The sequence below is a fragment of the Pagrus pagrus genome (assembly GCF_965226575.1).
Source record: "Pagrus pagrus genome assembly, chromosome: 4".
In the NCBI taxonomy this organism is placed as follows: Eukaryota; Metazoa; Chordata; class Actinopteri; order Spariformes; family Sparidae; genus Pagrus; species Pagrus pagrus.
Window position 1 is genome coordinate 4,430,248 of NC_140188.1, and position 136,987 is coordinate 4,567,234.

At 40.2% G+C, this 136,987-nt stretch overlaps 15 protein-coding genes across 15 annotated transcripts in view; 5 read left to right on the forward strand and 10 right to left on the reverse strand.

Annotated features, from left to right (window-relative positions):
- Positions 1 to 19,002: 19,002 nt before the first annotated feature.
- tyw1 (tRNA-yW synthesizing protein 1 homolog) lies at positions 19,003 to 68,605 on the reverse strand. Its single transcript, XM_084351726.1, has 16 exons — positions 68,264 to 68,605; positions 67,887 to 68,014; positions 67,612 to 67,734; positions 67,149 to 67,250; positions 65,578 to 65,772; positions 65,081 to 65,371; positions 63,596 to 63,715; positions 55,449 to 55,581; positions 51,030 to 51,082; positions 50,823 to 50,941; positions 49,767 to 49,876; positions 44,890 to 45,067; positions 41,901 to 42,036; positions 37,086 to 37,196; positions 25,558 to 25,725; positions 19,003 to 20,725 (listed from the first exon to the last, which is right to left on the reverse strand). The coding sequence occupies exons 1-16, from the start codon at positions 68,325 to 68,327 to the stop codon at positions 20,504 to 20,506; spliced, it is 2,253 nt and encodes a 750-aa protein (XP_084207852.1). The 5' UTR covers positions 68,328 to 68,605; the 3' UTR covers positions 19,003 to 20,503.
- Positions 68,606 to 69,300: 695 nt separating this feature from the next.
- Positions 69,301 to 71,512, forward strand: sbds (SBDS ribosome maturation factor). Its single transcript, XM_084351819.1, has 5 exons — positions 69,301 to 69,527; positions 69,735 to 69,864; positions 69,958 to 70,158; positions 70,573 to 70,737; positions 70,947 to 71,512. Exons 1-5 carry the CDS (start codon positions 69,400 to 69,402, stop codon positions 71,070 to 71,072), a joined length of 750 nt encoding a protein of 249 aa, XP_084207945.1. The 5' UTR covers positions 69,301 to 69,399; the 3' UTR covers positions 71,073 to 71,512.
- A 92-nt stretch (positions 71,513 to 71,604) lies between these two features.
- On the reverse strand, positions 71,605 to 73,988 carry LOC311256619 (claudin-9-like). The gene has a single exon (XM_084351820.1). It carries the CDS (start codon positions 73,737 to 73,739, stop codon positions 73,056 to 73,058), a length of 684 nt encoding a protein of 227 aa, XP_084207946.1. The 5' UTR covers positions 73,740 to 73,988; the 3' UTR covers positions 71,605 to 73,055.
- Positions 73,989 to 75,290: 1,302 nt separating this feature from the next.
- Positions 75,291 to 92,206, reverse strand: cldnj (claudin j). The gene is made up of 2 exons (XM_084351868.1): positions 92,136 to 92,206; positions 75,291 to 76,219 (listed from the first exon to the last, which is right to left on the reverse strand). Exon 2 carries the CDS (start codon positions 76,190 to 76,192, stop codon positions 75,557 to 75,559), a length of 636 nt encoding a protein of 211 aa, XP_084207994.1. The 5' UTR covers positions 76,193 to 76,219; positions 92,136 to 92,206; the 3' UTR covers positions 75,291 to 75,556.
- LOC311256635 (claudin-4-like) lies at positions 78,018 to 78,918 on the reverse strand (the record flags this gene model as incomplete). The annotated part of the gene is made up of 1 exon (XM_084351867.1): positions 78,018 to 78,918. One exon carries the CDS (start codon positions 78,916 to 78,918, stop codon positions 78,253 to 78,255), a length of 666 nt encoding a protein of 221 aa, XP_084207993.1. The 3' UTR covers positions 78,018 to 78,252.
- Positions 81,748 to 82,848, reverse strand: cldne (claudin e). The gene has a single exon (XM_084351870.1). It carries the CDS (start codon positions 82,777 to 82,779, stop codon positions 82,147 to 82,149), a length of 633 nt encoding a protein of 210 aa, XP_084207996.1. The 5' UTR covers positions 82,780 to 82,848; the 3' UTR covers positions 81,748 to 82,146.
- LOC311256634 (claudin-4-like) lies at positions 83,593 to 84,806 on the reverse strand. The gene has a single exon (XM_084351866.1). It carries the CDS (start codon positions 84,762 to 84,764, stop codon positions 84,009 to 84,011), a length of 756 nt encoding a protein of 251 aa, XP_084207992.1. The 5' UTR covers positions 84,765 to 84,806; the 3' UTR covers positions 83,593 to 84,008.
- LOC311256637 (claudin-4-like) lies at positions 86,754 to 88,029 on the reverse strand. The gene has a single exon (XM_084351869.1). The coding sequence runs from the start codon at positions 88,013 to 88,015 to the stop codon at positions 87,380 to 87,382; it is 636 nt and encodes a 211-aa protein (XP_084207995.1). The 5' UTR covers positions 88,016 to 88,029; the 3' UTR covers positions 86,754 to 87,379.
- On the reverse strand, positions 89,755 to 90,893 carry cldna (claudin a). The gene has a single exon (XM_084351871.1). The coding sequence runs from the start codon at positions 90,808 to 90,810 to the stop codon at positions 90,187 to 90,189; it is 624 nt and encodes a 207-aa protein (XP_084207997.1). The 5' UTR covers positions 90,811 to 90,893; the 3' UTR covers positions 89,755 to 90,186.
- A 7,696-nt stretch (positions 92,207 to 99,902) lies between the features above and the next one.
- LOC311256698 (claudin-4) lies at positions 99,903 to 100,571 on the forward strand (the record flags this gene model as incomplete). The annotated part of the gene is made up of 1 exon (XM_084351967.1): positions 99,903 to 100,571. One exon carries the CDS (start codon positions 99,903 to 99,905, stop codon positions 100,569 to 100,571), a length of 669 nt encoding a protein of 222 aa, XP_084208093.1.
- Positions 100,572 to 104,579: 4,008 nt separating this feature from the next.
- Positions 104,580 to 105,721, forward strand: LOC311256699 (claudin-4-like). Its single transcript, XM_084351968.1, has one exon. It carries the CDS (start codon positions 104,610 to 104,612, stop codon positions 105,264 to 105,266), a length of 657 nt encoding a protein of 218 aa, XP_084208094.1. The 5' UTR covers positions 104,580 to 104,609; the 3' UTR covers positions 105,267 to 105,721.
- Positions 105,722 to 107,651: 1,930 nt separating this feature from the next.
- On the forward strand, positions 107,652 to 109,076 carry LOC311256700 (claudin-3-like). Its single transcript, XM_084351969.1, has one exon. The coding sequence runs from the start codon at positions 107,790 to 107,792 to the stop codon at positions 108,435 to 108,437; it is 648 nt and encodes a 215-aa protein (XP_084208095.1). The 5' UTR covers positions 107,652 to 107,789; the 3' UTR covers positions 108,438 to 109,076.
- Positions 109,077 to 118,255: 9,179 nt separating this feature from the next.
- On the forward strand, positions 118,256 to 123,626 carry LOC311255725 (glucagon receptor-like; the record flags this gene model as incomplete). Its single annotated transcript, XM_084350374.1, has 13 exons — positions 118,256 to 118,328; positions 118,448 to 118,555; positions 118,673 to 118,794; positions 118,891 to 118,997; positions 119,759 to 119,903; positions 120,550 to 120,709; positions 120,899 to 120,959; positions 121,046 to 121,115; positions 121,668 to 121,756; positions 122,325 to 122,463; positions 122,557 to 122,598; positions 122,816 to 122,908; positions 123,468 to 123,626. Exons 1-13 carry the CDS (start codon positions 118,262 to 118,264, stop codon positions 123,624 to 123,626), a joined length of 1,362 nt encoding a protein of 453 aa, XP_084206500.1. The 5' UTR covers positions 118,256 to 118,261.
- A 1,785-nt stretch (positions 123,627 to 125,411) lies between these two features.
- On the reverse strand, positions 125,412 to 129,583 carry LOC311256044 (THAP domain-containing protein 5-like). Its single transcript, XM_084350793.1, has 5 exons — positions 129,398 to 129,583; positions 127,564 to 127,747; positions 126,503 to 127,311; positions 126,093 to 126,279; positions 125,412 to 125,924 (listed from the first exon to the last, which is right to left on the reverse strand). The coding sequence occupies exons 1-5, from the start codon at positions 129,469 to 129,471 to the stop codon at positions 125,805 to 125,807; spliced, it is 1,374 nt and encodes a 457-aa protein (XP_084206919.1). The 5' UTR covers positions 129,472 to 129,583; the 3' UTR covers positions 125,412 to 125,804.
- An 802-nt stretch (positions 129,584 to 130,385) lies between these two features.
- Positions 130,386 to 136,987, reverse strand: part of ppp5c (protein phosphatase 5, catalytic subunit) — a gene marked incomplete at its 5' end in the record, with an annotated part of 8,652 nt that continues 2,050 nt past the window's right edge. The window contains 11 exons of the mRNA XM_084351645.1: positions 130,386 to 131,540; positions 132,642 to 132,723; positions 132,818 to 132,996; positions 133,131 to 133,171; positions 134,325 to 134,412; positions 134,717 to 134,859; positions 135,038 to 135,143; positions 135,408 to 135,506; positions 135,748 to 135,813; positions 135,902 to 136,023; positions 136,229 to 136,376. Of these exons, the coding sequence (XP_084207771.1) occupies positions 131,478 to 131,540; positions 132,642 to 132,723; positions 132,818 to 132,996; positions 133,131 to 133,171; positions 134,325 to 134,412; positions 134,717 to 134,859; positions 135,038 to 135,143; positions 135,408 to 135,506; positions 135,748 to 135,813; positions 135,902 to 136,023; positions 136,229 to 136,376 (1,137 nt within the window). The 3' untranslated portion in view covers positions 130,386 to 131,477. The remainder of the gene's footprint in view (positions 131,541 to 132,641; positions 132,724 to 132,817; positions 132,997 to 133,130; positions 133,172 to 134,324; positions 134,413 to 134,716; positions 134,860 to 135,037; positions 135,144 to 135,407; positions 135,507 to 135,747; positions 135,814 to 135,901; positions 136,024 to 136,228; positions 136,377 to 136,987) is intronic.

Here is a 136,987-nt window from a genome sequence, read left to right on the forward strand (position 1 = left end):
CATTGTCTTTGATTTTCAGAAAGTTTCGTTTTTAACTTTTATTTCTGAAGTTAAAGAGTCCAATTTCCGGGTTTCTCATTATTTCTGCCAAACTTTACAAAACTCCCAAGTACTTGTTCAAATGGCACCGCCATCACAGCAACCTGAAGTCAGTGATGAACACTGATTCTCACTGTTCCTCACGGGCTACTTGAGGAACACTGTTCCTCAAGTAGCCTACTATTTTGAGGTACTTGTACTTTACTTGAGTATTTCCATTTCCTGACACTTATTTGCACTCTACTGCATTTTGAAGGCAAATAATGTACTTTTTACTCCACTACATTCATTTAAGTTCTTGATTTAGAAATTACTTTGCAGGTTGCATGCTGCATGCACAAGTAGCACATTTTTAAATTAATGTAGTTTTTGTTTTGTTTTTTTGTTTTCCTCATCATGTGGACCTTGACCAGATTAGAGCATCTCTAATCTGGTTCTGGTTCTGCAGGAACAGGCAGATATAATCAGTTGTAGAGAAGGAGACACAAAGGAAATAAACGATCTTCAAATGTGTTTTCTTAACTGACCGCTGTGTTGACTTTCAGATGATCATTATTTCATTCCAGCTGAGGACTTCAGTCTTATTCCACTGATGCATGCCCCAGTTCAGACTGCTGTACGCTGACTGATGTCTACCAGAGACGGAAACAAGAGCGATGAGACGCAGCAGCCACCAACTCTGTGATGAAAGACTGAATAAATCAGAAAGGTTCGCTCTGACACACTGCAGGTTGGTGTTTCTCTCAGGATAAAAGGGCTTGTTATGAAACTGGTGACATTGCTGTAAGTGACGAGTTATGTTCAAATAGAGCTGAGTCAAGAAGTGACACCTGCTCTGCAAGATGAAAAGTTACCCGGGGCTTTTTAGAGGACAGTGAGCATACAGCTGACAAAATGATATTTGCTGTCAACATGTGGAACTGTGACTAAAACAGTCAGTTTCTCAGGATGCAGATACCCGAGAGGGCAACCCTGAGCACACAGCGAAGACTCAACATCTGCCTGGAAGTCTTGGAGTACCTGCTGAGCCTACATGAAGGCGAAGCAGGGGAAATGGTTTGTAGTTGTCGCTCTGCTTGCCCTCTTCACCCTGACCTGAATAAGAAGAACAAAAAAAAATACATGAACAGGTGGTTGTGCTGTGGCCAACAAGCACACCACACATTTTCTCTTAATTGGTGTTCACTGAGCATGTTCCTGAAATTTATTGCACTTGAGGAAAGCACCTGTTAGAGTGATTATATACAACGTCTTCATTTAAATAAAGTGCTCAGTGTTGACGACGATTAATATCATAGAGTGGATATTATTTTACAAAAGTTCACCATTCATTCAAATGCAGTCCAGTTTTCATCCAGACATATGGGCATCCTTTGACATGTAAATAACCGAATCAACTCTCTCACTGGGCATTTGAGCCAGTGCTTACACACACAAACATCATTAGATATACAGGACTAACAATTCAACAATAAACAATAAAATAAAATACCAGGGATGAAATAATGCAAAACCAATGATTAAAACTAAGGCTATAAAATACTAGATTAAAAAGAAAATTCTTTTATTTCCTTTTTAAAAACATGAAAAGAACTCATATCCAGTGGCTGTGAGTTTCACAGTTTATGGGCATAAAAGCAGAAGGCACTCTCACCAGTACTTTCATGGGACACATTCAAAAGAAAAGCAGTGGAGGGCGTTAGGGATCTGACTGGAACATAAAATGATAGAAGATCTTTGATGTTGAGAGGAGCAAGGTCATTCAGAGCTCTACAAACAAGTCAAATAACTTCACAATCAATTATGAAGGGTGTAAGACGTAACCAGTGCAACCAGTCAGGTGTTAATATGATCCATCTTCGTTTTGTTTGTCTGAACTAGCTGTTGTTTTCTTATAGATGTTTTAGGCAGTCCAGTTAAAAGGGAATCACAACTAAATGGTTTGTTATGAAAGTGTGAGTGACATGACTGCTTGAGAAAGGTATGACCAACATTTTGACCAACATTTTGCAAAAACAAAAAGTCTTGAAGATCACCTGTTAAAATAAAGCAAAGGAGAATCAGTGGAACGCTTTTCTGTGAGAAGCCGGTTTGATTTCCCCTGAAGGCTACACGGCTGATGGCGGAGCACTTTCTGCACACCTACTCTCTTTTTCTTTATTCCCATTCCTGTCAGTTTAATCAGATGAATGCCTAGTCTGATGGGGTATTGTAAGTTCAGCGGCGGTAATGTAGATTCAGGGTAATGTGCCTACGAGGAATGCCAGAGGACAAAAAAGGGGCAAATGCCAAAAATGCCACCCATTATTTTACTGTCAACAGTTATCTTTCACATTTTAAGGTTTTTCTCAACCAGTGTGACTTAGTGTGAGTCACCATGTAGGAGTCAGATGTCTTAGGCACGGTGCATACGTTGTTGTGACCTTTTGGCCACGAGTTGGCGCTCTATACTTTTCTCCAATGAGGACTAAATACCTAATAAGGGAAACAACACAAAGTCCACTGCTTTGCAAAACAGCCGCTCACTGTATTAGTTTATCTTTTTAGAGTTTAAGTTTAATTTTACCAGGAATGTCTCTCGAGGTCGGTGTACATGAACCTCTTTGTGCAGAATGCTTGGTCAAAATTTTACAGACAATAACATACCACGGTAATAAAATAAAACAGCAAAGACACAGTGAAATAACAGCCTGTGGACCTGCACAACAAGTCAAGTGTCCGTAAAGGAAGTAGAATCTACAGCCAAAACATTTATTGCAAAATCTGATACAAGAGACAGAAAATTTTGATGCTACCTCACGTTTGTGCATAAACCAATGATCTGCAATCTACTTTCGATGTCACACTTAGATTTTTACAGTGCACTGTACACACGCTGCAGTGTACACTGTAATCAGAGCTACAGGAGGAAAAAGCTTCTATTCACCTGATTGTAGGTTTCAATCACCCAGGCCTATTATTTACATGCAGATTGATTTGGTCATGTGAGCGTCATGCTATCATTAGTGCATGAGCGATTATTTTTGGTAGGAACAGCATGTGACTCCTGCAGTCTAGCTTCCATTCAATGAATACACTGTTTGTACTGTAGTTTAAGGCAATAATATGTAACTTTATGGAGAAAGACAGGTGATTGTTGAGCCTCACCCCCAGGTCTTTGGTTTTGGGTGGATGCCTTGGATCCTGTGATACCAGAGAAGTATTTACCCAGTGGGTTGTGTGGGAACAAGAGGAGCTTGCAGGGCAGAAGTTACGTTGGTTCTGTGGATATTTGAACACAAGTAAAGTGTTTAAAGATATAATATGTAACATGTCTGCATTACAATGTATTAAAACAAATAGACCTTGTGAACTTACATTATCCAAAATGTTTCCAACGATGTTCGAACCAGATAAATCCATTAATTTACTCCAGCCCATCCTCATCAGAAAATAAACATATAGATCAACTATGAAATCAGCTTATTATGATCCATATTGATGTTTCAGTGACCTCTTGTGGCCCTAGTTATTATTACGGCTGCAAAGGAAGAAGAGTGGAGTAGTAGCATAAAGAGCAAAAAGTAGAGAAGCACAGGAAATTAATTCAGGAGGTCGCTGTTCATGTCCAGAGTGAAACCAGAAGCCACAAGTTCTTTTAACTTATTAACGTAGTTCAGCTACGTCACATACATAATGGAAGTAAGTTAGTTATGTAATGTGTACGTTTGTAACTGAAGTTATAGAGGTTACATGGTGATTTTAATCCAAACCACAGTGTTTTCCTAAACCTAACCAAGTTGTTGCAAACGTATGACAAAGGTCTGGAACGCCTTACTCTGGTTCGTGCAGAGGTCATGTTGTTTTGGGAACAAATCCCATGAATCCACCCTACTTACATCTGCTGTTTAGTTTTGATTGAGAGACCCCTAGCGGCAGGAAATACACACAGTGTGTGTTTAAATCAGAATCATCTTATTTAGTGAATTATTACAATGACTGCTGTTACAGCCATAACCATGTGTCCCACAAGAAATGTAATTAATAATACATCTACATAACCACAGCAAGTTAATGAGACAGCAGTGCAGAGACACCCCGCAATATGTGAACAAGTGAACTTGGAAAATCATTACTGAACTAATTCAGAGAGAGAACTGTGAAATAAATTGCGGTGCTTGCAGTTTTATCAGGTTTGTGTTTAATATGTGCTTCATGCAGGAAACACTCTGAGCTATTCTGATCTTTTCCTTTCATGCAGACTTTGCACACACACACACACACACACACACACACACACACACACACACACACACACACACACACACACACCATGTTTCACATATCCAATCTGTGCTCAGTTCCTGCACCAGTTAGAGCCTTGGAAAGCTCATCACCATGAGGTGTGTGTACTGTATGCGCATGTGTAACTGTGACTGCATGTCTGAGCAGTGTACTATGTATGTATGTGTGTGTGTGTGTGTGTGTGCGTGTGTTCCTGATGGAATGAGTCACAGCGTCACTGTTTCTGCGGTGGCTTCATCTAACTTTTTCAGAAGGGAGTCTAATGAGTCAATACGTCTGTTCTGGATTCGCTGTAATGAGATTGAAGTCCTCGCTGATACGCCCGACAGCTGCTGAGGACCACAAAGCCTCTGGCTGCTGAGAATCTTTGTAGGGGACAAATAGACGGATCTGCTTTGTAAAGCTGAGCCAACACCACTGTGATACATGCACACAGTGAACATTAAAGGATTATTGTCAGAGCTGTGATCCTTGTGATGCTACATGCATTGGAATATCACTCTGAGCTAAAATGAAGCCTCAGAAGGCCTTTCTAGAGCCATTGTTTGGATACCTCAGTCTAAGGTAACAATGTAACAAGGTAAAATATTATACATGACATTTTTGCCAATATTATATTCCATTTCAGCTCCTGAATCACCTTAAATCTGACACACTGAACCTTTCAGTGAGCCTGAGTCAAAGTAAAGCTTCAGAGTTCAGCTACTGTAGAATGAACCAAAAACAAGCAAAAACACAGTCCATCACAACAACGACCACAATAGTAATAATAATAATAATAATACATTTTGATCAACAGCATCACAACAACAACAAAAGCTTCACCAGTCAAAATATTTTCTGTACCAGTTCATTCCCATTCAAGGTCATGGCAGCAACAGCCTTTCCTATCATGCATTGGCAAAAGGCAAGGCACACCTAGGACAAACCACTGATCATTCACAACCAGTCCAACACATTCACACTAACATTCACACCTCAGGGCAGTTTAGAGTGTTCAGTGTCGGTTTCCTCCCACAGTCTACAGTCAGGCTCCACTAACTGGCATCTCTAAAATTGCCTGCTTTGTGATTCTTGCTGTGAGGGAGTACGGATGTGAATAAAATGTAAATATGAAAGTCAGTATAAACTAATCCCAACACACCTTGGTCATTTTGTTTCCTTTTTAAAATTCAGTGAGGAGGTGAGACTGAGGATCACAGTGAAGTCAGTTCATATCCTGCAGCAGCCACCTCGTTAGTGACGGAAGGAACTGGAACTAAAGGTGACGCCTGATACCAGCGTGTGACAGCTGCCCTGCTGGACTAACAACTGTGTCCAGAATAAAAACAGTGGATTAATTTTTAGTTTCCTGATCACCAGAAATGCAGTGAACAGTGTAAAAAGCAGTAAGCAGGTCAGAGCAGCCTGAATTACCACGTGATTTGAAATGGAGAAACGGTGGTATGTTAATATATATTTTCTTTCATTGTTTATAGTAAAAATATGCAAAAGATAATTCTTGCTTGGCATTTCATTGAGCCCAGAAGCCATAAAAGAGATTTTCTGAAGCAAACAAAGACTTTAATGTGATGTAACTTGTACGTTACATTTGGGGACTGTGCTTATTTTGGGCTTTGGGCTTTTTCTGCATGTCTTGTTGGAAGAATGTTGTTGTTGTTTTTCAGATTGTTGATTGTGTGACAAATGTACTTCCTGCAGAAATATCATTGCCAGATTGATTAAAGCAGCCCTGGTGTCAGCGTTAGTGTAATACTTAGCATTTCAATATTGTGCATTATCTTTCAAAATCACTGTATTCACCTCATGAAAGTCATGTCAACAACACCGTTTACAGCTTGAGTAGCATTTACAGTATTATTACAACTATACTCAACTGACAAATGAAATAAATACTTTGCCTGACATGACAGTCATGATGAAGTTCCTATAATATGCCTTAATAAATGATTTAAGATATTATCTCCATGATTGAAAACAAAAACTTAAAGCAAGATGGAAGAAAACCTTCAGAGGCTATATTTGCTGTACTTTGGATGCTGAGATTCAGATAACTGTTTTTTATTGCACTATAGGAAGTCCTTAAACCACCTTGCCTTGTTTTTCAAAGTAAATATTGGAGCCAGTAGATAAGGTGTACCCAGCACTGCAGCTGCTTCAGAAAAAGAAAGGTCTCCTCAGGCAGTCAAGCATCAGTGTGGCTGCTCCTGCTGGCTCAATAGCCTCCAGCAATGAAATAAAAAGACAGTTCGTCCTTACTTTAGTGCAAAATATTGCAATTCTTCTGCTGCTGTATTTCTGCTATTTTACTGTCTATGCTTACTATGCTTTCTCCTGTCATCAATAGGAGAACAAAAAGCCAATGCCAAGGCACTGAAATCCTTTTTCATGGATATTATTCTTTGTTGTGACAATATTCAAACTCTGGGGCTCAGCTGTTCAGAGAGAGAGGTACAGGTGTGTTCTGACCCAAATAACACATATAAGGTGAACAAATAAAATAACAATAGTCTCCTGATTTACAGCATTTCAACTGGGAGCTGACATACTGACAGATTTTTTCTTTGACATACTTAAGACTTACTTTATTATACTTTTTGAGTTGGTATTATTGGACGTATACCTCTGATGAACTCTGGATTTCTGTTATTTTAACGTTCTCTATTTTTATGTACACGTAATTGCATTTTTCCCTGAGTTGTAAAAACTATGCAAAAGTCATTTAGAGTGAAAGTGATCCAGACAGATAGTATTTGAGTAAAAGGTAAAGTAAATGTAGGTTACTTAAGTATCAAAAGTAGAAGTAAATAATACATATATTTACTTGTATATACTGTATACTATGAGTCGACAGGCTGGCCGATTATTGGATCTGACATTCAGCATTCACTTTGGCTCTGATGCTTCATGCAATCTGCAAAGTAACTAGTAACTAAAGTTATCAAGAACAATTTGTGAGTTAAATACAGCATAACATAGCAGAAAACAGAAATACTTAAGTAAAGGACCTCAAAATTGTACTTAAGTACTGTACTTGAGGAAATGTACTCAGTTACATTCCATCACTGCCTTTTCCCATCCTACTTCTCCTACTGCATAATCAGCTGCAAAGCAAATACAGAACTCTGCAGCATTTGTTAGACGAGTTCCCATGTGTAACCTCCTCTCATCAGCCTTTCATCCATAGCATAATGTGCATATACATGCATGTATACTGCAGTGGCTATAATGTATTGCATGACATTTGTACATCTAATGCAAATAGGTGTAGCATCACTTATTTCTGTGTGCAGTTTTCCAAGTATTCCTATATCAGTGTTTTTAGTGTTCTCACTGACATACACACAAAACTACACAAACAGCTGGGAGAAATGTGGTGTTTACTCCTGTAAACATACAGTCATTTCAAGGAAGGTCTGTGCTGTTTTTTCTGTATGATGACATTTATTCTATGTTGAATTATGGTGTTTTTCTAGATCGACTGCAGCCTTTCAACATGTTGCAGGAGCTCAGAATATGTGTAGCAGGAAATGTCAGCAACTTCATCTGTATGCTGCAACAATCATGATCCAAGCTGAAAGATTTCAGAGTATATCGGGATGATATCTTCCTTAGCGCTGCCTGCTGTCGCCGTCAGGAGCCTTTACTGTATTGACATTTCCTTTAATTTCATCACACCTGGTGAATTGCACTCACAATCCCACAGTCCTCCTGTTCCTATATTTGGTCTATCATATATCTGCCAAGCCCGCTGCTCACAGACGCAGCACATAAAGTACGCACAGTTTCTCCGGACAACAACCGAATGTGAGGCATCTGTGCTCGGTGACTGCTCACACGTTTGACGTTGTGTTCATGTGCAGACAGAAGACCTACAAAGTGCTAAAGACTGACAGCTATCAACAAACTCTGCACACACACACAAAATACCTCATGATCACTCTCAGTTTACAATTTTAGTCTAATAGAAGAATAAATTACAGCGTGTCAAATGACTACTGAATCTGCTGCAGCGTTGTCAGCGCCTCACATTTAGGAAACAAAGATATGACAAGCACCAAAAGAAACAAAGGAAAGTATGCAGGTAGAGAACACTGAAGATTAAAGACATTAATTCATTATGCAAAGACTTTGCTCCAACTAGACTGAAATAAATCTTCTTGTGCTGCCTGTTTACAGATTAACAAATGTTTTCTGTATACAGATTTGCATAGTGAGGGAGTATTTACATAGAATACACACACACACATTCATCACTGGCTGTCGACATTATGAAGTTGTGCAAACTTCCTGATCAAATAACACGTGCAGAAATTGGACCATACAGTTAACTTCCTTAATGATGACAGTAATCAAATTAATATATCCCTTTTCTCAAACACACATATCTAACCTGGACCCGGCCATGTTCCTGGTGAAAGAAGGATCTTATGGGTGCTATTCCATGTGTTTGATTTTTTATCTTTCCCTACAAATAGACCTGTTTAGGGTCTGAGTAGAAGCTGTGAGGATATTTTCCAGTTGGAATAAAACCCTCTGGGCTGTGAACGATCCACGCACTGACGCAAATACAAAGCTCAGCATGTTTCAGATGAGTTCAGGAAAAGGTTGGCGAGAGAACAGGTAATTCCCAAGTGCCTCCTCTCATCAGCTTTTCATCCATAGCATGTTCACAAACAAGTAGACCACAGTAACTGTTATATATTGCACAACAGCTGTATTTCTAATGCAATTAGACATAACGCCATATATGCAGCCAACCTGATGCACATTTGTACCTTTATGGCATCAACAATTGTGTGTCAAATTTCAGTTTCAGTATCTCTCAATCATTGCCTCAGTTGTGATGGAGAATACACCTTGGGTCTTCTTTATGGATTTGATCAGCAGAGTCTTATTCAGCTCTGAGAGCTGTCTTTTAGCTTGGCAACCTGTCTGAAATATATATTCAATCATGTCCAGCAGACTGTGTGCCAAACCACAGGCAGCAGTAAGAATAAATGTTAGGGGTGAATAAGCTTCAGCTCAAAGGTCCATGACTTTTTACAGCTGGAGGTATTTGGGGCATGTACACCTGGGAGGAGACCTGGAGCAGATGCAGAACCCACTGGAGGGACTATATGTCCCATCTAGCCTGGGTGGGATCCCCTGGAGGAGCTGGAGGATGTGGCTGGGAAAAACAAAAGGAAGGTCTTGGCTACTTTATTTAGCCTGCTGCCATTTCTATCTGGACCAGATAAGAACTAAAATCATATAAAAGCAAATAGCTGCTCATGTACATGTCCAACAGGCATATTGGCATTCATTTGAAGTCATGTTTGTGTCCACCTGATGGAATATCAGCCCAGTCGCCAGGAAAAAATGTTGGCAGATAACATTTTTGCATACAACGGATATGTTCACATTTGTACTGTCATAGGCTACATACCATAGAGACATTTCTAAAGATGTTTATTTCCAGACTTTCATATCTGGAGGTGGAGGGGACGGCGGTGGAGTTACAGGCGAGGATTTTTTGCTGAATACAGTTTCATGTTGCAAATGAAAGAGGTAGATGAAAACAATGGGACTGAACATTACAGTAAATGTGCTATATAACAAAAACAATGAGCTTAATGTGGCTAAAAGTGATAATAATCTGTTTGTTAATCACTGCAAATGACTGCTTCAATGTTACAGGTTTTTTAAGAATAGATCAAACTTGCACTGCACTCAACATATTAATATTGAGGTTGGAAAATTGGCTTTTAAATATTATGCTTCATAAAAACAGGAAAAAATGCTCAAACCATAAACCATAAAAAAACATATTAAATGTATAAGTTGTATATATGTTATATTCAGGGCCACCTTGAAAAAAAAGAGCTTGCTCTTATTGGTCCTTCCCTGTTAATTAAAGGTTTGAATAAATGAACATGCTTTCATTTGATTCATGATTAATGCAGGTTTAAACTAATCAAATGACACTTTCCTCCTGTAACACTGGGACCAGACCGGGTTGGATAGATCCTGACGTCTAGAAATGTGAAGTTTAGTTGTGATTCATTTTATTTCCCAGTGACTGACCAGGAAACAGCTTTGATCACTGATGTGTGGCTAAAAATGTACAGAACAAACAGTTCCGATTTCAGCAACCCTCCATAATTGGCCATTCTGTAATGGTACAAACATACACACACACACACACACACACACACACAGTGGTACATTGTGTTGTAGTTGTACTTTACACAAGAGGTTAAGTGCAGAAAACATCACACAGCTGTGTGTCGCAGAAGTGGAATCAACAGCTTTTCAGTTTCAGGGTCAATAAAAAAACCTCTCACTTAGAGCCGATTCAAGTGTCACAGGTCTCTATTTCCGTCCGTCTGTGTGATGGATAATAATCAGCTCAGTGTGATTCAGCTCACAAGGCGACCTGGCTCCTCGCCTGCTAACCTGCCTGCGGTTCATTCATCAATCAAACCCTCTGAGCTCCATAGCACAGAGCAGACCACAGGACACAAAGGTTACCGGAAAATAAGCTTCACCTGATGCCCACCAGTGATCTCTCTTACTCATGCACACACATGTGTTGTCTCCGTGGTACAGTAACATCCTCACATATAAGACGTGGGGGGCACAGTGGCTTTATTTGCAATCTTTGTCTTATTTGGTTTTCATTCACCACTTGTAATTTCTTGGTATCATCCAAAATGTCTTCTCTTTCTCTCTAAATGCTTCTCATCTTTGCAATGATCGTGTTAGTAGACAAAGATCCTAGTGAGCACCCTAAAGTATACCCTGCATAATTGTCTATTTTACTCTAAATGGGAACATAATTCACAAAATGAACATCATGCTGCATTAAAGAAGACTTGAAACCTGCGTTAGAGACTATAAACTCATTAGAAACTGTTTACTGAGGTAAGATATCAAGTGAATTTTTTTTTTCTCGTAAGCTTACAAAGAATCAGTAATTAGAAAGAGTTCAGGTTTGATGCACTTACACATCGGCTTCACTTCAGACCCAGATTTTATACAGTTAATGCTGTGGACATAATCTCATCTGTCACTCTAACTCCCGGGGTCGAGTCAGAGAGTGAACAACTCCAGTGAACCCATGCTAATTACATCTTTTCTTTTTTGTTTTATTGAGACTCCTAGCAGAAGAAATTACATACTGTGCCTTTTAAGCGTGAGCTAATGCGGTGTTAGTGTAAAAACGACCATAAAACTGAATAAAGGTAATGTTTCATTTTACTTCAGGTGGTGATTACTGCAGGGTTTCATACCATGACATCAAAAACAGATGAGATGGGAGTAGATAACCTTTTTTTTTTAAGTCTCCATCAATCAGCCACCAAGGAAATGATGTAATCTGGATAAACGCCTTAACCTTCAAAGTGATCCCTTAATTGCGTTTGATGGCGCACAACTTTTGTGCGGACTGTTCCCCTTTATTCTATGAGTATGAAACAGAGCATATGACAGCTGAGCCTGAGGAAAAAAAGAATGATCCAGGACACACAGCAGGCAATTAGCACATATCTCTTCTAATCGCTCGGCACCCAGAACGCATTTCAGCACTCATTATTGAGACAGATTTTCTATGATTCATCGCATTGCTGTGTGATTTACCACCAGTCAGTTGTCAGGCGAGAATTCATTACACCATTAGAATGCAAATCCTCCTTCCAAAATAAAGCATCAATATGCAAGGCGATGCCTTCGTTAGACGGTCATTTGGTTAATTGAGTCGCTCTGTTTAAAGAGGGGATTAGCATATGAGCTAATCAAGGTCGTTCCCCTCAGCACCTGTCTCACGCAGAGCCATGTGTGCTGACAGAAAATGATGCCGCAGCTTCTGAGGGCAAATGTCAGTTTTGAGCCAGTTGCATTTTTTAATAATGTATTGCAAAAAGCAGATTATTAATTGATAAAATTTGATTAATAGTGAACTCCCACAGCACAGGAGGTCAGATGTGTTTGCCTGTTGACAGAACATTTGTGTTGCTGGCTTGTAATCACAGCTGAGCTCCACTGATGCTCAAGTGATGTGAAAAATGAACTGTGGTCAGGGAGAAGGAGGCATCAATACAGCTGGGGCAGAAAAATTCAGATCACAAACACAACATCAGCGTGGGAACTGTTCCTCTGTGCTTCAGTATCTCAGAGATGATTGCTTTTATTGCACTACATCAATTATTTATCGCATTACTTACAACAGAATAGTATTAGGTTTGAAAAAGGGGAATTTAACTGCAATGATAAATGTTTCAGTAGTAACATAAGCAATAAATAATACATTATTATACAATAAAACATAATACAACACTCTGATCTAAGCATTTCTCAGATGCTCATTGAGAAGATTGAATATAAAGTAATAGTGCAACAGGGTGCAACATCCACATTTTGCAGTATTCACTGAAACAATGACCAATAAACTGCCTCTATCTCTGCAGCGTGGCACTTGTCTCCATTGTGTTGTAATTTGTTTTGGCCTGTTCGAGTAATTTTCAGCAATTTCCTCTTTGGCAGAGGGCAGCCCAACATTTGGTCCCTGCTCCCCTCGAATCTGTTGGTTTGACAGAGTGCCGACAAGCTCATCCCCGTGCGTCTGAATGCATTCTTGTACTGACAGAGAGGCAAAGCACTGCGCATCCACACAGGCATCTGAACGTACAGGCACAGATATGAACACAAGTGGGTGCAGGCGGTTCGTCCAGTTATAGGTCACCATCGTCAGACATTTTAAACAACAGATACAAATTCTCTCGGGCATCTGAACACGTGAGCAAGCATGGATTCACACAGGTGCAGATCATACTGCATGGACGTACACATACGCTGCATCGAGTTGAACACAGCAGGTTTTTTTTAATTGGTGAAATACAGAAACACAGAAAATAAATAATACAGGCACTAACATAAAGCGGTTACAATGAAGATTGTGATAATATGATAAGAGTGCTGGAGTAGCGATTAGATTACAGTGAATACGGTATGTGTGTGAGTGTGAGTGTATGTAGAGAGCGAGAGAGAGAATAAAATACTCAGTGGTGATGTTCAAGTGGAAATAAATATTTGATGTGATGAACAGGAGTGCCATAAAATGTAAAAAAAAAAAAGTCAATTGTATTATATTGCATTGTACTGTATTGTATTTAAAAGAGGCCTCGTTCCCAGTCAGCAGAAACTGGTGCTGACACAGGATGTTGGAAATCGATCCAAACAGTACAAACAAGATTAGTCACATAATGTTTATATAAATTATACTGTGAATGTAAAAATCCATAAAATATCCTTCAAAATCAAATATAAAACAATCTAATGGATGTTAATTTTGATTAACTTTGTCCCACTAACTGAGCCTAGGTCGACAGTTTGAAGCACCTGGAAGTGCTGGTGTTTACACTGCAGGCAACAGTCTGAAGACTGGGAATGAAGTGCTGAGATTATTTACAATGACTCCAACCAGGACTTTGACTCCAGGGCTGAGAAAGACGAGGCAAAAGGGGTCAGGAGAGCCGTGAAGCGGCAGAGGAGCAAGATGAACGTCGGTCATCACTCATGTGGAAAAGCAGCGGGAATATTTTCTGATCGAACTTTATTTTCACCAAACCCTAAAAACCCCAAGCTTAGAGTCGATTGACTGACAAACCAAGACGTATTTGATTAGTTTAATTTTGTTTCTGTCGAGTCTGAATGATGAGTTAACAAGGCAATTATGCTTATCATAAATTGGTAAAAGAGAGAAACTTGAAGGTGTACGGTTAGAGTAGATATACACAACACAACATTACACTGTTGTTTCCCTATATCCTGCTCAGAATCATCATTTGGACATGGTAGCACAATATCATCATTTTGTTACAACACAATCTCTACAAAACTTTACTCAACCCATACAGGAAAGGTTTATGGAGACAACACACATTAGCCCGGAGACGTGCTGGGTTACAGATGGACACAGATGAGAAGAACTGTAGAATGGAGGATTGCTTGGAGCCCAGATTGTCGGGACATCTGGCACAAACAGGACACACATACATACAAACAGAAGCTGAGTGAAGGAAGGGGCATCGGTAATGGTTGGAGCTGGTAGTGGTGCAGAACAGTCTGTGAGCACTCTCCACTGAGGCGAACAGACTGTTTCCACATCTCTATCTGGCAAACATGAAATCACACAGATAATATCCCCTAACACATTCACCAGCCGTCTGTAAGAACCCTTATCACTTTCACATACCCTTGAGTTTTGGGCACATCATCATTAGGCACGCATACGGAGACAAACTCGAAGACATCACCTTTATAAATACACAGATTATCCCCGAGTCCGAGCACTGAGCAGAAACTGACAGGCGGCGTGACACATGGACTCGCACACAAACTGTTTACAGTCCTGCCATCACAGGCTGACTCTGAGCCTGTACACACCAGCAGCAGCAGCTTAAAAATGGATGACAGAGCCTTTGGGAGAAAAGCAGGGAAAAAACATCACCACCTACTGCTATATTTCAGCAGTCTCTACAGGGCCGGTGACCGTTTCTGAGCTCAGTGGACACCCTGCTGTTATAATGACGGACGACCAGCCTGACTTCTGCTCAGCAGTATCACCCTGAGAGAATATTAGGCTTACTTTGTGGGCACATGCTCAACTTTTAATGGATATCCTGTCAATATTCTGACTTATTCTGTCGGCCTCCGGAGACGTATCCTCGGCTCCAAACTTAACTGGAAAAATACTTCAAGTTAAATACATTCGATACTGTAGATGCCAAATATATCTCCTTTCTTTTGGGTCCTTGCTTTGAAATGTCACTTTCCAGTGCACCAAGCTCCGCGAAGGAACAGTACAAAGCATTCTGGATGAACTGAAGCCATTTAAGTCTCCATCTGTCATTGTTTGGGCACAGCCAAGTGTGTGTGTGTGTGTGTGTGTGTGTTTGAGCTTCACATATGTTTTAGCTAAATGCTTATTAAGAGGCTTTGTGACTTGTGATCCAGGAGATATGAGATTTTAAGACGTGAAAAAAAAAAATCAGTCTTCAGCAATGTGTGTGTGTGCGTACTTGAATATAATTACAAACATTTATGTAAGACAACAAAATCAGATGGCATCCCCTTTCTGTTCCTCTCTCAGCCCTCCTACAAAGCACGAACAGTCTCTCTGTTAAAAATAATTACTCTAATCTTTTCTCTTTCATTTGGCCTCAATTATTAATTATTTATTATTTGTCTCTTTGGTGTTGAGGGACGATTGCTGGAGGACGATAAAAAACAAATTTCTCATTCAAAAGCCATCACTGCATGCATTCACATTATGAAAAATTCATCTTACACTTCTGGGGACTGTGGTCTGCGCCCAGAAAAATGCTTGGATGACTGAGCCATACTCTGTGACGGTGAAGTGTACTGTATGTGACAATAAGAGAGAATAGAGTCGTGCCAAATATAGTTGGCGCCATGATTTACTGTTCCACTAAGCTGATCTTTCTCTTTCACTGCTAGTTTTACTTCATTTTCCTGACACTGGGAATGTTTTTATTCTTGTTCAATTACATTTTTATTGTCGTGCGTAGTTCAATGGCCTTCTTGCAAACCTCAATCTCAATCTCTGGATCATCCTTGACAAGGTTAAGGAGACATATTTACTGAATGCAATGCAAACTATCTCATAACCATAAAAAGTCTTTAGCGGACATTGTGCAGATGTGGCTGCAACAAGTCAACTAGATAAACATCGTCTTTATAACTTCTAATGGCATTTAGAGTTAAATTTATCGGTACTGTACATTAAAAATCACGACTGAAACCATTCATCATTTATATATTTAGCTGAAGCAATCAGGATGATTGAGTAAGCCGCTTAAATAAGAATATACCACAAGAGCTGCAAATATACAAGAGTGCTGATGTCAGAGTCATGCAACAATAATCCTTTTTAATCCTACAAACTTATTTTCATCATTCCACTGTGGACTGAATCACACATTTTAAAATTATTTATTTTATGTCCCTTATGTCATTAACACTTCACCTTCTGTAATGACATAAATACATAAAATACACAACAGCAGACACAGACTCTTGTTACATACCGATACCTATTTTTTTAGCAGTGATGGAGGAAGTATTCTGATGCTTTATTTCAGCAAAAATATGAAATACCATGCTGTGAAAATACTCAAGTACATGTCAAAGTCTTGCTTTCGAAACCTTGCGTAAAAATATGCAAGTATTATCAACACAATGTTCTCAAAGTATGAAAAGTAAAGGTACTCATTGTGCAGTTATATGTTCCCTGTCAGTGGTCACCGTGACATAACTATATCTGATGTTTATGGATTAATATTACTGCTGCATTCATGTTGCATTTTACTGCCGTTTAATGTCGAGCTCAATTATACTTTTGTTTGTAGGGTGGTTGTCCTGTGAGAACCATACATCTTTAAAAAGTTTCATGGTGTCAGAAACACAGCCTGTTTTCAGCTGTTGTGACGATGCATTTTCTAGCTTATCCAAGAAGGTTTTTAAACTGTATTAGGAGATAAAGATTATAAAGAAGTACGATCATTTTCTCACTCCTTAGAGGAGCACTTCATTCGAATTCAAAATCACCCAATTTGGAGATACCATACATGGTTTACACTGGATAGGAAAGGTATACATATCAATCAACCCAGTCACAAGGCGCTGTGGAAATATCACGCATCCTACCAATTTTTTACCTCTCCTGTGGAAGCATATGGTTTCTCTCTTGAGTGATGGCGTGTCTTACCAGCAGCACAACGGCACTCAGAGCCTGTGTTAAAGGTGATGATGCCACTGAGAGAAGCCCCTGAAAATGTAATATTCTTCAGCGTATTCCAGTAGGAAGGAATGTCAAAGGTAAAGACTCCTAACAAACGTCTTCGAAATCACTGAATTATTATCAAAGTACATTCACATCTATACTTTCACACCATAAGCACACACATTAGAATAATTCATAACTGCAGTGTTGGAGTAATCACAGAGAAGTGCTGGAGGAACCTTGATGGAACATACATTGATATCAGAGTGACTGTCCCTTGACATAATAACAACCAGCTCTCTGTGACAGCTACACAACACTGTCTGAAAACTGCCCCGTGTTTTTGAAATGGCACCTGAACATCTAAGGAGGCAGAAGAGCTGACAAACTGTCAGTGCTAGCAGAAGATGCACAAGCACCTCAACAACCTGTGACCTTGTGTTCCCTGGGGCACTACAGCAATCACCCATCAGCCCCGAGGGCCTTCTCACCATCTCCAGTCAGGTTTTCTCCTCTGAGACGTGCAATCTGCTCCTGTCATTTATCTCACTACACGAGCTGAGCTGGGATGTGTGGAGTGAAACAAGCGCAGCTGGAAACACCAGTGGGTAAACCAGCAGGGTCAATTCAAAGTGACTTCTTTTAACCTTCATTTATTCAAAGGGGGTTTGAATCTTTTGTGTTTTTTGGCACAGCTGTTGCAGGACAAGGGAGTTTAATTCATCAAATTTTCCAGCCTTGTTTACACATAATAAAAGCAGTGTCCTTCCTGCTAAGTGTTTGTACCCACCCAGGAGCCTGTTCTCTTTTGTGCTTTGTGTAATCTCACATCACAAAAAAAAACAAAAAACAATTTGCCCAATTTAAGATCATTCACTGTGGGACAGTTTGTATCTGTACCCATGCTCAGGTATAACAGGTGATTAGTTATCTTGGATAGCTGTTGATTGTTACATTTGTTTTGCAGCATTATTTCCTATAATTAAGCCACCGCTTCTTGCTGCAGAGAGGATGCTAGTACTTAAAGATTTGTGTCTCTCTGACTTTACAGTTTCTTTTTTAAAGAACACCAAGATTAAAGAGCCACTGAGGAAATTACCATTAGAACTGAATTAAAATATTTTGCATTATTTACATGCAGTAGAATGTTTTGTTAGCTACAAAACAAAAAATCTACATTTTGTGCCGCAAAGCTAACCATCAACTCTCTCATGGAGGCAGACAACCAGATGATAGTGATCTATTGTTTGCCTATGGTACCATTCTGATAGTCTTTGAGTTCCCCGAACATCTTCACCAAGACAACCTATATAAGAGCTGAACATAAGGTTGGTTTTACAATACAAATACAGATACAAATTAAGCCAATAGCAGATATTTAATGTCATCAGCCCATCACTGGAAACATGATGCATATTAAGCTGTTTTGGAAAAAAAACCTGGATCTTGTGGGCTTGACAGAATTTGGTTTTTGAATTCGACAGTGGTACATCCCATGAACCAATTACAATAATTACTTAATTATATATAATTGTGATTGACAAAAAAAAAGAATTAGCCTCCACCACTAATACTAGTAACCTACTGCAGTTTTACATTTCTAAACTACAGCAGTATTATACGAGTGTACTTGAAAAAGGAATAACCAGAGCTTCTGTTTTGTCTTATCAATCTTGAACGTCACCTCTGCCTTCATCCTTGGCAGGGGGCTCCTCTGTCGGCCTTTAACTGCAGCCCAGAAAGCTTTTGCCAAAATAATAGTAGTCTTAAAATGTCAACTTACCACGTTGCCAGAAAAAAAAGGTGTCTGCCAGATATAGAGTATGACACATGTGCATTAATGCACTTAGATGCGTGAGTGTGTATGTTGCATGTGACATTCACGAAACACAAAGCACAGTATTTCAAATACATTTACTACAGTGATTAATCGCACACCTGCTGTTTCTCCCAACACGGAGTCGCTACAACATTGAAGAAGATACAAAACAAATACAAAAAGGACTCAAACGTTTACATCTGGGTTTACATTCAAATAAAAAAACAAATTCAAATGGACATCTGGATTTACTAAAATATCAGTAACGGCTTAAATCTGGCAAGATAGACGCAAGAAGGCGTCCATGAGTTAGACCAATGTGAAGCTACATCACCACCCACAGAGCTCCTTTCATACTGCTGCCTTATCCTGGATGGTGGCTGAATGTAAATCAAACAGTATACTTTTGGGTGATGGATGAATATTTTAAATGTGTTGTACATTAGTACAGTAGTTATTTATATTTGTGTCCAGTGGCGTGTCTATTTGAAGCGACTAGAAGAAACGTTATTTTTTTGTTGATTCGAGCAGCCCCTGTGGACAAAAGTGGTCAGAGCAGCGCCGCCTCCTGTACTCAGATCTTGATCTGGCTAACAAGTACAGTACATTTGTACTGTACAAATATGAGACTGTATCATCCATCTCTAGTTTAATCAAATACTGCAAAAGCAGTAACCATCATACCCAAAAAGTTCAGATTTTTTATATCAAGTTACTAAAATAAGTCAAATACTGTATGTTGTGATGTTTGTTTGTTAAAATGTTACCTTCCTTTTACTAACATACAGCCAAACTGTCAGAATGGTAGAAACACCTGTTAGAGACCTGCTATATTGTCTTCCTCCAGGCTCAGAGCTCTGAAACCAAGCAAAGCTGACAATGCTGGGAATGTGCTATAGTGCAACGCTTGGACTAAAAAAATAAAATAAAAAAAAATAAAAAAAGCACAAAGAGCGATAAGAAGCTTGACTCTCCCAGTGGAGACGCAGCCTTAATGCCTTCTCTCACTGCTCGAGTCTCTCACAGCCAAGTTAATACAACCACTGTCCTAATGAGTGGGAGGAAGAGCAAAGGTGTCTGGGAAAGATGTGCCGCTCCCACGGACGACACGAGGAGATGATCTGCTCCTTACATTCTGATCATGTCCTGAACTGTACAGCTGCCAAACTAGGAACTGGATTGTAAGAAATGAGGCTGGTGATGAAGCCACAGCCAGGTTCAACTTTAAGAGTATAAAGTGCTGCCAGACGGCTCTATAGATCAAACCCAATGACGTTATAATAATGACCCCTTCAAAAATAAAGAGAATTAACAAAGATCTATGTACATATACGAAGCAAAACAAGCACTGAAAGTAAATGAAGGGGAATGTCTAGAAAATTAGGGTAAAGTAACTGATTCTGGCAGGTTTCATCTGATCTGAGAATAAAACGTAGGTCTTTAAATCGACAGGAAATGAAAAGAGGGAGAAGGAGTTTCACATCAGAATTAGTGCAGCTGTGGACAGTAAAAAAGCTGTCCAGCAAAAGGAAACATTGAAACTCAACTACTTCATTATTACTATCTCTCTTTTTCTCTCAGCATCCTGAGATGTCTTTGGTTTTGTTGCGTCGTTGGAAGCGCGTGTCGGCGGGGTCAAAACCCTGCTCATTGGCTCCGAACAGAGCCCAGCTGGGAGTCTTGGCAATGTAATCCAAGGCTGAGAAGCTCTGCTGCGCCCCACTCTCCTCGTGAATCTGGACCAGCTCCTGGAAACGCTCATAGTCGATCCATGTCCACCACTCGCCATCCACCTTGAACTGAAAGAAGGCAGAGAGAAACAAAGTGGTAGATGAGTAGATGATTTAACATGAAATAAAAAAAATCATTCAACTAATATGCAAGCTAATAAGCAACTAGTTAATGGCTAATATATGTTCCCGTATTGACCGTGGTGCCTGAAGACTGCACAGATGTGATGGAACAGCCCGACAGTGAGTTTGGAGCTTCTTGCTCACATCTGCCACTTGCTGTTAGTTCAGCCTTTCTTTAAATAGTTGGTGGATTCACCAAGTCCACCTCCTCCCTTCTCCTCACATCTTTTCTGCAATCAATCACTGCTTCTTACTTCTCCACCCAAATCGCCATCCATCTTACTAAAGAGAAAAAAGAGGGAAATAAATGGACAGAAGGAGAGTGGGGACCACAGAAGTGTGTGTGTGTGTGTGTTTATTTGTGAGAGGCACACTAACTACCAGAGAGAGAGGAGAGCTTAAGTGTTTGACGGTGAGGAAAAACCCCCTCACATCATTCTGCTTCTCTAATCCTGTTTGTTTTCCCAGACCAGAGTGTGACCTCTACTGTCCCAGCAGGCACCAGAGCACTCCAGTTGATACAATACCACGAATCCTTTGGTGTCACAGTGAAGGTGGGAAAGATTAAGAAGAAAGAGAACAAGGAAAATAGGAAGTATTACCTAGAACACCACCTGTCCTCTGAAGTTTAATGGCTTTTATGGCAGCAAGTAGCAAAGTTTGATGTTTGAAATGCTCCTTGTTGACTTGAAGTCACCCGTGGGTATTGTTTGGAGGTTTTTGATAAGCTGTAACTGAATGCAAACTGGTGGTAAGTTGTCATTGGGGACGACTGTTGTGCTTTAGTGCTCAGCATTTAAAATTTAAAAGCTCTTTCAGGTTCCTGGCTGCTTTGACCAGACCCCCATGTGTGCACTGGAGTTGGCTTCTTTAAAATCCTCAGCCTTAAACTAAACTGCTTCTATGACTGCAATTCACACAACGGGAGGGAAAAAGAGTGCCATTACATCACCGACTGAACAAAAACAGCAACTCAAAACGACACAAAATGTACTCACGAAGAGCTAACATTTATTTGCAAAGTTGAAGACTTTAGTGCTGGAGATGATGGCCCGCTGAGGAAGCAATGGCATTAAGCGTTTGAGCTGTAGCCTTTAGATGCCTTGCGCCTGCCTCAGCCATTAGAGAAAAGCTGCCCGCCGCATTGCTAATGAGGCCTGAGAAAGGAGGGAAAAAATGAAAACAGCGCCTATAGGGAGTTAATGTTTCTGGTAATGAGAAAGGACGATATTTGTTCAGCCGGCATCTCGGCAAACAATTTATGTCTCTAAGCAACAAAGGGAAACTCTGCTGTCTGGGACGAGAACAAGATGGCCTGTTGTTTTTACTGACAGCGTATTTGCTGAGGATCAGTGAGGATGGTGAGGACAGCTTCTTCACTGAGCACCACAGGAGGTGTCGTCATGTGTGAGCTCATGCCAATGAGCTATATCACAAACACACAATCACAGAGAACTAATGGAGGATAATCACATCCCATCTCCGTCTTCAAGAATTAAATTATATCCTTTTCTAACCCAGTACGGAGATCAACCCTGTAAATTACATTTCTTCTGCACTCAGAGAGCTGCTGTTGTTTGCATATAAAGTGACATTTGTTTGAATCCAACCTAATAATTTCAGGCTTCAAACTCCAACTAAAATAAAGCCAATGTCTTTTTCTTATCTATAGGCAGGGACACAGATTTCGTTATGCATATTGTAAAGCAAACATCCACCAAGGTAAAATGCTGCCTTCCTGCCATGCTGCACAGATGAGCAGTCAAGTGTGAAAAACCTTGTGCCATCTAGCTGTAATTACGAGTCAGGGGACAATGGGAATTTCTGACAGCAACGATATGTCCTCAAAGAATTCGGGCTGCAACTAAACATTATTTTCTTTCTCGATTAATTGTTTATCCTATACAAATGTATGAAAATGCAAAAGAAAAAAATGCCCTTTAAGATTTCCCAGAGCCCAAAGTGATCACTTCAAATTGCTACTGTTTTCCAACCAACAGCCCAAAACCCAAGAGACTCTTTATTTATTATCACAAATGACAAAGAAAAGCAACAATTCCTTATAGTTAAGAAGCTGGAGCAGCAGCACACGTCTGATATTTTTCTGAAATGATTAATTAAGTTTTCCGTTCCTGTTTTGCTCTTTACACTTAGAAGATATGACCGGCTGTTTGGCTGCCACAGGGGATGACTTCCCTTGGACATTAAAACACACAAACACAACAGGTCTGCTGATGGCACTGATTTGTGAGTCAACAGGTCTTTCAGGAAGATTATCTCTGGGAGGTTTGCTGTTTTCATTACATCGTCCTCCGAGGGAAATGGAACTGAGATGGATGAAGGAGGTTGGAGGATAAGAGGAAAAAGAGATGGTGGAGGGGAAGGAGAGACGAAAGAGGGGGAGATGAAAGAGAGAAAACGGCTGGTAGAGAAAGTAGAATGAGGTGTGAGAGAGGCTGAGATTCAGAACAAGAGAGGAATGCCTATCAATGGGAAGATCCCAGGGGTTGAAAAGGAACTAATGATGATGATGTGTCAGTGCACGGAGGATCTATCAGTACTTGCTACTAAAGAGTGATCTCACACACACACACACACACGCACACACACACACACACACACACACACACACGCACACACACACCTCTGATGTCTTTTAAAGGACTACATCAAACAGTGATCTCATCTAACTGGAAGTAGAAGATCTGAGGACTGTGCAGTCAGCACACATGCACACACACATAAAATGAGACTGATGTGCTTTCCTGTGCTGCGTTTTAAACTCTGCTGTTACATAAGTGAACATTCAAACTTGGAGGAGTTTGTATTCTCTTTCTGCTGAGACCGGGCTGCAAAAAGACATTCAGGACGCAGAAGACACCTAACAGAAAAAACATCAGACTCTCCGTCCACAGGAGGAACCTCAAAATGCGTTCAGTTCCCAAACTGAAAACGAATTATAACTTATTCCTTATTCATTTAAATTTTTGCTCCAGTCTCATTTTACAATAAAAAACCTGAGTACATTTTCTTGTAGGTGCATGTGCATTCATAAATGGATATAGAGAAACAAATGCACACAGTGGGGAAAAATAATAATTGGAGGTACATTGCGTGTGTGCATGAAAACGAAGCTCCTCTGCTCTGGTTTTTCTTGTGAAAGCCTTTGTGATGCTTAAAAAGCCTCAAAAGATGCCGTGAGTGCAAAACGCTGTTCATTCTTCTCACGGTGGCTCAGCTGGGGCTATTAGTTAACAGGCAGATAGATCCCGCTTCAGAGCATCAAGCACTAATACTGCAATCTGCGTGACTGAAAGCAGGAAGACACGTAGAGAATGTGTGTGTGTGAGTGTGTATATTAAGAAATACTGACAGTTGTAGACGAGGAGGTGCAAATGAATTACGGTGCCTGAAGCAGGTGCACAAATGGCCTCCGTTATATTTGTGTTGGTGAGATGAAAATAGAGATGAAAGAGGAAAGAGAGGGGGATGAAGAGAGGAAAGTGGAAATCAGTTCAGTGAAATATTGATCTGTATCCTTGCTGGTGGGATGATACATGTATTTGTTGTTGTCAAATATAATTCCAGTTGTAGTAATTATATAGTATTTTATAGCAGTAAAATTAAATCCACCCCAGCCATAATATGACACCAGCAACTCCATAAGATTTGTGCTGCCAACATCCTGTTTAAACCACCTCTTGATCTTGAATTATTGAAGTAAGATACTACTGTACTATTTTTTCTTGCGACTGTAAAACCACTGATTATTTTTTCTCAAAGTAACATAAAACATGCGATTCACTGTGGCAGAAAACCTGCAGAAAAAAGTACAAACATCCTGAGCCTTCTCTCTCCGTCTCTCGCTCCTGTTATCCCTCTAGGCATTAAGGGCCCAGAAAGAGCCTACAGACAGCACAGAGGTAAACAAATCTGTAAGCAGTCCCATGAAAACAGAGCTCCAGTAAATAAAAACAAACGAGGATTAGGAGTTTGGATGCTTAAATAAACTGTGATCACACATCGAGCACAACGTTTATGTTTATGTGTGTTTTGTGTGTGTGTGTGTTAAGGAGGTGTGGGTGACTTGCTGGCTGGCTCGAATTTCTACTCTGTCAGGGAGAGCCAAGAAGGCAATTAATCATTCATTAATTATTGATGGACAGTTGCCTTGGCAGAACCCACCGCTGCCTGATACGTTCTGGGGCGGGTGAGCCAGAATAAAACTCTCCGGTGGTTACATATTTCGATAGGGAGGCAGACAGGCGACAAAATAAGATAAATAATAAAACAAGACTAAATCAAAACAATGATTTAAAAACTGGGAAACTGCAGAAAGTTGTTCAGCTGTCTGGATCGCTACTTTGAAAGAAAATGGAGATTAAGGATGTTTATGTTTGTGTCTGAACAGAACTCCTCTACAATCACTACAGATTCACAGAGGATCACCAGGTGCACATTATTCATCATTATGTGTGAAGGGATGCTTAATGCAGAATCCACTGTCTGGGTCCACTGATTATGATGATTACTCAGAAATGCTTATATGCAAAAACCGCAGCAGCCAGTTAGTTGCACCGTATAAACATAAAGCAACACCTAATGAACATGCATGTGTCACCTAATTAGAGTGTTAGAGCTGTGCAGTTTCTGCTTCACCTTGACAAGAAGAGGGTTAATATATCTAAAATAAATAACTATATATCAGCTCTTTATCTTATATATCTTTGGATATGGTATGCTATGTTGTGTCTGACCCTCTGATGCTGAGTTCTTACCTTGGTGTGTGCGATGAGCAAACAGTTGGAGTGCTCGTGCTCGCAGGCAATCTCATACTGAGGCAACATGTCAGCCAACTGCTGGACGAAGGCGACCACTTCCTGGTGCCAAGGCACGTTAGCCATGGTGAGACTGCTGGCAGAGCTCTCCCCACAGTACGTCACTCCCTGCAAACACATAAGCACATGATCAGAAGCAAAGCACAGAAAAGAGGCAGGCTTTACAATTTATTAACATGAAAAAGAGCAAGTACAAGATAAAACTCTCATATTATATATTTGAGCAGGTTGTTTTGTCCATAAATAGATATCAGATAAAGGGCTCAGTTTTCAATGCTAAATCGGTATCACACAGCATCACTGGATACCATCTGATCATGGGCTCTGACTTCAAGGAATAAACTGTTGTATGGAAAGAGCATGAACCACAGTTAACCCTAACCCTGAAATCCAGATATCTGACAAATAATGACATCATTGTTGTTTTTAGTTTTAGTTGGACTATACTTTGTATATTTTAGATGACTATAAGGGGAAGCAGAGCCTAGAAGTGAGACTAACTAATGGGTTGGTGATCTGAATCCCAGCCTACCATAAAAAAATCTACCCACTGAGAGAAAATTCTCGTCCTGTACCAACTTTCAGCAGCTTCATGAAAATGACAACTAACTGTCAATGACATTCCAGTTAGCAAGCCTCTAGCTAGCAAATGTCTATGATGCATTGTGTCACTAGTGTATTAAATTGAGGTGTTTATAATTCTCTCACACACACACACACACACACACACACACACACACACACACACACACACACACACACACACACACACACACACACACACACACACACACACACACACACACACACACACACACACACACACACACACACACACACACAGTTGTAGCACCTGGCAGCACTAACTCTAGATTGTTTCAAGGTGCCAGAGCACTATGCAGAGGCAAAACACAAGTATGGCTATTTACAGGTTCATACCAACATATTACAAACAAACTAGCAAATCAAAAAAGTGACTTGTCATCTGGCCTCATAGCTACTTGGCACCAAGAAGTTGAAACAACGTTTAGAAACCAGTGACTGCATCCTCTTTGGTGGTCACTAAAAGTTTCCACAGAAATAGTTAAGCATGGATGTTAATTGGACTCCCATAAATAATTATGGAAAGCTAGAAACAAGCTATAAAACGAAGCATCTTGTACAGCAACAGGACGGGAACAAAAGGCTGACAGATCGGCAGATAAAAATGCAAGACTATGATGATCAAAAAATCAGATCAGGTGAACAAAAGCTTTCATGTCACCAAAATAATAAAAGTAAAGACAAAAAACTACCTGTTCTTTACAAGAATACACATTTTTGTAGGCTGGAGTTTATGACTGACAAAAAGGCTTCATACACGGTAACAGCCACTAAAACTTGGGAGCTCACATATAATTTCCTGTTCAGCAGGTGAGAGAAATGAGGTAGGAGGTGTAAAACCATCTGGCCTTCGCTACAAAAAAATCAATCAAAACAGCAGGCTGGATGCTGAGTGTTTTCTGATCAATACTGGTGAAGTTGAGCTGTGGTTACAAGTGATGAGGAGGGAGAGGCGCTGAGAGACAACAACAGCTCCCAATGGCAGAGACAAACTATCGACAAGTTGGGCTGAGAGCAGAGAGGTGTGAGGAGCAGTGAAGGGAGGGCGTCTTTGATGCCAATTTAGTAAGAACTGAAGGAATCTGCAGCAAGCTGCCAACCAGTGCCCTCAACACAGGACCTGCATCAGCAATCAGATTAATCGTAACTCAAAAGGTAGGGATGCACAATATACTGTACGAGAAGGAAAAGGAAAACAATGAATCTGCAATTACTTTTACAAGTATAAAGATTGCAATATGATTGATGATTAGTGGGAATGATCTTTTTTGCATCACATATTTCATTTTCACTGAAAGGTGTGGAATTTGTTGGGATCTGTACCAAAGAAACATGTTTTCTTACATCTGGAGAACAAAATGTGTAGGCTGAGGCATCTCTATAGCACTACAGTAGTTCATTATAATGCTGTTTTGTGACACATTCTAGGTTTCAATCCCTAAAAAATAAAATAATCATATTGTTGTGTAGTTCATTGATTATTGCAGTTCAACGGCAAGCTGCCACCATAGACCAAGTCAATCAAACCCAGACTGACAGGTTTTTTTATATATATATTGCTCTCATTTGTAAAGCTCTTGAATTGCACGTTGACATGTTGTAGAGGAAGCAGATACAACTGATTTAGAGTCTGAGAGGCTGATTCAATGTTGTTGCTTCTGCAGAGTCTCCTCAAACTAGAAGAAGAGAGAAAGGACACTGCTGAGGACACACTTTTTTTTATAAAAGCGCAAAATAATACAAAAATAAAGTGGTTCTAACGTATCCATAACAGCAGTAGCCCTTTCACGTTTTTATTCTAAACCAGTTCAGTGATTAGAGGGATGGTAATGTTTAGGTAACAGTGAGAGGGATGACATGTACCCCAACAAACACAGCAACATGATCATCTCTGAAACGTTTTACCAGAAATGGTGTCTGTGTGCGACTTTGTGTGTAATGCTTTCAGCCTTTTGAAATATGTACGGCTATGGGCTTTCTTAAGATACCTACATATTATGGTGTGTGCTTACAGAGCAGGCAGCCAGTTATACACAAGTTGTAATGGTTTGTTTGGGATTCTCAGTGACACTATGCTACCACATCCCACTGGTGCAAACATGCTGAATTGAAATCATAGTTGTTTTACTCACTTCAACATTTCTTACCGGGTTTCAGTCTTTCTGACACACAAATGTCTGTGCACAAACACAAACACACACACACACACACCACCTGTGTAAAAATGTGCTGCAAAAGAGCCAAGAGAGCAGCTGTGCTCCCACAATCCTCTGATCTGTTGGCCAGGAACAACGTCTGATCCCCACCCAGGTATCTCATGGAGGAAAACCAAGAGTAACTGTCTGTGTGTGTTTATGTGTATGTCTGCATGTTCGAGGAAAATAATGTTTGTGAGCATGTTTCAAGTTAAATCAGGCATCTAGGCATTCTCCCTTCTGTCGTTCTGGCAACGGTTGGATCTCCGAAAACAGCAGCAAACAGGAAGCTCTGTACTGTAAATATAAAGATAGCTGCATAGGCCCATTGTTCGAGGCAGCCTTTCATTATCGACCCCTGCTGTACAGCTGTACAGCTCACATACTGAGTCATATTCCTGCGGTAACTAGCCACTCTCAAAAACATCATTCTCAAACTGTGGAAAGTAATCGGCAGATTAATCGATGATTAGAGTAGATTAACTAAAATAAATAAAAATGCTCATCACAATCTCCCAGAGCCCTAGGTGACATCTCAGATGGCTTGTTTGTCGATCCTACAGTCCAAACACCAGAGTCTCCATTTACTGTCATCAATGACAACGAAAGGAAGCAAATCTTTCCATTTAAGAAGAATGAACCCGCAAATGTTTCACATTTTTTCTTGTAAGTTGACGAATCGTTGAAGATCTTGTTTAAAAAGAATCTTCAGATAAAACCAATCAAACCATTAAGAAGATCCTACCAGAGTATATCAGCTCCAGTATCCACAATTATTTTAATAACTTTGCATTTATATTCTGGTTGTTGTGCGTCTACTGCACAGAGAAAATAATTGGACAGATCTGTGCAAGTTGGTGAGACCTGCTGAGAAGACTCACTGATCAGGATTTCAGCGGGAGGCATTTTTAAACATTTAATGCGCAGAGTGAATTTTAAAATAATTTATTATGAAAATCTCAGTTGGTTAAAACAGTTTCACTTTGTTTAGTGAGAGGCGATGAGTTGCTGTGAGCTTCTGACCTCTCACTGAGCAATACTCTGACTTTTGCTAATTACATATATACATCTGAAGTCTAGGAAGTCAAAAAATTCTAACCACTGAAAAAAATGACATGATTCATTAAGATGAAATACCAGATGTTTCACCATTTCACCCGAGCCAGACATCAAAAGTGCAACAATCTGTTGGCGGAGGCCAATCCCCTAAATCTCAAAAGCAGAATTTATACCCATGAAAGAAATGATTTGTCTGAGGAGACAGAAAACTCAAACTCTGTAGCAGACTACGCAAGAAACATTCTTACAACTGATCTCTTTCTCCCATCGGACCAGTTATTTCAAGACCGCCATTCACATCTATTCCAGCCTGTCCACTAAGCAGTCACAGGGGATCTCGGTCTCTACTCGTGAACTGTGGCCGACCACATATGTCTTTGTAGGGCTGCTTGTGAATTCACCGCACAAACAGAACCAAGACAAACAGAAAGTGAACCGCATCTTTAGAGGTTGAATTTGGAGAGAGAGTAAGGATGCTGCTGGGGGTAAGGCAGGGCAGGGGCGCTGGACAGAATTGATGAGGGACCTTGGTGTTATCAGCCTTGCCTGGAGGCCCGCTGAATAAAGATCAACTATCCAGGACTCAGTATAAATCACCAGGAATGGGCCAGGCAGGAGGAGGGAGCAATAGGAGGAGATGGGAAAAAGATTTTTGAGATATACGGAGGGAATGAATGAGCTGTATCATCAAGGAAGTTATGTGCGAGTGTGCAAGAGACGGAGGGAAAGAGAAAGAGCTCTTCACCTGTTTACTAATAATAGTCTTTCGCCTTCTATGGAAATCATGAATGCTGATCCTCGAGGCCCCCCTCACGGTGCCCAACATACAGCAGTGTGTGTTTGAATGCATTTATCTTTGTACATTCACACCCTCGCCCAGTCCCTCCTCTCTCTCTTTCAGTAATCCATTTCCTTCCTGGGCGATCGAGGAACCAGTGGCAGGTAAGTGGTATTGATGCAACAGTGAGATGATAAATCACACAGTTGGACAGTGGATGGTAAATTGCGTAGGCACAATGTGTTGCACCATATAAGATGATGGACTAATAATTAATGGGTCAATAACAAAGATCTTGCTGCTGGCGACGGTGGACACACACATCCATGCAATACATCATTTTTACAGATCCACACTTCATCTTGATCAAATGCATACACAACACTCATATGTCTCCCTCTCTGCAAAGATGGGTGACAAATTAAAGGATAAGGCCGAACAAAGGAAGGGAAAAATATAATGATAACACATTCTTTAACTTTGTTTACACCCTTTGTTTCACCAATATTTGTTTTTAATCCTTGCCTTCTGGTCATGGACGTAAAGCTTTCTTTCCTCTCCAGCTAAATTAAAACACAGCAGAAGGATTTTTATCTACACCAATAAGGAAAGATCACATATCCTCCATTTAAGCATTCCCGCATTAGCTCCCCGGGGATTTTCAAATTGTTTTTAAAATCTTACTAATTACTATAGTTACTAATTAGTTTACTTTCCATTTGTCCCACTTCTACTGAAATTGCAGAGCTTTTATGTCCCTACTCTCTTAACTTCAGTAAAATCTCTCACAAAACTCTTTTCCCCCCAGAGTCTCTGCAATCAGACTAAAGAATAAAAGTATCCGTGAGTTTGCAGTTCGATAGAAGATAGACGATAGAAGCTTTAATTTCTATCAGCTGAGATTCATTTTTATTACTGCAGCTTCCCTAATAGCTGCGTGTATTGATTAACATGTCTGCCCATGGTTTATCATTCTTCTTGGTCTTTAAGGCCCTATGGTTCTTCTATTATATAGTATATACCCTTTCTAATGTTGATTTCATCTTAAATACAGAGTACTCCTCGCAGCCATCTAAGTGCACAGAATCAAGAATTTGTAGCAGGCAATACCAAACTTTTAAAAGGGGGTAGCGTAAATTTAAAATAGATCTGTTGGTAACACCCCCGTCTCCCATCAGTCAGCAGCGAGGGCTTATTTGAGAGCTGGTGATATGAAAGCGCACCTCACTCCATCATACTGTCACCAGTTCATCCTGGGACACACTAATTACTGGGCTCATGATGCCGAAGTCGATAGCTCGCCCAAAGCTCAGCAGCAAGAGGGGTTCATCAGTTCGGTAGAGGAAGATACAGTAAACTACTTGGAGGCAGGAGGAAGGAGAAGTGGAAAGCAAAGCGATAAGAGAGAGACACACAGGGGAGATAATTTAGGGAGGAAAGACGACAAGGAGATAAGAAAGAAAGGGGGTTCACCCTGACAGCGACCCTTTACCTGTGCCAGTGAGACTGGGTAAATAATTGATCGTCTGGGTTAGAGGAAGATTCTTCTGTGATTTTCACAGTCCTGAAGGTCAGACTTTGACAGCACTAAACACTTAATATATAAAGACAGGGACATTAGTCATTCTCAACTGTGGATTAGGGTATTGGACAAATGCCAGGGCAAAGGTGGGTATAAAGTAATAAAACTTAATACGCCGTCACAACCTCTACCAACTGATCATGTGTTTGTGAGTAAGTGGCACCGAAATTAATGGTAAAATGTAATAATCTCCAAATTATTTCTCAATTTAGCCTATAAATAATGAAAGAAGGTAAAAGCTGCTGTAAGTATTATACAGCTCTATATTCCGACAGTTACTGTTTCACTGCTATGGAGTGTTTGGTCTCTTACAGCAGCTTTAAGTCACTTCACAATAAGCAATAATTATTTTCATTATAGATTCATCTGATGATTAGTGTAAAAAGAAAAAAAACTTGTCCAACCAACAGTCCAAAACCCAAAGACTTTTCATTTACCGTCATAAATTATACAAAAGAGCAGCAAATCCTCATATTTAAGATGCTAGAAAAGTGAAAATGTTTGACAAACTATTCATGATTATCAAAAAAGTTTGCAATTAATTTTCTTTTGACTGACTAATGGATTAATTGACCAGTCATTGCAGCTATACTTCACGATGATGTAAAAACAAGGCAGCAGCAAGTATTTGCATTGGTGAACCAGTTAATTTTTGGCACTGATAAATGACTTGCAATTAGCTGATTGTTATATTGTTGAATCCAGTGATCGACCATTAAGGTGTTTAGAGTGTTTTTTTTTTGTGTTAATGCTTCTTGTTATCCATCTTCATTTCCTCCACAGCATAAGAAAAATGCCAAGAATTGATTTGTTTTGATTTTGTTCTTTGCTCCTCTCTCCTCTGTGCAATGAAAGGAAGCAGTACATGAACAAAGTGGAAAATGTGAGTGCAGCTTAATTATATTAACATCTAAGTTCCTGTGTAAAGCTACATTTGATGGGTAGCCACATTACCTGTCCAATCCAATGCTCCCTGCTGTCTTGTTAGTGTTGTGCTCTCTCTGATGTGGTGAAATGCCATGTAGCAGTGGATCAATGCACACTCCTACAAAAAAATCTTTAATAGAAAAGCCAGCCACGTCTCAGGGGGGCAACTTAAGATTCAGTGTGTGTTTCTCACCCATTAACATTATAAACCTCATCATAAAGCCAGTTGTTGATTACTCAAGTAGCAATAAAACACAGCACGTAAGTAGACGAGATTAGCTTAATGTAGAGGAAAGAGAGAGAGGAGATAGAGACGGGGAACATTTAATTGTCACACAGCTGGTCGAATTCATTTTTGCGCAGATGGCAACAAAATGGTTTGACATTTACAACACATGACAAGTTTGAGTACAAGAGAGGATCTGAACCGATAGAGACAGAGAGAAAAAACAGAGGAAAGTTAAGAGAGATGAGTTGAGGATGGGTGTGTCATGACACAACAGTGCAGAGACATAAGAGACCGGGACCAGGCCAGAAATTACAGAATAAAGGACAAAGTAATTAATATGCAAAGAGAGTTACTAAGAGGAAATAAGCTCTTCGGAGGAAGTAAACTGAATATATTTCAGGCCTGACGAGGACTGCTGGCTGTGTGAATCTGATCGCTGCACAATCTTGTGTGTTTCTGAACCTACACTATAATTTCTATGGTTTGTATGCTTGTATGCAGACTAATAGCTCACTGAGCCTGGCTGCATCCTAACAGCACTGGACACACAGACATAGATAGAGGGTAAATCAGACAGAGGGTAAATAAGCATGTCAGACTGGCAAAATCAAGTGTGTTTTATGACAGCAAAGTCTTTCTCTGTAATTCATTTGTTGTTACTCCATAGTGCTCTCAACAGGCCAGATATTAATACAATCAAACGCACAGTGTGTCTGCCGCTATAGGGGACTCTCAGTCAAAACAAAACAAAAGATGTAGAGTGGGATCATGGGAGTTGTTGTACTCATTGTTAAAAAAAAACTAAAAGACACCATTGCTGATGAAAATCTATCTACCGGACTCGGGGAGAAATGTTTATGGATGTGCTAATGTGTCAAAGTTTTATTTACGTTATGTTTAGTCACTTCTTCCGGTAAGTTATCGCAACAGGCGACCAAACAAAATGCAAGGAGTTAACAGTCAGGTTCTCTCAGATACACAACAGTCAAAACTTCTAAACAAATTCATTTTTTTTCTCGTTCTGAATAAAAAAATAAAGAAAACTCTGTATTCACATGAGCTCAAATGTGCAGCACTCTCTTGAGATAAGTGTGTTTACATTAATTGGTCTGCCTCTTTATTTACAGTGATGCAATAATGGCTAACTGGTTGCGTGTGTGTGTTAACACCTAAATCAATAGGCTGCTCAAGCAACAACACTATTACTTTCAGCAGTCCTGTATGCACATTTTCACCAAAGTAAGTTGGCTCATAACTAATTCTAGTGCAAATGTGTGTGTGTGTGTGTGTGTGTGTGTGTGTGTGTGTGTGTGTGTGTGTGTGTGTGTGTGTGTGTGTGTGTGGTGTACACTTATTTCTGCATCATCAGCACCATTCTCCAGCACCAGAGGGAAAATAATACAGAGAGGGAGAGGAAAAACAGGTTGTGTCCACTGCTTAAGAAAGAAGAAAAATGTTTCCTAGTTAAATATATATGTATATATTCAGTAAAATTTTAATGAAACAGTGTTCCTCTTTTCTTTTTATCTTTACTGCATTTGTAAAACTATGAACAGCCCCAGCTGCGCCTTAAATACGTTTTCTAAAGCTACAGGATACCTGTAAAGGATGTACCATGTCATTTATCACAAATACAGCAGTCAAATAACAGCAGGGTTTAAGTACCATAACTGAACAGTGACAGTCAATTAACTTTTCACCACACGTTCCTGCAAATATTTCACAATAAAAGGCTTCTTAACAAATGAGGGAGTTCTGTCCACTAAAACACTAGAGAGCCTTTCATTTTAACAGATGCAGTAAGTGTTTGGTTCATGTTAATTGTTTAATGCAGAAACTAAAATGTATCAGTGCAAATGAAAGCAAATCATAAAGCAAGAAGGCTTTGGGCTAAAATATGACCAAACATACTCATCAAACAGAGGGAATTATAAATAAAAAGCCTGTTCTAATAAAAGCTTGATTCAAATGAAAGCCTTAAATACTTTTGTTTTTTTTATTAGGATCCCTTTAATTTGGTAATTTCAAGATTTCTGATCCAGACAAATACTTAGAGCGACATTTTACAATCGAAAATTAAACTTGTCGGAGCTCTCTCATGGAGAAACTATCCAGTGGCAACTCTGTTCTCCAATATATCTTGCATTTCTCTACTGCCATTTTCTGTATCACAATATGATCAGAAAAAACCTGAAAATGTAAATGAGTGGAGAATCGTGCATTTGCTCCCAAACATGGCACAGGGGAATGATTTGAGAATGAAAACGATGATGTGCTTTGGCCTTCACAATCACCTGATCTCAAACTGAACAACAGAAAATGTGTGATGCCTTCTCCACCACAATTACTGAAACACTAAATGGTGTATTTTCCTCCATCTTGATGTTGTTTTTTCCTTTAATTCGTCACTAATCAGTATGTGAGATAAGCTAATGCTGGCTGATACTATAGGCCACACATTTGGACTTGCTCTCCCTCATTATTCACTGTTTAGGTGTCCTTGAATAAGGAGATTTACTCTTGAATACTCCTTTCTGCTGCTGGCCAACAGATAAGTGCATTTGTACTGGGCAGTTCCCAGGTGAGGTTCTGTGAGCAGTTACACAGAACCTACAAACTTGCACCGAATGAGACCATTCAGCTAAGTAAACCTCTCCTTGAAAAATGAAGGTTAAAGAAAGTAATAGCTGTGAGCAGTGGGATCCCAGTGGAGACTGGTCAGTGATGGGACTGCGTTAGCAGGTAGTACACGAATGAGATGTGCTCTGGGTTCTGAATGAGAGGATGTTTGGATGTATTCCCTTGTGGGTGACTCCATGTTGGATGAGGTGCTTCATGAATGCCAACTTTGTCTGTGGGAAAACCTTTTCTCTTCTTTTGCCTTTATAAGCAGTACGTTCAGGATGAGGGAGGCATGTAATGGGACACGCAAGGGGACGGATGAGGTGTGTCCCGGCATGTGTATTCATGTGTGGGGAGGTGGAATGAGGCCTGACAAATGAGCAGATCACTTGTTCATACCAATTAACTTGCACCCCTGCAGTGAAATTAAAATAGAATACAACTGACTCAACTTTATTTGATTTCAAAGGTCAGGGCTCTCTCTCATCTCTGCTATCTGAGGTGGAGACAATTAATTGGGCTGGCCTAATTTTACAGAGTCTAGGCACTGTTTAAAAGGAACACAGGATAAACTGCGCTAGACAGCAAATTCATGAACAGTTTGTTTACTGCGTGGTAGCAGAATACATTATCAAAACAAAGTTCCTCGTCCAACTATTTCACTATGAGTACTGTATTTCACGCTCAAAGGCAACATAAACTGAAAAGGGGGACTTCAGAGGTGTAGTGTATGCAATAATAAAGAACAGCACTGCAAACACAGAGTTACAAAGTGCTTTAGAGTAAAAAAGTTGATATATCAACAGACTGAGCAGCTATATATGAAGAAGTGTAGTGATCAACGCATCTCGACTGGCAGGACGGCGACGAGCGGAACAAGCGGCTGCTAACGTGAGTTGTTCAAAAACTTTTGTTCTTTTTAGTAAACTCTGTGTACACAAACAATGTTCTCAATGCTCGTGTTCATGTGTAGAGACCCTGGTGATACTACGAGCAAAGTTTCATGTTGTGTCGAGTCTTCTTAGTGTTTTAAAAATAGTGATTTTGATGCTACCATACAGCTGCCCCTAGCACGCAGTTGAAAATGATTTTGACCTGGAAAATGAAACTACGGTAAATCTTAAAAGTGGCTTTTTCATCGTAATTATGCTTTTTACACAAAGGTTTCACTGGGGTACATTCACAAAAAAAGCCTATGTTGCATTATGGCGAGAGTTACACTTTAAGGAAACTCATTGATGAGGAGAAACAATTGACAGGCTACCTTATTAGGAGGGTTTACACATTAAAGCTCAGTACATACAAATATTGTGACAGCAGAGACATTGATAGAGAAATAAAGAATAAGAAATGGGACATGAAAACCAAAAAAGACAATAAGTGCATCATGATAATTACTGATTACTGAAGATATTGACTGAAAGTTTAAAGAGAAAACACATGCAGATACGAAGTACATGCTGCTGAACCCACCTTAACCTCAACGAAGTCCGGCTGGCCCAAAGCAATGAGCTCCGAGTAGGACTGCATCTCCTCCACGTTCCAGGCCTTCACCAGCGTCAGTCTGTACACCGTCCTCTGTCTCTGGATGGACAGACAGGGGTCAGGGATCAATGTAAAGAGTCAAAAACTGAATGCATTAACATGTTATTGTTGTAGTAAATAGTGTGCGGCATATTTAATGTACAAGGGACCTAACTTTCTATATTCCTTTTCTTAAATAACATTTGATGAAAACATTTCATTTATCTATTAATCAAATTGTTTGTGCAACACTTACATAGATTTTTCTTGAGAAAATGTAAGCCTCTTCTTTAGAAAAAGACGCATCTTTATAACTGAAATCAAAGTTTTTGTGTTCTGCCTTAAGCTAAGTGGTTTGATTGAGGCGGTCCGATCACCATCTCAACTGTAAAAACTCAACAATCAGAGCAAAACAGAACAACACACTTGTTGGAGCTCATACTGTCATTTTGTTTGCAAAATAAATAGTTCAATATGACCACTCTGAAGAGGAGGTGCTGTATGTGTTATTCATTAAAATCAGGGAAGACACACATTCTTTGTTAGCACAGTTATGCTAACAATTCAATTAAATTCGAACTTTCATGTTTCTGCACTTGGAAGTTTGTTGTCACAGACATCTGTCCTCAACAGGCAACACAGCAGCTCACAGATGTCCTGCCAGCCACCTACTTTCTGTCTGAATCATAACAGAGCAGTTAGTGGGGGGTTTGCATGTTTGCTAATGCTCAACAACTGCTGCATATGTTGAGTATTTCCCAAGTTTATCTGAAAGATCAGGGGCCAGTAGAGGCATTTTTCATGAATAATATTACTATACACCAATTTCCCAAATTACATTTCCAATACTTTGTTTACTCTTCCAGCTGTCAGCAATGTCCTACTGGACATCCAAAAATATAGTTTGTAGTTTCAACATTTTAATGCTGGCCTACTATGTGTTCTTTGTGCAATGTCAAGATGGTTTATTTAGAAAATGAAAAACAAAAGTTTAAATAAAAAGTATGTTAGATTGGACTATGTTTGGGCTGACAGTTAAAACATACAGATTTGGATTAAGGTCAGAGCCAAGAATATCTGATCTGGACAACACTCACATGTGCTCAGCTAACTTTCCCTGGGTATATAAAAGTACTGAAAAAAGCCTTGATCTCAGTTCAATGGTTTAAGATCTAGGCCATTGTTGTTGCTGTATAGCAGGAGGAAAAGGATTACTGAGAATGTGATGAAGAGGAATACAGACCAGGAAAAAAGTAGAAGAAGGGGAATGATAAGGACAGAGGACATGAGAAATAGATAACAAAAGAAACAGGTGATGACAATGGGAAAGGAGAGAGCACCCCTTCCCTCATCTCCTCATTCTCTCCCTCTCTCACTGGAAGGTTATCTGTAACACTCGGCCCTTTCAGCCCAGTAGGGAAGGGGATAATTGGCCAGTGGAAGCAGGGAGGTGAGCTGCCTCTATTCCAAATCCGACACAGAGGCACAACTCTATCAATCCCCCAGTGCACTGTCAGGGAGGCCAGGTGGAGGAAAGCATGAGAGCTAACAGAGAACAGAGAGGGATAAGCACTCGGGAGGGATGGAGATAGAGCCCACCATGAAATGGAGACTTAGGAATATGGAGCTGAGACAGGAAGGCAGCGGGGGTGGGGGGGAACAGAGAGTTTATTTTTGGAAATGGGGAAGTTGCACACAGCAAAAACCATATTGTCACACTGGCTGAAGCAAACACACAAGTGCAACCTTCTGGGACAAATATAATCATATTAATCTATAAAGTTAATAATCATATATGCTTGTGTGCACAAATGTCTTTTTAGTCCAGTGTTGTCTTTCAAGTATAAAACTTTACTGACTCAAGGGTTTGTTATGCAAATGTTCACTTTAATATTTATAGCATTTATAAAACATTCACTATACACATCCAGTGCTTTCCAATTCATTTTAACTTTGCTTGAATATGCCAGGGATCAAACCATGTTCTACCACAGATATGACCATAAATTATCATGACTGCTTCAGCATTATCTCTGTTCAACAATCATCCCACGCCATGCAAATCCATCACTACTGTGCACAGTGAAATACATCAGTAGTAAGACTGAAATACTACATTTTGCTGGCCATGACTAGAAATAGTAACATACCCATAATAACCAGCATCCTAAATTAAATATATTTGATGATGACTGGTTGTTTGAATGTAGGTTTTTCGTAAAAGGAATGCAAAACGTTACAAGGTGGAGGTTGTATGAGGATGTATGCAAAGTTCTGGGTCTACAACCTGTAGTGTACCTCACTGTAATGACCCTAAAACCTACCACAGACTCGACAGAGTGCTGACAGAAAATTAAATATCTTACTTCACAATGGTCGTATCTAATACAAGGCTATTGATTCATTTAATTCTAGGATGTTCCTGTTATTGTATCTACTCCTGCTGCTACCTCACACTGACATTTGCTCATTGTCATGTGGTGAAAATGGGGATCTAGATGCAATCACTGCGCAATGATCCATCGGCAGTGATTTGCCCCAAGCAGTGCAGTCACCAACACCTCAGACTGAGTGGTAATGAATTTGCTCATTGTTTGCTAAAGGATTAATCAAGAAGAAGTTGGCCCATTACAGATAGGTGCAATAGAGGCTCCGTCTTCACAGTGAGACTTCACAGCCCACATCTTCCTCAAGGTCGTTTTGCCGGTGCACCCAAGCACCATTTTCTCCTCACTGGCTTTTTAGGAAACAAACTAACGGAGAGAATCGATTTACACAGAGGGTGTGGTGACTGAATGGAGACTGTGATAATAGACTCTCCCTCTGCTCAGGAATGATGAAAAGGCCTGCAGGGTTATAGGATGCACTTTTTTGAACTGTCTGCTACAGGTTTATCTGGACACAGATCACACATTTAATAGAATGAACACCACCGGATGTTTTCATTCTTATGGTGGCAGCAGCAGCATTATACACTCTGATTAAGCCAGACTGTTTAAAAGGTTGAGAAATCAATAATAAGACACCCTTCCCCACTTGAGTAAAGTGTTAAAGGGTTGAAGAGTCTATAATTTATTGGCATCTTGCTGCCAGTAAATAGAGAGGAGATCTCAGCGTTTTCTGGGAGGACTCAGACATCAGCTGCTCTGATTCACTCAAACAAAACAAAAAAGATGAGTCTGCACAAGAGGTAAGAATCTGTCACATCTGACAATCTGACAGTGAGTTGGTGATAAGAGATTACTTTTGTTAAAATCATCACTACAGCATATTTCTAGTCATAGTTTTCCAAGAAATGAGCGTGTTGTCAAGATCTTCAATTGTTGTAGCTTCAGTACATTTTCATGGCAGGGTGAGACAGAACAGTTTAAAAGTTTATAGTACTATGGACAAAGTTTCTTTTCTATTCAAAAGGATAATAGCAACAAAACATTACCTGTCAACAATCCCCTAAGGGTGCAGAGAAAAATAAACTCCCTACAGCCCGAGATTTGAGTCTGATTGTTTTGTTCTTGGTGCATCTGACAAGCACTTAGATAAGATACTCTGGCAGTGAGCAGCAAACCTCATCTGCTTATCAAGGACTATATACAAAACAATCTCTCAGACACAGTCTGGGCATTTCTCTGTGAGCCGAGAGAACAAGAAACCATGACAAAAACAAATGATTAGAGGAGAAAAGCCACAACATGTCAGGATGATGCTTTCCGAGTGTGGGTAATATCAGGAACTGGAATCTCTGGCTTGTTTTATCATTTTGTTCCACTGAAGGTCGTTAATATTTCCCCTCAGGCCTGCTATCAAATCTTCAGCTGTCCAAGAAATCACTATCATTTAGGCTCCAATTATCTATTTCATAATGAATATTAATTTGATGTTGAGTTTAATGTAGGATACCAATATGTGTATACTTTTGCAATCTTTACATCTGTCCTCATGATATAGCACGAGAAACATTGTGCACTGCAGCTGAATATGAACGCAGGGGTCATAACTTGCATTGATGCAATCCTCTCGCTCCTCTCAGTTTGAAGTAAAGATAATGACAGAAAATGGTGAGAATAATAATAATAATAATAATAATAATAATATTAATAATAGGAAAATACCCATAAAATGTATCAAACAAAATGAATGCTAGTAATTGATAGTGGTTAAAATTTTCCAGGGGACAATTAGATCTACACTTAATTAAAGGCTAAAAAATATTGTATAATTACGAAGCCAAAGTTATTAAATAGACTTGATAAAGCTTGAGGCAATAAGCTATTTTGATCGGGGAGAACACAACGCTTCATAGGTACTAAAACAATCCCAGAGACCTTATTTACAGTGATGTTGATGGCACTGTCATTGTACAGAATTGCGCATGTGCTCATTGGTCTTTGCTGAAACAATATATAATGAGCCCCTAGTCCCACATCATTTTAACAACCTGCTAATAAAAACCTTAGTAATATAATAATTTATAATTATTATAATTTGATTGTGAAGCCAACTGTTACCTTGTATGACCTCAAATGTGCAATTTAACTTAAGGGCGATGTGTATAATGACAAATTGAATATATCTACACCATATAGTACATTCAATGACACATACTCTGCTAAAGCTGCACATTTATGCCTGAACCGTGCATTTTGCAACTGAGCAGAAACTGTTTCACATTATTTACTTATGTTATAAATTTCAAAGAATATGTTTTGAGTATTAGATTACATCAATCTCTGGGTGAAAACCAAACCTGCTCAGTGGGTAGCTTACCTTCTCTCCAAGGGCCCTGAGGCTGTCCAGGAAGCGTGGCCAGAAGTCCTTGAAAAGTGGCCGGTCAATCTTCTTCAGACTGTCTTTGGTGCTGGCATCCACACTAACATACAACTGGGTAACTGGCACCAGGCTCCTGGAAATTACAGAAAATATGGAGGAGAGATGAGGATAAGAATGACCCAATTTGAGAGAGAAAGGTAGTACAAAACCTAGGGGGCATTTGAACAAAAGCAATATATACAAATATTTTACTTGAGTCTCCGTCTCCCTCAGTAGGGAGACTCCTAAGATCACAAGTGTATTTTATCAGCACTCGAATCAAGCTGTCGTACCCCTTCAGTCTGAGACAGAACAGAAAACATCTGGACTGAACATAGACCTGTGGCTCAGTTCCACTCAGTCTATCTTTCTTTTACCATCTTGGTACAATAATATACATACAACAAGTCAAACGCTCTCTGTAGCTGTGCTAAATGCAACTAATTTGTTGCATAGGCAGATGAAAGCAAATTGAGGGAGCAGAGAAGGAGAAGCTGTGGAAAAACTAGGAGTGCCTCTCATCAATAATGAATGAGGAGAGACATTAACTTATTTGTGTGTTACTGCACTCTGACACAATCTGTGAGAGAAGCAGAAGGCACCAGAGTAGTAGGACCAAAAAAGTGTGAAAGAGACTACTTAAACATGAAGGGCACTACCCTTTCATGTGTCTTTAGATAACAGATGAACATATTAGCTTAGTGAGAGAGGTAGTTATGTAAGGATGCAAAAATCCAAACCAATAACCAAAATGAGCAATAAGACCTAAAGTCAGGAAACTCACCGTTTCTGCTGAATCTCCTTCCCCCCAAAAAATCTCCCCTTATCAAAACCGTGCTGGAGGAGACACTCAATAAGCTGCTCAACCTACAGATAGGGAAAAAATGGCTGATGGCTGTTGTCCTTGCCTTTAACCTCCTCAATGAGTATATGACATGTCAGCGTTTGACAGGAAAGTTAGCTGAAATATCGCCTATAATGTCAGTGTATGTCTCGATGACAACTTCCAAGGCTTCTGGACAGAGTGATGTCTCTAGATTTAGGGGTCAATGGGCACATAGAGAAGACAGAAACCAGGGTAAACATAGTGTTCATTTCAAACAGGTTAAGGACATACAGCCTCTAGAGTCCACGTTGTTTGAGAAACCAGTAACTGTATATTAAAACTCTATGGAAAAAATACTGACAGCAAAGGATTTGACAGAGTACAAAACAAATTTAGACTTTTGAGATACAGACAATATACTTGTCGTCAATGTGCTTCCTTTTTAATGTCGCAATTTTTCTGTGTGAAGTAAATTATATTTTTAGGATTTAAAACAAGACCAACTAAATATATAATTATACATGTTTATATATTATATATATTATTCTCTATGTGGAAGTGAATGACTGACTCAATAAAATGAAAGCACATGAAACTGTTCATCTTGAGTAACTGGAAAAAATGCTGTTGCTGTTGTTGTTTTTCAGTGCATGGCATTGTTGCCCTGAAAACTCTTTGGGTAAGTTCCTCTTTCACGTCACACTGTATATTGTACTTATAATGGAAAAAGGGCTCCATTTATTTTTTATTTTCTACACAAAGGGACGTCAGAGAGGTAACAGCTCAATGTTGCGCTGACAGAGCGTGAATAGAAGCCATAATACAGAGAATAATGACACTCCAACGTCAATTCAGTGCATTTCTTCCTCAGACATAAAACCTTTTGTGTCGATGTGTGTGTGTGTGTGTGTGTGTGTCTGGATTGTTGATCTGTTGCGAATAAAACCATCTGAGGTGGTACTGTCTTTTATGAATTTTTCATACAGTTTCTGTAGGTGCATAAGGCCTCTAGGACCTAACCCTGTATTGAACTCCTCTCTCAAAGAAACATGGATGCAGAACCTGAATACCTAAACTCTTCTAGCTGAGTTACGATGCAGCACTTCAGAGAAGTCATATTGGGCACAGGTAAACTCACAGATGGCAAAAAAAGTGGTTGTGGCGTCTGTGGCATCACCTACAGACCCTCACTTTAGAAAACGTTAGATAATTCCCGATCACTTTAGTACAATAAGACCTCCTGTCGAACCAGCAGCAAGTGGTCATTAGAAAGAATGCATGTCTCAGGGCTCAACATTAAGCAACAATGGTTTAAAGGGCCAGTTCACCTAACTTATATAAAAAACATCTCCCTTATCTTACGTGGCATCTGGTCATGTAGACAGATTCAGTTAAATGTGCAAAAGTTCAGACATGTCCGCACTGAAACTTGTGATTAGAGATAGGTGATGTGTATCGGAGCGATAAATTACCTGCCCGGTATTGGGAAACGTATATTATTGATTATCAATTGGCATCATTGAAATTATAGTCAATAAATAGAGCCAATAAGATGAAGCAAAATTGCTTTCATTGATTTGACATGAGCATTTGCAAACTCTGATACAGTAGGTGGCTGTTTGCACCTTAAAAATACCTTTAAATACATCTTAGCTTTACTTACCCTCAGGTGTGAAATCATCATTATCAGATATCATGCATCACTACTTATGATGCCAGCCTAATAAATTACTGGGATTTTATTTGTGTTGCTCACAGCACTAAAAGTTTAATTTAGTTTAACAAAGCATTGCTGATTATTCATGTTTTGAGTGCAACAAACAACTGAGCATTGTAGCCTCCTTGTTAAGAACACACAGCACTTGTGGAGCTGAACCTTTGATCCTTCCTGCTATGAAATAATCTAATTGCTAAGAGCCTAAGACACACTCATACTCCCTACTTTCCAATTCATCCTCCCAGACTTCAAAGAAAAGAGCTTGCGAATGGCAGTGAATAAAAATATACCACTGAAAGATACTTAGCCAAAACAGATTGGCTGGAACGGATATTTTGAGAGCAGAGAAGAAATAGCAACATCCACACAAACGAGGTGTGTGTGTGTGTCTGTTTTGCTCCTACCTGATTTCCTGTGGAAACTGTGCATTGGTGACCAGGAAACTGGAGATGTGGTGGGAGTGGAGAAGGCGGATGAAAGTGTTGATTTCGGGGTACATGATTGGCTCGCCCACCAGGGAGAGTGCACAGTGTTTGACTGCCAAGCCCTCCTCGTATCGCTCGGGCTTCACTCCGGGGACACCTGGAGTGAGAAAGGTACTAGAGTCAGCTCCACCTTTGACTTAATCAATGTCTCCCTACAATAAAATAAGGAGCCTCACATCTGGAAGCATAAATCAAAGCACCGCAAAGTTTAGGAGCACTGCGAGAATGAACAGCATGAGGTCAGACTTTGAAGTAAGGTCAAACTGAGCAATTACATAAAACCCAAAAGGCACAAGTGAGACATGTGGTGCTGCTGAAAAATGGGGAGAGGAGAAAGGAAGAGAGGAGAAACAGTAAAAGTTTGAGCTTTGAGAGTTGGGCCCAAAGCCCAGTTCATCTCTCTTCCACTCCCCCTCTCTTTCTTTCCTGTGGGTGGTCTTGGACTCTCCCTATGTTCAGTGAAGCAGAAGACTACAGGGTGCTGTAAAAATATGCTCAGCGTAAGTTCCTGAGTATGAAGGATAACTGTTATAAAGTTTAATTAACTGCAGCTGGAAGATCATTACATACAAAAAGAAAGCAACTGAGTAACAGTTGAGAAGATAACTAGGAAGCATTAAGTGTGAGGAAAACAGATGCAGTCTCTGTGACATCAGCCATAGACTTTCTGAAGAGCCATCGTGCAGCATGGTGGCTTTGGCAGTCCTTGACTCTGCCCGACTCCTGGCTAATCCAAAAATGGGCAAAGAGGAGCCGCATGGGCATTGAGCTGAGCGGGCAAAATGAAGCCTGATTGGACAGCTATCTTTTGCTGTCACTCAAAGCAGCCACACCCTTAATAAGGTATAATTTTAAGCTTTGATATGATTTAAACTAGTGAGTCATACAAAAATTCCACCCCCTGCACAGCTGTCATGAAGAGGGCAATTAGCTTTAGAGACAAAAAACATGTTTGGCTGTAAACATGTTTATTTCTACAATAAAGTTTGGCATTTCAATATGGGCTCTTAAGGGGATTGACTCACTGTTGGAGCCAGCCTCAAGTGGCCATTTAAGGAACTGCAGGGACTGTTTGTGGCACTTCTGCATTGGCTTCATTTTCAGTCCTGGGGGTAGCCGCTTCATTAAACACAGTTCAAACCTCAGCTTTATGCATCAAATGTTGCTGTAAATTACACTGATCTCCTTTGCCAAGCAAAGTTAGATTAATGAAAAAAAACACCTGGGACATTAGACTGACAAAGAGCAGAGAGATGATGTGCATCTTCATTTGAATATGCATATCTTTGGGGATTTAGAGGGGGTGGGCAGGTAGGGGGTGTCAAGTAAACATACAAGAAGCAATATATAAGCATATTAGCCCGCTTTCTGCCCACAGTTTAAAGTATAGGATTTGATGGAGACAGGAAATAAACAAACAGTAAAAGCTTGAGGGGAAAAGTTTCACACTCTGTCATGGGGATTTAATGTGATATTACTGAAGCTACAGCAGCTGCCAGTTAATTTAAGAGTACATGCAGTGAATCTTAATCAAATAAAACTTTGGACTGTTGCCTTCATAAGCTTTATAAAACGGTCTCTGAATTCTTGATACATTTGCAACATTTTCTACAGATGAAGCACAGAAATCAGCTGTTACTGTGCCATCTTTCAAGGACAAATTACATCTCCGAACAGCTACAAAGACATCAAACAACAAACTGTCCCTCAGGAGAAATCCCACTTAACTGTGTTCACACAACCAACCAACAACCAACTGAGGAGGGCGGTGCAAGTGTGTTAAGACAAGTGTGTGAAACCTCATTAAAAGTATACATCTTATGGTATTAGGGATGTGAAACTCCATTATATTCTAACATCCCTGGAGGTCCTTTGGGAAGGTGAGGGGTGCTCTTTTCTGAAGTGGATGGCTCAGATATAAAGTCTGTCAGCGAGGACATAGGGCTCTATTACAAGCTGTGTAATGATCGTTACTGAATTAGAACAGATTCAAGGGAAGACAACTCAAACCAAAGACCTTCAGTGTCGTCTGACCTTGACTGCATCACCTTTGGTTTTCAATACTCATAGAAGATGTTTAAGTCATTATCCTCTAGTTTAATGGATTTTTCTCCTCATAAATTCGCCCAAGATGTGTAATTCAGGAAACATACTTCACACCTTTGTTTGGTGTCTACTTGATGCACTGACTTTTTAATATTAAACAAGGAAATATATGCTTGGATGGAAGGGTGTAGTGTAGAAGTACAGTATGCATGACTGACTGGAGTAAAAAATTAAAGTGCTGTGTTGATGTAGCTCAAAGAATAACATAAAATATTTAATTTATGCATCGACTTAGCTGCTAAGTTAGAACATCACCAAGCTTCTTCCTCATATAAAAATGTTCTGCATGGTGACTTCTATTGTTTTATAGTTAAAAATAATCCAATTAAGTGTTATAACCAGAGTTAATCCAAGTTTCAGTCCTCAAGATCACACTAAGTCTTTACAGGTAAAAGGACTTGAGAGACAATCTTAAGTCACTGCCGGCAGGACAATAACATTTTTACCCACATTTAAATGATGACTAATAACTTCTCATTATAAACTGGTGCATGATGTTTAAAACTGCTATTTGATAAGACCTTTTAAGCAGCAGATCATCAGGTAGTCAGAGCAGAAACCAGCAGCTTAAACGACACTGTAGGTTTTCGGAGATATTGTCTGGATAGCTCATTGTGCTAGACATCATAAAATGTACCACTGTCAATGGTAAATGGAGATGACGGCTGCCTCATGTGATTTTATAGCACAACTGGAAAGAAAATTACGGAGGAAAATGATAATATAGGCTTGCACTTTGCTCTAGTTTGTTTCTATTTGGAATTGCAAAGCTTTGCTGAAAATGTATGTTCTATTATTTAATGCACAACTCAACAAAACTGTAATCCTTTTTGCAACAATGTGGTTTTGTTTTTTTTTAATGCTAAGTGAACTTAGAAACAGCTTACTGTCAACATAAGCTTATGTGTGCTATTGTTCCATTATAATCACATCAGGAAATGACATCTTCTATGATGACACGCATTATGAAACATCATGAACGACTGCTCTGAGAATGATATTAGCTATAAAAGTAGCCCTTTGAAGAAGATACGTCTCAAAAGCTTTTAGCGTTTGGCATCTATGTCATTTCCTGAGTACAATTTCTTCCCTGTTTTATAATGGGATCAGCAGTGGCTTTGAGGTTAGAGAGGCAGCCATTCTGACTGTGAGGTTGCAGAATCAAGCCAGGCCTTATGGATATATGGGCTGGAGGTACATTCATATATGTCAGCTATGCAATCTTTTTTTTACATCAATATACTGTAGATTATATTTTGTTAAATTGTGTTTAATCAATTTTTTTTTTTTTCCAAAACGGGCCACTTGTCAGCCGGAGACAACTATGGATCACAAAGTAAAGTGTTGGTACTGGCTTCAGTATGAGTTACGCCAAAAACACAAAATAAATAAACAATGATATTAACTGAAAAGAAGACAAACTGAGATTGGGTTTGACCAGAATAGTCTTTGTGTGTGTGTGTGTGTGTGTGTGTGTGTGTGTGTGTGTGTGTGTGTGTGTGTGTGTGTGTGTGTGTGTGTGTGTGTGTGTGTGTGTGTGCTTACAGGGATCTGCAGGCTAAATTAGTTCCAAGTCTCAACGGGCTGCACAGCCAGAGTCATACCACAAAAAACCAAGTGTTAACTATGCAGCCTACCTGTTAAATAATGAATATGATGTAGTTTGGAGTGGAGCAATGTAAGAGCTTATTGCTGTACTTGCAACTGATGCTAGAGTGAAAGAAGCTCAAAATACAACAGTACTGAGAAGGACAAAACTATTTCTTGCCATTTGTGCATGTGTGATTAATTGTGTTCTAAATATGGTGATGAAATATCTGCAACCTTTTGAGCAGGTCACAACACAAACACACACATCACTCAATCAATACTCAGTTGAAGAAAAAACATTTTGTCGGGTAATGATCATTCAATTGACAAAAAAAACTAGATAATCAATTAATCATATAAATTAATCATCAAGCAAATATATTGAATTTGCATGTCACAGCTGCTGTGAGAAGTTGTTGATTTTCTATTTTATATCATTGTAAGTTGAATGTCTTTGGCTTTTAGACTGGTGATCAGAGAAAGCAAGATATGCAACTGTGCCAGGCAGTTCTCACACTATTTTGAAAAGAGATTCATTTATAAATCTTTTACGTGTAAAGCGTACCAATGCATGAATTTCCACACATTATAAACAATCAATCAACAGTGAAGATCTTGTTTAAAACCTTTAAATCTATCTGGAAAACAAGCCCACCAATACTTGTTTGCCTTAATAAATATCTGACAAATGTGTCACCACCATGTTTTGACAACATTTATCAAAACCTCTCAAAGAAAATCTGCTTAGGGAGTACTGACAGGATGATCACTAAATTCAGTTTTGATTGAGCTTTGGGCTTCCAACCAGCCGTCCTCAGCCAATGCTCGAAGCAGCCAGAAAAATTAAGTCCTAAATGCCAATAGTATTAGCACAAGTAGTACAAATGGAGCCGAAAATTTTCTGATTCCAGCTTCTTAAATGTAAGGATTAGCTGCTTTTCTTTCTTTGAAGACATCACTTTGGGCTCTTTGAAATTGCGATGAGCATTTTTCACAATTTGTCAGACATTTTATTTTCTAAACAATGGATCTATCACAAAAATAATTGGTAGATTAATTGCTAATGAAAATAATCGCCCTAGTCTGCATGTGTGACCAACCTCTGAACTGTCGAATCATGTTCTGATGCTTCTCCAGGGCATCCTGCAGGATTTTTTCCGCAGGGTCCATCTTCCAGCGCCACTCTGTGCCCACAGGGTTGGTGTGATGTCTGTCAGTGGGGCACACAGATGAACAGGTAGGTAATAACAGCAGACACATTGACATACTGGAACACCCCAGTTAGGAATGCTACTTTAGCACTTGTTTACTGCCTACCGGAGCTCTGACTGACAGATAGTATCACTCCAAGGCGTTACTTAGATTTAGATAGATTCAGGCCATTAGACTTGACACAAATAACAGTTATTTCACTGGATTGACAGGAGCATCCTTCTAACAATGTGACAAATGTCAAGACCAAAACAAGTTTATTCACAAACTGAAAGTGGATAATGAAGGCTAATGCATATTCTCACCCTACAAAAACATGAAGTGAATGAGTGCATCCTTCTGTAAAAAATTGCACCTCCTTTAGGTGTTAATAACACCCTCTGACTCTGTAAGTGTGATGTCTAGGTGCAACAACAAATCCTGAGGCATTACAAAACTGTCACTCTGTCGCATGCATATGCACACACTCACTCCACACATGCTGGCCTCACACATCAAATCTAATTCCACCTGTTGCGATAGAGAGAGGTGGATGGAGAGGGCAGCTGCAACAATACATCTATGCCCTGAAACTGCTTATTTCCTGTCATCCCACATTTCTGCCTTAAGAGACACTGGCATATCTGTGGTGACAGGGAAGCAGCTCACCGCAGCACATTCTGACAGCGACCTTTCAGTGCTCAACACAGTCACCTTTTCAAAAGGAACTTGAGGGGAGTGAACGGGCCCGTCTCGCACTAATGTCGTGATGAATCAGTGTCCACCTTTAGGCCTCACAGTTATGCTGGCCATTAGTCTTCTGCACGTAAATCATTCACTTGTTTGCCACAGAGAGATCATCGCTCAATGACAGCCAGACTAAGTAGGTAAATAAGTTTAGAGAAAGAGAAAACTTAGCACGCAGTCCCTCTTTGTGAAACTGGCTTTATTCCTCAGGCACGTACCTCCAACAGAAGACACACTTGTTAGCACAGGCGAGGCTGGGGGTCGTCTCCATGCATCGGTGGGACTCGATACCATAGAAAGTGTGCTTGTAACAGCCTCCTCTCCCCCGCAACATAGACTAAAAACCAGAAACAACAGCTTTGTTGTGATTCATGCATTCAGTATTTCACAAACTCTGTTTTATTGAGAAGAATAAGATCCATTACCTTGGTCCATCGACACAACTTTACTCCCGAGTGACTTCCAATTAGTTTGTACCCTGCACAGAACGAGACAGAACAACAAGTGAGAACAATAAGATACATTTATCCGACCCAGAACAAAAAGGCCACATTCAGCAGATAATCAATACATATACAAGTGGAGCTAATATTTACTTTGACTGGTTCATTAACAAAGTCCTGCTCAACATTCACAAAGTCATCTTCATTCACAGCCCTCTGATAGGCTGCTGAACATCTCCAATAAAGTGGGCAGCTCAAGGGCACGTCCACCGTAAGGAGGAGGGGATAGCGTCTCAAATTCCCCTTCAGCACAAAAGGAGGATAAAGTGTTTCAAATTCACTTTCTTCACAAGTCTGCCTCTCTATCCTCTGATATTACCACAGCCTAAAACCACAAGCTGTGAATGGTCACGTTGAGGTGAGTCCCTGCAGGTCTTTTTTCTCCTCTGTGATGTCTGTCGAAGAGAATACTTTTATCTTTTAAACATTTTACACTTAATCTGCTCAATAAAGAGCAGAACATGGGAATTGCTTCTGGGGGAATCAAGGAGGGCTAACTTTAAAGTCCCAATATTTAAAGAGGCTTTATATTTAAGCCATGCAGCAGCAGAACAGCCCGATGTGGAATCCAGGTAGTGACGTTTCATTTGGACCATTATATGTGTTGATATTAAATCCTTGTAGCTGAAATACTCAATTAAAACAGAGAATGATTTGAGTAACGGTGTGTATGATCTCTCTCAAGTTTAGATGCTAGATGAGTCAAATACTACGGTTATTCATCAAAGCTGTTTAGAGTTTATTTGTAGAGAAGGTCGATGGATGAAAATTTCTTTGATTTAGCACCTGATTGAAACAGCTTGACATTAATCAAGGATGTTTTTTTGATAACAATAAATGCACAAACACAGAATTCAGTTTCTTTTTTCCCCCTCACCTAATGTTTGCTTTGCCTTTTTTCTTTGGGGCAAAAACATGCTGAGTAGCATCAAATTGTTTTTCCACCTCAAAATACCTTGAGAGCACATGCAAGTTACATAAAAATATATAATCCCAGGCCAACGAGACCATGGAAATAACAGTAAGGAATTGGACATGCTGGCAGTTTATTTAACTATTAATGATCTTAATGTAAGCAACGTTTCCCCTCTTGTGTTTCTTAGGAAAATTGATTTCCAATGCCCTCACGTCCTTTAATGTGTCAGTGGAGAGGATCAAGCCAGAGTGAGTGGGTGGTGGACGGAGAGGAAAAAAAGAAAAAGGCTGATCTTTTCCCCCTTTCTCTGTTACCACTGCAAAAGTAGAATATGTGCTGTGAATACTTGCGCTTTAACGTGAAATGCATCAATAGTTGAGACAAAGGAAAATGACCAAGAGCTTCACCAGGAGGCATCATGCAACACCGATAAAGCCTGAAAGTGCTGAGGTTCATGAGCTCATGCACAGATGTTCATTAAATGCATGTATTTGGATATGTGTCATCAAAATCAAAAACAGATTGATAACGTATTCAAAGTCTGTTCATAAAACATCTGTTTCTTTGATTGTATTAGTGACCACCTGCTTCTCTAACAACTCTTTGAAAGATAAATTGCCACTAGATCTAATCAACTGAGGCTTACAGGTGGCCTGCTGCTACAAATAACTGCTAAAGAGAAACAAGTCTTTACCCACAGGGCCTCTAATTTGTAAAGCACAAAATCAGTGGTGCCCGAGCGATTTGGGTACAACACTATTGACAGTTCTGCAGACAATTTACACTCTGAAATGTGACACTCTGTCCTCTACGCTGAGCATTGAGGGAAATAAAATGAGCAAGGGGAGCATGTGAATAATCAAAGAGTTGGAAAATAAGCATAATTTGTTTGGAAAGGTTTGCAGCATCCTTTTTCAGGATCTCGGAGGAACTAGACTTCCAACAATTAAACAAAGAGACACTTGGCAAAATAATAAATTTCAACTGCACAATCTGAATATTCTGATGAGAAATGTGCCGAATGTTTAATGCCACACATGTGCCAGTTCATAAACCATGTGGGGGAAAAAAACAAAAAAAACATTTGCCTTTAATTATAGTTGACGAGTTGCATGTGGCCTAACCCATCACAGTGACTGTTTCAAATGGATTGTCTGCCCTCTGCGTTTATTCTTTGCAAATGCATATTAATGAAACAGATTTTAGGTACAGGTGTACACGTTTCAGCCTCATCTGTAGATTCTTGTGTGCAGCACTATGTTAAAACGTTCTTGAACGCTACACAAGAGTTTCAATGGAAGAGTGACTTTTGCATCCATGTCATGCCAGAAAATGGCGGCACAGAAAATACAGCCTTCCAAGACACAGTACCATTAAAACAACGCCAAAACTTTCATCCTTCATTCTTTTATTGCAAATAAAACAAACCGTCCCCGGGGACCGACTTTTGCCAACAAAACCACCATGAAATAGGTCACCATTTGGTCAAATAAAGTGAAGTCTTGCTCACAGAGTCCTATTTATAGACTGTTGTGTAAGCTAACAGTCGGGGGGGGGGGGGGGGCGCGTTGGCTGAAAATGACTGGCCTGTGTTACACTTGTGAATGGACTAAAGAGAGGAGAGATTGTAAAATTTTTCAGGCTGTGCTAATGAGTCAACAACTGAGACTCTCAGGCCTTATGAGAGGCAAACACCTACACAGAGAACATATGGATACACTACATGTAGCTTCATTTACCAAAACACAGATGCAATATCATAAATATTGAGCCTCACTCAGAGTTAAGCATTCAGATAGAGGCGAGAGTGACATGAATCTTAGGCTGTACTATTCTTAAAATATACATACACTAGAAAGTTTCACAGCTCCTTAATCTAACTTAAATCAAAAATCTAAATTTAAAAATACTGGATTAAAAGTAGTATTGCCTGAGCATTAGAGTTATCAGATGTGCATGTGAAATCAGAGATTTGAGATTTCAGTGAGTAAATGTCTCATCCTCAAATGTAGACAAGCAGACGTTTCATCAAATGAAATAGGTATAAAAACATAATATGGTCTATACAGGACAGACACAAGAGGAGTTTTCTTCTCAGTCAAGGTGACATTATGCAAGTTCAACTACAGGGTCTGGATGATGAATTATGAACTTTATGACACCAGCTAGGACTGTTTGTGTGGGAGGAGAGAGGAGTGAAACTCCTGGTACTGCACCCTGAGGACAGGTGGAGGCAGCGAGGCTAATTGGACTGCAATGCATCATTAAGTGCCAGTAGACAACACACATTCACTATCTCGACATTTCTCCACATGGAACACCTCAGATTAGATTTAAAAATATCATATGTAACATTTCCACATTAAAATGTCTAAAAACATTTAGACCTTTGTTATAAATTTTGTTGAGTTGTTTATTATCCTAAATGTTTCCAACAATGTTCCAACTCAGAGAAATCTGTAATTGTATTCAAGGTAACGCTGCGTTTCATTTGGTGGTCTGTCGCTACAACTTCCAGGAAAGAGTCAGAGAAAAGAAAGGAAGTCTGCAAACGTGATTAAACATAATGTGAATAAAACTTTGAAAACATTAGCATGTCTGTGAACATTTCTGCCTGAGTCATATCGATAGATTTTCATCAGCGGCAGCGATTGTTTAACAATGAAGACGACTCCCGTGATCCCACGCTACTCACTTCTTTGTTTTGTTTTGACTCCGTAAAGGCAGACATTACATGCTGTATGTTTAACTGACACATTTCTCTCTTAGAAAATAAGAAAAAAGGCTGGAAAACAGGATGCAATATTAGCAGCTGATAGACTTTAACATAATCCAAACAGAAGTACCAACATATCACTTCTTTAATAAGCATTTGAGACCTGTAAAAAAGGACAGCTAATTAAATCAAAAAATATATTTAGGTACCTGACTTAAACTGAGTTTGACACCTCTATCAGTGACTCTGATCATGAAATAATACTTTTAAGGAAAGAAAATCTAAATGGATGTCTCCACTGGCAAGCTGCATATCCTTGTTAGATTTACTGCAGAAATAAAAAAAATTGACATGACTCATAATTCATGTTTTAAAGTGAATTACAACTCTGCTGCCCTTGTGGAAAGAGCAAGGTTAAGGATATGCTGACAAGCAGCTGGTGTGCAAGGTCTGTAATGTGATTTTTTTATTGTGGAGCAGTGCAGCTAGATAATATGAATATATTACCCAGTGACACTCAGCAGATGTTACTTTGGAAATGAATACACAGTTTTACACGCACAAGTCAAAAGATTCATAAAATTCTCCCAACAAATGAAGCACTGTCATTTATAGACCATATTAACAGTGTGTTCGTCCTTGTTTCTAATTTGTTTCATATAAACTTGCTAATCTATAACTTTTATAAGCAAATTATCCTTTCCCTCACCTTGCTTTGTCAGGGCTTCTCTCAGGGCAGGGGTGATCATCTCTCTTCTTTGCCCTTCATCTTCAATCTTCCTCATTCCGTTCAACTTGGACAGTTTCACCATCTGGCCGTCTCCTCGACCGTCATCTTTACTCTGCGGCAGACAGAAAAACCTCAGTTATTGTTTGTGACCTTGCTGGTATCTATGAAGATCAGACTCTGTCACAACTATGAAAATGAAATCATAGACGATCATGCCATACATTCTGACATTCAGCTACTCTTGTAAAATGCATTCTGTGCAAAAAACAACATTATTTCAGCCAATAACTTCACTGCGACACCCCCTGAAGACAATTTTACAAATGCGTCAAACAAAAACAGAACTAACAGATACGAAAAGGCCAGCAGGTGAAAGGGGAAAAAAAACAATGTGCAATTCTTTTCAACCAGACTCCAACTGTAGGAAACAGCATCCAGAAAAGCATTTTGATGTGTATTACCTGCTTGCCACATGATTTGATGCTTACCACTTAAAGGAACTAAGTTAAAAGCAAGAAATTCTAATGAGCTGCTCTAAGTGTTTGATGTTTGACAGGAGAGAAGATCAAGGATTATGATTCAGCCATCCTTGCATGACTTTGTATGTGACATAACCATTAACCAGTGCATGACAAACTCATTTTTCTAATAAAGGACCATACTCCTGTCTGGACAGTGGAAGGTAATGTTGATTTAAGGCCCCTCAGGGGTCTTTTTTGAAATGCAACGAAAGGTAACACAACAATTGTTAAGCTTTACACCGACAGTTGCTGAAACCGCAGCAGCATTTTAAAGATTAAAAACTTCCTTCAGGCCAGGACTACTTCATTGCGGTGTACAAGATTTGTATGTAAATCTAAGTATCTCAGAGATGTGCTGTTTACAGATGCAACACAAGATTGATTAAGTCTTGTGTGAAAAGTTGTCTGGTGGATGGGAACAGGTATTACTTTCAGAGGAGTGTGATGGACGAGATGTCTCCGAGATTAACCGTGTTAAGTGACAGCTCCACCCAATTATGGTACTGCTGCCACTGCTTCAGCTTGTCTGTCGGGATCTATATGTCATCTTCTCAGCACAGTGCTGCTCATAAGGGGCTGATACTCTGTCAGCAAACATTGACGAATGTTTGTGGTATGTCTGAAGAAATGAGACAGTTCACTGGTTTCTGTGCAGCATGCTGTAGGGCGCTATCCCTTGTTTATTGGACACACAGCTCTAAGTGCTACAGACATGCACCACTGAGTCTTAGTAATGGTTCTGAGAAGACTGCTGAAATGAGCTGTGTGTTTAAGACAAGTCAGTCTGATTACCACTTGATTTAGAGAAGGGTAAATATCAATATTTACTAAAAATCCATGGGTTGCTTTACACTCCCCAATTCTATATTTTCCAAATGATACCCCCAGGGGCGGACTTACCATTAGGCAAAACTAGGCGGTTGCCCCATAATAATCCTCATACACTTATGGTTAACACAGTTATTACTTATTTGCGCACATTAATTATGTTTTTGATTCAAATCCTCTAGCTAAAATGCCAGCAGAATGCTAATCGTATTATGTGTGTGTCGGGGCCCCCCCTTCAGTCTCCACTACATTGGATCAGTCCATCTTACTGCACATGTGCAGAACGGATCCAGGAAGACAGCAGCAAAACAAAAACAAACGGCACGAAGTGGCGAGAGAAGAAGAGGAGAGTAGAGAAGAGAAAAGTAAAGAAAAGAGACAGATGAAAAGAAGCTACCCCAGTCGTGCTGAAAACAGGAGAAAGAAGGAGGAAAACAGAAAGCTGATCTCCAAGTTACAGAAAGTGACTACTGTCTTCATTGCGGCTGCGGTAGCAGCAGCAGCAGCAGCGGCAGCAGCAGTAGCAGCGGCTGGCAGCGGCTGACAGCAGCAGCAGTGGCAGCAGCAGCAGCAGTAGCAGCGGCAGCAGCAGTAGCAGCGGCAGCGGCTAGCAACCCACACCCGGCAGGTACAACAACGACGACCTCGACACCTGTTGGGGAGGGTCCGTCGTGTAGAGATGAACTAGTGAGTATCAAAACTGTCCAAGGGGTGATTTTTTTTCCCCCCTATATCCATAAGTATTCCTTATATGAGTCATTTTGAAGTAAGCTTTGAATTTCGTTTGCTACAGAGGCTGAGAAAACATCAGAAATTATGTAACTTAAGGAAGTTATTAACAACTACTACCCCCAAGATGGAAATACACTGTTCAATTTTAGGAACTGTATTCAAATCTAAATAAAATTAAAATGAACTTGTTAAGGAAACACTGTTTCAAAGGGCCACATGCCAAGGCTCTTTTAATGATCAATAGCTGGGATAGATAATTCTAAAACGTAAAATATGACATTTCTAAAATGATATGACTACACTGGCTGCATGAGATACGCCTCTTGTTTTTACGTTTTACATCTCTAAATATTTTTTAGTAATTTTTATTATTTTTTAGTAATTTTTGCATGTAAATATTAGCATGTTAGCTCAATAGCTTCCAGGTCATGTGATCAATTGACTCAAAATCAGTGTGGGATCATGTAACTACACTGGCTGCATGAGATACACCTCTTGTTTTTACATTTTACATCCGTTCATAATTTTTACATCTGTTTATAATTTTTTATTAATTTTGAGGCTATACGTAAATATTAGCATCTTAGCTCAATAGCTTCTCAATAGCTTTAAACTCAGTATCTCTGCTTTAAATATCCCATATTTTTATTTTGAAAACAGGAAGTCGGTACACGCTGTAGCCGTCTTCTCCGTGTGTTTACTGTAAAGTCTGCAATACGGGTGCACTTGAAATGTTGGAGTCGCTTGCGAATGTCGAATATCCAACTTAAAACTAACTTCACTGATGTCTTGTCATGATGTATTTTCCAGCTGGCCCAAGACGATTTTTTAAAGAGTTTTGGCTTAAGAAGTCGCCCCACAAAGGAAGACTCTTTCAGTTTATCACAAATATTAGTATTAAATCCTCATTTTGAGGGTACATGGTTTTCACGGGGCAGGAAGGGTTTGAAATATGTTACCATTGAAGTTTGCATGAAATCCTAAAATGTCTACGTCAGCACTTGAGTAAATAAACTTACACTTCACCACTGGGTAAGAGCCTTATACTGTGTTTTGTGTGTGTTTGTTTTCAGAATGAGGGAGAGAGACAACGTGAAAAAGGGACAGGAAGAGAGGGACAACAGGTAAAACAAATAACACGTGTATTCTGTTAAAATGTATGTGTCTGTATAATTGACCTGTTGTTTTGTGTGTTGTCTTCTCATTTCAGAGGGCCCCATGCCTGCCTTTGCCTTGGGCCCCAAATTTCTTAAATCCGCCACTAGATACCCCCTGGATCAGAGCATTTAGGCTCCAGAGCATATCGACTTTCCTTTAGTTAGAAAGTTACTTTCAAAAAACTTTACATCTGCACAAACACATTGTTTTGGCTCAAGCTGTGAACACAAGCTTTAAAAGTTGACGGGGCAAACTTGTTAACAAACAGCTGTTTATTTACACATCCAGTCGGACCGACAGATCATTAATTTGAAGTGTTGTTTTTGGCCATGTGATGACGGTTTCTTCCAGCTTCTGAGGGACACATCTGTTTTTTTAGCTGCTAAATGCTAAATGTTGTAAAAGATTTTGTTATTGCATGCTGCAGAGAAAACAATTCTATGAGAACAGTGGCAGTGAACCAAATCAGTAAAGGCCTGACAGCTCAACAATGAGCTTAAACTCACTACAAAGCTTTGTTATATTTGATACATTGTTTATTTAAAAAAAAACTATGAACAGTATAGTGTACAGTAACTCACACAAATAATCAATCTGGAAAAACATCAGCCACCCTGAGGTTCACTTATCAGGAGGATGAGGCTCAAATAGTTGTTCAGGTTTGCCAGATTTTATACGGAGGGTGAAAACTCTGTGGCCTGCAATTTAAACCCTAAAATGGAATAAGACAAGTTTGACACCGTCAGCCAGCACAAATGTCCACCTTCACTTACTGCATGCAAAATTCTGACAGCATACGCTACATGTAGCCGACAGTGCAACAATCTGTCCCTGTGGTGTTTGCGTGCAGCACTAGCGATTCATCTGGCCCCAGTCTCTGGTTCCCACCGCTCCGCTTTCACCCTCGCTCGAGAGCTCACAGACATCCAGTTTTGCCCGGACGTGTCTGGACTAACAGAACTGGGACATCTCACAGCACCATGTTGTGCTCTGGAACCATGACACAACATGGGGTTGATGCAGACGGACAGTACAGCGACAACACACAGTGCGAGCAGGTGATCGAGGGACAAACATAATGGTATACATGGGAAACGGAGCACAACGAGACGGATCGAGTGGAAAGAGGGAAAGAAGATTTGGGAACATAAATACGAGATGAAATAAATCATGAACTGAAATTATAAATTTTCCTCATTGAATCATGAGGTGCCAAGAGATTCCCACCTCTACTGGACACTGAGCTGAAAACATCAAAATCCAGCTCAGACATCTGCGTGGCCACTAAGTTTATCTGTTAACAGTCCCACAACATGAACTGGACCTCTCTGGAAAAACAAAAGCCTCCTTGAACAAAGATTAGATGCCAGTGCAACACCTTTTGTGCACAATCAAGAAAAGAGACAAAGAAAATGAAGCTTACTGGAACTTGGCAGAAAACAAATAAAACTACGACCAAAGACTGATACAGACTAAGGTTCGGCAATATGAGCAAATCATGTCAGGTTTAGCAGTGGTCCACTCATCCTCATTCCTGCCTGGCAACAAGCACCACTGACATTAATACAGACATCCATCAGTGCCATATTTAGCTCTGCAGCCTTCTGCTTTTTATGGGTCGGCCACAAAAAACAGTCATGACGGCAAAAAGAGCATTCAGGGTTGGGTGAGGTGGCTTACTTAGACATGACAGCTGCTGACACTTCATTTCAGTAACTGTAAGATCAAAATCAACTGGAGACAGATGCTCATTTGAGTGTAATGGCTTTGAGAGCATGAAATGCCACAGCAAATGAAACTCATTAGTGGGTGAAAACAGCCCTAATCTCTGGACGGCTCAGTTCAATAACAGGCTGACTGATCGATATTGTGTTTGAAACATTTTTCTCTTGTGTCTACGTGCTCTCTTTGACACCTTGGGAGTTACTTTTATGAGAATATGTTCTAACAGGACCATTACAGCTGCAACAATTAGCTGATTAATTTATTTATCGACCGAAAAAAAATCTGTGTTAGTAAATCAGTAAGTATTTTTCAATCAAAATTTCAAGCGTTTGCTGGTTCCAGCTTCTTAAATGTGAGGATTTGCAGCATTTCTTCATCATTTACAACAGTACATGAAGAGTCTTTGGGTTTTGGACTGACGTCATGTTGGGCGACAGCATTTCTCACAAATTTTTGACATTTTACTGACTAAACAATTGAATAATTAATCGTTAATGTAACTGTCAGATGAAATGATTATACAAATAATCGTTAGTTGCAGCCCTACCACTGTACATAAGGAACAGAGCCTTGAGATATGATACAAATTAGTACCAGTGAATGGAAATGTGCTGATGTTTACTGCATTTTTTATGCAGCCCTAGGGGGTGATGTAGTTGTGTAATAAATACGAAGAAAACAAGCACATTAGCCAAGAAATATGATCAAACATTGCCATCACCAGTAAGAAAAAGTACCATCATGTTAAGCATTAAATTTGAAAACTGATCAGTCTCCAATCCAAAAGCACAGTCGCCTACAGTGCAGTCAAAGCCAGTAATCTACACCACAGTGACATGAACGTAATTTGTTTTTCTGCATGTGTGTGACTGGTGTTAGTAAATCACCTGGACATAATCTTGGAGGAATTCACTTTAACATTTACCAACAACATGACTCAAAGCTCTTGAATATAGACTCAGACTGTCAGTGAGGTTTAGCTTCGGGTTGGAGACAAATGTAGAGAGAGAAAACATAATAAAATCTGTTAAACGTCTGTCCTGCTGGTGTGCACAGAGCATTAAAGCAAATCGCTCTGGAAGTGAAATGACAGTGTGGTGTTAAATGTCAGACCGGTGGTTCATTCGGAGACTTGAGGTGTCTGCAACTGAGAGTCTCTGCCATCACCTAGTGGTCAAACGTGGCCTGAGTGCGCTTCCACCTGCAGTTATGATGAAATATTGTATCTCAAAAAACTATCCTACAAACCAAAATCCAGTTTATCAAAAACACGGACATTAAACTTGTGGACCTCAGTCGGCTCTATGCTGTAAATTAGCCAACTAACATATTCCTGTCAGGGGAATTTCCTTGTTCACACTTAATTTGCAGCTTGGCTAAATACTTGTCGTCTCTTGGCAATAGCACATTTTTAGTGTACAAACTAATTACATCTTGCACTGCCTGCTCTCTGTGACCAAATTATGCAAAAACACTAATTTGTTACCACAGACACACAGCAAAGTTGTCATCCTGACATCCAAGTGTGATGATACCAGTCACCACAGCAAATAATTACAACTATACTGAAATGTTAAAAGACAATTAGACTCAATTCTATTAAAAGTCCATGTTTGTGTTCGGCCATCACAAAAATAAATGGGAATATCCTCAGAGCGAAGAATGACAATGTGAACCCCACGGCTTCCTCATGAACACTAACTAAAAACACTTCATGAACATTTTAAAAAGAAGTCTGCCTCCTTCCACTGCCGTGATCTTCGCAGGCTCCTCAAGTCATCACCTGATGCCTCTTCGACTTTCAGGCCGTGATGTATAAACACATCCACGTAGTGCTTACAAAGAGGCCTGTCCAAACCTCACAGAGCCGACACACACTGTACTGTAATATTTATGTGACATGAGAACGGACGAGCCGGCGAGAACCTGACGTTAAATCTGTGAGAGACGTGGACACTCCCACTGCAATCCAGCTCTAGTAGCACAACATTAACTTTGTCATGAAGCATTATCATTTCATGAAACAAATTTTAGGAACCAGAAAAGCTCCGATCAACCGCAATATTATCTCTGGTATTCTCTGGAGTGACAGAAAAACACACAAAAATAATTTTACAACTGCACATGGATCCCAGAAAAGTAAAGTGAATGTTACACTGAACCCCTGCCTGTCTTTTCCTTCCCTTAATCCCCCATGTTCACTTCATCGCTATATTCTTTACACTACGGTCTATGAAGAGACGGATAATGCCTCTGCCTTCTGATTTTTTTCTGCTTTCTTGACTCACTCGTTCCTCACAAGTCTGTGAGGTGGGCGTCTTCGCTCTTATGCAAGCCTCCGCTTCTCGCCTGCCGGGGGTCTGGTGTCTATCAACCCATCTGCCACTTCTCCTTCAGTGACACCTCTTTTTCTCCTCGCTCAACACACTTAGATCGGACTAAGGTGGTGGAAGCTTAATGGCCTGATGGTGCCTGCTTATAGACATCAACGTGGAAACGCTGAAAATAAACCTGTTGGATGATAACTGGAGCTCCAGCTTAAAATAATCGTACAACCGTTTAACTGTAATACTGTGAAGCAGGCTGTTAAGTACTATCTTACTTGTACAGTTCACATTTCTGAAAGCTCATTTTGATTCTGTGGGGATGTCTGAGGGGAAGTTGCTTTTTGAAGCCAGGGAAAGGTGGAATAAAGTAACTTAAGTCATTCTAAGTTGCTTTTATACATGAACATCAGCTGTAGAGGAATATAGCAAATGATGTTGTTTACTGCAGAGGTATGAAGAAGTACTCATGTTGTACCAAAGTGCAGAAATACTCTATTACAATTAAAAGTATTTTAAAATGTCAATAAAATACTTAAAGCACCAACAGTAAAAGTACTCATAATGCAGGATGGAGGTTTATCTTCATCAATAACATTACATCATTATATTTTGTGTTATTAAACTAAACCTGCAAAGGAGCTAGTAGTTGGAGCTGTCAAATAAATGTAGTTGAGTAAAAAGTTTGATATTTGCCTCTGAATCGTAGTGAAGTAGAAGTTTCAAGTAGGAAAAAAGGAAAAACTCAAGTCAAGTACAAAGACTCCAAACTGTACTTACGTGCAATACTTGAGTAAATGTACTCAGTCACTTTCCACCACTTGTATCAGAATCTGACCTTTGCTTTCTTGACGCTGCTCATGATGGTGCCCAGATCCTCCATGTCGACCACTGAAGCAGATTTCTTCTCATCTTGCAGGCCAGACTCCTCATCGCTGCTGGACTCTATCAGTTCCTCCTGAAACAAGAACAAAAGAAGCAGAAACCCCAAAACAAGGTTAAAAAAGATCAAGGACAAATGTAAATGATCCTCCAGCGTAGAGAGACTCACATACGTCCCACCACATAACCAATTAAAAACCTGTGACGACTGACATGATTAAGTGAGGGAGCCCATGTGGAACGCATTTATTGTACACTGTCATCTCCTCTTGGGCTGCCTGATTAAATAACAACAGCCATGTGCATGTTTATGGTCTTCTGGAGGATTTATCACAATGCAGTGTTGAAGCTTCTGACCACATGCGCGGCGGCAGGATAAAGTGTATGAGCGGTACTGTGGGAAGATAAATCACGATGATGATCCCCTCGCCACAGTTCTCAGCTGCTCTTGGTTCCGGCTGAATGTCACCTCAGCTGAGTGCACCGAGTGTCGAGGACAGAGGGGAAGAAGTCTCAGCTAGATTTGGCTCTGAGGTGCCTGCTACCATGACAACTGGTCATCTGTGTGCGCGGTGATGCGTATGAATGCTATTTTGACATGACGGACCGTGTTGACAGCGATGACAAATTTCATGTAAGCTGTGCAGAACACCGTGCTTACTATTGAAATTACACAACATCAGTGCTGCTAAATAGGAAGCGGATAAAGAGAGTAACACTCATCTTCCTGAATCCTTATCAGACTTCAATCACATTGTTGAAGTGCAGCAGGAGGCTGTTGGCCCATTCAGACTACTGAAGCCTACTGGGATGTTGTGTGTGCCCTTGTAATGTTGAAAGACGACATTCCAGTGAGAAACATTTCCCACACCTTAGCTTGGAGATGATTGGAGTGAAGACGATTGATAGAGCTTCATCACATGGTGCAACAACAATCACCTGAAGCCTAATATCAGCTTGTGTTGGACAACTTCTGTATGTCTATTACTGTGAGAGTTCATTGTATCCTTACACGTGTTCACGTTTGGCCAATAAAGCTGATTCTGATTGGACACAAAGAAGCTACAACTTCTGAAACGAGGATGCTTCACACACACGTTCAACTTAGCACACACCAGCACCAGTTTACGTTCAGCTAATCTAGATCAGCAGAGCCCATTTCATAAAGGGAGATATGATGCGTGGCAGGCATTGGACAGTTGGCCAGATCTGTAGCCCCCAATTATAAAGAAAGCATCATTGTCATCATCAGAACACTGCTCCAGGGGCAGATAGGCATTCATCTTTTTGCTCATGGGCACTTCAGCAAAGTGAGCTCAACCCACTTATTTTGCTTGAGGGAATCTTTTTAACTGCTAAGTCAACCTACTGCCCCAAAAGTAAAAATGTTCAGTGTGTCACTAAAAACACGTCGGTGAAATAAACTTTGTTCTGCCATTACCTCAGAGCTGTTATTCTGCAGCGCTGCCTTCTCCTCCTCCTCCTCCTCCTCCTCCTGTGCGCCTCTCCTCTTGTTCTTACAGGAGCCTCCAGTCTTACAGTTCCCACTGCAGCTCTTCTTCTCTCCCTTGGCCAGAGCCTGAAGGCGGTTCAGGAACTTGACCTTCCAGGCCAGGAAGTCTGCTTGGACGCTGCCATTACGGCTCTTCACCACATTGCAGTCGCCCTCTCCCCTGGTCATGACTCGCATGCCACTCAGCATCCACAGCCACTTGTCCACGTTTTTACCCACCTGGTGAGGCAAAAGGCAAAGTGGGTTATTTGGGTTTAAACAAATAAAGTCCGGCTGGCCTTGAGTTTTGACATCTTTGACCTGGAATCAATTCAAACCACTGAGCTACAGCTGCTGACATTTTTAAGTTTTGGATAATCTTTGAATATCTAACGCATATCATCAAATTATTATTCACACAGAAGCATATGGAAACCATTTCTCACTGTGTTGTAGTGGCCAACATAGACAGAGTTGCCGAGACCAAACACTGCATATCTGAGGCCTTTGAGGTAGGTCTTCCCGTATCTGAAGTCAGTGGACGCCTCCTCCAACCACTTGCAGAACCACTCAGCGTTCTCAGTGGGCTGTCCGTCAGTGTAGGTGGCCACGAGGAACACACAGACGGACTTGTTGGAGCACTGAATGGAGACATAGAAGAAGACAGGGAAGCGATTGAGCATCATTAAAGATTTCATTAAACACAAAGAGGAGACATTTGTAAATGTGGCTCTTTTTTTGTAAACATTATTCAACAATATTAAAACATAGAGATGTGTTCGAGTAGTCGACTGTCCTATGAGATGTTGCTACCCTCGATAGAAATACCAGAAATACCAGGTTAACCTCATTATTATTATTTTACACATTTAAATTACATATTGACATCTTCCATTAAACGTCAGGTAAATGAGTCGTTAGGAACATCTCTAATTAAACACCATTATTTAGAATTAGGGGGGAAAATTATGTAATAATTTATTTCACCACACGGTGGAGCAGAACTGAGACAACAAGCAGAACTTGCCCACCTACTTTAAGTCTGAGCTATATTACTTCTGGCAGCCGTGTGATGGATGATTAAACAAAATTGATTCGGCCGACTTTTGCCTCCAAGACTCAGATTTCATGCAACAGACAGCAGAAAATCACTGTAGATTAAAGCTAAAGTAAGCAGACGCTGTGTCCTTGACCCTGTCTAAATAAACAGAAAACTTCATCTCATTCAAACACATAGTGTCGTCTTGATTGATGGCTGGTCAATGACTCGGTGCACGCAGGTTCAGCTTCATCTAGGCCATGACTGGTGTCTGCAATCATTTCTCTTGTGGAGATTTTCCTTCATTGAAAACTTTATCACGGACCTATAGAGCAAAAAGACATTTTCTTTCCTGCGGTGTACCAGCCAACCAATCTCCTGTTCCTCTCCTGATGCACCGCACAGTGCCTGAGCCCACAAAATAACAAGGGAACGCTGATGAAAATAATCCATCTCTCTTCAGCTGAGCAGGATTTGTGTAGCACATTAGTCCTCTGTGACAGCCGTTTGAAGAAAGGCTGAGCTGGAACATTACACAACGTGAGGCTTACTGTACTGTTTGTTGTCAAGCTTTCATTAAAAAAAAACAGTTATGATTTATTTCACTTTGGTTAATTCAGTTCTAATTAAGCCTCGCCTGTAAGTACACATTGCCAGGTCTTATGTGCTTGAAGTTACATTTTAGAGATTTAATTAACACCCTGGAGCAACTTCTTAGTGCAGCCTATACAGTGTGTTTATCCTCTTAACGGAGACGCCGCAATTCACAGATGCATTAATTAGTCACTTCAAGTTATATAATGCCAAATTCAAGGGTTACGTAGTGAGGAGCAGCTCTGAAGTTGGCAGGGGTTTAGGCTTAATTTAAGAGAAGTCACATCCTCAAGTTGAGGGCCATATGCCTCCACAGCTGCTGGTTTTTTTGCCATCTTTCTGCGCTTTAATAAACAAGGACTCTTCTCTCTGGACCAGTCTTACCTCATCAGCAAGCTGATCGTCTGGATCGTAGTCTTTCATGTCGATCACCTCTGCTGATATACCCAAAGTCTTCACCTCCTCGGACAGCTCCTGTGCAAAGCCCTGAACAGATGAAGAGCCACAGTCGATGCTTTCTCACAACGGTATATTTACTGTGTGTGAGTTGCCGGTCTGTCAATCAGTTGTGACCTTTACTTTTAGTAAAACATTAGTTTACACAGGTTTGTACATGGTTATGGTTTACTGGATCCATTTGTAAAACCCTGAATTAAGTGTTTTTGTGATGTTTTTCATAATGTTCACATTTGGTTTGTGATTCGATAAATTGTTAGTAGTGTTTTTACACTTGATGGTGTTACTGAACCCTATTTTTTACATCATATTAATAAAGCATCAGGTTGTTTATATGTTAACATCATAACCCGGTGACGATGTGAAAGCTTTCAGTAAACGATCTCTGCACCTTTGCTGATCCAGTTTGTGAGCCGTAGAAGATTTTAACCCCTGACACGTGAACCACAGTGTCTCTGTCGTTGTTCTTCACGGCTCTGTAGACCAACGTGCCAACGTCTTTGGAGAAGCTTTTCTAAAACCATACAGAGGACAACAAATATGAAAAGACAAATAAATAAATGTCAGGTGGTTTTGTATGCTCAGCTTCCTTTTCCTGCTAAGACAAAGGTCTCAAATGTTTGTCAACAGGAAGTGACTGTGAGATATGAGCAAGTGAGGACTCACCTTCTTCAGTGCCACCTTCAGTGAGAACCAGATCCCAAAGACAAGTGCAACAGCTGAATACAAGTACAGCCTGTTGTGCCATATCGACATGACATAGCTCTCAGTGGGGCTGTAGGCATCCTGTGAGACTGGAGGGGGGAGAGACAAAACACTGCGTCCTCTGTTTGCAGACAGGTGGAATAAATAATAAAGGACTTCCTAACATCCTCTATGTCTGTTAATTCAATGCAACAATGGCTGAGCCTAAAAACAACAACCTTTAGGTCAGCCAAATTAAAGGCGGATGACAGGTTAGCATGCTAATAATGATACTAACATTTGCTAAAACATGACCTAAAGTTCGTTTCCAGATCCGTTAAAATGTTAAATGAGCTCACCTTTAGTATCCGAGGTAGACACCCGACCGACGGAGAGCAAAACAACCACGAAGAAACTCGACATGGCTGCAAATTGTGAGGTTATATTAAAGTACACAATCCTCTGCAGCTGGTGCAGTGTATGTCACCATGTTGTTTGGCCGCCGAGCATGCCGGGAAGCGTAGTTCTTTGTATTGTTGACGTTACGCTCGAGGCAGTCTCTCAAGTATCGTGGCGAAAATACATCGAAAGACAACACAGACTAAACATTTTTGTCTTTTTTAACGATCCCCCGAGACAGAGCCCTAATTTACGTCTGCCTAATTTTAAGTTTTATTTAGAATTTCTTAACCGGAAGTGTTGCTATTGTAACATGTCTACCTTGACGTTCACCTCTTTGTTAAGGACACGGAAGTGTTCACCGGAATAGTTTGCGACTTGTGTCCATGGTTGTGTCAGACTTTATTATTTAAAATATTAATAAAATATATTATTTATTAACCAAACACGTCGCTTTACTGTAACAATTCATATTTTAACACACAACAGTTGAGCGGAGTATTATTCAGATGTGTGTGTTTACTGCCCTCTGGTGGTCACAGAGAGGAACTGCAACATCAAATGAGTCAAGTGACGTCAATGCGGACGTGACAGTGTCCCCACACTTCCGGTCAATATTTTCAAAATACAGAGACCAAAATGAGGTATAACCAGGAACGAATCAACATAAATTAATTTTTCTCTTCTCTTGTGTGTACTCGTGATTATAAATGCGCTCATCTAAACCATCAACTATGCCAAGTGTTAAGGTACACACAGTAGTGTGCTACATGTTCCTGTAAACTATTTTAAACTTAAAAAAGTTGCAGTGACGCACTTTAACAATACACTACACACGGTTATTTAATTATTGGTGTTGTTATATGTTATTGTTAAATCAGTCATTAATTTATTTTCGATCGTTGTTTTTAAAAGATAATTCACCGAGTTATTTACAACTACTGAACAAACAAAACGGGAGCGGAACTGTTGTTCAACATCGATGTTTCACCGCGGACACAGTTGAGAGACGTACGTGGGGCTCACCGTAGGCGTTGTAAACTAACAGCGTATCTTGTTGTTTTGGACAGAGCAGTCTGTCTCGTTAGACGCCAACATGTCGATATTTACGCCAACAAATCAAATCCGGCTGACAAACGTGGCGGTGGTGCGGATGAAAAAAGGAGGGAAGCGGTTTGAAATCGCCTGCTACAAGAATAAAGTTATGAACTGGAGAGCAGGAGCGTGAGTAACGTCAAGCGTCTTTAACGGTTTTAAATCAGTAGTTACCAAAACATCGTGTTTATTATCTGTTTAAGTTAGTTAGTGAGTTGGTTTGTGTTATAAATGTCGGATTAAACCCACTTGCCTGTCTGTTAAATGTCTCTCGAAGCTCCGTTATAAAACTACCGAGAACAAACATGAATCCAAACTGCTTGTGTTTTCTCCCAGAGAGAAAGACCTGGATGAGGTTTTACAGACCCACTCAGTTTTCGTCAATGTATCCAAAGGACAGGTGGCAAAGAAGGATGACTTGACCAAAGCTTTTGGGACAGATGACCTGACAGAAATCTGTAAACAGGTAACTCATGTTTTCCTTCCCACCTCAGTTTCACACTGTACCCTCTCCACTTCCTCACCTTTTACCTGCTGTTTCCCTTTTTCCTTCGGACAGATCCTGGCCAAGGGAGAGCTCCAGGTGTCAGACAAGGAGAGGCAGACTCAGCTGGAGACGATGTTCAGGGACATTGCGACTATTGTGGCAGAGAAGTGTGTCAACCCTGAGACCAAGAGGCCGTATACAGTCAACCTCATTGAGCGCGCCATGAAGGACATCCACTACTCTGTCAAGGCCACCAAGAACACCAAACAGCAGGTCAGGAGACACATGAGCTTTATTTGTTTGTTCTTATTATTGTAATCATATGTAGAGTTAATTTCAGTTGCTGTTCCACACAGATCTGCCCCTGAAGACTTTATTATGTGTATGTCTTGCTGTATGTATCTTTAGTCACCACAAACACATTTTCAGTCAGCTGTAGATACTGCAAATAATTTATTAACACCTGTTTCCTGGAGCCAATGTCCATGAATACATAAATTATCTGTAGTCTTTGCCGGAGTGTGGTATTTGCTGAAGATATTGCTGTATTGGTATCTAATATAACTATCTGGTGATGGCTTTTATTATTGTTGACACTTTGTGGTGGCCACCTTTAAGTGAAATGTGCATGAGAGTGTGAAAGTGTCAATTAAGTCCTCACTAACTGCTCTGTCTTGTTGTTTGCAGGCTCTGGAAGTGATCCGGCAGCTGAAGGAGACCATGGAGATCCAGAGAGCCCACATGAGGCTGCGGTTGGTGCTCCCAGCCAAGGAGGCCAAGAAGCTGAGGGAGAAGCTGAAACCTCTGCTGCAGATTGTGGAAAGTGAAGACTTTGATGAGCAGCTGGAAATGGTGAGGAGTAATCTCTACAGTTACTGAATGATGTGACACAAGCTAATATAAATTCAGGACTGTTGATCTGTGCAGTGGGGAACTACAATCAGACACCAGCTTTAAAGCTGATGACTCTTGTCTCCTGCTGTGATCATAAGATCATGTGGGGCAGATGCACACTTCTACTTCCTCTCTGTATTAACTGTGGCCTCTGTTTCTCTCCTCAGGTGTGTCTGGTGGATCCCGGCTGCTTCAGGGAGATCGACGAGCTGATCCGCTGTGAGACTAGAGGCCGAGGTTCTCTGGAGGTTCTCAGTCTGAAGGATGTGGAGGAGGGAGAGGAGAAATTCTAGTAAACCAACCAGTCCGGACTCTGCACCTTATCCACACTAACAAGCTTCACTGCGGCACATACACTCATTTAAGAGACTATAAATATGAAGAGATTAATTCTAATGTCAGCTCTCCCTGTTCCCCTGCCTCTCTATATTTAAAGGATTCATTGGACTACTATTATTTACCAGATTTGTGTGCTGGGTGGAATTTATTTTGAAAATACATTGAAGCATTTATACTTATACACACAGATCAGTACATTTCTCCAGGCTGCTTTCACTCATTGATTCGAATGTCTCTGGTCTCTGGACCATCAAAGTCTTTTCTGCCTTCCAACAGCCTTGTGCCATGTAGTCACACTCAGTATCCCATTTTTATGCATAATTTCATTTAACTTACAAGATATATTTTGTCATAATGAGTGACTTCCCTCTGTTGCAATAAATGTTTAACTGAATCTTTTCTTTTCTGTGTATACACACATTCTCAGATACATGCAGTTGATTGAGAACAAATGAAATTGGTTTTGCAGAATTCTCATTTTCTGTCTGCTATGATTTTAAATAATCTTTAAAAGCTGTTTTTACTTGAAAAAATGTATTTTGAAACACACAAAACAAGATACGTTTAAGTATAACTGCAGAAATATGAACACACAGACCTTAAGAATCAAGTCACAGTCAGATAGCTTAATAATTGTTTTCTTACTCAAATTGATCCGAGGGCTGTGACTACACTTTTGGGTTCAGGGTGTAGAGTCATCTGAATCAGAGATGCTTCTCTGAGTTTAAAGAAAACGTGAATCATATCTTCAGTTAATTGATGCAAAAATAAGGAAGATGCAGCATGAGGACCTGTCAGGTTTCATCTTTGACTTCTTCTGTAAGTTGGACTGTACAGAGTAAAAGTGAACGCAGTAACTGTTTTCCTCATTCTGAAAAAGTATCCTACCATCTTTTCTATGATAAACCCACTAACATTGGTGTTTATCTGCAAATAGAAGCCTGAAAAGTCCAGTTTCACATCTGATAATTTTAAAAATAGTTTATAAATATATTAACCTGCTCACAAGACATTGGCTGCTTCTTTTCCGTCATGCGTCCTCCTCTCTTTTTTTCATTTAAAGAAAGATACTCAAAAGTAGATTACTACAGTTTATTCTTCATAATTACTCCTTACCATAAGGAGGTAAGGTGTTCCTCAAGTGCTCTGTGGCTTAATGCAGTGGTTCTCAACCTTTTCAAGTTGGTGTTGGTGTTCATGACCTCCAGCACTGGGACTTTAAACTCAACTTCCTGAGAGTACCAAAATTAAAAAAGAAGGTTTTCTTGGTATGTGTGTTCAGTCGGTCCTTATCAACCAGCCAAACCAATGGCAAAATGAATCAGAACCACTATAATGCCAGACTTATGTACATCAAATAACTTTTGTAAACAAATGTATCTGAATTTTTTTTCAATGCTTTATTATTCTACAGTGTCCTTTGGTGCAGAAGAATTCATCTCAGATGTAAACACTCTAAACAAAAGCAAAACAAACATGAAATTGCATCACTCTAATGTAGGGCAATGTGTTTGTGCAATACAGTATTTAATTTTAAGATCAATATTAATTCTTTCACATTTAATACACAACTGTATTAAAAGAATCAGAGGGCTTTAATGTCTTAATGTCAGTTTTGTGTCAGTAAAGTATTATTCTACTGTAATATGGAATCAGGGGAAATGGAAATGGAAACTATACAGTATATTCAGTGTGTTAATTTGAATAGTAATGGAAGAAAATTCAAAGTGCTATTCACTCACACCTCTATCATTCAAACCACATTCCCTGCGCTTAAACCTTCTAATGTTCATGCTAATTGAAGCCAGTGTATCATTGCTCAACATGTGCAGTCAGAAGTTTCCCTCAGCTGTTAAATCTATCCACAGTCATTTCACATATTAATGATTATCCAGTTTAATCACTCACACTCTGTTAAATATTACATCACAGTCCCCTCAGATAGGCTCTGATCTGCGTTCATACTGGCTGTTGGTGAACGTAGTTCTGTTGATCCTGCTCAGTGGGTGATTAGCCTCATCCTCGAGATTCGGGTTCCTGCTCCCTCTGGTCCCTTCAGGTTGCTCCACATCTGTCTCCCTAGTGGGGCACCTGGTGGTGAGGAACAACCCGCCAGCCAGCATCAAGGCAAAGGAGATCCATCCAAGGTACAGTGCAGGTCCCCAGTCTCTCCTCAGCAGTTCAGCACCCTCCAGTGGCTGACTGGTATGATGACATGTCCAGGCTGTGGGGATCAGCAGCAGGATCCCAGACAAAACAAAGAGAGAACCAGAAAACACTTTGATCTGACCCCGCTGAGGGAACCACACTGCTCCCGCCGCGCCGATCACTGTAGCGAAAGCCCCAGCACCGATGGCTGCCATGATGAGGGCTCTCCACGTCCGAAAACTTCCAGAAAGAGTCATGAGAGACTGGTAGAAGGAACAGTGCAGGCTGCCATCATGGTTCAAGTCCCAGTGATCCCATTCCAGCCACACCCCGTCCCAGTAGGCAGGCAGAGTAGCCGTGGTGTTGTCCAGGGTGCCGCTCACCTTCCACAGGGCCAGGCAGCGTGTCAGAATGGCACACAGCCACCCTGTGAGGCCCAGACCGAGAGCAGCGAGCTCCAGCTGCCGTTCCATGACTCCGGCCGGCCTGCCTGCTCCTCCTCTTCACTGCAGGCCTAACCAGAAACAGCTGGCAGCAGAGTGGGGTGGGGTGTTTTTTTAACTTGTGTGTGCATGAGTGAGGCAGAGATAATGTGTGTGTGTGAATAGGTGTGTGTGTGTGTATGTTTTGCATGTCTGCTCAGAAAGGGGAAACCAGTTCTCTGGTATTCATGGGAAGAAGAAGAAGAAGGCCCTGGGTGGAGGAGGGAAATCCCTCTGTTTGCTCTGCCATGGTTTCAAAACAATCCCTTTCTCCCAGTTTCTGCAGTGACGGGACAACAAAGGATCCACTGTTGTCCGATTCCTCGGCTACTGTGTCATGTTTCTGAGGGAACTTGAATTAAAGAGCCACGAGATCCTACTTACATTTAAATGTGTGTTGTCACAGTAGCAGTGCCGAGCAGTGCTGACTCCCTCCGGGGAGCTACTGGGTGGAGAACAACGATGACACCTTCCATGTTGCAGAATACTGATTCAAGTGGCACATGTTCACTCTGCAGAGTTTATTTAGTTCTGAGATACAAATCACAAACACACAAGCTTCATTTCACTAAAAATACTAACTAAAACATGATTCACTTTCTGCTAGTTAAAATGCATGCACATTCAGCTACATGAGTACAAATCAATTATCATTTCTCTGTGAAAGGAGCTGGCATTAAAAGGTAATTAATTATTGAAATGTTCCTCATAAAAAGATCTAATAATTCAACTTTCATGAAAACAACATGGACAAACTTCTGTAAAGGGCTGGTTTTATTCATGTAACTGTATTGATAATGATTAAATCTACGTGTCCCCCTTATAAAAATGTCACATGTGAAATGTGTGAAAACCACAGTTAAACTAAACTAAACTAAACTAAAAATTTTACATGTGAAAAGAAAATAATGTCGTGTGAACTGGACATTTTCACATATGAATTACATGCGTACATTCATATGTGATTGGCCATATATAGATACACCAAAAAGCCAAAACATTAAAAGGGCCAACAGGTGAATATCATTGATCATCTAGTTAAAATGAAATGTTCTGCTGGGAAACCTTCGGCCCTGGCATTCATGTGGATGCCACTTGACATGCACCACCCAGCCTGACACCAAGGAACATGACAGAGAGCTCAATACATCAACCTGGCCTCCAGATTTCCCAGATCCCAATTTGATCGAGCACCTTGATGGATCAGAGCCAATGCTGTCTAATCCATGGTGGGGCCTCCCTTGGTCAGGCTTGCCCGGCATGTCTCACAGATTCTCAATCGGATTGGGATCTGGAGGATTTGGAGGCCAGGTCAACAGCTTTGTTGATGAATTGTTTTTCATCTGATCAACTGGGGTGAGGAAGGAGACCCAGGAGACGTGATGCCTCACGTTGAAGTATTTAATGAAGCTCGATCGAGGAGGACAGGCTGACACAGTACATGTCGTAACAGTGTAATGTCATGCCAGTTCTGAAGGAGACCTCTTGATCTGTGTCTATTTAAACCTAATGAAGAATATCCATATCAGGATATCCGATCCCCAAATATAAAAATAAAAACACTGAAACAGTGTTTGGGTGGGTGGTGCATGCCATCCACATGATACCAGGACCTTGAGTTTTCTCACAGGACATTGCATTGTCACAAGATCAATGTTATTCACTTCACCTGTTAGTCATGGCTCATCAGTGTATCTGTATATGGCCATTTGCTTATATCACACAGTTCAATCCTTTAATCCTGAAGTGGTAACTTGTTTGTGATGCGTATTCAACACTGAAACACGCTCCAGTCCTCAATCGTCACTTCACACGTAGTTCTTGATGGCGTAGCTGCTGTGTGTGGGTGTCCTGGCTAGTGTGTACCCACTGGTGGGGCACCTGGCCCTCTGTGGGGGGCAACTTGTGCACAGAATGGCTCCTCCTAAGAACAGCAGCCCAGAAGTTACAAAGCCTATATAAATGGCCGCTCCAAGCTCCCTCTTCAGCACCTCAGGGACTCGTGGGTTGTAAAAGTCACTGATGATGGAGTTGGCTGTCCAGGAAACAGCAACTATAGTGGTGAGGGCTCCCAGACAAAAGGTGGCCCCTGAACTCAGCACCAAGCGAGCCTTGATCCTCGGGTGGCTCAGGCAGTTGGTGCAGCGTGCTCCCAGGAGGAAGATGAGGAATCCCAAACATCCCAGCACCAGGCTGATGCAGATGAGGCCTCGAGCTGCCTGGAGGTCCGGTGACAGGTCCAGCAGGGCGTCGTAGAGCTTACACTGCATCTGACCCGTGTACTCACTGACACAAGTCATCCACAGACCCTCCCAGAACACCTGCATGACCACCAGGTGGGTGCCGATGAATGCAGTCACCTTCCACATGGGCAGAGCGCAGATCAGGATGGTCCCAGCGACGCCTATCATGGAGAGGCTGATACCCAGCTCCTGCAGAGCCATGGGGCACAGTGAAGACTCTCACACACCCTGAGAGACACAGAGGGAGGAGAGGAACATAACATCTTAGTGTTGATCAGATTGGACTGATGTTATCTTCCTTTTATCACAGCCTGACATGTTAAATACGTTGCTCTGTGATATGTTTCAGTGATTAATACAAAACTGAAATGTGTTCCTCTGCATCAGGTCATCATGTTAATGCGTGGCTTTTCATTTCAACATACAACAAGGGGGCATGTCAGCTGTGGAAACAAAGGCTACGATAAGAAAATATACAGATAAACCAAACAGAAGGGATAACAGTGACCCCAGAGATATTTTTCTCATAAAGCTGAAGTTGTTTCCTGTAATTGAAGTCATTAGATAAGAATGTAAGGAATTTCTAGCCATGGAGGCAAAGGGCCACTAGGTAGCAGTGTGCCACAATGACAAACTCTGTGACTAGGTTTGAACTCTTACTTCCAAAGAGCTGTTTGTTGAATCTCAAATCCTGCGTTTTTGTATAGTCAATTAATTGATTTTCCAACAGTGATTTGAAACAGTTTTAAAAGGCTCAGACTTAGAGGTTGTGCTGCGGGAGATCAGAAAACACTTCTATGTATTGTTAAAAAGGACAGTTACAAACAAAGCATCCACATTGCACGGCATCCAGGAAATGACCTCTGGATTTCTATCATGTTCCTGTTATGTTTATATTCATTCTTATGCATTCAAGATTTTAAAAATGTGTTTTAGATGAAAAATCAGTGTTGTAAAGCCAAGTTGCGTTAAAGTAAAGATATCGTGTTACAATATTACTTTGGTAAACGTCTTAAAATATCTGATATTAAATGTACTTAAGTATCAAAAGTACAAGTAAAAGTACATTATATAATATTTACATGTATGTATATAATGTGGAGGAAATACAGTATTTGCTGCCAAAATGTAGTGCAATAGAAGTTTAGAGTAGCAGACAATAGAAAATACTCAAGTAAACTACAAGTACCTCAAGTACCTTACAATACTTGAGTAAACGTATTTCACTAAGACAAGAAAAGTGTGGAATTAATGTTGACCTCTACGTAGCCAGACTGAGTGGAACTACTGCAAATAACCCGGGGGTTCATGTTGTGCAAGACACAGTATATCCCTTTTCTTAAAGCTCCTGTGAGACCTTATTGATACTCATCTGAAACCAGTGAGAACGCAGACACATTTAGTGGAGAATTGTGTCATTTTGAACATTTTAAGTTGTTCAGGCATTGAGTAATCTGACCCTTTTCTTTTTTCTGATCCACCGCCAGGTAACATGAGAAAACACAGTACTCTCAAAATGTTGGCGTTACAGTCAACTAACAACATCAACACTTCAAATCAAAACCATCTTTCAAAATCAACTCAAATCCAAATATTTGATATTCTTAGGCAAAAAATAGTTTAAACCTTTGTGATTAGATTTAGATAACCCTCCTTTAATTACTTAAATCCATTTTCTTTCTTAAGTATTTATGCAACAAACACTGACAGTGATTTACAAAACATGCTAAAGGAGGTCTTTCTTTACTAAACAGATCAGCCAGCAGGATTGTTAGTCCCTGAGTCACCATGTTTGTTCCCTGGATAGTGATCTCTGGTGAGTACTTGACAAACAGGTTCCCTCTCTCAGTGTTTGGTTTGAATAGCCACAGGTGCATTTTTCAAATGTACATAAACAAGAAGCGTGAGAGGAAAAAAACTTCCACTAGAAGGTCATTTATTGTGAAAAAAGAATTACAAATATCAAAGAACTAAAAGATGCACTGTGCAGTTACAAAAAGGTTTCAACTGAAACCACTTTCCCAAACATGTCAAAGTTTCTGTCATTTCAAGTACCACATAAACATGAACATTACCAAAAACAATATTCAGAGTGATCTCAGACAAAGCATCTTCATACAACCAAAGTGTGATTCTCTTATAAAGACAAAGTGCATATTTCCTTCATCGTCGGTTGTCTGTGTAAATGTCCTTTTCCTTCATAATCCACAGCAGCTATCTCAACTTCATGAGCCAGACTTCTCTTTGTCCCTTTGGAAATGTCAAATGTACGTCTTTGTCGGCGTAGAAGACCGGAATGAATCCACTCTGCTGTTTCCTCCAGCCTTGTTTATGAGATACTTCACAGAAGGAGCCTCATCGTCTTTGGGGGGGCAGCTGGCACACAGAAGCCCTCCTCCCAAGATCAGCAATCCCCCGGCCCCCCAGCCGATGTAAAGAGAGGCCCCGAGTTCTCTTTTCTGTGCATCTATGACCTGAGGGTTGTAGAAGTTCCTGATGATGATGCTGGCGGTCCAGGAAACAGGTATAAGACAGAGGAATCCACAGATGATCAGCATCACACCTGCTGCCACTGAAGCCCTCGCCTTGGCCCTCTCCTCCGGAATGAAGTTGGTACACTTTCCACCGGCAAAAGCTGCGAGAAGCCCCGCGATGCCTGTGATGATGGACACCACCACCAGAGCTCGGGCGCCTTGGAGGTCAGTGCTCAGAGCCAGCATGGAGTCGTACACCTTACACTGCATCTGGCCTGTACTCTGGACCACGCAGTTCATCCAGAGGCCCTCCCACACGGTCTGGGATGTCACTATGTTGTTGCCGATGAAGGCAGTGACCCGCCACATGGGTGAGCCGCAAACAATGAGCACCCCGATCCAGCCGAAAAGAGCCAGGGCGCAGCCGGCCATCTGCATCCCCATGGAAGCCATCGTCTTCTCTCTCTGAGTCTCTCTGAGAGAATATTAACAGCTGATCAGGTGTTCATGTGCGTCTGAAGCAGACAAAGCATGAAGAATAGGAGGCGTGATAACAAGCTCCTAAGGACACATTAGAGGCCCTGCCAAAGAATACAAGCCGTGCAGGATTCTTTGTGTGCAGAGACAATGAAGTTTCAATTATTCTTCTGGATGAAGAGTATTGTGTTACGCAGAGTTTTGTTTGTATTCTTTACAAGGAAAAGGATGTATGTGACAGAAAATGGTCACATACAACCTCAAACAGTGCGTTTCACTTTGTCGCCTGTTGCGATAACTTCCGGGAGAGAGTCAGAGAGTGAGGAAGGAAGTCGGCAAACGTGACTGAACACAACATGAATAAAAACTCTGAATCATCACCTCGTTCATAAACATTTCTGCCTGAGTCGCGTAAGATAGATTTTCATTGGCGATGAATGTTTAACAGTGAAGACCCATGATCCCGGACAACTCATGTCTCGTGTTTAGTTGTGATTGAGAGCCCCCGAGCAGCAGAAATTACATACTGCGCATTTAACTTCATAAACAACTTGGATTCTTTTACTTTCCTTTCTATTGTTTGAAACATAAACATTATGCAAAATAGTCTGAAATATCCATGTCAATACATCTTTAGTGCTTTTAATGATTAATATATATAAAAGCAAAAGCAGAAACTCAAGTGTTACTGATCAGGTATAACATTTATGAAAATACTTTTCACTTTCATTTACTGAAACCCATTTTTTTTATTATTGAGTGGTGGACTTCACTGATTCATCTGTTCCACTGTCAACTCTGACATCACACAATCATTCATACATAACAGGTCCAGGTAGATTCTCTCTTGAATGACAGAGGGCAACGTAGGAATGTGAAACCAGATCAATCACAGGGTGTGTTCACACCTGTGAAACACCCTGTCATTCTGCGCTGACATCATGTTTTTGATAAGGAACATGATAGAAAAAAATACAGGTAATTTCCTTGATGTCACACAACACGGACCACAAGTATTTGTAAACATGCCCTTCCCAGTCTGCAGGATGACATCGTGATTTTGTGCTTTTCCAACAGTTACAGTAAATTAATTTTATGAGATTTTGACAGAACAATCTCAGTTAGTTTTAGGCAAAAATCCTGGTTTAAATAAAAATAACTACTTTGTTAAAGTCAGGGGACCAAATGACCATCATGGTCGCAATAATAACCACTTGGATAAGGTTTGGAAATCATCGTGGTCATGCTATGGCAAACAACATTTACTGTTGGAAATCACAACTGAGCAGCAGTGTCCTGTGCTTAAGTCACCTGACTTCCTCCTTTAGTCACAATGGACAAGTTATTATTACTATGTTCGCTGAAGGGCTTTTGTAGTGAATGTAAACATGTCATTTTGGGGCATTTGCTGAAATTTAATTTTTCTTCAGAGGAAAGTCTTACTTCAACAGTTAAATGTTTTCTTTGAACTCTGGTCTGAGGAACATTTCTGAAATGAAAACAGTGACTATGAGACTAATATCCTGACTTTCAAATAAGTATTTCTTCAGTCTCATAAAACAACATAAATAATGTAGTCACCAAATTTCAGGACAAAACAACAGTGGCAGTGAGGTCGGCTGCAACTGCTCGAGTTCACCACATCTGTATGTAAAAACCCTGAACTTAAAGGCAGCCTCATCATATTAACAAGAACTGTGAATCCCTCCAAAGCCTGATATATCCTATATCTCCATTATAGTTGCCATAATTAGCCTAGTTAGTTTCTTATATTATCTTTTGGGAAATTACTTTTTTGAACTTCATTAACATTTATAAAACTACCAAAAACACATCAACAAGTCAAAAGACTGCTCATGATAAAAACTACATTTTATTTATACTTTTTAAAAATGAAAGTATACTGTGCATTCGTGACCCATATTTAATCACCTAGTAAGAAAAGATTTGCTTGCGTGTCTGAGAAGCTGATACAGAGAAAGAAGGTCATAAAGTATTGAGAGATGGTTTTGGTCTTTTTATATTTGTTCAAACGAAATGTAGAATAATCACAGCCTTATCCTTTAAAACTGAGTCAGTCCTCAAACCTCCTATTGTATATCCCCTCTAAAGCAATGTCTCCAGGAAACAAGAATGATCACTGACTGAAACATCTTTTAAAATGTATCACAATGTTTGAATTTATATCACGAATTAAGTCTTTTCAAGCAGCACTACGTTTTAATCCAGGTGGTTTTTAAAGGCTGGTTGTGTGTGTACGGCTCTTAATACGTGTTGAAACGAACACGCTGTAGCCAGCTCTATGAAAAGTTTTGACTGGCACTCAACACTGTCAAACTGGTTTAACCAGTTTAACGTCTGCATGAAGAATTCAATCAACTGCTGCATGTTTTGAATAGACTTTGTTGTTTCACTGTATTGGGCAATAGTTTCTAGTTTGTGACCTCTTTAAATTTTACACCATGATAGTTTCATCTCCTGTGTGCAGTGTTTCTATCGGTCAGAAAAATGCCCCTCAGTTTCCTTTCTGACAGCCAGCGTGTGAAGCTGGGTCATCAGTGCTTTCCTCAACCCTTTAGACGTGATCAAACTGAAAGCATCTGGATTATTTTAAATGTAATGCTCACAATCAGTCACACCCCTGACCTGGTTTGAGTTTACTTTTAAAAGTCATCTTCATCTTGAACTTGTCTGACAAGTTTCTCTGGTTTCCATTCAAAACCACAACCATTCATGTAAACAGCAAACAAGAGGACATAATAAAACTGTCTGTGAACCAAAAATATACACTTTGACAAAAGAATATAATTTATGAAATATTTTTTATTAAAATCAGCGATTTCAGTAAGCAAAAGCAGCCTTTTGGTATTGCTATTGAATTATATATCTTCACAATCAGTGTACTGTACAAGTTTTCTTCAATACATTCAAACATTCGGTTTGATACAAGCTTAATATGGAATAACTCAGTCCATTCATTATGATGTTGGGAGATTTTCTTGCCATCACTGTAGTTTCACATCAAATCTTTCTGCCACAACAAACACTTGCTTGCTTCCACCAAAGAAATCTGAATTTCTCAGACAATTGTCCTCACTCTGTGTCGAGACACAGCTTATTGGGAGATCAGAAACTCACAATGAAGGGGATACACTCCAAAAAAAAGTAAAATGATTTGCAGTCTTTTTCAGAGGAATGGACCTCTCAGACGTAGGCTCTGCTGGTGGCTGTAGACCTGGCACCGGAGTACTTGACTGGATATTCTGGGCCATCTTTGGGTGGGCAGGAGCTGCAGAGGAGGCCACCACCCAGGATGAGAAGTGCAGCTGTGCCCCAGCCGATGTAAAGCGCAGCCCCGAGCTCTCTCTTCTGGGGACTGGTCAAGATGGGGTTGTAGAAATTCCTGATGATGGTGTGGGCAGACCAACAGACGGGGATCAGGATGAGAACACCAGCACAAATGAAGATGATCCCAGAAGCAATGGCCACTTTGGCTTTGGCGCGTTCCTCCTCCACAAAGTTGGTGCACTTGCCTCCTGCGATGCCCACAAGGACGCCGAAGACGGCAACGATGATGGCAATGACCACAAGAGCTCTGGCAGCCTGGAGGTCTGCACCCAGGGCCAGCATAGAGTCATAGATCTTGCACTGCATCTGGCCTGTGCTCTGCGTCACACAGTTCATCCATAAGCCTTCCCAGATGACCTGCGCTGTCACAATGTTGGCTCCAATGAAGGCTGTGACCCTCCACATCGGCAGGGCACACACGATGATGGTCCCCAAAAAACCAATGGTGGCCAGGACAAAGCCCAGCATCTGTCGTCCCATTGACACCATGATGAGGTCTTGTTGAGTCACTTAGATCTGAACTGAAGAGTTGAAGATTTCAGGAACAGGTCAGCTCAGCTCGAGTTGTAAAGTTGAATAAAGGCTGTGGCACACTTTGTCTGGTTATAAGGTTGCCTCTCTTGAAGGTGGAGTCAGGTTGCCTCCGACCTGAAACCGATGTACTTTACCTGCCCAACCAGATTCTTGACATTATTCGTATGTGGACGGAGTAGTTTCGATGAGATGAACATCAGTCTTAAACGGCTGTATGTTAATGAGGGCCGTAAAGAGGCACCACATTCGTCACTGAAACAATACTTTCTCAGTGACCGGCCTCTAATTTGACAGGTTACAGGAAGATCAGGTCCAGTCACTGGTTTCAGGTTTAAAAAAAAAACACCAACAAGGGAGTGAGTATCACCGGATGTCAGACGTTTACAGGAAGAGACACCATTTATGTTTCCTTTTCCCTGTACTTATTCATTACTTCCGTTTAATCACCGCTTTATATTTTCCAAACTACTCTAGTAATGTATTTTTTTCTAATCAGAATGGAGGTGACTTATCACTGATCAATGTCACAGTTGATCGGATCAATACAAAAAAGCTTTATATTTTTATTTTGTCTTTATTTTTTATAGGTTTATCATGTCTGTTTTTGGTGCTGTAACTTCTCACAGTTCATAGTGAAATGACACAGGGATCAAAATGAAATAAAGATTTGTTTTAGAAAGTCCTTTGTTATAATTCTTATAGATTTATTTATCTCACTCACCCATACACACACATATACCCATAAAATAGCATCAGTATTGTGATAATGACTCCACAAACACACAAGTGAATATAGTACAAACATTTTATTGAAAATCTTTTGTATAATCTCAAAAATAAAGTGGCATTTACAGAAACCAAACACATCGCAAATCTTTACTATTTACAAAATCATCTCTGTATGACAAGGAAATAAATATATTGACACTGATTTGCAACTTTCACAATATTCTTCTTGTCTCAAGACTTCATTAACTAGAAAGAGCACAGCATCAATCCACCAGAGAAACAGTTAATAGTGATTGTTTTAGTCGATTCATTTTCAATCCCATGAATGATTTGGGATACATACCATCCTCTAGAAATACACTGTACATTTATTTTTACACTCTAATGGCATACAAAGTTCCTGAAGCCAGCCTGGCAGAATTTACAGTCTTTATCCTTTTTATGCTGTTTCAGTTTTAGATGTATCCCCCAGGAGAGTATGCATTTGGTGCTGCATACGGTTTACTGGGTATGTATGTTCCAGTGGCTGTGTATGGTCGGCTGGATGGGGGAGCATACACAGGGCCATAAGCTGCTGGGTTTCCCCCGGGGGCTGTGTAAGGGTACACTGGTGCTGGTGGGTAGCCTGGGTATCCATACGTGGGTCGCTGAGGAGGGCAGGATGTGGTTAGGATGATCCCACCGACCAGAAGAAATGCAGCAGAAGCCCAACCGATGTAGATGGAGGCGCCGATTTCCCTCCTCTGTGTCTCGATGGTCAAAGGGTTCTGGAAGTCTGTGATGGTGATGGCTGCAGACCAGCAGACGGGGATCAGGAGCACGACGGCAGAAAAAATTATAAGACAGCCACCTATAATCACCACATTGGCCTTTGATGAATCTTTCTTCAGGCAGCCGGTGCACTTGGCTCCGATGAAGGAGACGATGAAGCCGATGAAGCAGAAGATGAGGGCGATGATGACCAGGGCTCGGGCAGCTTGCAGATCCCTGGACAACCTCAAAACAGACTCATTCAGCCTGCACTGCATCTGCCCGGTGCTCTGCATCACACAGTTCATCCACAGACCGTCCCACACTATTTGGCCCGTCACGATGTTGGCTCCAATGAAGGAGGTCACTCTCCACATGGGGACCCCGCATGTCACTGCCACCCCGACAAAACCTATGAAGCTGATGACCTGGCCTGCCACTTCCTTGCCAATCCTCCCCATGTTGAAGAGGCTTTGTCCAAAGCAGGAGAGAGAAGTGTTTCAGGTCTGGTTCTCTTTCGAAATAACACAGCTCTCTCACTTGTTGTTTGTCAGAAAATGTGCAGGAGGCGGGATGTCACGTTGTCAGGTGAGCTCTTCTGGCCAAACAAGATTCCTTCTCCTAGAGCTAAAGGAGTGGCACTCATAACTAAACAATGACTTGCTTTTGTTCTTGGAAAACGCACTTTCATATGCAGATTTCGGTAAGGATGGGGTTATTGGATGGATTTACAACCACTCAGTGACCTCAAGGGTCCTGAAACCAGTTCAGGCTGTAAAAGATGGCAAATGATTAAATTATATCTAGTTATTTTATTCGCAAACAGACATTTTGCAGTGGCAATTTAAAATCAGAGTAGTGGTGGGGCAATTTAATACAATGTTGAACCCAAAACTGATAAGAGCTCATGAGATGATCTCATTTTACTATGGAGTTAATGTCAATATTTCATTTTAGTCTAAGGAGTCTTTATTGTTTGGAATAGAGAAATGCACAGAGTCTTTTAAGACTACTACTCTGTTTTATTTACCACCACATTGAGACAACGTTTAAGGAAAGGATGGAAGGAAATTGTGAGCTTTTTACTTCTCTTTTTTCCTTCTTTAAAGAGTTTTCACAAGATGGGATTTTGTGACAATAATTGGTTTGATCAAAGGAAGCTGAGTGTGTTCAGGTATTCTGTTAAGTCAATGAATTATAGCTGTAAACCACAGTATCTTTATACAAGCACAGCAGAGGGTTACATGCATAATTTCTTTTTTTTCCTCGGTAGGGATAATGATATGTTAATTCCATCACACAAGGAGAGACTTTATGTACAATTACATGGAAAAAATGCTAAATGAGTTTAAATATATTGACATATCACATATCTGCAAAAATCCAATATCATGTATCTCTTATTATTTTTCCACTGGGCTTGTTAGATTTTTTTTAAAGGCTAGATAAATAAGACACAAGACAGGAAATGGACTTAGTTGTATCCCTGATGTTGACTGTAAGCTCTGTGGCAGTCTGACAGGTGATGGAAAGCATGAACAGCAAGCAGATCTTAATATGGTCCGTTCGGAGACAGAAGAAAGGATTTGGCCCAGTTAATACAAACAATAAGCCTAAAGCTGAGGAGGAGACTTTATCTGTTCAGCACTGGTAACAGTCAGTTTGATGGAGTGATGACATACAGGAAGCCAGTCACGTCTAGTGACGCTGTCACTTAGCATTTGAAAAGAAAAAGAAGTACTACATCCTACAGATACCGCTGTTGGGTAAACAAACAGACACGCCATTTTCACACACCTAACCCAATGATACTGCACTGGCAACCATTTCCTTACTACAATCCAGAGAAGAAAATGTGTTTGTGAAAGCTGATGATAGCTAAGAGAGAACCCATTATGCTGCTATTTCACAGCCCGACAGATTTTAAAACAGTGGCAACTTTTACTTGTGTTTAAACAAAGTTTGAGTATATTTTCATAAAAAATGATAAACATGTCTCAGGTTGAACAAGATCAGGTTGCTGAAGTCCTCAATGATGATTTTGGCTGCAGCCCATCAAAGATAAAGAAACTCCCAGACATGATATGACTGGTTCATCATGGATGCCGTAAGTGCCTTTGTCTTCTGATAATGCTTACCAGGATGTTGATGAAGATCTCTGCCGGACTGAAGATACGACAAACTTACAGTTGACGTTTACAGTTTATGTCAATCCGATCTATTTTTTTTTTGACCTCCTAGCATATTATGGTCACAATCACATCATGTGAACTGCATTGCTGCATAATCATCTCTTAGTCTTAACTTGTGATATTTTGTTTTTAACACCTCTTCCCTCCTCTTAATCTCTATAGTGCTATTAAATGCTAATGCTTTTTTCATGTGCAAGTAAACAGTCATCATTCAGTGAGTATATAGTTTATTTACAGTAACCTCACAAGATTCAGAAACAGACATATAAGTGTGGTATGTGCAGGATGTGTGAACATGAAAAGGAAAACAGATTAAAATGCACAGACTTTACTTGAGGGGTAACAATTACCAACACCCCTTTCTGTTGATGTAATTAATGCAAAATGTGATTAAGCAGAAGTTATACATGAAGGACGCTGACAAATGGTCTGACTAAATATTTACATAGATTAGCCTAATTATAATAAAAATAATAATCCTTGTTATTCATCAGCCAGCCGCAATACAACTTGGATGTAAAACATTAAGTTAAATTAAAATTTAGACTGAGACATGAATATAAAGATCAATTTTGATGGATCATAACAGGACAAGCAAAGTGGCAACATTGATGAAGGCTTTATTCTACAGGTGTGACTGAGCCAGCCTGCACAACCTCAGGGACCCGTCAGCACAACTAAATGGAATGAAGCCAGTGTTTACACTTCTAGTTAAACTTGCCGGACAGGACAAAATGTCCGTTGTGAGTAAGGTCACTTTGACACATACACTAACCACAATCAAATCTCGGGATTCAGCTCGTTGACAGCGATTTCATGCTTTAAATTCCCAGGTTAGACATGTTTACGTAAAGCAAGAGTCCGTGCAGGAAGTGCTAATCGTCTTATACGTATTCTCTCGATGTGGAGGCTGACTTCACAGGTGTGAATTTGGGCACGTAGTGAGGGTGTTCATGTCTGGGCGGGCAGTTCCAACACAGTAGCCCCCCTCCCAACAGCAGCAGTGCAGCAGCCGCCCAGCCGATATACAGCGCCGCTCCTAACTCGTACCTCTGGGCATTGAGAGTTATGGGGTTGTAGAAGTTGGTGATGATGGTGTTGGCAGACCAGGAGACCGGGATGAGACAGAGCAACCCAGAGACGATGAACAGAACTCCAGCCAGGATGCAGGCCTTTGACTTGGATCGCTCCTCCTCGATGCAGTTGGTGCATTTCCCGCCAGCGATTGACAACATCACTCCAACGATTCCAGTCAGGATGGAGATGATGATCATGGCCCGAGCGGCCTGCAGGTCTTGGGGCAGAGCCAGCATGGAGTCGTACACCTTACACTGCATCTGGCCTGTACTCTGCACCACACAGTTCATCCACATGCCCTGCCAGATGGTCTGAGCCGTGATGATGTTGGCTCCGATGAAAGCAGTGACCTTCCACATGGGCAACGCGCACACCACGATGACCATGAACCAGCCAATCACAGCCATCGATATGCCAATGATCTGGATCCCCTGAGAAACCATTTTGCCGGCTTTGTTCCTCACACGTGAAAATCCCAGAAAAAAGACGAGTGGAATGAGGTGAGCTTGTATTTATAGGGTGCTGTGTGAGAAGTGGGACACAGGCATGAGGGTATGTGATACCACATACCTCAGCTCCTATTGGCTGGAAGGAGTTTACACACAAACAGAGACCCACTGACCTTTAGTAGTGCTGACCTGCCAGAATCCAAAGCTTCAAGGTCAGACACTAACAAAAGAAAAACTGTCAACTGACAACAATTTCAAATACAACAAAAGCGTGTGAAAAATGAGTCTTCTTCTAAATTCACAACTTTATAAACCCTTAAAGGAACAGTTCACCCAAAAATGAAAATGATCTAGCAAACATTTCTGCAGATTCACAGCATCACGGCAACAAAAAGCCATTTTATTTTTATTTTTATTTTAGTTTTTTTTTAGTTTTTGTCCCCAGCTACTTCAGTTGTTTAGGAGAATGCTGCAACGCTGCTTTGCTGTGAAGCTCCAGAAATATTTTGTGGGCTACAAAACTTCATCTGACTTTCCATCAGTATGGGGGTGAGTAGATAATTTTGGGTGAACTGTACCTTTAATCACAATAATATGCTTCAACTGCAACTCTTAAGCAATTGGATGCCATTCATCATTCTGCACTAAGATGTATTACTGGTTATTGCAACTGCAGGTTTAAGCAACACGATGTAAAAATCTGCATTTTGTGCAACTTGGTGCCCCCTACAGTTTCTGAGTGCAACACCACTGTCGTTACTACAAACCCATCCACATGCATAACAATTTGTCAGACGTAATGTAGGTGCTCACGACAAACATAACTCATTACAGCCTCATAATGTTATGTGTTTAAAACGTGTATGTTGAAGTAAACATGTATGTAACTGTCACTGAAGTCACATAGTGTAGAAACAAGCGACAGAGACACCGTTCACCCTGTTATAAGGCACTGTAACATCAACATGATTTTCAAGCTGTTGTTCAGTGCTGTCAAACTGCACTGTGACTTTTATTTTCTAGTCTCTTTTAAACCTATTCTATTTTAGTGTATTTTACTAATTCTTAACTTTCAAACTTCTGAATTTGAAATGATTGAACTGAAGGTCATAAAAGTAGGCCTGTTGTTACCTGGGTATTTACACATGATCGGATCTGACACAAACCACATGACATGTTGTTTTGTTTACAGCAAGGGGCAGTGTTGCACAGGTAATAACTTCTCAGGAATACTTCCTGTTGAAAAAAAAAACATGTGTCTCATAATTCATGAGACTAGTATGAAAATTTAGGCTAATTTATTAACAACTTTGTATTAGATGTGCATAAAATCTAGAGTCTTTTGTTGCTTTTAACATGATTATGATGTATTATAAAGTAGCCGTTCATATAAAGGCTAAATTCAGTTAAATAGTTTTTCACACTTCTTTTCAGACAGATTGTTCATGGTAGGTGAATTAGTATTTAGTAAAATTAAGTGTTTTATTTGTAAAATATTTATCATTACTTTTATTTATCTAGTTATTAATCAGATCAAATGTATGGGTTGTGTCAAGCAGTCTATTAATAAAGTTGTTCTAAATACTACAAGGGTTGCTGAAGCTTATTAACCTGTTGTGTGTAGCAGTGCCACACCCCATGTCTTCCCTCTGTAGCCTCCATTTTAGCTTAAGATGAAGCTGTTTTAATATGTTATTAAAAATATAAAAGAACACACAAACATGATAATTAGATGTTGATAAAAAAAAAAACTTTATTTACAGATTCAGACAGTCACAAATTACTCACACAGTAAAATGAAATGATATCTAAAATGGATGACAAGGAACGAAAAGTAATACAAATTCTCTTAATCAAAGTGACACGTTAAATGTTGCTCCAATATCTCGTATATTCTCTTAATATTCTAATGTGTATCTTTTTTTGCACTCTCATTGATCCAATCACTTTGAATCTCAGTCCACATAACGAGTTGTTTGGGTGTGGTGCCTTTCTCCTCATCTTGCCAACGATGAATCAAATCCTGAAGTGCTGTAACTCAACATGAAAGCATAAAAAATGAAATTCAAATCACGCTCATTTTGGCAGTATGAATTAATTTCACGGACCATGAAGCATTTATTTAAGTCTCTTTTCAGTCTCTCTGTCATTCGTCTTTTCTCTCCTCAGACGTAGTCCTTGGGTCCATTTGAACGGGCAGCTGAGTACTTGGCAGAGTAGTTATCCTTGGGAGGGCAGTTGGCACAGAGGAGTGCACCACCCACGATGAGGAGGCCTGAGGCCCCCCAGCCGATGAAGAGTGCAGCTCCAAGCTCCCTTTTCTGGGAGCCAATTGTCAGTGGGTTGTAGAAGTTACTGATGATGGTGTGTGCCGTCCAGCACACAGGGATGAGGCACATAACACCAGAAATGATGAAGATCACACCGGATGCCACACCGATTTTAGCTTTGGCGCCCTCATCCTCCACGCAGTTGGTGCATTTGCCCCCTGCGATGGACAGCAGGACTCCAAGGATGCCAATCAGGATGGCGATGATGATGAGGGCGCGGGCAGCCTGGAGGTCACGGGAAAGGGCCAGCATGGAGTCATAAACCTTGCACTGCATCTGGCCTGTGCTCTGGACCACACAGCTCATCCAGATGCCTTCCCAAGTTGTTTGAGCAGTCACAATGTTCTGGCCGATGAAGGCTGTCACTTTCCACTGGGGCAGGGCGCACACAACGATGGTCCCAATCCATCCAATAATGCAGAGGGCAATGCCCAACATCTGTAAGCCAGCCGCGACCATGTCTCAGAAAGATTCTTGCACAGTTGTCCAAAAAAAAACGTCCAAAAGTTGTGTCTCGGGAAGTCAGGTAAGTCTTGCTTGAGAGATCCCCAAGAGTGAATGTTTGGGCAAGGTTGGAGTGGGTCTTATATACATTTGACCCGGGAGGGGCTTGGCACATAAACACACGCACACTGTCACACGGCTGTGACGTGATGACTACCCCCACTTCCCCACCCGCAGCCATGGGCATGTGTCATCATGTCAGTTTTTGTCTCAGTAATCGTTACAGGTGGAATGGCCACTCTGTGACTCACAGGTAGTCGGATCAGTTGAGCAGACTTAAAAAAAAATACCATCAGCCACACCCTCAAAGTTGTTTTCGCATTTTATTAGTCCTGTTTTTCTATTTACATGTTTTCTGTTATGTACTGCAATAACAATGAATATGCTACTTTGCTGAAAACCTTGATGTCAGCTTCAAAGGAAATTTAGAGGAACAGCGTTGTTCCTCTAAATTCTCAAAATGTTTCCTACATCTGAAGATTGTACTTAACAGTCTACAAAGGAGCACTTAATGTTTCACTTGTGATTAAAACAAAGAAATAAAGAAAGATTTTCTGTCTCTCACTTATTATCTGTCATTTCCATTTTTTAGCCCATTATTAAAAAACAAGGGTCTTAAGTTTAGGTTTTTGAAATTAATAAATAAATACAGCTTTTGTCGAAGATTTGCTAGTGATGTTGTCTGTTAACCTTTAACCCTTTGTCTCTGATCTTTTCAGCGGTGGGAGCCTCAGTTTGTGACAAAGGCAGAAAAACTTTTGACCAGAGTTGCTCAGTTGTGCAGATAGAAAATTGCACCATTGAAAGTGTCTGAATATGCGTTTCAATACAAATTAAATACTTTAATTTCCCTTCTTTGCGTCATTATTTCTTGGTTAAGGAATACTTCGTTCACAGAATGTAATAAGATTCACTGTTATGAAAATGACTTTTTAAAAAACATCAAGATAACTGTTGATGTTGAAAACAGAAACACAACATGCTTAACTTGTCCAACTACTACTACTAACCTTGATAAGATCTAAACCACAGAATGCTGTACAAATGTACAAATCAAGCCCATATTACATTAAAAACTGATCAAACTGATTTAACAGGCCTTCTCACAGAGTAGTGCAACTGAACAGTTCCATTTGCACAGCCAAAGGACATGCCCATGAAAATATATCAGTAGAACAAGGAACTCAATATTTTTAACAATGTTGAATTATTTCAATTAAGTATTTTGTATGAACAGAAAATATTTATCGTAGGCGAAATAGAGGGAGGTAAGAGCTGACCTTGCAGTGATGTCTGAAGGGTTGTAGTCGTCTCCTATAGGTTGTTCTGGGAGATAAAACGTGCACTCCGCAGTCGGGGGGGGTCCCACTTGATTTATCGATAGTTTTCCTCAGCAGTGAGAAGACAGCAGGAGGGAGATGTTGGGGAAATGGACAACACTCTGCCAAGTGATTCCAGTTGACAGACTGTTGCAAAAAGAGGGAATAGTGAGAGGGGGCAAAGAGAGGTAGAGAGAGAATCAGATTGTTTCAGAAATGAATGGAGGCAGTGTTTAAGAGCCAAAACTACCGTTAGGACTATAATGCCTCTATTTTATCCAAGGTAGGATCATTAAAGCTACTTCAGCCTGGCTAAGGAGATTGGGTTCCACACACAAGGAGGCAGCGAGGAATTTCCACAATTAAGAATCTGAGGAGAGATGGTTCCAGGGTGAGATTAGTCCTGATGTGTACGTACTGATAGGCCTCCGAGACGCCACCATCACATGCGTCATGTTTTGGAAAAAAATCACAGTAGTTACTACACACGCTGCAACTTTAGTAACTACAAAAAGCACTGAATAATCTCATATGTGCATAACCATTCTTTTAAAAATCAGACTGATAGTAAAATGCTAAATTTAGTTTCTTATATACATCTTTGTGTTTTTTGAGAGTAAAGGAACAGTGTCATTACTTGAAAGTGTTCAGCAGATACATGTAATGGTCCCAGAAAACTTTTGAGCTCTTTATTTGTCAGTGAGGCAACTTTGCAAAAGGGAGCAGAGCAAATTTTGCAGCAACAGATGAAAGATTTGACTAAAGCTGCCGTGAGAAAATGCCAGAGGGAACCGAAGCAACAAGTGTCAGCAGGTAGTCTGAGGCATGCCCAAACGGCACTGTAACGGCTGGCTTTGGCTGTCACTGGAGTTGACACACCAGTTTAACTGGAGGGTTGGACCCTTCAGTTAAACTGGCGGGGTTATTAAGAACATTATCTATCAGTGCAGACAAAAGCTCAGGAGTGTTAATAAGCTATTTTTTCCCGACAGTGAGGTTTTCTGGAGTTTAAGTTTTTTAAGTTTCCCAAGGTTTTAAATAAAGTAATTCATTAGGTATCATTTAAATATATGCATAAAGAAACACAGTTTGAATGTTCAGGGTGTGCAACTGCAATTAAGCACCTCAGATTCACAGTTTTCCCTGTTATGTAAGCTTCAGTTCTCAGTTCCAGTCTCTGAGCTGCCTGTATTTTTGTTGTTGTTGTTTTCTTTTTAGGTAAGTTAGTCAGTAATCTTGTAGGTAGTGCTGTAAATTTATTTTTATTTTCTTTGGCTGTGCTCAGCCTGAAGTCTGTTCTACCCTAGACTGATGAATAAATCAAGTCTGTTTGGACTTCACCTGCTGTGGCACTGATCATCCTTGGGCCACTTCTATGCAATTCTTAGGTTCCCCCATAGCCAGGCATTTATTAATTGATATTTATGGCACAAGTTCAGCTACTTTTAGGGTGCATGGAAAAGAGAAAAAGTCTACAGTGGTCAAAACTCCAGTAACACTTCAGATCATAGGTGTCATTTACACTGCTGGGGACATGTCATAAATAGTTGAAAATGATCTTGCACCAAGAAAGAGCAAATGAGATTAAATTAACTTTGATGCCCCATTATGCAACTGTACCACATTAATAATTTACGACAGTTGTCCTTAGTTACACTGTTTTGGTTATTCAAGAGATGAAAGCGTGCCGAGTAGTTTCACATATCAGAGTGGGAAGAACGTGTGTGCTGGTGATGCCATCACAGCGAGCCCTGAGGCCATTGTTCAGGCACAGTCACAGTTTCAGTGGGCAATTTAAGCACAGCAAGTATCTCCTCAGTGAGTCACATGTTCAGACATGACACATTATCACTTGACACAAACAGGTGCCTGAAGTTTTCAAGAGTCTGCAGAAGAGTTGAAAGAGACTTTTAGAGATGTTTAAGAGAATATCTGATAAATTGTGACATCCAGAGTGTAGGATATGTTTTCATAATAAACAATATAATATTACTTTCTATTCTCGGGACATAATGCCTCAGATCTTTGTGTTCTTGGAGGGTTTTTTGTTTTTTGTTATGTTGGTGACTTGGACTCATTCATCTGCAAAGGTCATGTGTTTGTCTTAAGAGAATTCCAGGTAAATGTGTAGAGGCAGGTAGTGTAGATGCCATCTATTAAATAATACAACAGCACAGCACACAGCAGCTGCCGTGCAAGTCGGTAGAAAAGCCATTTTGGTTGTGAAACAGGGAGTGACTGTCAGTTTGTGTTTTGGCCTGGGGACACTTTCAGTTCCTAGTGTGTGTTTTTCTTAGTGGGATTTGTTGAAATTGAACAAAAAAAAAGGAACAACTTTTGCTTCCCTTTTCTTAAGTAATTGAACAACTTCCTAATACAATGTTTTTTTCCATCATCCACCATAGACGACACAGCATGGGCTTAAATAAAATGATTTTTGTTTATTCAGACACATTGGTCTAAAGAATCTAAAGAAATAAAGATTTGAATTGAATTAATAAGTCACAAAGAATATTCTTATATTTCTTCATATAAAGGAGAGCGTGTTGTGAAAAAACAACAACCTACAGTAGACAGCAGAACCTCATGGAAACCGGTCTGACTCGCTCTTGCTCCCATCACAGGTGAACTTTAAGCAAGGTGCTCTGCAAGTTGCTGCATGTATATTTCCAGGATATACTATAATCAAGAAGCTGCACCTGCAACACATAATGGCCTGTAATTCAGAGATAAAGATCTATGGAGATCTATTGTGTGTATACCCATCGAACAACACATCCGTACATGAGATCAAAACCTGTGGGCATGCATGGCTCTCACTAAATATAGTATGACATTCAGTGGATGTGGTTAATTTAACATTTAAATACATATTTGCATAAATGTCAGTGGTTTGATTCAAATAAAAAGTCTCTGCTTCACATAAAATCTTAAGAAAAGTTGTTCAAAATTTAGTACAAAACAACATTTCACCGTAGGTTAATCTAAAAAAGGCACCTCCATACACACTCAGTTGATTAAAGGTGCAAATCAAGAGCCTGGTAGGTATAAAATGCAAAAGTCAAATGTTACATAGACACAAAGATGTATAATATATTAAGTTTTGGTTTAAAGTCTGCATTTTGTTATAGTGCGATTTGTGTGTTGTCTTGGAAAGTGTTGCAAAAGTCAAGACAAGACGTCACTGCAATGTGAATCATTTTCTTTGTGTCACATTGAGTTACATTGGGCCTATTGTTTGTTTAAGAGAAAGAAATGACCGTGTGATGTTCTCGGTGTGTTTTTGAAACTAAAGTTATGGCTCGTCCAAAGCCACACAAACATCTCGTCTCAGGCAGAATCAGTCTCAAGTCTGTTCTGTTAAAGAGTAAATACACAAAATATATATTTGCATTATACGTTTCCAGCTTCATCATCTCATCAGCTTTCCAGTCTCATCAGCCACCACCTCCAACAGTGTCTGGACTCCATGAGGGGATTTTTCTTGTTGCTGCTCAGGGACAAATACTTTTGTACAAAACTCACTAATCACATCATCTGATGTTGAACATTTTCTTTACCTTATTCACTTTTTCCACAAGTTGTACTGTTTATCTCAGGGTATTTGCGTCAATGTTTTGGGGTTTTTTGCTTGTTTTTTTAATTTTTATGATGTTTTGAGATATTTTGGTAACAGGTTTCTTACCAGGTGTTTTGACTGGGTGTGAAAAGACCTGTTTAGCTCACTGCCGTGTATAAAGGTTAAAAATACAGATTACGCCCGTAGGGACAACGCCTCATCCTCCTCTAAATATTATGATGTAATGATTCAAGCTGTATCTGGTTTTATCTGACTGCATTTGGCAAACCAAAGGGTAGCAAAGTGCTCTGAACCCTGGTGGTACCAAGACATAAAAATGTTTTTCGTTGGAACTGCCCAATACTGAGAACTCGTAATACAGGGATGGCTGCCAGCTGCGAGTTGAAACCAGAGAAAAGGACACTCATTAGCACCTTGTGTGTTGGGCACTTCAGAAATAATCAAGAATCCCTTAAACCAGCAATGTTTTGTTAACAAAATAATAAAACATTTTATTTATAGGGCACTTTTCAAACTCAAGATACAGAGGGATTTACACAAGGCAAGAAATATAAATGAATCCACCTGTACTGTAACCAGACAGACAGGTGCTTCCTTTCTAAACCAAATATGGTCAGCAAAACACTGATCAAATGTAAAAGTGGCTCCCCCTGCCTGTAAAAACACACATTTACAGTATGATGCACACAAACCGTAACTTGACAGGCTTGTTTTAAGTCAAGTAGCCAAAGTCATATGCATTGTTTCTGACCTCCCTCTATAATCTGTTTTAACCCTCCATTTGTATTTCTTCCGAGTATTTTACATACATCAGAATTTCTCAAAACTAGTTGTTGGATTTTGCCTTTTTATTGCTCTTGGTTAAATCGGACATGGGGGTGTTACTATAGGACATTTTCATTTCATTGTGAAAAGTACTCAAAAGTCATAATGGAGTGAAAGTAAAGATATTTTATTACAATATTACTTAGGTAAAGGTGAAAGTCACCCATACAAATAGTACTAAAGTAAAAGTACAATAAATGTACTTATGCAAGAACCAAAATTACAAGTAAAAGTAAATTAACATATTTACAAGTATGTTTAAACTGTAGTCTATTGGTCAATCAATCAGCGTAAAAAGTAAAAAGTGCAATGTTTGCCTCTGAAATGTAGTGGAGTGGAGGTCTAAAGTATAGCAAGTAAAGTAAAAAGGGAAACACTCATGTAAAGTACAAGTACCTCAAAGTTGGACTTAAGTGCAATACTTCATTAAATGTACTTGGTTACGTGCCATTACTTTACACACCGTCTTCTGAAATGTAACTTTTCCTCAGCAGTGGAAGTTATGATGCCCAAACTGCCATCTTTGTCACATGGTCCATTGAGGTGAAATAAATAATAGGCCAAAAACAAGTACAGAAAAGAGGAAACAGTCACTCAAGCTGACGTTTCAGAAAGTTATTGTTCGAAATATAATTTGTGGAAATAATGTATTCTGTGGGTAATGGGGGCGGGACTAGATAAGCATCTGCTTCTCCCGCTTTCCCTTTCGGCCATGTGTACTACCTTATTTTAACTAAGATGATGTGTGATGATGACTGTCTAATAACATGCCGAAATAAATAAATAAATAAATAAATAAATAAATTGTGAACTGGATGAAAATATTCAAGCTGATGGGGAAAAAAAGCATTTTGTTTTGATGAGGAAAGAGCTTCTTCTTACTGACGTACAAACCCATTTCTTAAAAAAAAAAGTTAGGCTGCCGTGTGAAACGTGAATAAAACAGAATGATCATTTGCTAATCCTGTGACAGATCAATTGCGAACAGCACAAAGACATATTTCATGTTTCATCTCAACCTCTTTGATTTGTAAATTGATTTAAAATGTAAAGCTTGTAAAACAATGTTTCTGAGTTTGATGGCTGCAACCCGTTTCGGACAAGTTGAGACAGGCGCAACAAAAAGACTGGGAAAGTTGCAGAACGCTCCAAAAAAACCTGTTTGGACCATTTCACAGGTAATCAGGTGATCGTATCATGATTGGGTATGAAAGGCTCAGTCATTCACAAGCATGGGGCGAGGTTCAAGACTTTGTGAAACATGATTGTATAAAGGATATTACTACATGGGCTCAGGATTGAGCTCAATTTATCATCTTTTCACACCCTCCAAACCTTTTTAAAATCTGTTGTACAGAAATAAAAAACATTTAAAAATCATAAAATGTTCCATATGTGAATGTGACAAGGAGCACCAAGAAAGTTGGGCTAAACAAAGGAAAAAACAAATAGTTCAGACAAATTAAAACACTAATGAAACACAACTAAACTAGAGGCAAAACAAAACTAAAGGCAAAACTGTGGGAAAAACAGCAGCGTTATTGTGCAAGTGAACCTGAAAAAAGGGGAAACTAAAATGAGCTAGGTTCACTGCATGTTAACATACATTTTAAAAACTAAGCCTACTAAGCACCCATAAATAAATAAATACAGAAAGCACTCTGGTAAGGGGCAAACAGGGATTCCTCACATAGACAGCCACTTCAAACAAAGACAGTCCACTATAATACACATGTCAGGTGGGAATATGCATTTTCCTGCATACCTGGGACACAAATCACTGCCAGCCACCACAGAGGCAGAACAATGGCACACAGGTGCCTTATAACTTGGCCCTGATTAGGGAATTTGTTGGGGGAGGAGTTGAGTCAAGGCTTCATTCACCGGCACTACACTTTGCTCTGTACTCGGGGAGTATACCCCACCACATGAAGGTGCCTATCAGGTGTGTGTCTGTGTATGTGTGGGAGGATGGGAGGGGGTGCATGTGTGTCCATGTGTATCAGTGTAGGGGGTTAACCACAAGTTAGCAGAGATACTGATCCCGACTGCTGACCCCAGCTGACCTCTGTGAATTAGAGGAAGGCCTGTAATGACACAGAGCTCGACTAAATCAACGGCCCTGTTGTCTTTAGAAACAACAAGATATTCTTTGATTAATTCAGTGTGCAGCATGAAGATATTTAAGAGCCTTTGTGCTTTACTTTACTTTTCTTTGTTTAGATTTCCAGTTGAGTATTTCCAGCTTCAGATAGAACAGTAATCAAAATGAAACATGAAATGCAGGATCTGGTTTTTGTTTAATATGCTTGCTCACAAAGAATGTTTTAGCCTAAAACTAAATGGTCTCTCTGTGAGGTTCCCAAAAATGATACTATACAAAGGGGGGTATTTACTGAGGGGATTAGTTACGCAGACGACCTACCATTAAGTCCCAGGTATGTATTTATGGTTTGACGTTTGCAACGTTTGTCCCTTGGAGATTCAAAAGTTGTCTGCTTACGTCATGTCATAAACTACCATTCTCAGTGCATTTTTGGCTTGTTTTAACCATACGTGCTCCATTTTAAGGAAAACACCTCGAACATGCCCACTAACAATGAAGCTTATTACCTCAGTGTGTGTGTCTTTTTTTTCTCCGAGGAGGGATTATGTAGCTGACCAACAAAAAAAACAAGGCCTGTCATTGTTGCTCTTTTTTCTTGCACGGAGATCTCATTCACATAGTGATTCAGCGTTTTTCTTCAAGGTTGTCACACGTCACACATACAGATACACATATACTCTTTCTTAAATCTAGAAGACTTACACAGGAGACAGGTACAAACCTTTACATAGTGTACTCAGAACTGAGTGCATAAAGGATTGGTGTACAATCTGCTTCTGTGTGAATGTGGTTTGGATTTAAGACACTATCCCCCAGAATCTATACGTATTAATTATGTTCACCATGATCTAAGACTCTACATGTACTTGACAAATACTTTGTCGGAAATTATTTTTAATGGTTTTCCCATGTGACACTAACTCCAGTTGAACACAGTTTTGTAACAAATATTAACGTATCACCACAAGTGCAGTTTGAAGGTAAACATGATGCCACCTTAAGCAGACTCCACCTTCAGTGGTCTAAGCTGTATAAAGAAGGTAGAATCTGTTTCTCCGTCTCACTTTCTCTCCCACTAAAAGTCTTACGCTGGACTTTGAGCCAACGGGATCCGATATCGCCTTCATCTCAGGAGGGTTGAGCCTGCGGACACAGAGGGCCTTCTATCCCTGGAAGAGAGTCTTGTTCAGCTCCTTCTTCATCCCCAGCTCTAAATATGTACTCTGCAGGCGTGGAGATCCTCGGGATGATCCTGGCCGTGGCCGGCTGGCTAGGGGTAATGGTGGCCTGCGGCCTGCCCATGTGGCGGGTGGCCGCCTACATCGGTCAGAACATTGTCATCTCCCAGGTGATCTGGGAAGGCTTGTGGATGAACTGCTCGGTGCAGAGTACAGGCCAGATGCACTGCAAAGTACACGACTCCATGCTGGGGCTGCCGATGGACCTGCAGGCAGCCCGTGCCCTGGTCATCGTCTCCATGGTACTGTGCATTGTGGGCATTGGGCTGTCGGTGGCTGGTGCCAAGTGCACCAACTGTAGCCGAGATGTGAGCAGTAAACCTCGGCTCGTGGTTTCTGCTGGAGTCACCTTTGTGGTGGCTGGACTGCTGCTGTTGGTGGCCGTGTCCTGGACTGCACACGCCATCGTCATAGGCTTTTACGACCCGATGCTGGAGGAGACGGGGAAGAGGGAGTTTGGTAATGCTCTGTACTTTGGATGGGCAGCGTCCTGCCTGCTCATCCTAGGGGGAGCCCTGCTCTGTTGCTCTTGCCCACAGACAGCAGCTACAGCGCCGAGTGGTGGTGGCTCCGTGCCTCCCCGGGTGAACTACACACCCGTCAAGACCATGTCAGTCAATGGATACACAAGAAGGGACTATGTATGAGCTTGTGGGTGCACATGATGACAGTGTTAGTAAATCTGTGCTCATGAGAGGGTTGTACAGGGAGTACACTTTACTTGTTGATTTTGGCTTTTTTTAAGAAACATTAAGATGGTGTCTGCTCTTGAATAATTCTACAAAACATTATGAATAAAAGAAAAAAACCTGTTCAAGAATGTACTACTTTTGAAGCTTTCTTCATAGTGGAGATACCATTCGTAACTTTGCATTTATATCTGCATCGAAAGTACCAAGGCTATAAAAAACAGATCCACAATCTGATTTACAAATGTGTAGATATGTTTTCAGTCACTTTTTCTGTACCAGCAACGTGTGCAGGTTGTTGATTAAAGAAAAGAAAAAATTATTCTATTTTGTGTGCCTAGGATTTTTTTTTCTTTTTGCCGTGACGTCCTTACTAGAGTCAGAAATGGATGCTTAAGTTGAGTGTAACATAACAACTATGTCTGCTCACGTTTGTTGGTACTTGGAAATGAGGGCAGATACCAGCTGTAGAGTTCAGCAGAGTCTGACCAATAAGAGCCGGACCGGTGCACGTAGAAATTAGGTATTTTATTTCAATTTAAATGGAGGAAAGAAACAATGGATGGCTTGTTTCAGAGGAGGGCCTTATGCTTCCCTTCCATTGTAGCCTGTGCGAGAGTGAAACTGAGTCAGAGATAAAGGTCTCCAACTGCAAGGGGATGTACCCTGCACTGTAACTGAGCCACAAAGACCCCATTGATAAAGTGGTTTGCTACTGTTAACCTTCTTGGCCCAGGTAGGACTCACTGGAATCTGTGTATCTAAATGCTCAAAGAGTCTCTTTAATTTAAATGGAAAAACAAAAAGAGGTACTGGAGCAAAAAACAGTTTGTTGCAGAAAGTTACTAACAGCAGTAGATGTTAGGCCAGCGGGCCTGATGCCTTTAGGGTCAAACAACAATCATGACATCAAAAACTAAAAGGTGAGGTCAGATAACAACATTATGATGTATAAATGTGAAGAAAAAGGTTTGGACATTAAAGACATCAATGTATTGCGTTGCAGACATGTCTATAGAAGTTAGCATGCTAACTAGCTAGCCCCGGCCAGTCCAGTGTAATGCCACTTTCTACTGATAGGCCTTAGTACAGACCTCCAGAGGCAGGCGCTGACTGATGCCTGATCTCCCTGTCGCTCTTCTCCCGATTCACACCTCTCCCGTCCCCGCCTGAACCTGCAAGTCCTGGTCTGAACTAATCGCTCACCCTGTGCTCCCAGTCCAGACCACTAGCTGCTTGGCAATCTGAGTCAACTATAATATTTATAATGTGTTGAAGATATATAGACTTGCATGTAAGGAGTCCATAACTCCTTTCAAGCAATAGTATATATATAATGTCGATGTTGTAAAGGTTTCTTGCTTGCTTTGGTTTGAACTATGAGATTAATGATCTAAAGGAAAGGTTAATATCCTGAACACTCCCTCTGAGTGACCGCAGATCCTGCTGGCTGGATTGTGTTACTAGCTGTGCAGTCATGTGTTAATGGGAATGTACATCAGTCCAGTCAGTAATGGACATAAACTTCTACCCTCAAGAGCACCACCTCACTTCATATGAGCTGCAACAAAACTCAACAGACACTGCAAAAACTATAGATTTAACCACGAGTAATAAACGTATATTTAGATGCAAAATCAAGTTGGTCTTGTTTTAAGTATAAACTTTTAATCTGGTGATTTCAAAGGCACATACTTGGACTTAATTCAAGTAAATGTTTTGCCTTGTCTTGATAAGCAACTTTGTTTTGATTAATTCTTATTTTGAGACGTTTGTTGTGACATTGTGCGAAAGTCAAGAATGCAAAAATGTTTTATTTAAAATTCAGATCTTTGAACCTATTTATTTCTAAGCCAGAACCAACTAATTTGAAGATTTCTTGTAAAATAAAAATAATCTAATCCAATCTCTATTAAGTCCTTTTTGTTTTTTAAGTCTTTCTCTTTAAATCAGTGTTTATTTCCTGTATTGTTTGCTAATCTTTTTGCAGTTTGATATTAGAGCTGAAACACTGAAAAAGTAAGATGTGAACAAATAAAACATCGTCTCATGGCAAAGAGAGTATGAGAAATGAGAAAATAAATTAAATGTTACCCTTTTGGGGTAAGAAGTGTTTTTGTCCTCTTAGAAACTTCTAAAAATCATCAAATACAGACTGTGTTTAAAGGTGAAGTAATGCTTTTGACTAAATTCATTGCATCACGTTGGTAAAGCAGCTTCTCTTTCTTTCCAATCTCTTTCTTTTTTGTTAAAAGCATGACTACAAATTGACAAAGTGCTTTGCAGATTCAGCACAGTGTGATAAGGGATGCTGGTAAAACTACTGGAGGTGTGTATTTAGGAGCACCTTTTTCTGTGGCACGTGCAAAAGTTAAACTAAGGTTGAAAATCCTGATGCACTGTGCCCTTCAGAACAAGGACACTGATAAGACCCATCAGCTTTGTGCACACGCACGCAGACAATTGTTTCAGCTTCGACACACTGGTATGCTCTCTCTTTGAAAGACTGTTCCTTAGAATAATCATTACACACATGGCTATGTCCTGAGAGACATACATGTTTTTCATAAATGATTTTCACCAGAGTTTTGTGTTCCTTGCACATGTATGTTCAGAGGGCTTTGTCTGTTGTTTGCACTGCAGTTAACACATGTGGTCTCAGTCATTAACTTCCCATGGAGACAGCTGGGAAAAGCTGTTTTTTAACAACACACTGAAGCACACTCTCCAACATTGATAAGTAATATTTCATCATCTTGTGGATTCTCTGATATCTGAAGTTTCATTAGGTGTGGAGAGAAACAACACTATCACTGTTTATAACTACTTCGATTTAGGGAACGTGTATCTGAACTGTTAATTCTGTCAGGCATTTTTACTGGAAAGACTCTGGGTGTCATCTCTCCCACAAACAAGTTCTGGTTTTATCTTCTGTATGACAAGAGTGCAGATTTCTCCCACATACGTGCAGCTAAAAAAAAAACATAATTTCCTATCATAGGCTATTTAAAAGTCAATGGTTACTGTAAATTCACTGATCTTCCATAGAAAAGGAGGCGAAGGTTTCATCACATTTGCTGGAAGGATACAGAGGCTTTTGCCAGACAGACAGAAATTTTGCCTTTAGATAATCAGAGCACTCCTACTTTCCTTCCGAAGAATTCTCTGGACCCATTCAAAGTCATTTTAACCACTCCCATCATGCCTCTCTCTCAGCCGGGAAGCTGTGTAAAACATAAATAAAACAGAATGTGATCATTTTCAAATCCTTTATGACACATACTCAAAATATACTTAATGTTTCACCTCATCAGCTTCATTGATTCAGACTTTGATGCCAGAAATACTGGAAAGAGGAAAGATTGGGAAAGTTGTGGAATGCTCCGAGAACACCTGCTAGGAACATTGGTACCAGTGGTACCAGGTGAAAGCCTCATGATTGGGTATGGAGAAGGCTCAGATGTTCACAAGCAAGGATGGGATGAGGTTCACCACTTTGTCAAACACATGATTGCATAAAGGATATTACTATATGGGCACAGGAACAAGGAGTACTTTTATTTATTTATTTTTTTAATCCAATTAAGAGAGCATCATCATGAGAAATCTGCAGGAGTTTATATAGAGCCTTCCACCTTCAATCATTCATCCACTGATCTTTACCATGTCTGTTATTCTTTAACTACTCCAGACCTGAGATACACACCCTCTGTTTACTCTCCCCTCACCCAAATAGGTGGGAGAGCTACCGGCACAGAGGAGGTTGAATGATTAAGCTGAGGCCGTTTACATGCCAAGGCTGAGTTTTTAGACAAACGAGGTGGGACAGAAGATGATTTGAACTCTTCCCCGGCCAATAACCAAGTGACTCCTCCTTCTGCTCTAAAGGCATCTGCTGCTTATATTTGTAATCAGCATTGTGGAGACACTCTTTCCACTTTTAACTACTGAGAAAGAGAAGATTTTTGAGGACCTGCACTTACACAGAGTTCAAACATGCCTTCAGTGGGACTGGAGATACTTGGAGTGACTATGGCTGTCCTGGGATGGATCCTAGCCATTGTATCCTGCGCCTTACCCATGTGGAGAGTGTCGGCTTTCATTGGGATGAACATTGTCACAGCTCAGATCACCTGGGAAGGCATCTGGATGCACTGCGTGGTCCAAAGCACAGGTCAGATGCAGTGTAAAATCCACGACTCCATGTTGGCTCTAAGCGGGGATCTCCAGGCCGCCCGTGCTCTCACTATCATCTCTATCGTGGTGGGTATTGTGGGAGTTTTGGTGGCCGTAATGGGGGCAAAATGTACTAACTGTGTGGAAGAAGAGTCGGCCAAAGCCCGGGTGATGATAGCTGCCGGGTCGGCCTTCATCCTGGCTTCTCTGACCCAGCTGATCCCTGTGTCCTGGTGCGCACATACTATCATCATGGAGTTCTACAATCCAGTCATACCTGAGGCACAGAAGAGGGAGATAGGTGCAGCTCTGTACCTGGGCTGGGCTGCAGCTGCATTTCTGCTCATTGGAGGTGGCATCCTGTGCTCCAGTTGCCCCCCACAACCTGAGAAAAGATTCGGGCCTCCATCAAAGATGGTGTACTCCCAAACCAGGTCGATCGCTCCGAGTGGTTACGATAGGAGAGATTATGTTTGAACTCGCAGCTGCTCTTTTCTCACGACTTTGCCTTCATGGAAAACACTGCATCACTTACACACATCTGTCTTCATGCTGAGATGGGGAAAACTTCTATATTCATGCCACCACATGATGTACGTTCTTTTGAACAGAGCCTGCATCAGTCTTGTTTTCCTCTTGTTATTTTTTTGTGTGTAACTATGAAGTTGTAGGAAGCACTGAGACCAACAACTGTTAGTGATGCGATGTGCCCTGCATTTTATACTTTACTTTTGCATTTATACTTTGTTTTTTTACTGTATCCACTGAAGTGTGTGTGTGTGTTTTATAAAGAAACTTTAGTTTTGATTAAGAAGTTCGAGGAAGCCTGTCATGACGCCACATATGAAGATTTGTCTTTACTTTTTTTGAAACAGTTCATCTGGAATGTTTTAATATCTGACATGTTACTACTTCAATTAAAGGCCATGTTTTTATTTTAAATTGTCTCGATAATTAAAATCATTTATTACAATTATCTTTTCAGTTTGTCTGTTTCACTATCATTGGTGAGGATGAGGGGCTTAATATAAAATATCTATCAATTACTTTTTCTGGTTAGTTTTTACCATGTTCGTAAACAAACTATGTTCCAACTGTACCATACTTAACTGTATACATTAATATAATCTAATGACACATATTTTCAAACGTCAGGAATGATTACAGTTATTTATTTTTTTGTAATCTGATTACATAATTCCAATTACATGTAAACCATTACTACCAAACCATCAGCAAAAACTTTCTCTAAAGAAAAAACATCCCAAATTTTGAGATGTTTAAAGAGAAAAAATATTATTTATGGAACTCAAATTTTAGTGGCTGCGTCCATTTATTTAGTATCAGGCGCAATATTTTCAATATTTTACCCTGTTTATAGAATATATTTTAAAAAACTGTCATTAAAGGTCATTTTGGATTGGCCAGTCGTACGTTCAGATAAACTTTTCATGACAAAACTGACACCAAAAGGGAAATTGAAACAACACATTCAAAAATAGACTCAGTAAGATGTTTGATCTTCACATCAACAGGTGCAAAGATAGTCTCTGATCCCATGCACCCTGCATACCCAGCCATTAGTCTGACGACGGGGAGTCTCTATCACAGCCCCTCTCCACCTGGCTGTCTCCCACATGTCTGTTGGCTCTATGATAACAAGAACCGCTACTTTGTCAGCTTCCCCACACTCAACTATCTGAACTGCCCTCCCAGACAATGGATCTGTTTCATGGCAGAGGGGGAGACTGGGGGGACTGTCAACGCTTGGTTACAGAATGCCGGAGGGGGTGGGGGCATTTCTAGGGAGACAATCCTACCCCCGAAGAATTTCAAGGGCATTCTGCAGACAGACAGAGTCATTAAGGTCCATCGGACAGGTCAGGCGAAAGCCTCGTAACCCCAGCTCAGACTGAAGGAGTTTGTATTGCTGTAAAGTTTGAGAATGTTGCCCTATCCTTGGTCTTATGACACCTTTTCAAATCCTCTTTGGATCATCCAATGGATGATTTCTGAAAAATGAACTGCCTTGAAAGCAAGATTAGTTGTTGTTTTTTTAAGTATCAATTATTCTGCAGATTATTTTGATGAACTGATTCATTGTGTAGTCTAGAAAATGTCTAGACAATTGTGAAAGACACTCAAGACAACTGCACAAAAGCAACATCTTTAGATCAATCTTCAATTAATTAAATTGCTTCTTTTGTTCAAACAACAGTCCAAAACCCAAAGACTCTCCATTTAATGTCATTAATGACAAAGAAAAGAGGCACATCCTCACGTTTAAGAAGGTGGAACCAGCCTTTATCTACACAGCCACATGCTATACACAACATGTAACCGCTCCATATGTTCATCCAGTGTAATCCAAGTCTCCAGAAGCCCCAAGATCCCAACCTCATTTGAAAAGACATTAATTACACCCTTTTAAAGAGGAAATCCACAGAGCCCCTTTAAGGCTTAAGTGAATATTAAATGTGCAGCTTTATAAGAAACCCATAAATATGTTATACACCGATTCTGGAAAGGTAAGATTACACTTACAACCTGTTTCATTAGCACGATAAATAAAAGAGTTGAATTGAAATCGAATACCCTTATTTCCAATCCTACAATGAGCCCCAGAACCTTAGAACTGTTTCTTTAGTTATTACAACACATGCAATACTTGTGTGCCCTTTCAGCTGTATAAGGCCTCTTTGTGGCCAGGCCCATTGTGAAGCTGGCCATGTAAGCTGAGAGCAGTGTGTCCAGGTCTTTTCCTCCCCTTTTGGTGATGTCAGCTCCTTGAAGGACTCCTCCCTCCACCTGATCTGCCTTATAAAGGATACTGGTGAAGTCGAGGCAACAGATCACCACACACGCACCGATGCAAGGCCTGAAATTAACTTAATTAGTAGTTTGGTCTCCGGTTGATTCTTCCCCTTTGCAGCTTCTTTTTCTGTGATCTCGTCTCAGGTGTGACACACATTCAGCAGCAGAAGAGGAAGACATCTCAGTATGTCTGTAGGGCTGGAGTTGATAGGCATCTCCCTTTGCATTTTGGGATGGATTATTGCCATTGTGGCATGCGCCCTCCCTATGTGGAGGGTGACGGCGTTCATCGGCAGCAACATCGTGACAGCTCAGATCATCTGGGAAGGCCTGTGGATGACTTGCGTGGTCCAGAGCACGGGTCAGATGCAGTGTAAGGTCTACGACTCCATGCTCGCCCTCTCCCAAGACCTCCAAGCGGCCCGCGCTCTCACCGTCATCTCCATCCTGTTGGCCATCCTTGCTGTGCTCATTGCCATCGCAGGGGCCAAGTGCACCAACTGCATTGATGATGAAGCATCCAAGGCCAAGGTGATGATCATCTCTGGAGTCTTCTTCATTGTTTCCGGTGTCATGCAGCTCATTCCTGTCTCCTGGTCGGCCAACACCATCATCAGGGATTTCTACAACCCTTTACTCACTGATGCTCAGCGAAGAGAGCTGGGGGCTGCGCTTTACATTGGCTGGGCAGCTGCTGCCCTCCTGGTTCTCGGCGGCGGACTGCTCTGCTGCTCCTGTCCGCCACGTGAGACCAGATACAACCCTTCACGAATGGCTTACTCTGCCCCAAGGTCCGCAGGAGGACCAGGGTTAGAAAGAAAAGACTATGTATGAATGAAGGTCAAAGAGGAAAAGACATTATTGAATCTCAAACCTGCTCTCCACACCAAATGAGGGTGTACTGAGGAAAAGAGCTCAAGGAAACAAGAAGACTCCCCAATGAAGAATGTGTTTGATTTTGCCTTTAATGTAACGTATGTCTGACGTAGGCTCTTTGTTTTTCAGAGACTGAAAAAGCATAAAAGGACACTCGAGTGGAAATTTCCAATAATCACATTTCAAGACATAAAGCAAGGAAAATTATGCTCTGTGCTTTTAAAAGTCAACACGCTAAATAATCAAATACTTTTTATACAGTCCTGATGTTTACCACTGATTATTTTTATAAAAACTGACATGACTGCTTTATTTGCCACCTACATAATAAGGCAACACTGCTCACAAAATGGAAGAACTGGATGTGTTAAACAGTGCGGCAGGGTTATCACCAGGATAATGTGTTGTAAATACTGTAGTAAGAGTATCATTAATCACCTGCAGCAGTCAAGACAGTTGATAACCGTATTCACCGCAGCTTTTAGCGCAATGTGGTAAGGGTGGGGATGGAGGGGGGACTTTGTGTATAGTCTTTGTGTATTATAACTGCAGGACATGTATCTCACAAGTTTTTTTTTTAAATAAACATGACTGATTTTTAAAGATACTGTGTCTGTCTAATCTTGTGTCTCACCATGACTAAACTTTTGATTCATTCATGCTTAAGATCAAGCTCTATGTTCACTTCCACGAGTCAGTAGGCCGGTGACAAAAATGACAGAGTACGGTCTATACAGGTGTCTTCGTAAGAGTACCCTGACATTTGATCCCAAGGGGTACGTTACCGGCAACTGGCAACTCTAACCACACACGCTCTGAGCAATTAGCCACAGGATCAGTTAACGGGCAGAGGTGAGAAGTGTGAGCACAGAGGAGTGGAGTCCTTCCACACAGGTTACATGATTCATTTGTTTTTTTTTTTATCTTTAGACATTAGTTATCATTGGATGCTTGGCTGAGCTTGCAAACTTCTTTCCTACACCCTGACACATACTTATACCATTACACAGATCATTCATGGGAGCTGCCTGTTGGGCACTGAACTGGTAAAATTAGGAGTGCCTTGAAAAAGCACACAGTATTCTTTTCACAAAGTCATCCAGTGATTCAACCTACATTCTTGGAGGTCATTCGTTTAACTGATGATGATATGCAGCGAAGCAGAACATAGTTATTCAGACCCGGGCACATTTAAAACATCAGCCAGAGTTTCCGGAACAGACATGAGTCAAGCCCAACACATGAAGTCGCACCTGACGAAGGCAGCGACCTGAAAATTTAATGAACGTCTCATCGTAAATATGGGAGAGGCCCCTCAGTGCAATATCACATTACTTTCCAACTGTTGTCTTTTCCTGCCATATCAATGTCGCCTCTAACAAAGGACAGGACACTGCTTGACATCTGGTCATGATTACAGCAACTACAGATTAGAGCTCGTTTAAATTCTAATGAGTGTTCATGAAGATTTGACAAGTTTTTTTTTTCTTTGTGACTTTTGAGGCATGTGACGGTCATTTACAGCCCAGTTACTTCAATTTGCATACAGATAACAACTGAAGAATTTCATATTGCCTGCATACATACACACAAATCTACAATTTTATGTGCAGGTGATGCATCAATCTTTTCTTTCCATTAAATTCAGATGCATCCAAATATCGCACATGATAAATATCAAGTAATATAGTATAAGTTGACATATATATTAAAATATTTCCTCGTGCTAAGATTTTCACGAAGAGATTTTTTAAGACAATATGACAAATAAGGGACATATCATTAATTTTGTATATTGGACAAAACACATTTTTTTATAGATTTGTGTTCAGGAGAAGTCAGATTGTTGTGCTGTAACATTTGTCATGACAAATGCAAATAATATAAACTATGGCGTGTTGTTAAAATTGCAGCATTCTTTGAATGTATTGCTCGTCATTTAGGTTAGAATTATTAATTTGCTTGTGGCTTTACTTCTTTTTTATATGTAACTATCTATTTCCCTGCTTTTATTGTCTTTCAAATGCAATTTCTTTCAATCTTTAACTACTTATTTGCTCATTCGTTTGCTTTGTTTTATTATCTTTTAAAAGCTAATTATATGTATATAATAACCTATTTCTAATGTGTGTCTATGCCACTGTAAAGCACTTTGAATTGCCTTGTATCTGAATGGTTATACTGTAAATAAACCTGTCTTGCCTGCTCAATTTATATATTTTTTTAAAAGTGCAACACTACTCACATTAAAATCTGTTGTTTAATTTAGTGTTAATGACAATTTCTTTGTTTCTTTTGGTCTGTGACTGCATGACAAATGATCTGCTACAGTGAGGACATCTGTGCACGTCACACTTACCAAAACATAAATCAACACAAACCACAAAATACAAAGCAAATAAACTGAGCTCCTTCCTCAGAGTCGTGACAGAGCATCATGATGGCAGAGCATGTGTGCTGTTTCAGTGACTTGTCTAAGACCCTCGGGCATGTTTGGTGACCGTAAGCTAATCATTGATTCTTACACAGGTGTACCTCACAGCCATCCAGAAATACACAAGATTTTCTGGTTTCCAAATGGTAGCACATCCAGAGGTGCAGTACTCAGATTTTGTATTTACGTAGAAGTAGTAATAAAACAGTGTGTAAATACTGTAACAAATAAAAGTAATGCTTTTACATTTAAGTATTAGCATCAAAATATACTTACAGTACCGAGTGTAAAAGTTCTTTTTATGCAGAATGGCATATTTCAAAGTAATGTTCTAATGTAATGCCTATTATATTACTGGACTGTTAATATTGATGATTTATTATTTCTATTACTTTAGTGTTGAAGATGGTAAGGGTGGTTTAAATAAGGTATAAAGTTTATCTGCTGGGTGGCTTGTGAATTTCCTCACAGGGATCAATACAATTTATCTTAATCTATAATATTGCATAATAATTTATCTGTTGATTATATTTTGTGTTACAAAACTGAATTTGCAAATCTGTCAAATAAAAACCTCAAAATTGTACAGAAGTATAGCACTTGAGTAAATGTACTGAGTAACCTCCGACAATGAGTATATAAATTGAAACACTTCGAAACATTTTAATTATTTAACGTGTGAGTGTAAGGGGGAGAGAGTGAGATTTTCTCATGTTTCAATAAGAAACAATAAAAAAACGACAAGAGTACGAGGCAAACAAGGGCAAAACCTAAAGATCCTGAGGCTATAATGAAACTGAATCTGATCAAATACCTAAACCTGGCTGACTGTAAACAAAAGTGATAGAGTGAAGAGAGGAAAGAAAAAAGCCATTCTGTGAGTCTCTGTGGTCAAGCTCCGCTGGCTCTGTCCAAACTTTGGTCACATGACCGATACTGGGGAATGTGAAGGGCAGAGAGGTTGCCTTGCACCTGAAGTCAGAGGGAGGAGGGGCGTTGCTTTCTCTTTCTAATAACACAGGCTCACTGTGTCCACTCAGTGGGAACGGAAACTCACCGGGGTCTTTACCTGCAACGGCAAGAAACCTAAATCCAAATCTAAACCACAGCAGACTCACAAAGGAACAGATTCAACAAGAACTCTTCTCTTTAAATCAAAGTTACAGAACCATAATATAGTTTGGACCAACAGTACAACAATATAAAACCATATGTGGAGGTTATGTCCAGAAAATAAATACAACAACAGACGACACAACAGCCCTGAAACAAAGGCTGTTGAGACTACGTCACACAGTGGAGATTTTTTAAGCTAGTTTATAGTGTGGTATTAAATTGTAGTATATTGTACAGCTGTCAATCTTATTTTTTCATTCAAAGCAATTTAATTCATTCTGACACATCACACGTTTCAAAGACAGGGTGTCAGTATATGTATTTAAATTATGCTTATTGTGGATAGTTTGTAGATCATAATATTCTATCGAAAGCTGCTTTAAACGCAGGTCTAGGTGCTATAAATACTGGGAAAGTATCAAAAAGCTCAACCAACAAAAAATGCATAGTTTGTATTGAGAAACTAGATAATAATGTACATTTTTTTGAACATTAAAGCATGTAAACATTTTCTAATAGACACCGACAATTTAAAGAATGAAGCTGAAAAAGAGCCAACTATGGGACCTTTAAGACTAGTAAGATATAAATATTTAAAGTAAAATTTTAAGTATATATCTGAAAATGTACAGTTTTCAAGAGGAAAGACGCAACAAGGTGTAAGCTCATTAAATCTCTGAATTGATCATAAATAAAGCTGCGGTTTGTCTTCATCAAGATATTATGAGGAGGTCAGGAACAAAGTGTGAGCCACAGGATTATTTGGGTCAGGTTGTACTGCCAATATCAATGGTGTGTGTGTGTGTGTGTGTGTGTGTGTGTGTGTGTGTGTGTGTGTGTGTGTGTGTGTGTGTGTGTGTGTGTGTGTGTGTGTATGTGTGGGTGTGTGTGGGTGTGTGTGGGTGTGTGTGTGCATATTTTGGAGCATCTGTGTTGATTTGGTTGACCTATTAGCTCATTGGTGAGCTAATGTACCTGCTCACAAAGTTCCCCTCCCTGTTACATTCCAGCAGTGTGTCTCTTTCACTCTGAGAGAGATAAGAAAGAAACACTCGCCTTCATCACCTTTCACTTTTCCAGCAGAATTATTCCAGTTTAAGGCAGTTTGGGGTGGCGGTAGCTGAGTAAGAGAGGAAGCTAAATATATAAGGGCACTGGCTCAAAAAGAAACACCATCACAACACATTTGGTAAAATGTGGGTCGGAGAGTAAAGTAACATGTATGTTAAGCAAGGCGATGGATGCTGTGCTATCACACCAAAAGACCACCAATAATCAGACTCTTCGTCAGATGGAGAAAAAAATCCTTCTCGGTCTGACAATTTAGGGTCTTGATGTTTGAGTGTATAGTTGAAGTGTATTTCTTTTATCATATTAATATATTTTCCCTAATTTCTAAAAGTATTGGAGATGAGAGGAATAACAATACCACCAAGACAATCAGAGAACAACATTCTGCTGCCCTCCAGTGGTCTGTAAGAAGGTCCTTCATTTACAGCAGTGTAATGTGGAAGAAATATACATTTGCTCTTATAGGTTATATATAGTGTATGCTAATGCTTAAAAACTGATATGACTAAACTTCCAGTGCTTTTTAACAGAAAACAGACAAATTAACTTGCTGATGTTGCACATGAACACCGTTGAAAAAATTGGAAGGAGGAAATAGAGCCAGAAAATGCACTGCACCATGAGGTATGTCTGCAAAAATGTAGTTTTGCTCAGCATTATGGAGCCCCAAAACGTGATAAGACTGTACTGCTGTTGATTATATAAACAACAGAGGCCCCTTTTCTCAATCACCTCCTGCTTGTCACAGACTGAAAGGTTTCCTTCCATCAACGTTTTCTAGGTTTGTGGTAAAAAAAAAAAAAGTTTTTCTTAATCAGTGTTTTGTATTTTCATTCCATGCACTACTTTAGTTAAAAACATTATTAAATGGAAACTCTGTCCAGCCCATGTGGACTTAAAACTCTACGTTCATTTCAAGTACAAGTCAGAGGGATTTGTGTATACCGACCTGTGTGCCAGCACAGTATGAACATGCACAATTAAGCTTTTTGCACACAAATCGGGCAGCTTGTAGATATGCAGACATTCACAAATCTTAAATGGATTAAGGGTGGCAGCACGCCTACAGTAGATAACAGTTAGATCATTGTCACTAGATTGAGTTAAATTCAGTCAAATTTACATAATCCCCCAAGCAGTAATCAGAGCGAGACGATAACTGTTCTAATTATGTCAACAAACACTTACAAGGCTTTGCAATGAATGTGCAGGGGGCTACTACACATTGTCAACACCATACAAGCCAACAATTTCTGACATGATGTCGTATTATAGGAGATGTTCGTCTAAAGTGATACAGCTTTTAATGTTGATGAGGCCATTAGAGCAACATGTATTCATTGATCAAAGCTGAGGGTATAGATTACTTGGGTGATTAAACATGCCCCTAAATATGTTGCACATAACACACTGAGCTCCATCCTAAGACATGTCCCTGTGTCTGTCATAAGCTTGTAATAGAGTCACGGTGAAAAACACACTCGTGCTTTCATTCTTTGTACTTGGTGATATTAGAGCATATCAATTTTGATCAGCTATCGACCAAAACAATACCTTCAGGACATTATATCCACACCTTTTCATAAAGCAATTCCTCTTTGTCCTGTATAATAGGGCTATATTTCATCTTCATTACTTTGGCATCTCATAATACTTAAATCCCCTGCAGAGTGCTGGAATGAAAAAATTATAAATAAGCGACTGCTGGAGGAGAATAAAAATCTCATCACCTGCTCTTGTCATTTTATTTTATCAGTATCATCTCTCTGCCACTGTGACATGGATTCAAGTGAAATGACATGGTGCATGTTTGTGTGTGTATAAACGTGTTTATCTGGCCTGCTTTATGTCAAATCTGCAGCTAAAGAATAAGTTACATCTACACCACCTTCAACTTAGGTGCAGAGAGAAACACACAAACATATCATAATGTTAAATAAACCATTTGCTATAATTACATTTACTGATAGCTGATTTGCATACAGCCCATGCAATAGTAAACATTGTTATTTCTAACCTTACTATGATTAATACTGTTATTACCCACTGAGCAGGCAACATCTGTGGACATCCAAAACAGGTTGAGATCATGTCTGTCGGGCCAGGCCATGATCTGGACGTCCACTGACAGCCAGAATTAGTCGATAAATGACATATAAACGTCTATACAACGTCCAGAAAGACGTATAAAAAACTTTCATTCTGGGTCCATAAATGACGTCTACAAGACGTGATCTAGACTACGTTTTGCTCACTGGGTAGCAGTTATAGTAGTGAACCAAAGAGATCAAAGTTTCTTACTCAGTCATTTCTCAATTATCAATACATAGTAAATTGAATTCAGTAGCGTCCTACAATCATATTAAGATTACTTTTCTTAAAGCTGCAATAGTTTGGGGAAGACATTTTAATCAGAAGAGAAAGATCTTCATTGGCTGATTTTTGATGCTAAAACAAACTTAATAAACAAACTCTTCTCACTTTTCATGGCTGAATAAACAAACTGACCTTAAAGGACAACACACAATTTCATACTGTTTATATTTGGCGGACCCTGCCACCTTTCTAGCTTCGAACAGTGTTCTGGGGACCTTATTTTCCTCTGAGAACAGCTTGTTTTATTTACTTATGAAAACAATAAATATTTCTGAGTTTGTATTATGACGTCATTAATATTTCAAATATTTAAATTCTGAGTTTGAATTTCTGCTTCATTAAAGTCATGTAAAATAAAACCATGTTTTTGGGGAAACTGAGGGAGAAGCTGCTTTTAATGAGAGAAGATGGAGGAGAGAGAGAGAGAGACAGAGAGACAGAGAGAGAGAGAGATGTGATAGCCTTCAGGACAACAGTTCTGACTCGCAGACCTTATTCTTCTCCTGCACAGCTGAGCTGGGTTTGGCTGCAGACTTTGACTGTGACGACATGACTTTTCTAGAGGTGAGGCCACATTTCTTCTTTGTCGTTACGCACTGATCATGCAGCCTCTGCTTTAATTGTGTTATGATGAACATTTTTGTGCCCACTGCACAGCCATTTCTAGTGTTTGAAAAGCCTCTTTTGTCTGAATGATAATTGGGAATAGCACACTGTGATTGTTTATTGTCGCATGATAATTTAGCCTGTGGGCAAATATGTAAGCACGTTTACTGCAGAGTGATTGGAAGTGACAGAAACAACAAGACAAAGACACAAACAAATGTAAACAAGTAAACAAAGCCTCTACTGACGATTGAAAAAAAAGTGTATGGATAACGATATAGCAACTGGATGCTATTGTGAATATTTGGATCATTGCAGTGATGTGCACATGGTCACATATAGGGGCACAGCTTCTGTCCTCAAATGATACAAAGAAGAGCTGAAGGTGAGACAGTGGACAAGATCAAATTGATGTATTTTTAGGTCAAGGAGGACTCCAGGTTGTTGGTTGTTGAAAGAAGCTGTTGTTAATCATCTTCAGTTACATTATAGACATCTTACAGTACAGTACAGTATTTTTTTTAGGGAAAAAAGCCACATAAATTATTTCTTGTGATTGCAATTGTCATTAAATCTGGCTTTGATATCTAGTCTGTGTTCACTGGTGTCAAAAATGTCACTCACACTGTTCTATGTCAGGCAAGTGAATATCATTTGATCATTTAATTAATGATGATCATCAAATCACCTGAAGTTTGTTTAGCTTGTGTTGTCCTTTAAACGAGCCCTCCTTATTTTAACATTGATGGCCAATGTAGAGGGAGTGGTCTCTTTAAAAGAGGAGAGAGTGAACATTTGGACCTTGTTCAACATGGAAAGAGGCTCATTTTAATGGCTACGGTTCATTATTAGAACCTCTCTCGCTCCCCCATGTCTCTTTTTATGAGTTAACACTGCATATGTACTTAATTTCATGAAGGTAATATACTGAGCAGATGGTGCACATTTGCATCGCTAAAGGCATATCAGCGTTTATTAAATTCAGAGATATTGAATCTTGATTAATACTTTCATTAGTGTGCGCTAAAAGTCTTTTTATCAGGTAATAGTAGACATGATTACTGACTTGAGAAATCAGTTCTCAAGCTACAGCTTAATAATAGATTAACTGTGTGGATTTGGAAATCTTTAAATGAGAAATATCTGGTTATAGACTCCAGTTTGGTGAAGAATGACTTTTCACAGTAACAGCTAACTCTTAAAATGATTTAAAATCTAATTTCATACAGTTGTGCTGTTGTGTTTCTAACCCTATCACTAAACCCAAAGTTGTGAAGAACTCATACAGTTACTGAATATAAATTACATTGTAATTTTTAAATTAATGATGTTATCCATTGGATTATAGAAAATGTAATCCAGTCTGAATATTTATATGAGATATTTTAGTTCCAAAAATATATATTCAAAAATGTCCTATTATTACATCAGAAGACCATTTGGGTGGCATTTGTTCCTTCTGGTCAGCCCAAGTGGCTCTTTGGTGAGCCCACCCTAAGGCTTCATAGTCAGGCCCCGAATTCATTCTTGTTTGTCAAGTAATCTTTTCTGTATTTCCAGGCAGTGTGTTGCAGAGTGGAAGAGAACTGATAAGTGACCTCTCAGTATCCCTGTGGTTAAAGCTCTGGGATGATGAAGGCCTCTGACATATTCCTCATCATCTTCCTCGTCTACAGGACTCTGGTATGTGTCTACAGACTTCCTGCTGACATGCCGATTTATTGGATAGAGCTGTTTAAATGTAATGCAATCTAGTACATAGTCCTTGAAAAAGAGGCTCACATACTGTATGTCAGATCAAACTGAAATGACAGTGCTGATCAAATATGAATCAATATTCTAGCCTACTTCTCACCTAAAATGATTTCAGAAACAGATTTTAGTGTACAGTTAATGTAATATGAGAATGTTTCTTACCAGATCGCCATGTCGAACACAGTCACAGGGAGGACAGGTGTTAGCGCACTCACATCGTCCAGACTACCAAAACAAAGAACAGAGAAGCTCTGACTTAATGGTTTTAGAGGGAGTTGGATGTCATTCTCTGTTCATGCCAACACTCCGCTCTGTCTTTACATAGCAAATAGTTTGCTGCTTTATTAAAGTTTAAAACATCATGTATTTAACCTTTGACTAAAAGTTTGTGTAGTGTGTGTCAGGTAGGACTGTGAAGGACACGATGGAGAAATGGAACCGCTACAGGACCGAATGTCTGCTCCAGATGAGCACAGAACTCAGACCCAAAGGTAACAAATACAAACATGTGCATTTTATTAATGAATGATGGCAAAAATGTTCAGCCACCCATACCTATGGTGCCTTCTCCTCTCCTCTCCTCTCCTGTCTTCTCCTCTCCTCTCCTCAGGAGTGTTTTGTAGTCGTATGTTTGACATGTACGCCTGCTGGTCAGATGGAAAACCAAACTCTACAGTCAAGGTGCCCTGCCCCTGGTACCTGCCCTGGTACAATCAAGGTAGGAATGCCGTCTCACATACACATACACACACACACACACACACACACACACACATAGTGTTATTCTCACTATAGATGTGTACTATATTATGTAATCAAGGCTGTGTTTGTGCAGTGCGTAATGGCTTTGTGTTGCGGGAGTGTGGACCAGATGGTCAGTGGAGCACCAGCAACTCCAGCAGCACCTGGAGGGACCATTCTCAGTGTGACTTTGACAACAGCCAACAGGAAGCTCAGGTACACACACACAAACATAAACATACACAAAAATTAACTTTCCGTTCTTGCCCACGGTATTAACCCACTCTTGTCTTCTCATTGCATTTCTCACAGGAGAGGCAGATGATGATCTTAGCCTACTTCAGAGTCATGTACACAGTAGGTTACTGCATCAGTCTGGCTAGTCTGTGTCTGGCTCTGATTATTCTGCTGTTCTTCAGGTAGGAGCCTCTTCTCCTCAATCTGTTTTCTGCTTTAGGATTAATTTGCACTCTGCTAACTCACAGTGAAGCATTATAACTTTAGAAATGTTAAATAGCTAAAGTTAATTATTATTGTAAACCAAGGCTATTATTGCCACAACCAGTATATTTCTGTAGGACATCTTATCATGCATGGCTTAGTGGCATTTAGCTTCGTGGTTGCAGATTGCAACCAACGAAATAACCCTGGTCTCCCCATCCCCTATGGTGGCTGCTAAAAATGCACAAGGCCCTCTCTAGAGCCAGAGTTTGGTTTGTCCGTTCTGGGCTACTGTAAAAACATGGCGGTGCAACATGGCAGACACTGTGGAAGAGGACCTGCTCCCTCTGTAGATATAAAAGTCTTATTCTTAAGATAGTACAAATAGAATTACAGAAAAACATTCAGAGTTAATTCAGACCTCAGGTGCTGTTTCTGTTCCTCTGGGCATTCTGACAGAAAAAAACACAACCAGCAATTCATGCTTCTCTGAATTGTTTGCAGTGTCAACGTAAAAGCATGACAGCAGCATGCACTAACAATGAGAAATGGTTAGAAAATGTGAAAAAAAAAATATATATTGAATTTAGCAAATATCTGACCAGGTTTGGCCCCAAGAAACATAGTGTATGCTTTTCTTGAAATATTGAACATTTCACTCAGTGTGTCACATATTTAGCAGTCCGACTGAATCTAGAACACCGTTGAACATCACTGTGTGCGTGTGTGATGTCTGCAGGAGGCTGCGCTGCACCAGAAACTACATCCACACCAACTTGTTTGCATCGTTCATTCTGCGAGCTGTGTCCATCCTGACCAGAGATGCTCTGCTGAGTGGAGACATTCCTGAGCTCAGGGACGTCTCAGATGTACTCAGTGATCAGGTTGGGGCACAGAAAACATGGCTGATTGTATTTTCCAACCCTTAATTGCATCAAAAGACAATTTTCAACCAGGTCAAAACTTTGGAAACGAAAGGTATTGCTGATACACAAGTCAACAGTTTCATCAAGTATCTACAAAAGTCCTAAAAGGGGTGTGCTTCTGCCTCTTGTGGTCAAAATGAGTATTACAACAATGAATCCTTCTCATCACCTGCCAAATGTTCTTGGTCATTAACACAGCAGAGAAACTAATTTAGATTAGGTTTAGCAAATGGATCATCAGAATTTCTTTCCCATTTGCCTCTGAGGGCTTCCCTAAGTAGTCGATATCATAACTCTGGACTCGTAGTCAGACTTGTATCACAAAAAGTTGGACTTGATTGCTGTGGGACTTGACTCTCTAGAGGCTTGACTTGAAATTCAAAAGGAATACTAATCATGTTGTTGAAGTTTTGACCTGGTAAATCTGAGAAACATAAAAAAAGACAACGGTTAAAGAGATTTAAAATCTTGACGTGGTATCTGCTCATAGAGGCTGCAGTCTTGACTGGGATTTGACCCACAAGACGTAGGAACCGTTTCTGTTGATGTCTTGTAACGTCTCGAGAACTTTTTATCTCTTCCTTCACACACACACACACGTTAGGCAGTGACAGGCTGCCGCGTGGCTCAGGTGCTGATGCAGTACTGTGTAGGAGCCAACTACTACTGGCTGCTGGTGGAAGGTCTGTACCTGCACAACCTGTTGGTGATGGTGGTCTTCTCTGACAGCCGCTACTTCTCTGGATACCTAATCATAGGCTGGGGTACACACACACACACACACACACACACACACAAATAGTCACACACAATACAGCTGAAATTGAAAGCAAATTAAATAAAAAAGGAAATGGTTTTGCTGTTAATTATCTGTCACATTATTATAAATTAGTCAAATGAATCTGCTGTTGTCTTGTGAACTTTCTATACTTACATATGTTTGTTTTCGTCAGGCACTCCAGTGTTATTTGTGGTGCCTTGGATTATTGTACGTTACCTGTTTGAAAACACAAGGTAAGTTTTACTAAATTTTGTGTGCACCATTTCGGCAGATTTTAATTAAATTCAATTTTACCTTTTAATGTGTTCGTTCTTTGTAGATGTTGGGAAATTAACGTGAACATGGTACACTGGTGGATAATTCGCACTCCCATTCTGCTCGCCATTCTGGTAATGTACACACAGGGACATTCACACACTCAAATAGACTCAGGGTAACTGGCAATTTCAGGATGTTTCAGAGCCTATTACTCTCTCCAGTAAATATAAAATAAATGCAGACAGCAGAGAAGAGAAACATCACAGCCCCGTGAGCTTCAGGTTGGCTGTTGTACATATGGTCTGTAAATTGTGTTTCTCTGTGATGTTTCTCATCTGCATCGTGTCGACTTCCTCTCTCTGCCGCCTCACAGTTCTTCTTCAGGAAGTGTTGGGGGTTGCTAGCTGTCATATAGTGCAGATACCATGCCTGTACATCCATGACGTGCAACACTGTCTCATTCAGATTATCACACACAAATACATACTCCAACAGGACACATGCACATCAGCATGTACATATAATGAGGCAGGATATTTCTGTGGTTATATTTGGTTTCATGGCTGACTCATAGAAGCTTCCTTCAACAAAGCATTACATTATTTAAAAACTGATTTGAATTTGTGTTATGAACTGGCATATAATCTTATCTGTAACACTATGATGTGTTTTTATCTCTTCAGGTGAACTTCTTCATCTTTATACGCATCATTCATATTCTGGTGTCCAAACTGAAAGCCCATCAGATGAGATACACAGACTACAAAATCAGGTAAGACATGTGGACACGGCTGTAGTGCTCCAACACTGCCCAAGTTTTATTCACTCCCCCTGAAAACACTGAAGAAAAAATACTAAAAATACATCTCCCACTACAAATACAGAGGCCTCTCTTATAATGTCCTGACATAACCTTGTTCAGCATCACACGCACACACACACACACACACACACACACACACACACACACAAACACACACATCCAGCAGTGCTACTGTCTTATCTCCTGCAATGTTCTGCCGGAGAAAGAATACTTACTTTTCTGTTTGTCCCTGATCAGAGTTCATGGGCAGCTGTTTGTGTATGACACTGTCCTTTAACTGGAAAAAAACAAAGTGGAGCATCTACCCTGCTGATGTGTATTAGGGCAAACACTCAACAGATCTAAAGGCAACACTCCATCACTGTATTTCTGTAGTTTAATATCCACCCTGACTAGCTGAATGCCCCAGGAAGGAGGCAGTTTGGATTTAAGGCTGCTCCTGGTTAATGCCTGTCCGTGAAAATTAAATGGACAAATTGGCAAAAAGAACTTCTTGTGTTTTGTGCTTTCTCTGCAGACTGGCCAAATCCACATTGACCCTGATCCCTCTGCTGGGGATCCATGAAGTGGTCTTTGCAGTGTTGGCAGAGGAGCACACGGGGGGCATCCTCCGTTACATCATTCTCTTTTTCCAACTCTTCTTCAACTCTTTCCAGGTAATGTCAAGACTTTATATATCATTTGGATAAAGATATCTGCACAATTTATACATTTGGTTTGACAATAAGAGTCATTTCCCCTCTTCACAGGGTTTACTTGTAGCCATCCTCTACTGTTTTGTCAACAAGGAGGTATGTGGTGTGTGTGTGTGTGTGTGTGTGTGTGTGTGTGTGTGTGTGTGTGTGTGTGTGTGTGTGTGTGTGTGTGTGAAGTAAGGAAATGCAGTGTTTTCATTTCTAATAGTATGCAGTCACTTCCTACATTTGTGTCATTTCTCATTTATCCCCTGTTGATAAATGTACCCATCATTATAACCCTTTTCCGCTCTTCTTTTTCTCTGTAACTCAGGTGCAGGCAGAGATAAAGAAGAAATGGCAGAGGTGGAAGCTGGGGATGACTGACCTGGATGACCTGAGAAACACTGGCAGCCACATGCCGAAGGTGGAGTCTGTCGAGTAAATACATGCTTAATATTTACACAAAACGTTTATTTCACTACGCAATTATTTGTGTGTAGGCCAGTAAAACAGGCAGACTAGTAAATATCGAAACTATGCTTGTATTACAAACGTGCATTTCAAAGGATGAGCAGTGGAAACACTTAATCTCGGCTTACACTTTCACTCAGATATTTTAACCCTGTGCAAGTCCTTTTCCTCGACCTTCACACTGTGCAAGCAATTCCTGAATATCTCGTATTTTTTCTGGTAGACTTTAGATGTTACTTCAGTCATTTAACAAGTTAGATTGTTAATCTAACTAATGAAGCTGAAAACAAAGGGACTTTTACATGTACAGTAAATATAACCGCAAATTACAACAGATACTACTGGTACTGACGGTGATTGCTACAAAGAGTTCAACCACTTTAAAAAAGTGTACAAAGAATATGCGATTCAAGTGAAAAAGTCTTAAAAATACATACAGCCAAGTTTACTCATGTTTTTTACACTTGATTCTTTTTTACAGAAAACTGAAATAATGTTATGTCATTATGCAGGTTGATAGTGTGCCACCATACAGCCAGTGCCACCCGCCCAATGCAGAGAGATCAGCTGCCTCTCCATCCCGCCCCACTCCTCTGCTCCTCCTTCTAACCCTAAGCTCCCCCTTCCTCACCCCTTCACCCCCCAGGACCAGCTGGGAGCCAAACATCTGAAGACCTGCTGCTGTATTTCTGCTCATGTAAAGGATGGAGGAGGAGAAGGAAATGATGAGAAGTGTTGCGATCAGCTACTGTTGACAATTCAAAACAGCCTTTAAAGCAAAATAAGGAAATATTAGTGATAAATGTTTAAATGGAAATCACTCAATGACTGACTGACTGAGAGGATTAATGATTCAGAAAACTATTTCATTAATATCTACGAAGCATTTCCTGGTGTACCTCAAGGAACCTAAAAAAGAAGAAAGGGTCATCGCGTCACTGAATCTTGCTCTGGGACTAGACCGCGGTGCCGGCTGTATCCAAGTCATGAGTCTATGCATGGAGAAACACTAAAACCCAACATACGCTGCTTTTAGAGTGTTGCTCCATGCATCTCCCATTGACGTCAACACAGTCTGGCACCAAAGCAAGATTCAGTGACGTAATGAGCCTTCCTTCCTCTTGGGTTCCTTGGTGACTCTAACAGTCTGTCAAAGGGGGAAAAATTAAATGACATTGTTTTTTTTTTACCTCTGTAATTATTTTCTGTTTACAGATGGAAATGTGCCCAACAACTAAATTGGACAATTTTACCGTGAAGTGGATAAAATCACTGTGTTATTCTCTTTCTGAGAAATGCCAAATCTCTATTCAATCATCTAAGACACCGTTTTATCTACTGTTGGTTATTATCAACCGCCCTGAAAGGTATTCAGCCATCGTTCCACTCCCCACAGTACACTTTACATATTCATTTCCTGTTGTGCAGTTTGTCTTTCATTTCAGCATTAAAACTTTTTTTTATTACTCTTAAAAATTAGTCCAGTCACGAATCATAATGAATACTTACCACCAGTGAATACCACCTGGAGTTCAGGTGAAACAGCAGCCTCTATCGCCATCTAGTGGAGACATAGAGTGCGAGCAGGCCACAATGGGAAAGTAGCCACTGTATGAAATCAAGCATGTTTAATGAGTCATCTTGTCCAGTAAACTTTGTAGAGTAAAACACAAAACTGGCCTCAAATCTTGAACACTGACTGAAGTAAAAAGAGATTTGTTAAGTATCGCTTTTCTTCTTGGAAAACTGTTTGACTGCTTCCCTGTTTCAGATAAAACTATGCAGGATTTTCCTAAATAAACAATGTATAGACTCTTATGAGAGTAATCCCACTCAGTCATCACTTCTGACCCACTAGCAGTGCGTGATGGGGTCTGTACCTGCATAGACCCTGCTCTCTGTCTCTATCATCTTTTGTTTGTTGTTGAGGATGTTTTGTAGCTTTGGTGATTCTGGAGAAAGACATTTGATTGTTGAGTCTCTTTCATACACAGACAGCTACTCAACAATCAGCCACCTTTCACCTTTTAAATGGTGTGTTTACAAACTGCAGTCAACAGATCCTGCAAAGTATTCCTTTAATAAGATGTCCTGAATAAAAATATACTTTGAAGAAAAAACTACCACTGCACAACTGAAATGGTGTTTCGTATTCATATTTCATCAATAAGGAAGAAAACTGGAGAAAACATGTTGTGCCAACACCCTGACCGCACTCAACACTTAATTATTTGACACAAAGTTTCAGCAAAAAGTTAATTAAATCACTATAAAGCAAAACGCTGTCGATGTTACTTGGAAAAAGGAGTTTTAGCTTGCATGAACCAACCCTGCAATTGGTGATATCTTAACTGTAACTATGTATCCTAAGCTGACCTAACCCCGTTACAGGGTATGAATACTGTGTAGACTCATTTTCTTTGCTGCTACTGCCAAAGAGAAAAAAATGAAGAAAATGAAAGGTTTAGTAGTCTTTTAATAGCTGTTGTGTGCAGTAACGAAAGAAATGAAGAAAACACCAAAATGGAAGTTATTTTTAATTAGATATGAACATTATCACCAACAAAAATACTTAAAAAGTCAAACAAAAGTGGTAGAAGGAAGGAAAAAAGAGGTAACGAGTGAAAACCATAAAAAACACATTCAACATTGTCCCTAATTAATCATCCATATTTGTGCAAAGTTCACCACAGATCTATCCAAACATTACCACATTTCAGACATAGATGCCATTTTGTTAAAAGAAAAAAAAAGGTAGCATTTAGTTGCCAAATGAATTAGCCATATCCCTTTTGGCACAGTGGGTAGCAGACAGAAACGCAGTTGGGACGTCTGCAGTCAGTCCGGCCTCACAGCTTCTCATCTGCGTTGTTCAGTGGTGTGTACAAGTATGCAGCATCATCCTCTTCATAGATGATAGCCACAGTCTCACCAGCATCCGACACTGCTGCACTGGTCTGTATGTAAGCCTGAGAAAGAGAAGAACACAAAAAAGGGAATGTACCGTTTCACATTTTCACAATATGTTCACCCAGATGCTTACACCTTGTCATCTCTGGCTGAGCTAATTGTTGCGTATATTGCACAGAAAATCAATAATCTGGTATTACTTCATGTAAATACTTAAAGCTCTTCACCCTCTCAAGCAGCTGCAGTCGCTCTTCATTCAGCAGGTTGCTTTGTCTCAGCTGGCTGACTGTGTTCTCCAGTCCCAGAAGTTTCTCCAGGTGTCGGCGGTGTCGCTGCTGCAGCACTTTGACCTTCTTCTGCAGCTCAGACACAATTGCCTCCAGCTGCTCCTTACTCAAACTGTTCCTATGGTAGCTGTTCATATAAAAAAGGAAAGCCATTGTAAAAGCTTGAAAGATCATTTAAATTATCCATTTTTGATATTTAGCTATTGACTGTTACATCTTTATTGAAATTAAATTCAAGACTGACTAGAATAATCTATCAATCATTGCAGCACCAAAAAAAACCATTTGTGATAATTCTTGATAAATATTTCCCTGAGTGAAAGTACAGACATGTCCTTGAAATTGCTCACCAGTGCTCCTCCAGCTGGTGATCCAGTGGCTCTACACCGTCATCCTCTGACTGGCCATCGTCTCCCTCTCCCTCGTCTGTGTCCAGTCTCTCCACAGTGAGGACCAGGGACGTGGGGGAAGGTGGTACATGTTTGGACACTATGGGCAGAGTGGACGTGATGGGTTTGGAGCTCAGAGCAGATGACAGCACGGTATCCGGAGTGAAGGTGATGTGATTGGCGGTTTCACTGGGGAACACGCTTGGTATTGTCTCGAAGTATGCAATGACTTGAGTTTCATGGCCTTCGTGGAGGTCTGAGAGCTCCTCGGTGGTACGAGCCAAATCTTCAACACAGAGAGAGGCCACAGCCTCGTCTGTACAGCCGAGTGTGGATTCATTCAGGACCAGCCCGTGGCCCTGAGTTAAAATGATTCCATTCACCAGCTCATCCTGCCCTTCACCAGCAGGGCATTCAGACATCACCACCACCTCTGTGTTCTCTCCACTCTTACTTAGATCAGCTACTGTCTGGAATAAAGTCAAAGGGAAATTTGCCACTGTTTCGAATGCGTCCACCGATGCCAGCGGGTTCGTGTCTGTTTGGAGAGAACGGTCAGATTCGCCAACATCAATTGACTCCAGCAGGCTGGTATCTCCCTGCTGCGCTGGGTCCACAGTGATCTCATACAGGTGTACCGTGTGCAACATACTCTCCATCTCTGCAGCGTCAACAGCCTCCGTCCTGTCATCCGACACCGTTATGCTTTCACTGCTGTCAGCTCGAAGCCGTTTTGGCTTCTTCTCACAGTGATCAGTAGCTTTCCGTTTCTAGAAAGAAGCAGGAGTGTGTGTTTGTCAAAAGCAACATGATATTGTTTCACAGAGCAGGTGTAGTGTTGCAAACAAAACTGTCCTACTAACTTCAGAAAACTCAGCAGAATTGGCCACAGCATGGTCTTTACGTACTGCAGCTAATCAATTCAATCAGTACATTTGCAGATCTGTTTAAGTGTCTATCTATCTTCATAATTCAGTAGCCGTAACATTTCAGAGACTATAGTAGGTCTCTTCTTGTTTTACCTCGGCCTCCAGGAAGACTGTGGGCACAGCATCATTCTCCAGGTAACGGATACCCCATCGCACCTTGAAACACGAAGGTGAAAAATGTTCGTGGCAGATATACTGGTGTCGAGAGGGAGTCCAGTTCTCACGTCCGATGTTCCTCAGCCACTGATGCAGCCGGGCCGTGTCCTGCAGAGGGAACCTAGAATACAATTAAGACCGGTGATGTGAGACACTGACCACAGAAATATTAAAGAACAGAAACGCAAAGAAAAACAGAATTTACACCGTGTTTGTTCCAATGATATGACAGTAAAGTCAATATTTATTAGCATTATAGCTTCCTGCCTCAGCTGGAAATCAGAGCATCAGCACTGATGCTGGGATCAGGTAACTGACCGACTCTGTGGACTCATCACATTTCGGCTTGTGCCATTACACTCTGTATAGTGTAAGACAACAACACTGGTAGTTTATGAGGTTGAGTTAGTGGTGGTGCTGGAAGTGATTATGTTTATATTGAGAAATGTCTCTAATATTTGGTGCAAGGTGGACAGAATATTAGAAACACCTTTTGAAATGATACTGTCAGACACATCAAAGCCATAATCGCAACAGTTACTAAAATGCTGGCTTTCTCCCGTTCACTGTAAGTAATATCTAATTATACTGTGGGACTTCCACAGTATTGTGGGTATGAAAGCCAAAACTCCCTGTAAAATCATCATGTGTCTAAAATCTCCCGTAAACGTTCAGTTATGTAGAGATCTAGTGACTGCGAAGGCCACAGCATATGATTCACACTGATTTCACACTCTTCACACCATTCAGTGACCCCTCCTCATGCCCCATGAATGGGAGCATTATAATGTAAGAGACCAGTCCCATCAGGACATAAGTGTTATAAAGGTGATCACTTAAACCCACTTTGATTGATCAGTAGTGACCCTTCCCAGTTGACAGAAACCACGCCTGCAAAATGCTCCTGACAGCACAACAGAGCCCCCGACTGTAATGCTTCTACTCTCATCAATCAGGTTTTTCCTGTATGCAAATCTTAGGCTGAATTCTTTGAATATTTTTTCTCCGAAACTAAAAAAGTTCTGGCAACCAGTTATAACTTCTGTAAATAAAAAAACAAGTTTAACAAACACGTGAACCGAGGTGCATTATTTTATGTATATCAACACCCAAGCTTATATCAGATATAGACAATAAGCTACACATAATACTATTTTGTAGCTATGAGACAAATAAGAACGAACTGGTAAAAATCTACCTTCATAAAATAACTGGAAATCACCTGTAAACCGCATTATAGAGTTAAAATACTTTGCCGAGTGCAGCAACATACTGTATATCTGAATATATGAGCACGTATAAGAATGAACACCACCATACTAGCCTGTGTTACTTCTGTCATTTTTCCCCCACTTTATTATCTGTATTATTAGTAACTTGAGTACTTTGTTCTACTATAAAGCATGTAACTATTCTAAGAATGATAGAAGTACGGACGACATCATATGTACTTGCTTGGCAGTAAACCTCTCGACTGGCTGACAGTCTCAAATCATGATTCAATCAGGACTCAGACTGTCCCAACGGGACTGTTTCAAGAAGACCCAAGAAGACACAAACTTAGCAGGTGATAAAGAAAACGCCGAAAAATATCTGAATATGATATTTCATGACAACGATGATTTATTTCAGTCAACAAACCTGTTCTACGAATCGACGTTGTTTAAGTGTGACTCATCAAACAGGAAGCCGTTGGATAAAGTTAGATGACGCTTCTACCTGAACTACCTGAGCACTGAGGTGAGCTAGCTTACAGACACAACCAGCTTACTTGTAGAAGCTTTTCCTGTCGCTGCCGCTCCCGGAGTCATTCCTGCAGTTCGGGACCGAACAGTACTTTGGCATCTCAGTTCGGTGTTGCTGCTGCTGCTGCTGATGGCTTCGTGTCCAACTGTGTTCACAACAAGGTGAAACTCGTGCTGTGTTGTCAACTCGCGGCGCATAGTTGACGACTGACGATCAGCTGTTGAGGCTCGTGACGTCAAATAAATGCGACTGCCACACAACCAGGAAGCGGCGTGACGCAGCCTCTTTCATTCGTGAAGCGGATTGATTATGAAGCCCGCAGTAAATTATTTATGATCAAATAATAAAACACAAGTATTTTTATTAATCAGCATGTTGACATCAGGTAGTTGACACTGCAAACCCCCTTTCCCCCAAAACAAGTAGACTCTCTAATTGCAGTGACGGAATGTAACTAAATAAAATAACTTTATTTTTCCACGTACTGTACTTAAGTACAACTTCTAGGTATTTATACTGTACGTAAGTATTTTTGCTGCTTTATACCTCCACTGCACTACATTTTGAAGGTAAATATTGTACCCTTTACTACTTATATGACATTTACTTTAGTTACTAGTTACTTTGCAGATTACATGCTGCATCAGAGCCAGAGTTGCACTTTTTTAATTTAAATTAATTTAATTTATGGCCAATCAGATAAAGAAAACCTAATGATTCTTATAATCATAAAACAGCAGAATACCTGATTAGATAATCTGGCCGACCCACAGTATAAAATATAGACATGTATGTATAAAGTGCATGTATAGCCAGAAAATTACTTTATACTCAAGTGTCTCGATATTAAAAAAGCTTTAAGACTTTTACTGAATTTCTATTAATATGAGTAATTCTCACTTTAACCAAAGTAATATGTCACACACAATATCTTTACTTTTACTCTAATATGACTTTTGGATACTTTTTTTCAACACTGCTAAATTGACAAAGATGCCAGCTTGTTTCTAAAATCACCGGACTGTATTTTTTTTATTCAATAATTTTCTCCAAACATTACACGGAATCTTTAAATGATACAGTATATATACATACACATCAGTGTATTTCTTTATCTAAAAAGTTGAGGGCCACTGGACAATGCAGCTGTGCGTTTCAAGACAGGATTGCATTTTGGACGTTTGTGTACTGAAGAAATCCACATATGGGGATAATAAGTCACCAGCAATCGAACATGTATTGGAGACTAGAGTGCCATCAGTGTTTGCCTTTACACCAAAGCTAGTCTGGAGAGGAGACTGTGCAGGAGCTGCCAGGTGAGTGGCACAATGATGGTCGGGGATGAAAACATGGAGAGCAGCAGTATCTTCCTCAACAGGAAGCAGTGCAAAATAAATGTTACCAGCTACATGACCGAACCAACTAAATACACCACTAATGGCAAACAGCACCTTTAAGAGTGTACCCAGGGACAATCAATCTATTTTTTGGGGCTGGGATAATATATGTAATCATATTTCGTATTCCTGTAAAATAAAAAATTAACTGACATACTGCAGGTTGGTTTGAGAAACACTGATAAACATGCTGCTCTTTACCCAGTTTACAATGCTCTAAGCTGTGTACAGAGGCCAACAGTGCTAGGTTTCAGAATCAGAGGATGCTCCTTGTAAAAACTGAACAATCATTTTCATTACAGATCTTTGGTACATACCAGCTATTTGATCCATCTGCCGAGTTTATCAGATATTTAAAAACCAAACAGCTCCAAGGAGACTCATCTGAAATTCTCAGGGTTGGTTTCTTTACCCAGTGATGGAACACACAATTAGGTAAATGGACAACGGAATGGGGGATTTTCCAGTTTTAACTGATAACATGAAAGAACAGACCCAGTTCTGAACTGGGCTGGTGTAAGTGATCTCTTCCCATCTCAATTACACCACGTGCTTTCTGCATACAACTAGTGGAAGTTTGTTGGGGAGAGGGATCCCTTAGGCTAAGCATGAACAAGAGCATGTCCGAGCACTGGAGGGAGTGTGGTGGCTGGGATGGTTCAGGTCAGATGGGAGGTTGTCAGTGTCACAGACAGGTTAGCGTGGCCTCTACATCATCCCCAACTGCATTAGCGTGTTGGCATACGCCATGGGTTTGACGTTTGGATGAGGCTGTAAAAGAGAATCAGAGGCAGACAAAAATTAGATCAAGATGCAACAAGCTTTCTAGGAGCTTTCTAGCTGGGCTTCCAAACATTATGTTACCATTTTACCTTAAATTAACCACTTAAATATCATTTTAATGCAACTTGGGTGAGAGGGAAAGATAAGAAGTGCAAGACACTTTAGAGCACTGTGTCCCAAACTACCAGTGTGAGTGAAACTGATCCTATTTTATTGAGAAATTGTTGTTTTTTTTTCCTTTCACGTCCTCTGTCCCCCACTATGATAAGTCTATGACTTATACAGAAAGCTTTACTTGTTGTTAAGTAACAAGTGACTGACTGCCGCTAAGTGTAGCTGACGATATCTGTGCTGCTAGGTGAGTCTGCTCAGACCAGAAACTGGGAGCTGGGAGCACCAGGGTGTTGGCATTTACACTTGTAGCACAGGAGTTTGAACCAATGGGAGGAGGTGGTTTTCAGGTGCAATAGAAATGGACCTGGTTAGTGGGCTCCAGTTCTAATCAACCAGCAAGAAGGCACCGCTGGCCTTCTTGCTGGTTGACTAGTAAGTTATATTAGCTGGCTTGCAATGGTGTCTGTTGTTGCACTTGTTTTATGTTTGGCTGTGTTAGCCAAAGTAGTGTTTAGTGTTAAGCAGTAGACCGTCTAATGACTGACTAGTCTTTATACAGTCGACTGTAATGTAATTCAAACAATGCTCCTTTACAGCTGTCAATATCTACGTCAGTGGGTTATAAATGAATTGCGATCCAAACCTGCGGCTGCACCAAATTGAGAAAATTGTTTTAGTAGTTTTTGACTTACTTCTACTTGGTGTTAATTACATTTTACTTAACTGAAGTGGCTCTTTAATAAAACTGCAACAGAAGTTTTGATTAATAACTTTTCACCTTCAAATTACTTTTACTACTAAATAAGCAGTTTAGACAAATGGGCTGAACAGGACCAGTTTACATAAGAAAAAAAATCTGAGCCATGAAGCCTCTGGGTGAGTAATTACCAAAACCAATGGGCATGATGATGATGGCATGTTGACACAAGGTGACAATTACAATAAATATAACAATTGAGAGTACAGGATACTGACCACAGCAGTGAACTGGTGAAATTCTGGCTTGAGGTCTGATCCCCTGAGGTGGATATAAGCTCCTTTGTTTCCCATCTGATCACTGAGGGAAGGCAGGATACAACACACAACAGTTAAAATGAACAGTAACAGATGATTCCACACTCTTAATTAAGTTAGCCAGCATGATAACGTACCAGTAGTTGGGTGCTGAGAACACGGTGATGCACTTCCCTGAATGAGTGACCTCGTAACCCTCAGCTTTGACCTCATGACTACGCACGATGAAGTCCAGCTTGTTCTGTTCCAGGAAGCGCTCTGTCACATCTGGCCCAAACTGACAGCTCACTCCTCGCTTGCTGATGGACCGGCCATTCTACAAGACACAGAGAGAGAGAGAAGTGGACAATTAATTATTAATCCAAAGTAGAAGTAGACTGAATGTTACTCTAACAAACTACTGCATACTCTGACATTATAGACCTAATGATGTTCTGTGTGGGAACTGACCTGAGGCTGTGGATCTGACCAGAGGAGGTCACACATGGGACCTGTGAAAGAGCAGAGGAAGGCGTTGAAATTGACTCATTTTCCTTTATATTAATGTTTTTTTATGGTGCATTCACACCTGACAGGTTAAAGGGAACCTGGTGCATTTGCCAATTTAGTTTTGTTCATTTGGACTGGTGTGAAAGCCGTCAATCGTATCCTGGTGCTGACCAAAATACTGTTTGAAAAAGTCTTGGTTTGGTTCCAAGTGGACTGTGGCGCAATTCATTCATGGTGTGAAAGCAAACAAACCAACCCAAGGATTTTATGATCAGAGATGTGTGATTTTGGCACAATTTCAAAAGCTAAACTACCAATAAATCTATCTGCTGATCATGAAATCAGAAAGTAATTTTAGAATTGATGTGTGAAACCAGTATTTTCCCTATTTAATGGGTCAAAATCTGTTAAAACTGCTGTGCTTATGCTACACTGTGTACTTTGTTAGTTCATGTGTGCGACAGCAATCCCACAGCAGTAAGCCCTGAATCGTTACTGAACAAGACGCCTCCATTTCGTCCGGTCTCTAAAGTAAATCATTCTTCACAACATGTGGTCCAATAATACTAATAATACTTAAAATCAGTTATTTCTTTTGTGCGGTCTTTGCAACACCAAAGAACATAAATATACACACGAGAAGCATTAAAGTGCTGCATAAACTTCTGTCATTCAACAGAATTTGATTTCCCCATTAGAGTACTGATGATGCAGGAAGACAATCCTATCTCCAATCAACGACTTACCAGTTGAGTTGATGTTTACTTCTCATTAGTCAGGAAAAAGACTCCCGCACACTGTCCACTTCACTTGCGATTAAGTTTATTGACAACAACATTTCGGTACTTAGACCTTCATCAGGTTATCTTCTCCCCAAGATAACCTGATGAAGGTCTAAGTACCGACAGTGTGCGGGAGTCTTTTTCCTGATTTTGTCAGCCTTCGGTCTTCTCCTACGCACCTGTCGACCCTAAGGCGTGCCAAAGCTGCACTCTGTTGCTCCTCATTAGTAAAAATTCAGTGCGAACAGGAACCGGACCAGAACCAAAATGCATTTTTTTCCTGTTCGTGCAAACCATATCAGCGAAACTACAGTTGCGAAAACACTTTTAGAGCCCAATTTACACTGATGTTACATCTGGAATATGACCCTACCTGAGTCCGGAGGCTGTCTGTTCCTGTCAATCTTCCTGAGGTCGTCCAATGTCACACCATCTTCACTGAACAGTCCACCATGCATGATCTGAGATGGAGAATCTTATTAGGACTGTGCGCACAGTACAACATATCAAACCACTGCGTTATTAAGGGTTGCAAAAATCATTAATAACAGAACAAATCTTCAGAGAAGATTGGGGTAAATTATGGCTGTTCGTCCATTATATAAAAAGCCCACACACAGTTTTCAATAACAGTCACTGTATTTAAAGATAATCAAATAATCCACCATGAGCACAACTGTCGGTAGAATTTAGTTATCAAACAGAGACAGCACACGTGAACAACAACAAAACTAGTTGGGTGGCCCTGTGAGTGCCACTGCTTACCAGAACTTTGTTGTTGATACACTGTGCAAGAGGCAGCCACTGGAAGACCTCGCTGAAGAGCTGGAACATCTGGGCTGTGTACTTGGCTTTGACCTCCCCTTCAAATCCATACATCTGGTTCATGTTGTCTGTCTCATGGTTACCTGTAGGTAAAAAGCTTGGTTAAATGTCACAATATGAAAAAGGCTAATAAATGAATTTCAGTGCTGTGCTTTAAGCTTGATGACATGATACCATGTATAAAGTGTGAGACGTTAATATGGCATGTTTCAGCAGATATTACACATTCATCGTGCACAGGCACAGTGCGACTGCTCTCACCCCTAAGCAAGTGGAAGCTGTCAGGGTAGAGTAGCTTGAAGCCGAAGAGAGTAAGAATGACCTCGAGAGAGAAAGAGCCGCGATCCACAAAGTCTCCATTGAACAGCTGAATTCAGTGGTTAAGAATTATGACAAACAAGTTTTGGATTTGAGGCTGTTGGCGGTTTGGACACAGACACAAATTCTGAGACACACACACACACACACACACAAACACACACACACACATATATATATGTATAGTGTAATATACACTAAAAATATTGCGTATTCTTCACCCAGCCCTTTACAGATAGACCCACTGGTTAATTATTAAACCTGGACACAAATTTAATAGCCGTTTAGTGGCTGCTGCAAAAAGAAAGGATACATAAGGGTTGGTCTCTGAGGGTAAGCCGTTCAATTTGAAGATGTTGAGGAGATCGTAGAACTGCCCATGGGTGTCACCACAAATAGTTATTTTTTCTGTCTGTGGAAAAGAAGAAGAAAAAAAGAAGAGTCACAAAAAAGATGACAAACAGCCATGAAGAATAACATCTTAGACCTGCATGGTTTATTTACTCTCATGCGGTGACTAACCTCTGTAGTGTTATTATGGGCTGATCATAGAGTTGGTAACTGAAGAATGTAATTATACTGTTGCACTCACTGTATATAAAGTAAACACAGTTTTATGTCCCTTTACAAGTGAGTATCTGCAAAGTCCTCACCTCTTTTAATGAGATTTCAACAAGACTTGGTAGTTTTGATAGAACATCTTTCACTTGCACCAAGATCTGAAAGGAGTAAAAAAAAAAACATTAAATTACAAATACAGATATGTTTCCTTCAGGGAGTGTATTTAATGTGAATAAAAATCTTTACCTGATAAGCACACTTTCTGTGCAGCTTCTTCTGGTCTTTGAACCAATCCATCATCTCCTTCATGAACGCCAATGTGATAGTCCCATCTTCAAGTTTGGGGCCTACATAGTCATCCTCAATCGCTGCAATTAAACATAATCTTAATTTCAGATGAAAAAAAAAATCACCAAGTACAGTAAAGAATCCAATGAATTACAAAATGTTCACACCAGTGGATTTTGTTATCATTAGTTCCTGTTTTACATACAACATGATTTGCTCAATCAGGACAAATGTGATTTCAGATATATTTTTTCATATACTCATCCAATAACACAGGGAACTTACTCATGTTTTCAATGTCCAGAGAGTCAACAACAGATTTTTTTATCTCATCGCTGGCGATGGCTCTCTCAAAAGCCTTCTGTTTCACAATCTTGTTACATTCCTGATACTTCATCCTTGCATCCTTGTCATTCGGTCGAACCCTCACTACCTGTTATCAGAAAGGGAAATGATAGGAATTAAACACACTGCTTAATCATCCACTGGCATTGAGGCTGACAGAGAAACTAAACCGGATGTAAATGCTAATTAAAGTATATCAAGGTTTTAATTTCTTAAATATTAAATAAATAATACATATTTTGTTCGTTGTGGTAAAGTAAATAAACAACATTTAAAACATTCACACTCTTATGCCCGATACATTTCAGAGACCTATAAAAACCTATAACTTTAGCTCTAACCTCTCATCAGTTCATGACGATTAGCTCTCATGTTCTGTTGTCATGGTGCTTCGTCTAGTTTGTAGGTCTTTGTTACCACAGCCCTGGTATATTTATATTTCTAATTATGAGAACACCATGAACAATAGACACCAAATTAGCTGTGGTATGAGTGCCTTCACACAGAATCTAATTGGCATCATGACTGGATTAAAGGATGATCCCTTTTCCAAGCTGTTAAAGCAATATGAGGAGCCCACCTCATGGTGATCACAGATGGAATTGTAGTGTTCTTTGTTTTGAGAAAAATCAGGGAAAAACATGTAGTTGTACTGTGCACATTATTCATTCATTCTAGGTTTAGACATCATGGCAGTTA

Coding starts and splice junctions, on each gene's coding strand:
- tyw1 (XM_084351726.1), bottom strand. CDS start 68,327: ATGTCGAGTTTCTTCGTGGTTGTTTTGCTCTCCGTCGGTCGGGTGTCT. Junction 50,942..51,029: donor AGTTGTGTCGATGGACCAAG/GTAATGGATCTT, acceptor TCTGGTTTTTAG/TCTATGTTGCGGGGGAGAGG. Junction 25,726..37,085: donor CGGACTTCGTTGAGGTTAAG/GTGGGTTCAGCA, acceptor ATGTGTTTGCAG/GGAGTGACGTACTGTGGGGA.
- sbds (XM_084351819.1), top strand. CDS start 69,400: ATGTCGATATTTACGCCAACAAATCAAATCCGGCTGACAAACGTGGCG. Junction 69,865..69,957: donor TGACAGAAATCTGTAAACAG/GTAACTCATGTT, acceptor TCCTTCGGACAG/ATCCTGGCCAAGGGAGAGCT. Junction 70,159..70,572: donor CCAAGAACACCAAACAGCAG/GTCAGGAGACAC, acceptor TGTTGTTTGCAG/GCTCTGGAAGTGATCCGGCA.
- LOC311256619 (XM_084351820.1), bottom strand. CDS start 73,739: ATGGAACGGCAGCTGGAGCTCGCTGCTCTCGGTCTGGGCCTCACAGGG.
- cldnj (XM_084351868.1), bottom strand. CDS start 76,192: ATGGCTCTGCAGGAGCTGGGTATCAGCCTCTCCATGATAGGCGTCGCT.
- cldne (XM_084351870.1), bottom strand. CDS start 82,779: ATGGTGTCAATGGGACGACAGATGCTGGGCTTTGTCCTGGCCACCATT.
- LOC311256634 (XM_084351866.1), bottom strand. CDS start 84,764: ATGGGGAGGATTGGCAAGGAAGTGGCAGGCCAGGTCATCAGCTTCATA.
- LOC311256637 (XM_084351869.1), bottom strand. CDS start 88,015: ATGGTTTCTCAGGGGATCCAGATCATTGGCATATCGATGGCTGTGATT.
- cldna (XM_084351871.1), bottom strand. CDS start 90,810: ATGGTCGCGGCTGGCTTACAGATGTTGGGCATTGCCCTCTGCATTATT.
- LOC311256699 (XM_084351968.1), top strand. CDS start 104,610: ATGCCTTCAGTGGGACTGGAGATACTTGGAGTGACTATGGCTGTCCTG.
- LOC311256700 (XM_084351969.1), top strand. CDS start 107,790: ATGTCTGTAGGGCTGGAGTTGATAGGCATCTCCCTTTGCATTTTGGGA.
- LOC311256044 (XM_084350793.1), bottom strand. CDS start 129,471: ATGCCAAAGTACTGTTCGGTCCCGAACTGCAGGAATGACTCCGGGAGC. Junction 127,312..127,563: donor CAGTCTTCCTGGAGGCCGAG/GTAAAACAAGAA, acceptor GCTTCTTTCTAG/AAACGGAAAGCTACTGATCA. Junction 125,925..126,092: donor GACTGCAGCTGCTTGAGAGG/GTGAAGAGCTTT, acceptor TCTCTTTCTCAG/GCTTACATACAGACCAGTGC.